We start from the raw sequence: 126,146 nt of genomic DNA, 5'->3' as shown, positions 1-126,146 counted from the left end.
ATTGGCTGTTGCCTGTACTTTTATTTTATATTGAACATTGCCTTCAAATTATTTTTGAAGAAGGGCAGCATATAAGTATTTTAAATAAATGAACATAAACATCCTATTAATGATGATGAGAAGGATAGTCGAGTATTTTCAGATTGAAACACTGGAACCTAGATCATAACATAACAGATTCATTCCTTTTTAGTAGTACTGTACATTTTTTAATCAGCAAATTTGCAGTCCTTTCTGGAGCCAAGCTTCATGATGCCTGTGTTGGCATATTATTTCCACTGGAGGGCAGTTTGACCCTTTAGTAGTAGTAGAAGTGATTCTGGCAATCCCAACGCTCAACCAATTAAAGCCCATTCTCCATTTTGCACCAATTGTTCCCTGGCAGGTCAGCTGCTACATTAGTAAGATTTGTTTGGAGCCTCTTCAAAGCTGAGATCAAACGGCTGGAGTCCATGAATTATGTAGATGCTAATGCTGTAGCCTGCAGGAAGCTCTACTGGCACAGTCTGGTACCCAGCCATTTTTCTGAAAGCAAGACAGATCTCTGCAGGGAATGGGGGAATCCACCAGACACCCTGTTCATGGGGGCACTAAAATACTTAATTAGTTGATTTGCATGGATTGTAGAGTTTCACACAAGTTAAGCTCTACTAGTGACTCTAAAAGTGCCATGGATCAATATTAGCCTTGACAAACCAGGTTGGTAGGCACAGATTGGACAATTCAGAGAGATTCAGAGCTGTGTTGGAGAACCTGTTGTCCTCCTGATGTCATTAGACTCCACCTCCCACCATTCATAGCCAGCGTGGCAAGTGATTGGAGATGATGGGACTTGTAGTTCAGCAACATTTGAAGGACCTCAAATTTTAACAGTGGACTAGAATCGCACTGATGATACCTATGAGACTGGTACATTTTAGGCAAAGAAAATTGAAAAATTTGGAGGCTAAATGCCAGGAGTGGCTGGTTGTGTAGATGCTAGGCATCTAGTATCATACATAAGCACACATAAAAATTATGAATAACGATAAGCTCGCATGGGATGCACTTTGCAGTCAATTGCTGCAGACATATTTGATTAGACAAGGCTCTTGGCTATTGACTGTCAGTTCTTAGAATGAGCCCAGGGGAAAAGGAGAATTGAGGGTGAGCAGGGCTGCTGGTAATGGCTAATGGATGAACTTCCTCAATTAGCTGATTTCTCAAGGATTGCTGCAATCAGTGGGGATGTAGCAACAAGAATATGAGAAGAGCCCTACTATGCTAAAGGTAAAGGTAAAGGGACTCCTGACCATTAGGTCCAGTCGTGACAGACTCTGGGGTTGCAGCGCTCATCTCGCTTTATTGGCCGAGGGAGCTGGCATACAGCTTTTGGGTCATGTGGCCAGCATGACTAAGCTGCTTCTGGCGAACCAGAGCAGCGCACGGAAACACCGTTTACCTTCCCACCGGAGCAGTACCTATTTATCTACTTGCACTTTGACGTGCTTTCAAACTACTAGGTTGGCAGGAGAAGGGACCAAGCAATGGAAGCTCACCCCGTCACGGGGATTCGAACCGCCGACCTGGTCGGCAAGTCCTAGGCTCTGTGGTTTAACCCACAGCGCCACCTGCGAAAGGCTAAATCTAGTCCAGTACATTCTGTCCCCAACAGTGGTTAGCCAGATGCTTTGGGAAGTTTACAAGCTGAGAGGTACACTGCCCCTGACTGGAGGTTCAATTTTATTACTGTAGCTAATTGTTATTGATAAACTTCCCCTCTATGAATTCCTCTAGTCTTAAAAAAAACCTTTATCTATACCGATGACATTGTTATGGCACAGGAAAGGCAGCAGGGGGATGGCAAGCTGGAGACAGACCGGGTGGCGATGTAGAGATGCCCTGGGCTGCTACAGTTCCAGCTCTGTCCAGAAGCCTGCTGGGATTCTCAGCAGGCGACCAGTCTTCCATTCCTCTCCATGGCACTAATCATAGCGATTACTTAATTCTATTCCAAGCAGGGCTGAGCCCTCCAGACCAAAGAGCTGCTATTATCCTCTCTGGTTCTGTTGCCTTAGTCCTTGCAGCAATCAGCTTCCATTGTCTCCCCCCAGCCCATAGTGCTGCCCCTGGGGAACTTGCAAGTAAACACAAGGCTAAGGGAGCTTCCTGCCAAGCTTAGGCGCCCAGTGTTTCTGCCTCCCCCTCCTTCTGCGCAGCTTTTCTTCTGCTGTGTTCAGGTGGGTCAAGACAGATGGGACTCCTAGGTTCTCCTGTAGGCATTATTCATGAGAGCAAACCTCTGCATTAGTCACAGCCTTCTTAATGCACAAGAGCACCATTCTTCTCAAAGGATATCACTCAGGGAAGAGATTCTGCATTCCCTTATTTGCTTTGTGCTCACCAACAGCAGTACATTCAGCATGGAGGCCCCTTTAATGAACCTGTGCCACCCCCAGATGTTGCTGGACTACAGCTCCCATCATCCTTGTCCATTGGCTTTGCTAGCTTGGGTTGATGGGAGCTGGGAGTTCAGCAGCATCTGGGGATGAATTAGACTACAACTGACCATATTGGTCAGGCCAGTTGGGGCTGATTGGAGTTGGAATCAATATCTGGAGGGCCACAGGCTCCCCACTTTTGACTTACGAACATAGGAAGCACACCTTATGATGAGACCACAGGTCCATCTAGCCTAGTATTCTTTTCTCTGACTGGCAGCAGCTGCCCAACATTTCACACAGAGGTCTTTGCCAGCCCTTTAACTGGCAAAGATGCTTTACTTGGAGCCTGAAATCTTCTGCATGCAAGGAGTGTGCTGTTTGGTGGTGTTAATAGAAATAAATGGTTTAGGCCAGAGTAAGCATATTTTGTCCTCTTCAGACAGGAGCCTTATACCCTTTTAAACCTTTCAATTGATGTAGGAGTTCCATCATGTTGAGTTTTTACTGAACTTAAGCAATTGTTGATATGAACATAGACCACATTGCCACAACATATTGTTCTGCATGTTAATAGGGATTTGGAGATTCCCCTGTAAGTCACATGGGAACATACTTATAAATGGTTAAGAATCAATATTCTATAACAGATTTTTCAATAGGGAAAGAAGGTGGACTCTTTTAATTTCCAGGGGGTGGTGTGGAAAGTGCCTTGGTACATAGAAGAATGGTAGCTTCCTCACAAAAATCCAGCTTATCTGGACAGCTAGAACTCACAGGCCTTGTAAACTGCAAGGGCAGAGCCTGTTTAAATGTTAAAAAGGGAAAAGAACAGCCTTCAAAGCAGCCTGCGAGATGTTATGACAAGGCCTGTGCATAGTCCTGGAACGGTCATCCACATGCTGGATGAATTAGTCAGTGACCGCAGGTTGTTGTGGCAGTGCCTGATAGATACATATATCTGGGACCATGTCCTGATAAGAGTGAACACAACCATGAGGGATTGCAGCAGCACTTACATTTGGTAGGCCTTCATCTTCTGAGCTTGCTTTATGTTACTGCACGCACCGAATGATCAACTGTAAACCGACCTCACAAGACCCCAAGTCATCTTAGCCTTACTGTGTGTACTTGCTGGTGGCTGTGATAACTTTTACCCTGATTTTCAGACGGAGAAGTGAAGTTTGTAGGGAGGCAGCAACTTGCCCAAGGTCACCTGGCAGCAAACAGCAAGCCTGTATCCAAGCCAGGCAGCTCCTGAGCTCCCCGGGTGTTGGCTCCTTCCCGAAGAAGGGTTGCACTTACTGCCAGTCATTACCATATGGCAAGCACTGTAGTGCCCAGCAGGGATCTGGCCCAAAGAACGAGAGCAGCTTGTTCCTAGCTCTCTCTGTCTGGCACAAATATCCTGCAGTTGCCAGTAATGCTGGCTTTAAAAACTCTTTGCTTACTAGTACAAAGAGTGCATTGTCATTCTGATCCAAGTGCTGGGGGCAGGTCATAGTATTTAAAATAAGAGCAAGGCTGCCACTCCCACCTGACGTTCGATCAATGAACAGAAATAACGTTGGGCTAGCTAGCTAGCACCTGGTGGTCCTGTGAGATTATTCTCTCTAGCTCTGCCCCTTCCTAGGGGAAGAGAACAAGAGAGGGAGGCTGTGAATCACTCACATTTGTTGAAGGAAGCTGGCACCAGCAATGACTAAAACTCTCCCCCTGCCTCCATTTTTCCTTGGGGCCTGAAGGAGAGATTTAAGAGAGTATGCAGTAGTTCTTCAGCACCGAGATTAATATAAGGAAGGAAGTACAGTGGAACCTCGGGTTACATACGCTTCAGGTTACATACGCTTCAGGTTACACACTCCGCTAACCCAGAAATAGTGCTTCAGGTTAAGAACTTTGCTTCAGGATGAGAACAGAAAACAGGCTCCGGCGGCGTGGTGGCAGCAGGAGGCCCCATTAGCTGAAGTGGTGCTTCAGGTTAAGAACAGTTTCAGGCTAAGTACGGACCTCCGGAACAAATGAAGTACTTAACCCGAGGTACCACTGTATTGACACTTTTAATTAACCATCTCTTGAACAGTTTTAGGTCAAACAGGTTCCTCACCACTCCAGAAGTGGGTTATCTCTGTCCTAATGAATGAGCAGAGGCTGGAGTGGGAGGAAGCATGTTTAAGTACACTTTCCCAAAACCTGGGAGAGCATTCCGTCAGAGCAAGCATTTTTGCTTGCCAGAAAGAACCAGCCCCTCTCACCTCCCACTGTGCAGTGTTCTGGAGGTGTGTGCAGGGGGAGGGAGGTAATTGTGAACCCTGCCCATGAATTATTTTTCTGCAGGGACCCTTATTTGAACCCCCAGCAAAGGTGGCTAACCTGCAGCTCTCCAGAGTGTGAGAGTCTCCAGTTCCACAACCCTCAGCCAGCATGCCCGCCCAATGGTTAGGAATCATGGGACTTGTAGTCTAGCAACATCGTGTGTGTGTGGGGGGGACTGGCTCTCTAGCCCGGGCCTACAGCAAACTTAGCAAAGTGTTTCATCCTATCAAAATTCTTTCTCCTTTTCTGTAGCTAGTCTCTCTGCAAAGAGGGGCAACACTTGAATTAATGGGGGAATGGGGAGGGAGGGATCCAACCCAATTCCCCAGACCCTCCCTCCCAGTTTTAGACAAAACACGCTCCAGCTGTAGGGAAGGGAGCTGTTGCAAAAGGGCCTCCAGGGTCTGCCTTGCAATCTGAGCACCAGAGGTAATCCCACAACTCTTCCACAAAGTGTTGCTCCTGTGTCAACCTCAATTCTCTTCTCTATAACTGCCGCTACTGCTGCAATCCCTCCTCCCAAACGTGCAGCCAGAGAGACGCTTGACACAGGGCAATGTACAAACTTCTTTATTTTATTATTTCTTCAAAGACTAGTAAGAGCAGGATGGTCACCATAGGGTGGCTGGATGGAGCCTCTTTGACTCTTCGCTGTCCCCTTCTACCTGCGTCCTCCACCCCACCCAGGCAGGGAAAGGGGTGTCACCGGCTCCCCACTTGCTCCTCCAGGTTAAATGGAAAGGCTGGCGGGGTGCGAGGGCAATGGCTCAGAAGTGGTGCACCCCGTAGCCTAAGGTGTTCATCTCTCTGGCGGGAGACGGACGTCCCCCAGCAGCTTTAACCTGAAGGGCCCGCAGGGTGCTTGGCTTGCCCCATATCTTTCCATTGGGGAACCCCTTCAGCACACTTAACCCCATCACTGTGTTTGAAGTCCTTCTCAGGTGCAGATGGGACAAGGACTAGCCAGGTAGACACAATGACCCTAGAAAGCAGAGATGGCACAAGCAAGACAGGATGGTTTACACATTCCGGCAAGTTAGTGCACAAGGCAGTAGGGCTGCCTGCCACCTCCCAATACAGAGCAGTGACAGGCAAGCAAAGGGGAATGCATGCACGGCGGGGTGGGGAGGATGCAGGGCCCCTCCAGCGATGCTCTTGACTGGGTCCCGGAGGGGACTGGGATCAGTTCTTCTGTGCCCATGCGGAGCCCCTGAGGGATATCCTGCTCTGGAAGCAATCTGTAAACAAATGGGTTGCACACTTGGAACACGTTGGCACTGACACACTGGAGACTCCAGCACGCCCCCTGGGTTTGTGCCAACGCACACACATCTGCCCTCGCGACAAGTGCTGGCACATTCACATGTACACCACTGGCTTTGCTTACATTCTCATGCATCCACGCGCACACAGAGATATGCACCACATCATAAATGAATAGTGAGCATTCCTTCCAACCATCTCTCTCTCTCTCTCTCTCTCTCTCTCTCTCTCTCTCTCTCACACACACACACACACACACACACACACACACACACACAGAGTCAGGCATGCACTAATGTAAACAGACACTCATATGTGTGATTCTGAGCCTTAAAACATGTAGGAGAAAAAGGGAGTTAAGGGATCTCGGAAGTGGCCAGATTTATTTGCCTTATACATGGGATGGTGGAGGGAGGCTGGCTTAAACATACTGGTGTATATGCTACACACACTGAAGTGCATATACACCATCAGATTAGAAGCAGCTTCTTCTCAATTTACTAAACGTGGTAATGACGAAGCACTAGGCAAGGGGTTTCCTCCAGGCTACCTTGGTGGTGGCCCGGGAACTGCTGCAGTGTAGTGCCTTCCAGTGCTGCAAAGACAACATCAGAAGCCCAAGGTCATGATATAGGAAAAGCCCATACAATGGCTCCTCTCCCAACCAGCGTTGCCTCTGCTTGTTGTGGGGTGTTTGGGAAGGAGCTGAAGCATGAGCATGTCTCCTGTGGTTTCTGATGTTCCTTTGGTGGAGCAGGAAATAGCTGGTGTTCCCGCATTGCAAAGGTAACTGGAGATGAGTCCCACGGTGGCAGCACTGAGATTCCCACATGGCGAAGCCAGGTTTAATCCTTCTCTGTGGGTACTGCCATCCCAGGTCTCTCTGATACCCCTTGAGTCTTATCTTTTTTTACCTTTAGGTCTTGCCCAGAATAGGTCCACAGAGGCCAGCAGAAGCCTTGCGGTCAGTGGGACCCAGGGCTGTCAAAGCCCACTGTGTGGGATTGGGCCACCAATGTGTGGCTGTAGCATTAAAAAAATAAAGTAAACCGAGAGCATCAGCAACACCACCCCAAAGGCAGGAAGCTGGCTTCAGCATCAGCCCTTTGCCCCATGTGAGAAGTGGACTTATTGCAGTTTTCAGCATTCAGCCAGCAGGGTCCAGAAGCAGCCAGCGGACGTGTGAGAGCCCAGGACAAAGCAGTGCCACCTCGCCACAGAGCTCACCTGCCAGCAGCCAGCAGGGAGCATCCTGAATTTCCGCTGGCCAGTCCCTGCACACCACAGTCATGCTCTGTGTCTGGTAAGAGGTGATTGCACACACAATGGTCGGCCATGGCAAAAACGGCTTGTGAGCAAATAAGGTGCTGAATGGGCTGCTTCCCCTTTGCCATCCCCACCCTGGCCCTCTCTACTCCGCCCTGCCCGAAGCTCCTCTGCCCCCCACCCCTAAGTCCTGAGCTCCATGGAGCCGTACAGTGACCATCTCGTGAGTGACTAGCAGAGACAATAAGACAGATGGCAGGCGTTGGGGTGAATTACCCTGTTACAGAGACACCAATGCAAAAAAGACACGCATGGGCCACATGGTGGGTGGCCGGAGACACAGACAAGCGGGCAAGGGGGGGAGGTCCCCCCCCCCCAGGGACGCTCCTTTGTACAAGATGAGAGAGCGCAGCCCGCAGAGTTTTTAGTGTTGATAGTATTGCAGTCTAACTGATATGGCTTTAACTATTAGGGAGGGAAGGAAGGAAGGAAGGAAGGAAGGAAGGAAGGAAGGAAGGAAGGAAGGAAGGAAGGAAGGACACTCAATGGAGGGAGATTTCTTTCAGATTCAAACTCAACCCCAACCAAAAAGCAAAAGCCCCCCAGGGGCACCGGGGAATCTTGGGGTGGGGGAACAATTGGGACCTTCCTTCCCAAACAAATATACAGAAGAATGAGAACCACAGGACTTCCCCAAGGAAGGCTGGGCCCTTGCCTTTGTTTTCAGCAGTGGCCAAGGTCTGGTGGCGTTTGGCAGGGTGCCAACCAACAGCAGGGAGATGTCTCCCCCCACTCCCAAACCGCCCTTCCTTGTCTCCTAGTCACTGCTTTTTGCTTAATCTTGTGGCTCTGGAGAAAGGATGGGGTTAGCAGGCAGGGAGTGAATGCAACAATAGCACAGCAAAGGAGAGTCACTGGGTGTTTTTCTTTTGCGGGTTGGGGGATCTGGAGATCGCCACACCCATGGGCAGGATGGGGGCTGCAGAGGTGGGAGAGCAGAAGATTCTCCCACAGACCATACAGTACCTCGACCCCCGCCCAGAAATCAGGGTGGGGGTGGCGGTCCTTGGCATTTCTCAGTTGAGGAGAAAACTGGGGCAGCATGAGAAGGAAAGAGATGTTTAGGTCATGGAAGCAAGAGTAGTGCAGGCAAGATTTGTGTCTGTGCTGCTCTGTGCACCATTTTTGCATCTGCAGGGGCCTGTAGCAGGATCCTGGGGGACCAAGATAGCCACAGCAATGGGCTCCCAATCCTAGCCTAAGAGATGAATTGAGGCTCCTCATCCCAAGAGACTGCTCTTCCAGCCAGGGGTGAGCCACACACGCTGGCAGTTCTGTCCCAGGGTCTCTGCATCAGCTCCCTTCAAAGAAGGTGACGATGATGACCCTCAGGTTCTCCAGCAACACAAATGCATCTGGCTATTCCCAGGCTGGAAAAAGGAGCTCTTATTCCATCCTCCATGTGCTGCTGGGTGCATCTGACCCTATTCCCCTTTCTTTGAGTTTGGGTGCTCCGAAGTGGGTGCTTATTATGGAATGGGTGGTCCTCACGTAGGCAAATGCCTGTCTGTGTTCCCTCCCCTTTATTTATCCCAGATTTACCCTTTCTGGGGAAAACCCTGGTAAACCTCTTGCCACTGACCCGTTTACAATATCTGAATGACCCATTCACAACAATAAGCCCCTGCCTGCAAGCTCCCTTGATCCACTTCAGTCCCCTGCTCCCCAAATCAAGACTCAGTCTAAACCCTCCACTTTGGAGAGCAAAATGACAGAAAGAGGATGGCCCTGGACTCTGCAGCCTGTAGCTGCCCCAGTTCACCCCCTGCAGCTCAAATGACAAAGGATGAACTGGGTCAGAAAAAGATGGGCGAGACAGCGAGGGTGACAGTGCCGCCTCCCAACCTCTTGTCCGCCACACCCATGAAGGGCCAACAGGTCTTGGAACCCAAGACCAAAGGTCATCCTGCAAGGAAGATCTGATGCTTAATCTTGGCCCTTGGCTGTGGGGCTGTGGAAGGTGTGTCTGAATGTGCGTGCTTGAAATGGAAGTCGTCATAGCAGGGACAGCTTTCTCCCCTGCCTCCCACACACGTAATTCTTGGTGCAGGTAAGTCTCTCTGCATTAGTGTTTGGGGGGTGCAAGTTCGATTCCTTCCAGAAACAAGCTCCTCCTTTTCCCCAAGCATGTGAGAAACAACCCAGCAGCCCTTGGGTGCGAGGATGAGGGCAGGGGGTGCTCCTCTTGGTTGCTCTCTTAGTCAAGAGATGGAATGTGCAGGGGCTGGCTTTGCCCCAAGGTGTGAAGGGAAATGGGCACCCAGTCCCTCCTGGCAGTCAACATGGGGGGGGGGTCAGGAATGTGCACGGGGGGGGGGGGGCAGAGCCCAAGCCCCTTCCCCAGGGCCCCCATGAGGTTGCATCAGTGAATTTGGTCCAAGTTCCTCACCCTGTGCCCAGTGTTTTTTTTTGGGGTGGGGTGGGGGAGAGGGGGGTCGTTTCCCCATGTAGCCAGCTGGCACTTTGGCACAACAGAACTCCAGCTCTGCCACGGGGCAGGGGGCAGGGATCGGAAAGGGGGAGGCAGGCTCCCGGCAGTGGCCCAGCCTGCAGCTCCAGGGAGCAGAGCAGGTGAGAGTGGTTTTTGGTCTGATGGGTAGCAAGAGGTGCAGCGAGGGGGGAGCATGCCCTGTGCCTGGTGTGCTTCTTCCTGGGGGGAAAGGGGTGGGGCGGGGCAGTGCGGTGGCTCGGCAGGGGCCCCGTGGCACAAGGACACGTTTGGGGTCTTCCCTTGGAACAAAAGAAAAAGGAATCAAATGAAGTAAAAAAATAAATGAAAATCCCCCCCTGCCCCACCCTCAACCCAAGCTCTGAGTTGGCAGTGCCAGGGACGGTGGGCAGCGCAGGGCAGGAGGCTGGTGGGGCAGGGCTACTTCTTGAACATGTCCTGCAGTGGGCCCGGCAGGTACTTGAGCACCGTGTCGAGGATGCTCTCCTCGTCCTCGTCTTCGTCGTCCCCGCAGCCTGCTGGGATGGCTTTCTTGGGGCGCGTCAGGCTCCCTTCGCACGGCTGCTCCAGCGCTGCCTTCTCCTCCGCCTCTTTCTCCTCCTTCTTCTTCAAGCCGTACTGCACGGGAGACACCCACAAGAAGTCAGAGACAGGCATGCAGGCGTTTGACGCAGTTTGGGTTTATACCATGCAAAGTGCAAAGCATACCTTTAAAAAGAATGATTTTGCCCTTATTTTTGCAGGCTGATTTCTGAGTACGCTCAGTAGGAAGTTAAGTCCCTTTGACATCACTGGGACTTACTTCTGAGTGAACCTGCACGCAGCTGCATTGACGGGTCCATTGCGGCACCCACAAATGTCCCCGTGAGGCTTCCTATGCTGCATTTCAAGCCAGTCTCTTGTTGCTGCCTCGGCTCCATGAGGATATGGCTGAATGACAAGCTTTAGCATCCTCTTGGCAAATACGCTGTTTTAACTGTGCATTTTATATTTGACTTCCATTAGTAATGTGGTTTTTTCCCCCAATCTGTAAGGTAACATTTTAGTTTCCTGTTAATTCTGTTGCTTTGAATTTATACTTTATAGTTGACTTTCTTCAGCAATGTTTGATTCTGGGTTGCTTTATGTGATGTGCTAATGTGTTGCAAACCACTTCAAGATTTTTTCCTTTAAAATATGAAGTGGTATAGAAATTGACGACAACAACAACAACAACAGGAGAGGCAAGGATGCAAGTGGCTGCTCCTACCTAGAGCAACAGACACTAGCAAGGAATTGGAAACATGTTATGGCAGAGCTGAAGAACCCGTTTCCAGCCCTGGGGCCACACTTCCTTTGAGGTAGCCTTCTGAGGACCACTTGCCCGTGGTGAAGGCGGCCAGGTGCCAAATGGAAAAATAAGCTGCGGAAGAAGCCTTGCTCTGTGTGTTCATTTGCACAAGGCTGGAATCTTCTGTTCCCATCTGCCCCTGTTAGCAAGATATTATGGGCTGGGCTGGCTGCTGCGCTATCTGCCTCGGCAGAAGGATATTGAAGATTGCAGATAGTGAGCGCCAGGCCCCTACTACATCCACTTACAATGTGGGCAATAAAGAGAGACCCACACCGCCCCCACTAATAATGTGAGGAAAGTGAGAGCTAGGAACTGGGCAGTGATTGACAGAGAGAGATAAGGACTGGGGAGAGACATCTTTGGAAAGGTTCCTTTCTGCCAGACGCCCAGAATCCACCCACCTGGCTCCCAGCACTGATGTTAATCTTGCAGCATGGATCATATGTCTAGAGCCTTTTAGCTCAGAGGAAAAGTGTGCAAAGGGGGCGGGGGGGGAGAGGGCATAAGAAAGGTGCATAAAGTTATGCATGCTCTAGAGAAAGTGGATGGACAGAAGCTTGCCTCCTTTTCTCATTATACTGGTACCTGGGAAAATCCAATTAAACTGAATGCTGGGGGAGTCAGGATAAGAAAAGCCCTCCTGCGGCTGTGACGGGCTCAGTTGGGCCCTCCCATGGCTGGGAGTAGGCCCTGTCATGTCTTTTGGAGGGTGCGCTGGGCCCCATTGGGTCTCCTCCCACCATGTGACATCACACACACCATGGGTATGACATCACACGCACATGCTGCCCCGCCCCCAATGCTGGGCGGAAGCTGGCGCACCTGGAAGACAACCACTTATTCCTGTTGGTTGTCTAGCCCTAGCAGCTGGTATGCAGAGGTACACTGCCACTGAACAAGGAGGCTCTGGAATGCTTTCCCTCCATCCTTCCCTCCAACCTTGCACGGAATTCCTTCTCTGCCTACTGACTCTAGTTTTTCACTCTCCCCCTGGCCTCCTGTCGCTTTGCATTCACAGCAATTTCCCCACATACAATGTTTCTGTCCTCTTGATGCCCCTGTTATCCTCCTCCCACCATTCACATCTCTTTAGCTGCTTTCTTCGGCCTGGCTGATTTGCTCTTGGCGGAATACTGTGTCTGTGCTGAAATTTGACACTTGCTTTCCCAGTGGAATCGCTCAGGGCTCAACAGGAACATTTAAAGCTTCTCAGCAGTGAGGTGCAGGATGCACCCTGGCTGATTAATCCTCCCAATGCTGGTTCTCTCTGAGTGGCACAGAGAGAGGATCTGCCCCAAGAGACTTTTGTTCTCAATGCTTTTGTTCGAAACAGAATTATGGTGGACCATTGCGTGCCTTTCCCCACAAATCAAAGTTCAGACTTTCTGCCAATGTAGATGATTACGTTCCCTTCCAGTTCGGCTTTCTAGTGATGCGCTTCCTGCTTGTGCAGCTCAGGAAAAGAAGGTGGACATACAGACAGACCAGACATGGAGATAAAAGTCTTGCAGCAAATACATGCTCCTAGGGTCTATTTTACACATGTGTGTCTGTCCCTATGTGAGCATGCAATGCATCAAATAATAACTGGTATGTCAGCATGATCCAGCACAGGCCTATATTTCTATCATCTCACACACAATGCTTTTAAATGGAGTCTGTTCACATTTTCAGTTGTCCAGCTATCCAGTATATAGTAGTAATCAAATGCAGTGTGAGCTAGTCCCTAGAGGACAGGGAAAGGATTTGCCAGGCAGTGATGAGTCACAGACCTGTAGAGTTGGAAGGAACCACAAGGGTTATCCAGTCCAACCCCTTGCAATGCAGGAATCTTTCTCCCAACGTGGGGCTCAAACCTACGACCCTGAGATTAAGAGTCTCATGCTCTACCTACTGAGCTATCCCTCTGCTCATCCTTCTGGTTTGGGGTCTGGGCTCACGACGAAATTAGGAGTTGAGTCCTTCCAGCATGCCAATCATCAAGAACTCCTCTGATGACCTGAATCAGTCTGTTGACACACAGTTGATGTATCCTGGACATCTTTGTGTCCTGGACATCTTCAGTCCATATGCCTGATACATATTGGTCACCAATCAAAGGATAGATGATGGTCCTCCAATGACCCTTTCTCTCCCCCTTGCCACATGTCAAATAAAAGGGATCCCAGCAACAGCTGATAGGAGGTGGGAAGAGAGGGATGGAAAGAAGGGGCAAAGCAGACATGCAGAGTATAGGGCAGGCCGCAGTGGTTCTTTGCTGAATTTGAAGGCTGCTCTTCCCCCTGGGACCACACGCCATAGACTCATGAATGATTCTCCTCTGCAGCATAAACAGCGAGAGCAGATGAGAGCATAATCATTCATCAGTGTGCAGGGGTGTGATGTCCCGGAGGGAATGGCAGTCTTTGAGGCCTGTGCCTGAGCTAAAGTGATCTCTGCTTAACAGGCTGTTACTTCTGCAGGCGCAGGGTCTTGGAATCACCATAGGGATCAGGAGGGAGAAACCCAAAGCCTTTCTAGAAAATATCAGCAGCACTGTGAAGGCAAGAATGGATGCACATTGAGCTAGTGAGGCAGTGGGTGGGTAGCAGGAGAGGTTGAAGCAGTACTTCAGCTGCTGGGTGAGCACTTGCTGTCAGTCTTAAGGAACCTCTTTCCCCCAAAGCATCCGGGTAATAAATTTGGGGATCAGAGGTGACCAAAGGCCATTTCGCTGAAGGAAGAAGATGGTAACTTTGCAACACCAAAGACTGCCTCTCCATCTCCAGTGACTGGCTCAGTAAGCAGGAAGGGGAGGATGCCACTGGGGCAAAATTCTTGGGGTTGCATAAATAACCCTTAGTCATGTTAACCCACTGGAAGCTAGTGTGGTAGTGAGTCACATGGTGAGCCACTTCTACCAGAAGTGTCATGGACATGACTCTTTACTCTTTACTCCTTCCTCCCATGTAATATCTTTTTTTAGATCGTTAGAGTTTGTAAGCTGCCCTGAGAGTCTTCTTTTGGCTAAAGGGTGGGGTATAAATGCTGTAAATAAATGAATACATACATACGTAATATGGCCTTTCCCTTCTAGCCAGTGTGTGTGTATGTGTTACGCACCTTATCACGGATTTGCTGTCGGACCTTTTCCCGTTCCGCCTCCATGCGGGCATGCTTTGCCTTGCGCTCTTCCTCTTGCTGCCGCAGGGCTTCTTGTCGCTCTTCTTCCTTCTTCTGGGCATCGGGGTCTTTCTCCTCTTCGCCTCCCAGCATTTTACCCATGTCCTTGGTGGCCCCTGCAAGTGATGTTAGGAAACCACAGTGACTCCTGAGCACAGCTTGTTCCTTTTCAGCTATTATTCCTCATACAGCCATGCTCTGCCCCACTCACCCAAACCTCAAAAACTGAAATTAGAATAAACTATTGCATACTCAGGGTCAGCATGAGTTCATAGGAACTGAGCTGGGTGTGCCATCTCTGGGTGTGGAGTTAACAATTTCAGGTCACCCCACTGCCCTCAATCTCAGATGGTGTTCAGGATAGGGAGTGAGAGCCTATCATAGGCAGAATGCACCTGGGAATCCAGACTTCGTTCCCTGGTGTCCAATGAGGATTACCGGACTCATTTTTCTGTAGGCACAGGGCTTGCTGTGATCAGCTGAGAACAGTTGGGAATAGCAGATCATATGGGAAACTCCTACATAATCCCCGCAGTTCTGGGGTGTCTAAAGCAGCTAATGTAGAGACTTCCCCCGAGATCCACCTCTTTTGCTCATCCAAATGTTACCAGCGTAGTTCTGGGATTCTGGTAAATACCATGCATTTGTTTCACTCCAGCAATGTAAGTACAGCTCAAGAGCCAATGTAGGGTGAGCACTCAAGCATACCCTTGTCCTAAATCGCTTCCAACTTAACTCTTGATATGCCATAGCCAGAGACACAGACCTCTCCTCACTTTCAGAGAATGGGTAGACTAGGTTAAAGGACAGAGCCTCTGAAACTATTGCCCTGTCAAAGACTGTTGTAGGATGGGAGTGAGGATACTTTTCATCAGGTTCGTGACTGGGTGGGAAAGGGTTAACCCTACCATCCCCACATGCTACAGTCCTGATGAAAATCCCTCTCACTAATTTATTTTTAAAAACTCTGGTGTGCTTCCAGGTGATGTGCTTAGTATGCCTCACATGCAGCTTGGCCCTTAAGTTGACAGCTGGCTCCAAACAATTGCAGTAACAAAGTGTCCAAGCTGTGGTGTGGTTTGGCTTGACTTGCTACCATCACTGCCATCACCTGCTGCAGTGAGCTGTCCATGGTCCTACTTGACGCCTCTCTTGGATCCTTGTTGTGCATGGCCAGGTCAACCCTGTGGGCTCCAGCTTGGACCAGGACATGATACGCTGTGGTTTTAAAGCATCCCTTTAACTCTTGATGGCCACAAATGTTGTTTGCCCCAGTTCTCACCCTACCCTCTAGTCATCAGAGAGAAGGTGTGCAGCACTTTCCAGCGGCTGCAGTCCACTTGTCGCTATAACCCCCCCGCTCCATGTCCAAGTTCAGCCATATATTTCATGGTCTGTTTTGTCTTCGATCCCTCTTTTTAGAAACCAGGAATTTAAATGCAGGAATAGAAGACTGGGAAGAGGCAAAAGGGTTAAGGAAAGATAAGCCATCTCTTCCTGGGAGTTCTGACTACACCTTTTGAAGGGAATGGGAGGATGGATTGATGGATGGAGTTCCTTGGGCAATGCAAAGCAGCCACCAGCCTCTCCATCTGCTTTGCAAAGTAGCTAAAATCTGTTGGATGACCTTAGGGCCAGAAATTTGACAGTTCTCTATCCCAGATGAAATGCCTCGGCATAGCAAGGGCCCCATGGCCAGTATGATTCTCACTGGCTGACAGCAGAAGGTCAAAAATCTAGCTATTTGGGGATGGTGGCCCTACAGGACCAATGACCCACTCCATGCTGGGTTACAGCAAGATTTAGTCTGAATCAGGTGGCAAAGCCTGCAGGGAGCAAGTTCTAAACTGCTCTATGCAGCTCCCAGACAAGACCTTTGCTGATGTCTGATAGTAACAGGGAAGACAGAGTAGCATAGATCCAGCAATTAATAGCTCCCTCTTGTTTAATTTTTGGCTGCTGCTTGTACTACCTCAGGACAATGTGAAATCTGATGATTGAGTGGCAGCTGAAATAAGCTGGGCATTCCTTTAACGCATTATTTAAAGGGCTTTTTTTCAGGGGTGCAACAAGAATGTGGATATAAGACCGATGTTTACATTCATCTTAAGGAAAATGTCAGGAGCAGGCCTTTCACTCTGCCAGAGACTTGTATGTTAGCTAATTGAACAGCTACTAGCACATTTCCTTGACAGATCTCTAGAGGGAGCTCAAATGTAACTAACTTGTACTAAGGGTCCTCTCAGACAGAGGATGAATCCCAGATCTTTGTTCTCCCTTAACTGTAAGTTAGTGCTATGGAGGTGGAACACAGGAAGGGATCACCCTTGGTGCAGGAATGATTGTAGCAAAGGCCATTATGTGCACCCATTGGCAACTTTGAGTTTTAAAAACGGAAGCTATGCACTCCAGTACTAGAAAGAGGAAGTGAAAATAAAGGGAGTACCAAATATTATGGGTCTGTTAGCTGCTATACAGAGAAGGATACCTTGTTTAACGTTTTCCTTCTCTCTCTCTCACTCACTCTCTCTCCATCCTCCATCCCCAGTTTTCAAAAGCTACATAAACACTCCTCCTGAAATGACACACTGGGGACATTCAGCTGCTAATAAACAATAAATTAACTTCCTGTAAAATTACAAAGTGGTACAGACTAAAGTTTTGGGTGTCTCGGGGGCAGGGCAGTGCTCCCTCCCAATAAACCATGATCCCCAGATTCACAGGTTTCTCTTTTGTGGTATATTTACATATATATACATATATATTTACATATATATTTACATATATATTATTACATATATATTAGTTTTGTAACTCTAATTACATTCTAATGTTATTTAATTATTGTCGTTATCCTCTGTTTTCTTTTCTTTCTTTCCCCCCTCTTTTCCTTTCCTTTCCTTTTCTCTTTTTTTCCCCTTTTCCCTTTCATCTACTGTAAAAAATTCAATAAAAAGGTTTCTTTTCTTTTCTTTTCTGTAAGTACATTTCTGGCATTTGCATAACCAGTGATATGAGGCAAAATGTAAAAGAAATATTTTCCTCATTTGTGTTGTGAGAAAGTAGCCTTCGTTTGTTTATTTGGAGTATTTGCAGCCCCCCACCCTCCCTGAAAAATTCCTCCCGATGCCCGTGGCTAGAGTGTGTCTCTTGTCACCAGTTATGCCATGGACACTAGCCAACCAATTCTTGTGGTGCATTTTGTAGAGCAGCAGTTCACATGGCAGTCCCAATTTTCAGCTAAAAAATTAGTGCTTTTCTCTGTGAGAAAAAGTTACATACTGAGAAATGGTGCCGAAAATCCACCACCTAAGGTTGTCCTCCTTTCTCCCTCCTTAATGACAGAACCAGCTATATTTTGGCTCCTAAGGACAGAGCCAGAAAGCTTTTGATGCAGATTAAGCAGGGCATTTGGACAGCTTTGTGAACCAGTTGTTCCTGAATAGATGTTGGCTGTGGATTTACCAGTCCCAGCTTTCCTTACAAGCCCTTCCTGAAAGTAGCAGGTCCATAGCACGCGTCTTCTGAATCAGATGCTGTGAGCATTCTCCACCATGGGGTGGAGCTGCTCCCTCTTCCCCAAGCCTTCGCACATCTGTGCAATGGAGCCGTGAGGCTTGGCATGTGCTGTGCGACGCTGAGCAGCTCAGCTAAGAGCTAGGCAGCAACATTTCCCATTGCTGTTTGTCAGCAATTTAGAGTTACAAACCAGCCTTGGCTCCCCAGGCCCCCAGGAGACTTCAGGGTCTTTCATCTTCCTGAGCTCCATCTCCCTCCTTCTTTACTTCTGTGACTCATTTCCACTTTGCCCAAACCAGCTAAGCCCTTCGCACAGCCAGAAGCAGTAGTAGCTGCTCGGGGAAGGGAGGGAACCTGCACATGGCAATGGCCCTGTTTGAGTGCTCTGGGTAAAAGCAGGTCGTTGTGTCTTGGTCACTTGTAGCCAGGAGGTGAAGGCATGATCTACAACAGGCAGACATTTTTCCTAACCTTCCTTTAAAATACAAATGGGAAACCAATGGGGCTGGCACTGTGTCCTGTTGGCTGCCAAGGCACGGACAAGAAAAATAAAAGCAGTTCCGTTATCGGACGTGCCTGGAGGAGTGTCAGGCTAGGCTCTCTACTAGATCCAGTTTGTCATTCAGCAGGGCCAGTGCCAGTCTTTCGTGGGCCATTGGCATAAGGCTGCTGATGGCTGCTGTCCCCATTGGGAATTCCTTGCCTCTTGCTGCTGCAGCAGGTGCCACCACTGCCAGTTACTCCCTTCCTTTCCCCTGGGCTTAGATGTGGCAGCCATGTCTGGTAGAGGAAGCAGGGCTTATCCTTGCTTGATCTGTGCCAGCTGCCCGATATCTTAGGTTGCTTGAGATGCAGTGTTTGATGTCAACAATGAGTGCTGCATTTTGAGCCATCAAGGATGGTCGTTGGCCATTGTGCACCAGAGCTGTGCACCAGTTTGACTCCCACTCCAAAAGCATTGTTGTCACCAGCTGAGGATCTATCCAGGGGGGAGCTGAGTGGAAATAGCAAAGGGTAGCAGCAAAAAGTGGGGTCCCCAATGCACTGGTGGGATTAGCAGGAATGCCACCCAAAGCTTCAATGGGAGTGGCTGTGGTGGATATTGGTCCTTCTGAGTGCCAGTGCTTGACCATGCCAACCTCTGATGCTGGCTCTGTCATTCAGGACCCAGAATGGCTAGGGCCATAGCTAAGTGGCAGACCATCTGCTTTGCATGCAGGGGGTCTCCAGGTTCAATGCCCACCATCTCCAGGAAGGGCTGGGAATGCCCCTGGCCTGAAACCCCAGAGACCCAATGTCAGCCACTGTAGCTGGGTGGACCTTTGGTCTAACTCAGCAGAAGGCATCTCTCTACGTTCCTCAGAGGGAGCAAAGGATCACAGCAAAGATTCATGCACAACAAAGCTCCAGAGAGGGTGATAATTGAGATGACAAACTGCCAAAGTAAGCTGCCCACCCCAGGAAGGGCATTGATACAGAGTTTTTCTAGGGTGTAGCTCTCATACCACTTTGTGTAAAACTGTCGGAACTGGTGAGAGTGCCTTTGAGCAAGTGCAGAGTGCCTGTTACTTCTGAGGAGCCGCAACCAAGTTCCACACATTTAGAATGATGGAGAAGGAGATGAACTGGACACTGTCACTACTTACGGCCTGTGAGTGGAGTTAGTAATGCGCATCTTATTTCTTATGCTGCCTGAAGCCTCTGATCCAAAAGCCGAGGTTTGCCATTTTAAAAAAATGTTTACAATCCTTATGATTTGCAGAAATGACAGAAAAGGTGATGCTGCACTCCCTGGAGCTGCAGTGAAGCTGCTCTGGATAAAAAATGGGGCTCCCAAAGATACACTCAGAATAATCACACCACACACACACACACACACACACACACACACACACACACACATCTACATTTGTATCTATATGTATATAACATACTCTAAGTAGGGCTCTTTATGCAGCCAAAGCACAATTCATGCACAAGAAGGAGATGTCAGCAGACTTGGAGATACTACAATATTTGCAGAAGTACAAAGAAAACATATAGGGGAGAAATTAGAAAGAATTTCTAAGCCCAGTGAGGACTGAGCATGTCAGTGGGCACAGAATGCTGATGTACTGCGGGTTTGGGCTGGGTGTGGAGGAAAACTCTCTCTCTCTCTCTCTCTCTCTCTCTCTCTCTCTCTCTCTCTCTCTCTCTGTGTGTGTGTGTGTGTGTGTGTGTGGAATGGGACAGTGTGGCCAGAAACCAGAGCAGAAGCATTCCATGCTGCGATATTTTGTTGCAGTTTCTACCTTTTAAGGATCTGGTTGCATTTCCCTCTAGTCAGGATGTACTGGAGAAGAGAGCTTTGCTGGTCTACCTGTGAGTTTCTGGTTTGCACCTCCTGGGAGTCAGAACCTGGTCTAAGGAGCTAGGCAATGGTGGAAGACAGAGGAAAGAGGCCCAACGAGAAAGTCAGTGAGTGAAAGGTGACAGGTATTTGGGTTGTGAGCTGAGAGAATGTTTTCCTTCCCTGGTGGGACACCTGTCACTCTTCCTTCTCTCTCTCTCACTCTTTTTTTTTTTTTTTTTTTGCAGAAAGGAATACAATGGAGGTGGAGTGAGATTTGATGTGCTCTGACAGCAGAGGTAAGCAATGAGAGGACAGGTTGCAGCAAAGGGAGTAGCAAGCGGAGAAACACTGTGCACAGCTGCCTGCCTGGTTGACTGTCCAGGAGGGAATGGCTCCCTGTGCTTGACAGGGAGGCAGTGAGCAGTGGGTAATAAGATTTTTAGCCTGCATGCTCAGCCGGCCAATCTCCCCACAAGTGCCTTATCTTAATAAGCACTGCTTATTAAGATTAAAACTCCTTAGCAAAGTTTCTTGGTAAGAAGAGCTCAGTAAATATTTGGGAATGCACAAAATGGGAACATTTGCTGCTCCTTCTATATAAAGCTCTGATTGATCGCTACACAAACAGAACAATCTGTACACAAACAGATTCTGGTGCCTACACAGCAAGGATTGTGGGGCTAAAGGGGGCCTTTAGAGTCATCCATGCACTCTCAGCACACCTAAAGTGTTTAGCATAACTTAGCAACCAGAGTTGAGCATTGCTTATCAGCACAGGATACAGAATCATAGACAGAATGCTAGAATCGGAAGGGACCTTGAAAGGTCCTATTTCCTTCTGGGCAGAGACCTGAAAAACCCTGTTTACCAGAGGCAAAACTGGTTGGAGTATATGTAAACACATTGAGAAGTGAGCTCTCCTGTAAACCACATTCACCCTTCCCAAGTAATCTGTCTCAAGCTAGAGGTCCAGTAGCAAGAGCATAATGGAATGGGGCTTAGAATGGATGCTGAGAGTAGGAAGGGAAGACTTACCCCCTAGGGCCTGCTTCATCACGAAATCCATAGTGCCAACTGAATTAGTGAGCTCTAGGCAATGGTGGAATTCTCATTCAGTGTTGCTAGTGGGAATCTTTGGGTCAGGTGCTACCTGGAAAGGAAAGGGGGAAAATCAGGTGAGTATGACTGACTAAGGTCAGAGTAAAACAATCCCAGCCAGGCAATGGACTTATCTGTCTCCCCACTTTGCATATGGAGGAAGAGTTAGCCCAATGCAGAACACGAAACATATATTAATTGTGTGTGTGTGTGTGTGTGTGTGTGTGTGTGTGTGTAATACACATCAGTTCAGAGACACAAAACCCATGCCAGATTTTATCCTTGTTTTTATGACATCTTAAAGAATTTTTAAAATTCTGCTTTTCTATATTATATATAACACTGAAGCCATAAAACTGAAACTGAAACATTAAGAACATCACTTAGGCCAAAGATCCATCTAGTCCAGCCTTCTGTCACCAACAGTGACCAGCCAGAAACTGCAAGCAGAACCTGATTGAGATAGCTTGATCGGATGCAAGTTCTCCAAATTCAACAACCAGAGATACATCTAAACAGAATCAGAGGTAAATAAACATGGGATTGCATAGACCTTTTGCAATTTCAATGTATACCTTTGATAATATTGTCCTCTGTTTCCCGTTATTGTAAGCGGCTTTGAAGTGCTGTCTGTGTCGAGGGAAAATGGCATCAGAATACACAAGAAAAGCACTTCGTGGTAAGACCAAGCATCCATCTAGCCAAGCAACCCCCTTTCCCACAGAGGTAATCAAGCAGGGCATGACAGCAATCACATTCGCCACACTTGCCCCCGAATTCCAAACCTGGCATTCAGCTACATACTGCCATTTATCTGTTAGGGTTAAAAGCCACTGATAGATCTACTCTCCACAGAAGTATCTAATGAATCCCAGTTTAGAGCTATATCAGTCATGTGCTGTCACTATATCTAGTGGTAGTGAATGCCAATTGTGTATTGCGTGAGTTAAATTAATCAATTAATTGCCCAGATTGTGCATTGTGTGAAGAAGTACTTTTCTTTGATCTCACCTGACTCTGGTGTCCTGAATCTACTAGCATCTGAATTGACAGCGTAAAATTAGCAAGTCCAATTCTTAGATATGGGGCTACTGCAGCCACTGAGCAGCGCTGTCCTCTGTGGATTCATTTAATCCTATGCAAAGGCAACTAAGCCAGTGGCCACAACTCTGTCATAGAACCATAGAACTGAGTGAAGGTGGGAAGGGACCTGGGGGACCATCTAGTCCAGCCCCCTGCAATGCAGGAAACTCAACTAAGCATTCATGACAGGTGGCCATCCCACCTCCGCTTAAAAATGTCCAAGGAAGGAGAGTCCATCATGTCTTGTGGGTGTCTGTTCCACTGTCCAACAGCTCTTGCTGTCAGAAAGTTCTTCCTGATGTTTAGTCGGAATCTCCTTTCTTGTCCCTTGAAGCCACTGGTTCCGGACCTACCCCCGGGAACAGGAGAAAACAAGCTTGCTCCATCTTCCTCCAACGTTCCTCGTAAGACTTGGTTTAAGTCAGTGGCTTCATGCTTATAGAACGCAGATATTTCATAACCCAGTCTTAAGATACCGCCCCCTCCCCTGCTTTGGAGCACACTTTTTCCAGTGCACTGCACCTAATTTATTTAATGGGCACAGTTGTGCAAATTCAGCAAAGTTTTAGGAAAAATAAAAACTGGTGCTTATAGTTCCAGGAGAAGAAACAGAAAATGCACAACATTTGAAACAGGCAAGCAAAGTATATAAAATGCAGGGGGTGGGGAGCAATGTGCACCCTGCCCAAGAGAGCAGGCCTGTGCTCACTTTCCCAGGAGTAAGCCCAACTCAGTTCAGTGGGATGCACTTCTAAACAGAACTGTACAGGAATATGCTGTAACTGGCTTTTGTTTGGGCCAGTGCCATAGCTGCAAACAAAAATATAATGAGCATGCCCTTCTCTCTAATAGGAAGCACCATAGCTGCATTTCAGTATGGTAAATGGTAAAGTCCAGTCAAAGGCCACTGTGGGGTGCGGCGCTCATCTCGCTTCAGGTCGAGGAAGCCGGCGTTTGTCCACAGACAGCTTTCTGGATCATGTGGCTAGAATGACTAAACTGCTTCTGGCACAACGGGACAGCCTGACGGAAGCCAGAGTGTAAAGAAATGCCGTTTACCTTCCCACCACAGTGGTACCTATTTATCTCCTTGCACTGGCATGCTTTCAAACTGCTAGGCTGGCAGAAGCTGGGGCAGAGCAAAGGGAGCTCACCCTAACGCGCGGATTTGAACCACCAACCTTCCGATCAGCAAGCCCAAGAGTGGTTTAGACCATAGACATGAGTGCAGAAGTAAAGCAGGTACACCTTCCCATGCTTCTGCTTCTGGGGCAGAACAAATTTAAGGGCTGGTTTGTGCCTGTGTGCCTTTCACTCAGCAGCTGCAGCATCAAGTGACAACATGCAGGTTTGTAGAAATCAGTCATCGTAAACCTAACACCACAGGCAAGGATTTCCTGCCACCTCTTAGTGGCAAGTTTTCAGTGGAAGCAGTTCATGTCATTAGTCATCTAGTATTGAGGACTCAAAGGATGTTCTGACTGAGCCAAAACTCAGGTCGAGTTAATTAACTGTGCATTAGTAGTTCTGAGTTGATACAGATGTCTCTTAAATCCAAAACTCCACACAGAAGCTTATATTTGGGGCTTAATCCAAGGGTCGGAAGCTTGTGACCCTTGCTGGACTACACCTCCCCTCCCCACAACTATAGGCTATGCTGGCTAGAGCTGATGGGTACTGGAGTCTAATAGCATCTGGAGGGCCATAAGTCCCCCATCCCCGTCTTAATGGGAAACAAAATTCATCTCCAGATCTGTCTTCAGTTCCAGAATCTCACATAGGAAAATGCCTGCAAGACTCTGCATTTAAACATGTGCAGAGTGTGTGTCTCTTTTTCACCACTGAGCAACCTCAATGAACCCACACACATCTGGAATCAAGGGAAAGGACTCCTGGTCAATTGATGTGGCACTCAGATACATGCTCCTGTTTTAGGAGTTAGCCTCTGGCAGAGTTGAATATTGACTGACTCTAGAGCTGGAAAGAATCCACTTCCCACTTGAGTCAATGGCCAAATTCTAATTTGCTTTCATAGACCTGAATGGGATGGGGAGTTTTGTAATTTACCCTTAGGTCACCTAGCTCACCTAGCAGGATATCCTAAACCTAAAGCATCTTGTGTAGATACCTGTCCACCCTTCTACTGAAAACCGACAAGAATTACATCCTGGGTTAAACTGCTAAAACACTTTGTATTGCTAGATGGCTTAGTCTCATGTGGTTTCTAATATAGTTGCACATGCCATTGGAAATATCCCGCCTACATAGTAGTCTTTTAAAATAGCTGCAGATGTAAATTTACTAGCTGAAGGGAGGCAATTTTAATGTATTTTTACTACAGACGCAGGCAGATGACAATACACTAACCTCTTTGTTCCTTTGCACGTTTCCCTTTACTTTCACTTAAAAGCCAGATTCCTTAAAAACAAAACCCCAAAAGGTTGAACAGCAACACCAGCGAGCTGCTCACTGTACTTCTGTAGCCAAGTTTAAGATGCTTCACAGTTTGCAGAAGACTCCTGCTGCGTGCATAATCTGAGGAGTCTGCTTCATGCAAGAGGAACTATAGGATGCAAGTTAGCAGGGAGTGCAGCCTGGAAAGGCAGTAACTGAGCTTGTGTCACAGATCAGGAGCCTCCCATTTCTGCTTCCCCCTCTTTACTAACCTATTTATGAGATCAAAGGTGAGGTTAAACAATGCCCCATACTTATATACGAGGACATGTGCATGTTGTAATGTGAAAAAGTCTTCTATACCAGTGTGTTTTGTAACATCCCGCCCCCCTCCAGCCTGATGCGTACAACTGGAAGTGGCTGCAGCAGGAGTCAGCTTCCAGATAAGTGTACTGGCCAAAGACTAATCCTAAATCATATGTATGCTTACTTGGAAATAAGTACCATGGAATTACTCCAAAGTAATAATAGCATAGGATTACAGCTCTTGGCATATTCATTCTCGCCAGTGCTGTAAGTACAAAGGAACACAGGCAGTTGCCTTATACTGAGTCAGACCGCTGGCCTATCTAGCTCAGTATTATTGACACCGATTGGCGCTGGCTTTCTGGGGTTTCAGCCCAACAAAATATGCCCAACCTGGGCACAGCATGGACTCCGCCACTGAGCTTTAGTCCTTCCCACCCTTGCTGGGCCTGCTAAACATCGAGGTAGGGCCAATAGCACATGCTCCGCATGCAGAAGGTCCCAGGTTCAATTCATGGCATTACTAGGAAGGGTTGGGAAACACTCCAGTGTGAAACACTGGGTGAACACTGCCAGTCAGGGAAGATGATGCTGAGCTGGAGGGATGAGAGCTCTGACTCTGTGTCAGACAACTTACATTCGACTTCCTTAAGTGGAGCCATTTAGTACTACCAGCACAAACCTGAGGCCGTGCCTCTTCTTTAAAGGAACAGGCACAAGTAGTATTATATATGCGAGGAAAGGTATCTCTGAACATGTACAAAGTGTTTCCCTCTCACCACTGAGTCACTGCAGTCTGTCCATACACATAGAGAATCAAGGCACAGGCCTCCCTTAAGAGACAGATAGTGGGGCTCCCATGCAATTCTCAGATGTAGTGCCTCTGCCTTAAAATTTTTTTTGGGGGGGAAACCTGAAAACTAATAGCAATATTCCTGCACCACTGCCAAATCTTAAAGCTACATCTAATTTCTTTTAAAAAAATCTTTTTTAGTAAGATTTTCTTGGGTTACAGCAGTATATAAATCGTCTCTCTTTTCAGATAAAAGAGTCATTCTTACGGATCAGTTATATTTGATGTGAGACTTTAAAGTTGTATACAGTGTCACTGTCTTTCTTTCTCTCAGGATAAGGATCTCTATCTACATTTGATACAAAGTCATGCTTAATTCCCCAATCATTTGAAGGTTCCTTCTGCCACCAGTCACTGGTCACCACTTTGAGGTACAAAATCATCTCCATGGACAGTGAACATACTTACCCTGCTCCATTTAAATCTCCATCAGCATCATTCCTACTGAGTAACTTCTTCAGTCCTTGTCTTACCATCTTTCAGCTAGGAGCCACGGGAATATTAAACTCACAATGGAAACATTTATCAGGAACATTCTCCAGAGAATGAGGTACATTTAGTTGCAAAATCCGGTCCCCCGGGAAGACTTAAAGCGTATGCTTGTAAAAGACCAGAAAGTGTCTGAGTAGGCAATGCTTGTGCACTTAGTCCTCAGCAATAAACTTGACTGGTACTTCTACATTTTATGGCCACTCTGGTGATTATTGAGGAAAGATCCAACACTTTGTGGGTTTTGTGTGGGTTTGTTTATTCTACGGGCAGAGTTTGATAGAACTTTAGGGAAAAAACGTGCTGATGGTAAGAGCAGTTTGACAATGGAACCAATGACCTAGAGGGGTGGGTAGAGATCTCTTACTCAATGAAGGTCTTCAAGCAAAGGGAGCTATCTCTGGGGATGCTCTAGCTTTGGATTATCTGTGTCAAGAAGGGACCCAGACTAGATTGCCCACAAGACCTCATCTGTCCCATCGTTCTTTGATTTATTACACCACCACCACCACCACATTGAGAGGTCACTTTTCTCCAAGAAGCTCAAGGTGGTCTACATGGTTCTCCCCTTCCCATTTTATCCTCAGAGCAACCCTGTGATGTAGGCTGAGAGACAATGACTAGCCCAAGGCCACCCTGTGGGTCACCCAGGTCCTAGACCAGCATTCTTTCCACTGCACCATAGAATCACAGAATCATCAACTTGTAGAGTTGGAAGGTACCCCAAGGGTCATCTAGTCCAATCCCCTGCAATGCAGGAATCTCAGCTAAAGCATTCATGACAGATGGCTATCTAACCTCTGCTTAAAAACCTCAGACTGTTCCACTTCCTGAATCTCCTTTCCTGTAACTTGAAGCCATTGGTTTGAGTCCTACTCTCCAGAACAGGAGAAAACAAGCTTGCTCCCTCTTCCATGTGACAGCCCTTCAGATATCTGAATATGACTATCATATCTGCTCTCAGTCTCCTCTTTTCCAGGCTAAACATACCCAGTTCCTCCAACTGTTCCTCATAAGGCTTTGTTTCATGTGGGCTCTTGTGTTGTCCTTCCTCCAAGGAGCTCAGAAGCACTCGCTGATTGGGCCTTTACACTCAGGAGGTGGGGCCCTGGTGTAACTGCGTTATCTGAGTGAGGCTACTTTAGTATGCACGTTCTTTGCCTCCTGGTCCAGCCAGCCAAAGATCAGCTCATTCTAGGAATATAGCTTTGAGGACATGAGTTGGAGCAGCCTGGAAACAGCTGCCAATATGCAATACATCTTGAGCTGATGGGACATGAACAAGGATTTTGGCTGTAAGCCAAAGCATGCCCTGCTATTATGGCAATGATTCATACACAATGGAATTTGAAAAGGAATGAAGGGAGATCCAGTTCCTTCCCTTCTCAGGAGTTCATTCTGCTAAGATTTCTTTAAGCAAGCAAGGTAGAATAATTTTTTTTTTTACCTGTTCAGTTCGATTAGGAGGATTAAGGTAATGGCGAGTGGGGTGGCATTCCTACCATCACAGAACTCTAGGTGTGAGAGACTCAGAAGTTCATGCAGCTGAATACTAGAGCTTAAGGATTTGTTATACGCTGAATAACTCTTCATATATTAGTGTATAGTAGGAGACAGCTTATCAGCCAATTTATTGATGCTCACATCCATAACTATGAGAAAGAAGAGAAAAATCTCTAGATGCATGCAGCAGTGCACTTTCTTAAGCCCAATGCATTTCAAATTAGGATCTTATTCATAGGCACTTTAAACACAACCAATCCTAATCTTTAGTCTCCAGTGACTCTGATGCAAAGCAGTTCTGTATAGTTAAATAAATACATCACCAGCCCCTGATTCCTAATAGACAAAGGAGCTGAACCCAACACATTTTTAATGCCTCACTGGTCAAACTAGTGGGATTAAGTTTGGCAATCATTGTGCTTACATGATTCAGAGACCATCAGCTTTGCTCCAGTGACACTGCTATGGAGTGGTGACTTCAGAGCAGGGGTCAGCAACCTTTTTCAGCCATGGGCTGGTCCACCGTTCCTTTGACCACGTGGTGGGCTGGACTATATTTTTTGGATGGAAATGAAAAAATTCCTATGCCCCACAAATAACCCAGAGATGCATTTTAAATAAAAGCACACATTCTACTCATGTAAAAACATGCTGATTCCTGGGCTGTCCGTGGGCCACATTGAGAAGGTGATTGGGCCGCATCCGGCCCACGGACCTTAGGTTGCCTACCCCTGCTCTGGAGGAACATAGAGCTCAAACGGACAGTCAACATTCGCATGCTACTCAGCTCTTGGGAGCACACGTCCTTTCTCAGAAAAAAAACATATCAGCAGCTTTAAACAATAAGAGCTACAATGTAGATCCATTTGCTTGGAGCAGCTCCTATTCCAGTTATAGGAAGCTTGATTAAGAGTTATATGTTACTCCAAAACCAGTGTGGCTCCATAGAAACAAACACTAACCTGATGATGAAAGAAACTGATTTGGCAGAGCTTAATCTGGCTCATTTGCCCTAATCTTGAAAAGCATGGGATTGTTGGGATATCTTCCTCAGCCTGTCACACTGCTAGACGTGGGTTGCTGCAGTAACTACCCAATCTCTGCGATGTTGCGTCGACAAGTCACTCCAACCTGTCTAAGCCCGTAATTGCTGGGGCGTGCTGGGGTGAGGTATCTGTATCTTTAACTGTGTGCATTTGCCACTGAAACAGAAAATAAGAACCTCTCTCTACAGATCTCATTGGGAATCGTCTGTGCATGTGTGTGTGTTTCCCGCTTCTGCCAGCTAATCAGGTGGCATCCCCACTCGATTGATCCTGCCCCGTCTCACATAAATTAGCCACTGTTGCTTCTTGATAATTAAGTTCATTTTGGCAAGGCAGAGAACACTGCTGTGGCCTCGGTCGCGGGAGATAAATAGCTTGTAAGCAGGATGAGAGGTATTACTCTGCTTTGCACAGAACTTGAGTTCGCTCCTCCCCACAGGGCTCTCAAAGCCTACTGTAGAAGCAGCGCTTGTACCTCTAGCCCATTGGCACTTCTCCCCTCTTGAGCTCTGATGCTACGCTTTGGCACAGTCAGATCAAAGAGGGTGAAACTCATTTAGGAACACCGAGGATGCTGTTCATTACTGAGGCAGACCATAGGTCCATCTAGTTGGCTATAGCCCCACAATGAATGGCAATTGCTCACCTGGTGTTCAGACTGGGGACATTTCCAGCCCAACAGTGTGTGTTTGTGTGTGAGGGGTGCTGTGGGTGCCATGGCCCCAGGTGCAATTTTGAGAGGGGGCGCAGGCAGGCGCCCCCACAGCAGGCTCCTTCATTGGAGCCTGGCTCCATGTCAGAAGGAGCTGTGCCTTGGCTGCAGCACTTGTGCAGCTCCACCCTGAACAAGGGGAGAAGAGCAGGTGAGTGTGCAGCTGTGCTGCTGCCCACCTTCCTCGTCCGTGGCACACCTGGCACCTGGCGGCAGCAACTCTTCTGACCTGATGGCAGAGAGCAGAAGAGGCGGTGGCAATGCTGCTGCCCACCCTCCTTGGCTGCGAGGCACCACGCGGCCGGCTGCAGTAGCTCTGCCACCAGGTCATGTCTGACCCGGTAGTGGAGAGCAAGGGGAGAGTGAGTGGCAAAGCTGCCACCTGCTTTCCTTGGCCACGGCCTGGCCATAGCAGCTCTGCTGCTGAGTCAGGCCTGACCTGACCGCGGAGAGGAGGAGAGTGAGCAACAGCTTCCCCACCCCTCTCCTACCCTGAACTGTGGCACATGGGAGGGCACCCTCTGCACTTCACTCCCTTGGGGGTGTGCCCCATGTGCTTGCTCCAGACAGTGTGGGCATATGCTCCGTCGCTGCAGCCCAAGCAGGGATACCAAAGATCAAACCTTCGGCATGCAAGGCAATTGCATTACCACTGAACTACAACTCTTCCTTTTGAGAGGGGTGTGACAACTCCCAGGGATGGGAGGAAGCAAGATCTCTTCATGAATTCCAAGTTTTCATTAAGGTGGCACTGTGGCCTAAACCACTGTGCTGCTTGGGCTTGCTGATCGAAAGGCTGGCGGTTCGAATCCCCGCAACGGGGTGAGCTCCCGTTGTTCGGTCCCAGCTCCTGCCAACCTAGCAATTCTAAAGCATGCAGTGCAAGTAGATAAATAGGTACCGCTCTGGCGGGAAGGTAAATGGCGTTTCCATGTGCTGCTCTGGTTTCACCAGAAGCAGCTTAGTCATGCTGGCCACATGACCCGGAAAAACTGTCTGCGGAAGCGGACAAAAGCCGGCTCCTTCGGCCTGTAAAGCGAGATGAGTGCTGCAACCCCAGAGTCATTTGCGACCAGACTTAATTGTCAGGGGTCCCTTTACCTTTACCTTTATTAAGTGATAGTCCTCCAGACACTTCATTTTGGAGTAGTCCTGCTGGTATACATTTATTTATTCTGGTTTAAAAGCTTTTGCAATTGCACAATTGCAGATGAATTTCTTTTAGAACCAACCACAGCTTTAGACGTGGGTGGAATCACCTTCCATCGAAAAATGAATTCCAACGTAAGGAGGCAGGAGGAGATCTCAAAGGTGGAACATCTTCTCCATTGTAAAGCATATGGTGCTAGAGGTGTGAGTATGCATTAGGGTAAGTGAGGCTTGGAAAATGAGGCCTGCTGGAAAATTCCCATCCAGTAATAGATAAATGCTAGTAATAATAATAAGCACGGGAATCACAGCCATTGGAGATGGAAAAGGCTGATGAGCTCATCCATGACAACTGCCCACCAATGCAGAATAAAACTGGCTGATCATGTTTCTAGCCTACAGACCATCTGGCTGGCTACAATCCCCCTCCCCTTGCAACCAGCAGTGTTTCCATCTTGCAACTTGCAGAAAAGAGAAAACAATACAACTTAAAATTCACCATAAAGCAATTAATGCTGCATTCTAGAAGGGAAAAACACAGGGCTTATAGGGACTATCATTTTTTGGACTAGTATTCAAGACAAGGGAAACATGGGATTGTGAGCTATACAGAACTTTCCTGAGGGTTCAAGCGTTCCAAGATCAACTCCCACCCCTCTAACCCAAACTCAGTCAACATGAGTTTGGTTCAGACAAACTGTCTGGCATTGCTGGAGAAACAAGGTTACATTCCTCATAGAAACAAAGTAGACCGCCCTCCCCAACTGTTTAAAGCAAAATACAAAAAAAACTTTCCCCCAAAGAGATATAAATAAACCAGCTTGCCAATCTTAAATATTACTAGGCAAACACGATCCCTTATAAGGCAAAAACTGTTTTATACAAGTAGCCTTATTATCCCCTGTAAGGGGAAGACAATAAGCAAGCCCTGTGAGTTTTCAGAGGTGGCACTCATTTCATTTGAGATGTGATTTACAAGGCAAGTGTCTTCTTCTTCACCGCCACCGCCACCATCTATATCACTTTGCATGTCAAAGTGCTTTACAATCCTTGTCACATTTTCCATGCTGTTGTAGATCACAAGTATCTTTATCTACTTGGGTGGCTTTAAAAGAGGGTTGACAAGTTCATGGAGGATAAAGCTATCAATGGCTAATAGCCATGATGGCTATACTCTGCCTCCATGGTCAAAGGCAGCAATGCTTCTGAATACCAGTTGCTGGAAACTGCAGCAGAGAAGAGCGCTCTTGTGCTCAAATCCTGCTTGTGGTTGACTCTGGACTAGATGGTCCATGGGCAGGATCCAGCAGGGCTCCTCTTACATTCTTATACATTTGGGAAATAGAGGCTGAGAGACAACAACTCGCAAAAGGCCATCCGATGAGCCTACTAATGTTAATGGGATTTGAGCCCAGATCACCCCGGTAGAATGCCATCGCTCCAGCAAAACCAAACTAGATTTCCCTGCTGATACTTCATTATGCACACAAAATGGAGTGAGAAGGCAACAGTTACATATACACAGGAATGAATGGGAATTGAGGTCCAATGACTGTTCATCATGGTAAAATCAGGGGATTGCGCAACGCTAAGAAATATTGTAAAAACCCTTGCACTGAGTGTTTTGCTTGGACACAAGCAGAAGTAACATCTCAGATCACTGCAGCGGAGTGGTAAGGTGCAGGTTTCCAACAAAACAAATACTCAACCACCCAACCTCAACCTCCCAACCAGGTGCCATATGGAGTCCCATCTGCGGAGTTAACAGCTTGAACCCTGTGTAGGGCAGTGACAGTGTAGCCCCTGTGCAGACCTGACAATAATGCCAACTGCTCTGGCCTCTGGACAAAGAAGATACTCTGGCTGTCTCTGGTTCTTGCAAAGACATTCAGAAGTTAGAATCACTGAGCTCTTTATTTGCATTGCTCTGCTGAATATACAAACAATCTCTCTCTCACACCCACACCCACACCCACACCCACACCATGTTAAGAGACTCCCAGAAAAAGGTTTTGAGAAAATAGTCACATACTCCAGGCCAAATTCAGGGCCAGTCCTGTCATTAGGCAGAGTGAGGTGACTGTGTCAGGCAACAAATGCTAGAATGGGGGACAGTGTAGAAAGCCTCCTGGCTGTACCCTAATTCTGGGGCACGGAGCTGTGTGTTGTGTGTGCCACAGGACCTGACTTGGACCCTTATAACTGCTGCCCTCAGGTGTGGTGGAAGACAGAAGCCTATTGCCGATATTGAAATTAAGATTCAACAGTCAGTTTATGAAATTAGGTTGGGTGTGTGCCATCTTGTCCTTCATCTCAGGTAGCAAAATGTACAGTGGTACCTCGGGTTACAGACACTTCAGGTTACAGACTCCACTAACCCAGAAATAGTTCAGGTTAAGAACTTTGCTTCAGGATGAGAACAGAAATCATGCAGTGGCAGCGGGAGGTCCCATTAGCTGAAGTGGTGCCTCAGGTTAAGAACAGTTTCAGGTTAAGAATGGACCTCCAGAATGAATTAAGTTCTTAACCCAAGGTACCACTGTATTGTGCTGGCCCTGGACTAACTAGATGTGACTTAAGTGAATCTGTATTTAACATGCAGGTCTTTTACAAGATGCATACAGCACCAGTTGGGTAGGTAGGGGTTGATCATTAACAGGATCACAGCTGGTGCAGGTGGAATTTTTAACACTTTCCTCCCTTACTGCAGTCTTGGGGAACCCCCTTCCTCCAAAGCTGTTATTTGCTTTGGGAAGGAAGCTTTTGTTGGTGTCAGCGGGAGGATTTCCCCTCAGATAAATACTAGCTTAAGGGGAGAGGTTTTCCTTAAGAGAAAGAGAAGAAAGGGTTTAATTCTCCCTCCACGCCTGCTGGGAATGCAAAGATAAGTTTAACAGTCACATCAGGTTAGGCACTCAAAGACCACACACACCTAGAATACAGTGGTACCTCGGGTTACATACGCTTCAGGTTACAGACGCTTCAGGTTACAGTCTCCGCTAACCCAGAAATATTACCTCGGGTTAAGAACTTTGCTTCAGGATGAGAACAGAAATCGTGCTCCGGCGGCGTGGTGGCAGTGGGAGGCCCCATTAGCTAACGTGGTGCTTCAGGTTAAGAACAGTTTCAGGTTAAGTACAGACCTCCAGAATGAATTAAGTTCTTAACCCAAGGTACCACTGTAATTTGCTGCAAGTATGGAAAGAGGAAACTGCTGTCATCGATTTCCCAGGTCAGTTAGTTGTGGCAAAACAGGTACATGTGCCACATTTTACAAGTGATGAGGTCCTTATGGTTTTTTCCAACGGGGAGGTAAATTACATCAAAAAGCATCCTGCACAAAGAAGCCTTCAGATGTAAAAAGTTTCTAAACACACCACCTGCATCAAATAGTGTGGAGTCCACATTATATCCCAAACACAGTTTTTCTCTCTCATACACATATGTCCTTTCTCTCTTTCTCATGCAAACACACATGCACACACATCCTCACTGTCATGCACAGGCCACCAGGCTCTCCTTATAATAATTGTATTCTCTGCCTCAAAATATATATTCTTTTCCAACAATGCAATTCCCTCTCTTTCACCCACCCACACAGAGTCTACCAAAAGCCATATGTTCAGGCTCTCTCACATAAAACGGACACGTATAGAGACATACACACCCACAGTTTCTCCCACGCCGATTATCTCAAGCACAGCAAGCTCTCTTCCTCCCCCACAATTTGTCAAGAAAGAGACCCTCTCTCATTCCCTTCCTCTGTTTAGAATTGCTCCACTGTCTCCTAAGCTTCATTTTGCGTGTGTCTGCGCATACATGGATTAAGGCCACTAAAATTCCAAAATGGGGGGGGGGCAGGGGAAGAGCATGAAGGTGCATGTGAAGGAGTAGCTTTAGGGTCAATTCACAGGACCATCAGGCAAATGGTGATGGGTGGAAACCATCACAAAATTCCTAGTGATCGTTGCTCCCTGCCTGTGGCTTTTATGCAATGCGAAGGTACCATCACACCAGGATTGTATGTTTCACATTCTGCCACAGATTCCTATTGAGAGTGGTTTTCAGTGTGGTGTAAAATCAATATAAAATTGTGTCAATGCTGATGCCTGTGCATGAACAGTTCATCCTGGGTGGACAACCCACCTTTGAACTATCTCAAGTGGATTTCTTTCAGCCACCACATGCACAATGGCTGTGCAAATTAACCTTTGTAAAAACTGGAAATCCAGGATGATGTGAAAATCTGCACTTTGGGGTTGGACTAGATAGCCACCAAGATTCCTTCCAGCTCTAAAATCCCATGATTCTATAACCTCGTGACATTCTGTGAGCCTTTGAGCCCAGCTAAATAGGGCTCATAAGAGTGAGAAGCACCATCTGGTCAAACTGCACAAGTTGCAAAATGGTGTGGGAGGAGAGACTCCATTTGGAAACCAGCCCCACAGTGGTCTGGGTCTAATCTTTAATCTCCAAGGAACCACCAGTAATGTGGCCTTCAGCACCTGCCCAGACTTCTTAAGGAAACTTTCATCCCGGTGCTCTAGGAAGACAGCTTAAGAAGCCAGAAAGATTTGAATTTTCAGCATAGGTAGATGTGAGGTGGTTTGGCACACCGCATTGCACCAAACACCAAGTTCAGCAAAAAGTTACAAAGGAGAAAGGCAATAAGTACTATGCCTATACTACAAATGTTCAACTACCATACCAAAACATGTTAGTTTGGCAAACCACCTTGTAGAATTATTTTTTGTTTTGTTCTAAGGACAGGTCTGTCCAACCACCAACAGATGCACTCACACACACACTCTTACACTCTTACACACAGATGTAAGAGAGTTTCTTGCAAGTGAGTGAGTCCGTCCTTGTCCTTCTCTTTAACAGGATGGGCAGAATAGGAAAAACAAATTCTTGACCCACTTGGACCTGGATGCAGGCTCCCTCTTTTAGAAAGAAGACTAGTCACATTATTTTAAGTTCAGCTCTTTAATCCACTGCTGACTGGTTCCTTTGAATTTGCCTTATTTCAGCTGCCACAGCTGTTGCCCATCTAGTGCTACTGTCCCCAGTACAGAGGAGTTGCTGGAAATCATAAGAGGGGAGGGTGCTGCTGTGCTCAGGTACTGCTTGTGCGCTTCACATGGAAATCTAGCTGGCCACCATGAGAACAGAATGCTGGACTAGATGGATAACTGGACTGATCTGGCAGGGCTATTCTTAAATAAATGTTAATCTTCCCTCTATGCACCTTAATTCAGCCACTAATGAGAAGTGATCAGCCTGATTCTCTACAGACAGAAGTTAAAGGATGGTAAATGAAACAAAGACACAATCAACTACTTTTGGAAAGAGTCACCAGCCAAGCTGTGACTAGTGTTTGTGGCTTGCATCACATGAGTAATCTAGGATGAGACTATATTAAATAAGCTTGCTTTGTTTACATTTTGGGAGACAAGCATATGGCCAGGTGTGATGGAGCCATAATGTGTGTTTAATAATGTATCCAGGTGGTGGTATATAGAAATACAAAGACACATGCATGTAAGTGGTGCATTAAGAGTGGAGATTCTGCATTGTCAAACAGGATGTGTAACAGAGAAACTATTACAGAAACTACGCCAAATAAATGATTATATTATATTATATCTGAAGGCAGCCCTGTTCAGGGAAGTTTTTAATATTTAATGCTGTACTGTTTTTAACATTTGATTGGGAGCCGCCCAGAGTGGCTGGGGAAACTCAGCCAGATGGGCGGGATATAAATAATAAATTGTTGTTGTTGTTGTTGTTGTTGTTGTTGTTGTTGTTGTTATATGGTGTGTGTGTGTGTGTGTGTGTGTGTGTGTGTGTGTGTGTGTGTGTAAAAGAGAGAGGGAGAGAGAAGGGGAATTGAGGCAGGTGGAAGATGGAGCTAGAGACACAATCCTTAGTTTAAGTAAGGACTCACTAGGCTCAGCTCCAAATCCCATATTCAGTGCTGGGGCTGAAGCTCTAGAAGATGTAATTAAGGAGAGAGGGTCTCTGAGCATGAACAGAACACAAAACCACAACTGATGTTACAGCAACTGCTGACAAGTGCATGCACAGAAAACCAATGTGGGTGCATGAAAAGCTGAAGCGTAAGTGTCAGCACTTGCCATCACGTCTGAACCAGCTCTAAGTGACCACAGGCCCCCTCTGCATCTCCAGAATTACAGGGGAAGGACTTCTAGACTAGAAAGTAGAGATTCCAGGTAGGTTTGATCCTCAGGACTTCTCCCCACACCCCAAAAATTAAGAGTGGTAAGCCAGAGTTTCACAAGTGACACAAGGATCCTACACAGTGCCCAGATGCCAAATGGTGCCCGATAACTGTTAAACAGCAAAAGTGGCTAATGGCATATCACACATATTCCAAGAGTGGTGCATGACATGTCAGAGTGAGTGGGAGAAAGATGTATGCAGCATTATATAAAAACAGCAGTTGTATACCTCCTGCAAATTATGCACCATAGGACATGTGAGGAAGCATGCATGAGAGAATTTAAAACGATGCAAAGGAGTTAGGTGTTAGATCAGGTTATATTAACTGACTTTGACACTGGAGGTACATGGAGTGTCCCTGCGCATTGGAAGCCACAGAAAACAGGATGTGCATGACTGAGATGTGCAGCATTGCATTCTATGGGACTACATGCACACAAAATGTAACACATCTGTGTTGTATGGCAGCTGTGTTCATAGGATGTCATTTGTTGTGCACCGTGTGGAACAATGGCATCTTGGTGTTGAAGAGAGGGGGGCTGAAGTGGTTGAAGAATTATGTCTGCATTAGATGTGCATTTGTGAGATGTTTCTTTTTTCAAGGAAATTATGCAGAGGATTATGTGTGCTGGGGGAAAGAACTAGGCAAAATAAAATGGAACAAGCAGCCCGGAGAGAGTGAGAAAGACTGGAGAGATATAGCTAGGGATGTTTCTGCTTGATATTGTGAGTCAAATGTATGATTTAATGGACATTTTCATAAGTGTTGCTTGCATCATTTTTTCATTTTTTTCAAAAAAAGAAAAGTCTCAACGGTTATTTAAATGTCATGTGTGTGAAAACTGCCCTTCTGTGAATGTGCACAAACACATTCCACACACTTTTAATTCCCTGGAATTAAAACGACCTAGTCCAATTAACCTGAATGCATCTAAATGGGAACCTGGGCTTAAGCGGATTCCTAGGGATCAGTCTCTGCAAAGTGTTTGTAATGCCTGCGTGTGTCCGAGATACACAGTGTGTAAAAAACTGCGTGCGTGCATGTTTATGTGTCGAAAGAGAATCCTTTGCTGGTTAGCATATCTGCCTTCTGGGGCTGCTGGTTCTGGCACCTGGTGCATTTAGCCAGGAACTCCGGCAGCCCTCTTTGCCCCGGGGATGAATGAATGCAGCCCGTCGAGTTTGCCCTGCCTTTGCACGCTTTACCGCCCTCCGCTGAGTTTCTAAAGATCCCGAAGAGGGAAAGCAGAGCGGAGCTGCGGCTGTACCAACCGCTAGCAGAGGAGCCCCAGCTGCTTCGGGAAGGACATGCAAGGGACCCAGCCCGAGTTAAGGGCGCGGGGAGACCACCAACCACAGGAGTCTTTGGGTTGCCGGCGTTGTAAGGAAGGCAGGCGCAAATCTTTGGCACAGTGACCATGACTCGAAAATCTAACTTGCTTCGGTTCCCACCGGTGGAACTTGAGTGGCCAAGGGTCAAAGTCCCCCTCTGGAAGCCTGTCGGAGAGGTGAGTGGGGAAAAGAGGAGACTGTCTAATAGACCGAGCAGGGGGTACTTGACCCGCTCTTAGCAAATCTTCTTCCTCTTCTTCTCTCGCGCGTTTCCAAATGACACTACACTGACGACCCCGAACCGTGCCCTGCGCCAGCGAGCGGGAGGGAAGCCACGAGAAAACTTGCTTTGCTTTTCATCCCTTCAAGCACACATGGATGGATGCTCCCCAGCCCCGCCGCGACAGAGCGCACACAGAGCCAGAGAGCGAGGAGGGCTCCTCCTGCCCACTCGACCGCTGGAGCTGTGCGGCTGCCTAGCAAACAGAGATCTCCCAGGCAAGGGCAGAGAGCGAGGAACCAACCACTTGGGAACCAACCGCGATCGGCCAGAAGACCATGGAGCTCTGGCGATCATCCCCGGCGGATTTGCTTCAGCGGCAAAAGCGGGCAAGGTCCTGGTTCGGTCCGGGTTAGTCTCCTAGCTGGCTAGAAACTGCCTCTGGGGCTGAGACAGAGGCGCACGCAGCCTGTGGGTCAAGTCCCAGAGGCAGGAGATGGGCGCAGAGGGGTTCCGAGGATTCCTGGGAGTTGGCGTAGCGTGGGCGGGTGTGCGCCCACTTGTGGGTTTCTCTCCGCATTTCCTTGAGGTGGGTCTCGTGTACCATGCGCGGGCGTCTCTGGAAGAACGCATGTGTGTATGTGACTTAGCTCGCGTATGGTTTAGCGCCACATGGCACCCCCTCACTCCCAAGTTCACCCCCTTCCCTAGTACCAACCCTCCCGCTCCGACTGGGCGGCGAATAACGCACGGCTGTCCCCAATCTTCTACCCGCGCACCCCACCTTACCCAACCGTCATCCGCACTGCCGAGTTATTAACATGCAGAGCAGGAGACAGGCGGGCGCCCGCGGCTCCGCTCGGACGTTCAGGGCTGGGCAGCGGGCAGAGATCGCCACCTGCCGCGGCGAGTCCCTGAAGCCTCCGCTCCGTGGGCGAAGCCCGGAGAGGGCAAATCAGCACTTGGACAGCTCCCTCCGCGAAACCTCTCCGCCTCACACAGCGCGTGCTTCCGGGGAAAGACCCAAAAACAGATCCCAAAACGCAGTGAAGACTGAGGGGGAAGGCAGGGGGCAGCTGGCTCCCTAGGCCAACCTTTTCTTTTAAACAGGGTCACGCTCGTAGTTCCTTTCTGAATGTAAGGCAGACGGGGAGACCTAGTAGAGTAGCGCCCCTTGCTGCGCCCACACAGATCCCACCCTCCTTTTCTCGGCTGCAGATAGAGGTGGCTAGAGAAAGAATACCCCACCGGCTACCGCGGACCCACCGAGTTCCCTAAGACCACCACCCGCGATCTTCGCGGTTCCTCCTCAGCCCCTGCGGGATCCCGTTTCCCCCTCCGCGCCCGGGGAGCTGTCCCTTCAGCACCACGCCACCTGTCCCTCCCAGACGGGCTCACTCACCAGCGGCGCTCCAGAAGCCCGTGGCCAGCTGCGGAGAGGTGCTGCTCTCTCAAGTCCTGCGCGCAAAGCCCGCCTCCTGTCTCTTTCCCGCAGCCTGACGACGGCACCTCTCGAATCACTCCTCTCAAACCCTGACGCGCCTGCCCGTCTCTCCCCGCGTTCCTTGACAGAGTGGGTCGGCTCACGCTCAGGTTCCTACAGGCGGAACCTTCCTCTGCCTCCTCTGCTTGGGAACCAACGCGTGTCTTTCTCTCCCCCCTCCCCCACCCGCCTCACTACCTTCTTCGACAGTGTTTACCCAAAGGAGGGCTTTCCTCCTTCTCCCTATTCACCCCTCCCAACCTTCTCACCACAAATGCATCGCGGCTCTGTCTTGACCTTCCAAGCATCGTCCCCTAATGAGCTACTTTATTATTCCTGTCATCTCCACCCATCTGGCTGACTAATATTAATCACGCTCCGATGCGAGAAGCAAAAACAGCGTCTACCTCGTACTGGGTGGTTACTTTGCTCACCCCTGCTGGTCCAGCAATTAGGTGCTGAGAAGAAAGGAGGGGGCATCATGATCTGGCAGGAACCTCTTATGGGGGAAGGACCATCAGTTTATCTTCGGTGTTGGATAACAGTGTAGAGAGCTGGTAGAATTCAACTGTTCCAGCGACTAAAGTACCAAGGTAAACCCTAGTCTCTTTACAAACGGTAAACACTGAGTGCAAAAATGGCTTTGTATTGGGAAAATACTCCTGGAAAGAAAGAGAAAGAAAGAAAAAAGGAGGCAGGGGAGAAACAAGCTACTTGGCTGGATTTGGGAAGCCTGCTAGTAATTTTAAAGAAAAACAAAGATCTCATTTAGGATAAATCAGAAAGAAAGGAAGGGGGAAGGTTCCAAGGAAATGAAACGATTCAGAGTTGGTATTCTACTCCTTGAATCACTTGATTCAAATAAACCTACCAAACAAGACACAACTCTTTCCAAACAGGAAAGAGTGCATTCCGTCCATTTAAATTCAAGGTGCTATCTGGACATTTAAAATGGGAAGCCAATGAGTTCCTGTTGATGCTGGATTTGAATGTAGGAAATTGGATTAAGTCCCAGTTCAACAGGGTTCACTGGATGGATTTGGGCATGCCATTATCTTTCAATCTCAGTTTCCAATCTGTACAACTGGAATAGTAATAAATGCTCACATTATAATAGGGTTATTATAAGAAGGCAAATGCAGAACATTCACCATGGAAAGTGCTATGTAAGTAATTTCAGACCATTTTCTTTACTGCGGGGTTATTCATTCCCTCTTACTAAAAGGCTAACAAGATGTTTGGCCACACTGGGATGCACAGAAGTCTTCTATAACAGCTGTAAAATGAGCATAGGAGCATAAGAAACTATCTCATACCAAGTCAAGCCATTGGTCTGTCTAGCTCAGTATTATCTACACTGACTGACAGCATCTCTCCAGGGTTTCAGACAGGGGTCTCTCCCAGCTCTAGCCAGAGATACCTGGGGCTTTATGCATACACTGAGCTATGTCCCTTCCTCACCTCCAAAGGCAACTTCAATAGCACATGCAGTGGTATAGGTTGGGCTCCACTATGCATTGCTGGCGCTAACAGGAGGAAGAAGGTTGAGGTTTAGGGAGTTTGGGGCTGTGCAGGCATGTAATGGCAACAGCATGCAATTGGCTTCACTGCGTCATGCCACACTGTCACCAAATTCGGAATCATACTGGATTTTAGAAGGGCCAATATAGAGATCTTGACATGGGCTCATTCTGCATACCAGGAACCCCTAGACAGCAAGAGCCATAGCTTCAATTGTGGCTTTTATCAACAACAGCGTACTTAGCATAAATATGTGTCTACTTCCACACACAAAGTGAGATCTAAAACAACACTTCCAAGTCCCTAGACTGTTAAGCAGGCACAAACAAAGATTTACTTTGCCAGAGGTGTCTGGATAGAAAAGAACCCATGGTATTACATGTGCAATCCATTCCATATTGCTATCTGTACAGAACACAAAGTGAGATGCTACAACCTCTGAACAAAAACAGCTTTCAAATCCTAGGATCAGCAGATCCTGGCTCAATGAGATAGAATATAAGCCACATCTTTCTGTCTGGCTATTCTCAGTGTCCCATCAAATGAGCAACCCTTTATTTCTATAGTAATTCTTTGCATGTGGCTGCTGTCAAAGGTTGTCACCGATGCGTTCCACCGAATGAAGAAGCAGCTTTAATTGCTCATGCAAAAGTGGTACTATGGAAAACTCTTTTTGGAGTGTTCATGGTGCCATCATGACAAAATTGTGGAGAATACGCCTTACCTGCCCAATTAAATGGGAAACATTCTCTCACTGCCCTTACTCCCTGTCCTCAACATTCCTGATAAATCAACTCCCAAATCTTGCTGTTCCGTTACGGACCATCTGGAATAGTGTCTTACAATCAATAGATTATTTTCCAAACTTTGAATAATCAAAGTTACATTAGGCAAGAAAGGTATGCAACCTTTGGATCTCCCACACTGGTTTTCTGACAATTAATCCATAGAGTATCATCTCCTCATGTCTATGAGCTGAGCCAAGTGAACTACATTGATCAATTCAGTTATGTTAATACAAAAGCACCATCAAGCACAGCAGCAAAATCCTGGATAACATGATTCTAGTTTTCTCTCCCCCCAACACCAAACAAAAAGTTTTAAAGCAAGATTTTCAGTTTGCACAAAATATAAATAAATAAAATATGATGACGATGAGGATGATGATTCTGTTCATCCCCTTCAATAATTCTGACAAGTTGTATAGCTTCCCATTAATATTTGAGTTTGACATTTCTATTACAGAGCATGGCTACAATCCAACTTACGAACAAAAACACATGAATTAACCAGCCTTTATACCAGCCTCTGTTGGTCTGCCTTCCCTGGCCCTATGCTTCCCTCCCTAAATTTATATCCCAACTGACTGCGCAGAAAATGTTATATACATGCTAGTCCTTTTATATTTAAAACCCATCATCCTCTGAACAGCCACACCGCTGAGTCACTGTGATGAAATACGGCTGTTCTGTACTTTACAATGATTTATACTAGATATTCCCAAGCTTTAATTTTTATTTACTAGCGGAACTAACAACTTGCTGGAAGGCCCATATTTCAGATGCTTTTAATGATCCATGGCCCTGCCTTAGACACTGGGAGCTAATCAGTAAAGCTAATGACAATGTGGGGATACTTTTTTTAAAAAAAAATGTGGACAGAATTAAAATGTCAAAGAAAGCAAATCTGTTGATAAAGAGGGAATGATGTTTATACATTGACCTGCTGTGTTCCCACATGTCATTTAATTTGCATTTCACTACAACAGATAAAAAACCCAGTGAGTGTATTTGCCAAGGCCAGGAGATTACCTTACAGACTCAGCAATCACATCACTACAATGCATTATTTGAGATAAGCTATGTGCATTTGTGTGTGTGCGTACATTTCTGATCATTTGAGCTTGTGAGCAAGGATGCAGACCTGAAGATCTGTAAATGCAGGTCTCTTCTTGTTCCCATGTAACAGGGTGTGTCCTTGTGAGAGTGCATGATGATGTGAGTGCCTGTTTACATTATTTGTGAGAAATGGACATACTCTGAAGGAGCATCTCCACCCCCATCGTTCTGCCCGGACGCTGAGGTCCAGCGCTGAGGGCCTTCTGGCGGTTCCCTCACTGTGAGAAGCAAAGCTACAGGGAACCAGGCAGAGGGCCTTCTCGGTAGTGGCGCCCGCCTTGTGGAACGCCCTCCCATCAGATGTCAAAGAGATAAACAACTACCTGACATTCAGAAGACATCTTAAGGCAGCCCTGTTCAGAGAAGTTTTTAATGTATAACAAATTAGTGTATTTTTGGTCTTTGTGGAAGCCGCCAAGAGTGGCTGGGGAAACCCAGCCAGATGGGCGGGGTACAAATAATAAATTATTATTATTATTATTACTCTATTCGTACCTTGGTTTTTGAACAGCTTAGTTCCCGAATGTTTTGGCTCCTGGTTTGCTAGCTATTTTTGGAAGCTGAACATCCGATGGGGATTCCTGCAGCCAATCAGAAGCCGCAATTTGGTTTTTGAACATTTTGGAAGTCGGACTTCTGGAATGAATTCTCTTCGACTTCCAAGGTATGACTTTATATGGTTTTTATACTTTGACTGACAAAATGACCATCACTATGATGGCCTCTTTGTGTGAAGGAAATCCTGCATATGGCAGATGAAGTATTGTACAAAGAAAAACATTATATCCTCCCATGTCCCTGTTTGGAGTGTAGGCACCTAGTGGCAAGGATAATGGCAGATTTTCCAGTGGGAAGGCTTCTTATTGCTGCATGCTGAAGACCTGTGGAGAAGCAGAGCTGTTGCATCTACCTATGGGAGGTGGGGATGGTACTCTGAGTGGGAGTAATGGGTGGGTATGTTGTTGGCCAAGGGCTAGCTGGGAAGGGACAGGGTGAGGAAAGGGCTCTATGGTGCTCTGGGGCATCTTATCCCACACAAGCAGGCTGGATGTACATGCTGGAAGGGTTAGAGCATGCCATTCATGGTTAATAAGCTATTGTAAATGCCATATCTTAACATGACACAAGGAACACAGACAACATCATATGCCATTTGGAAACAAGTCTTAAATTCACTGCCTGATTCCAAGGAATGTGCACAGATTGCTTACAATATCTGCTTTCCCCAGGCGCCATCTGTGACCCAAATCAAAATACACTCAGTTAATTGATGGATTAATCCAAGAAACAAACTTCAGTTCTTTATGATGAAGTGCTTACTAATTTGTAGTACTACATGAATAACATTGTGGTCGTAGTAGTTGTTGTGGTTGCAGTGTACTTTGTGAATCTAAAGTACCATGCACACTGATGGCCCTATATTAATGTAGTAGTAGGCATGTATGCATGTGTAAATATATACATTTGTGGTATATATTGTTGATGCAAACAGAGTATGCTATGGAAATTTCTATACCAATATGCTACTGTGTTTTATGATATCCTTTGTTGAGTAAAACAGTTCCCGATCCCCCAAGAGGCAGTTCACTCAGTGTCAGGAGTGGGTGTAATTGAGTGATAGACCTGGGAGTCTTTGACTTTCCTCACTAGCATTGTATGTAGTCCCAAGAGCACAGAGGATTGTGCTAAAAGGCAGGTCAGGACTGGAGCAGGCTTCTATCTCCCCACTCCCCAAATGGCTTTCCCTCTGACTCTGCAAAAAGGTGCTGATTCAAGCTGGCTTTTAGATATGATCCAGATCCAAAGAGCTGCTGAGGTGCATGCCAATGCCTTGTGCTAGCCTGGTGCAATTTCAGACTTTTCCACAGTTTGAACAGGTGACTCTCATCTCATATCACAAACTGCCTTTGGAAGTCCCTCCAGTTTCAAAAGCAGTTTTCTATACAGCAGAGCAGACTACTGCTAAAAGAAAAGGCAAGTCTAAAGCCCCCTTGGGCTCGTGCAACTTGTTTCATGGTTCTTTGGATCCTGGCTTCTATTCATCACCCACTCATTTATTCATACAATTTATATCCCACCTATTCCCCACAGGGCTCAAGGAAGCTCTTACCCAGAAACTCACAGTACCTTCAGTATAGATATAAAAAACAAAACCAAATCACATTCCCTGCTTTTCTCAGCAGGGAAATTGGCTGCTCTTCTTTCATGTAAGGGGCTTCCAGTTCCAACCTTCTGCCTTGGCATAATCATTACCTGAGACTTCTACTTAGAATGTGTCTGTATCAGTACATGCTGTCACTTTCCATCTCACTACTTCCTAGTGTGCCTCCTCATCACTCTCATCTTTGTTCCTGGACTGCTCTTTGCACATGTGCAGCATGCTTGCATAAGATCCAGGGGAGGAATGACAAGGGATACAACATAACAAGGGGGAAATGTGATGCTTGAGGCAGCAAGCGAAGGTTCCTGCTTGACAGTGGGCACTGCAGCATTTCAAGGCACCTATTTGCAAGTACAGTGGTACCTCGGGTTAAGTACTTAATTCGTTCCGGAGGTCCGTACTTAACCTGAAACTGGTCTTAACCTGAAGCACCACTTTAGCTAATGGGGCCTCCTGCTGCCGCTGCGCCGCTGGAGCACGATTTCTGTTTTCATCCTGAAGCAAAATTCTTAACCTGAAGCACTATTTCTGGGTTAGCGGAGGCTGTAACCTGAAGCGTATGTAACCCGAGGTACCACTGTAGAGTCAAGCATGGGTAGATACTGGAAATCAAGCCTTATGAGGAAAAGTTGAGGGGGTTGGGTATATTTAGCCTGGAAAAGAGGAGTCTGAGAGGGGATAGGATAGCTGTCTTCAAATACTGTACCTAAAGGGCTGTCACATGGAAGATGGAGCAAGCTGAACCCTAACCAATTGCTACAAGGTACAAGAAAGAAGATTCCGACTAAACACCAGCAAGAACTTTCTGACTGGTGGTAACACCTGTTCGACAATGGAATGGAAGGTGGTGGACTCTCATGCACAGTTTTTAAGCAGAGATTGGATGGCCAGCTGTCATGGATACTTTAGTTGTGATTCCTGCATTGAAAGGGACCGGACTAGAAGACCTTTGGGATCCCTTCCAACTCTACAATTTGATGATCCAAGCTTGCCAGCTCATTTGACAAGCAAAAGCACAACAGAATCTCTGCCTGGACTTGGCATAAAATTAATGGCGAAGTGGGAATGTTAGTAGTTCATGGGGAAAAGGTTGGAAACTGAGCTCTTGTTAGGGACACCACTGAGATGAAGTGAAATATGTTTTCTCAAACATCCCAGACACAGACATACCACAGCAGCAAATAATTTGTTAGTCATCTATCAGCCAGTTTTGTATGAGAAATCTATGATATGGAGAAAAGGCTACTCTGTAATAAAGAAGAAGGAGCTAGTGATCATATTTATTTTTCTAGGGCAGGCAAGAGGGAGATGAGAAAAAGGACTCCATCAGCTAGTGCTGTAACCTCAGGCTTGCCAACATCTCAATTCTCTACCTTCAGCCAATGATACAGTTGCTGCTGGAGCATTTTGCTTAATGACAGGTGCCTATGGCATGGCTGAGTAGGTAGAGCAATCAGTGGGCAATGAAAGCATTGATCCTGCTGGTAATGGTTGAAGACTCAAAGCATTCATGGTGACGTGCACTCGTGAAGGGGGGATTGTTAAAACTGGGGAAGGGTCTCAACACTGCACAGTATCTAAGAGTACTACTGCCACTTCACTACCTCCCTCTCTGGCTATCAGGCTGAACTGTCAGAAAACATCAGTCTAACAAAGGCTATAATCTTCCTGAACTAGCGAATCAGTGTCAGAACAGTTAGTGCTCAGAGGCAATAGGAGAAACTTTGGAGGGGGGGGGGGAGAGAAAAAGGAGGAGGGCCAGAGATGGGGTTCCATTTTGCACACACTTAATGGAACAGAAATAGCACAGAAAGAAGCTAATCACAGGGACAAGTGGGGGAATGATCTTGCAATTACCTGCTCTGTCAGCTTCCCAGACACATTAGGGGCTGTTGGCAAAAAAATCTCTCTAGCTCTCTCTTAATTTTTTAAAACACTCTTAAATGCCATCTCCTTCCTCTGTCCCAGGAGCAGGCACTGGCTGAGCAGCTGTGCAGGGAAATGTGACCTTGGCAGAGTTGGGGAACGGGTTAGAGGCAAGTTGGCCAGGGAAGGAAGCAGCAACAAGAAGAAACAGGATGAGGGTCGTGCCACTCAGGATTGGATTATGTTAAGTTTGCATCCCATTGGCCAAACACTTTCAAAATGCGGGTTTGGTCACAGTGTACAAAGGGAGCCTCCCCCGATTGAAAAGAAAAGGGGCTGAAGTGAGAACCACCTGGTTATGTAACTCTCATTGGTGACAGGCAGGCTTATGCAAGAGACAAGTGTCCTCTGACTTTCTGAGCCTTTGCAAAATGTGAGCATCTTGGTGACCCTGCAAAATGCTTTAGAATTCAGATGGATTGCTGCCTTGAATTCCCGACAACTCACACAGGCATCCCAGTAGAATCCATTGACAATTAATGTCCAGTATGCCAACTGACATCTAGCGGGAAGGTAAACGGCGTTTCCGTGTGCGGCTCTGGCTCACCAGAGCAGCGATGTCACGCTGGCCACGTGACCCGGAAGTGTCTCCGGACAGCGCTGGCCCCCGGCCTCTTGAGTGAGATGGGCGCACAACCCCAGAGTCTGGCAAGACTGGCCTGTACGGGCAGGGGTACCTTTACCTTTACCTTATGCCAACTGAGAGGTCCACAGGAGTATCTACAGGGTTGCATTCCCCTTATACCCATCTCTAGATCAACACTGTGAAGCAGAGTCACTAAAGCAGTGTCAGTTTCAACCCCTCCCCAAGGAGAATCCAAATTGGAACAATTCCAGATACTCCTAGGGTGAAACTAGACATGACGGGGCAGTTATTTTAGTATCTATTTATTGTATTCACATCTCACCTTTTCTCAAAGGATCCTGAGATGGTGTACATGGTTATCCTCCTCCTCATTTAATCCCCAATAGAACCCTGTGAGGTAGGTTAGGCTGAGAGGCAGTGACTGGCTCAATGTCACCCATAAAGAATTATGTTTGTTGTTCATGTGGTTGGCCCATTTCAAAGTTGAAAGCAGGGAGTGGTGGTGGTGGTAGAGTGGGTCCTAATTTTTACAACAAAAGGCATATGCAGATGAGAGCTAATTCTCCATGCTCTTTCAGGGCAGATCCTTTCCTCCACAATCATGCTCACTTCTGGCATCAGAGCAAGGTGTTGCAGGTTGTTGCCCTTTCGTTTTATGGGAAGGCAGGCAGACCCAGCTGTAAGGTTAAAGCAGATCCCTTTACTTAAGATGATCAGCCATTACATGTTACAAACGGAAGCAAGGGTGGGGAAAACAGAAACTAAACTCACAACTTAGCGAAGCGCCCCCCCATGTCCCCCAGCATTAGTCCTTTAGTGGCTTTTTCTTTTCAATACAGTACAGTTCAGTACAGTCTACTACAGTCTGTTAATCTCATGCCAAAGTTCTGAGTCAGTCTCAGGTGGCTTTCAAATCTGCAAAAGGATAGATGAGTTAATCTGATAGCAAATATAGCTTTTACTGAAATAGGTAGATGTGCTGTTCTAATGGAAACTCTGGAGGGTAGGACCTGAACCAATGGCTTCAAGTTACAAGAAAGGAGATTCCAACTAAACATCTGGAAGAACTTTCTGGACTCCCTTGGAAGGTGGTGGACTCTCACTAATTTGTGGTTTGTAAGCAGAGGTTGGATGGCCATCTCTCTTGGATGCTTCAGCTGAGATTCCTGCACAGCAGGGGGTTGGACTAGATGGCCATCAGGGTCCCTTCCAACTCTACAATTCTATGATTCTATAGGTGTTCCCTTTGCTGTATTTGAATGCCAGACCATTTGAACAAGAGAACAGAAAGCACTACGTAGAAGAACAAAAGCCCTACCCACCTAAACCAGCAATCAATCCAGCAATCATCAACACATCCATTGCTATGAATGGGAAAAATCCAGTTTTTGCAGGGCTGACAACCTTTGCAAGAGCAGACTGGGTGTCTTGCCTGTATGCATCACTCGCTGTGCTACTGTTCACATTCCAGCCCTGAACTCTGGGATATTTTGCAACTTCACAGCCAGACAGCTATGGGCCAACTGACATGTTCCCTGGGAGATTTTTAATTGGATTTCCTGATCCCCCCCCCCCCCCAGCCTGTAATGTATCAGTGGGGGGAAGAGTTTTTGACTCTCTGCTTTTCTCAATCAAAATTTTCCCATGCAGACTGCTGTTTGCCTCATGAGGATATATTCTTCCAGAGGACAAACAATGTTTGTGTGGGTGTTGATTGGAAAACTGGCCACAAAGGGCTTTACTTTAAGGGTTAAATATACCCTCTTCCCAGTTATCCAGAGTTCATTTGTGTTTGGGTGTATGTGGGAGAGATGAATGTGTATTTGTGTGTGTGTGTGTGTGTGTGTGTGTGAGAGAGAGAGAGAGAGAGAGAGAGAGAGAGAGAGAGAGACAGAGAGACAGAGACAGAGTGACAGAGAGAGAGAGAGGTGTGTGAGAGGTGGGTGTGAAATGCACATGTGGCCTGTGTGCATGGTAGGGGTTTCTATAAGAAAGATGTAGGTGTGTCTGTGGTTGGTATGTATTTTTGTATTGTTTGTGTGCTCATTGGATGGATCTGGTTTCTAATAGCATGAAACAGGGAGAAAAACTTACTTCACATCCTGCATATTTTTATTATACACCACTGTCATGCCCACCTCCTTACTTGCCCTTTCCTTAAATTAAAAATATTCAAATGTGTTATCTTTTCTCATAGGGGATAGGCTCCATCCCCCTGATCATTTTGCTTACCTTTTCTGAACCTTTTATAGCTCTACTGTCACCTTTCTGAGGTACAGCAACCAAAACTGAACTAAGTATTCCAAGTGTGGTCTTACCATAGATTTGTATAATGGCATTATGGTACCAAGAGAGTTTTATTTTCTAATGATCCCTAACTTGGACTTTGCCTTTTTTACATATGCCATTCATTGGCTGAATGTCTTCACTGAGCTATTCACTATGACTCCAAGGTCTATTTTCACCTCCAGTTCAGATCCCATGAGCATGTATGTGTGAAGCTACAATATTATGCATCAATGTGCAACACTTTAGCTTCCTTACACTGAATGGCATTTGGCTTTTAATGCCCATTTAACCAGTTTCAGAAGATCTTGTTTTGAACTCCTCGCAATTGCTTTTTGTACTTACCAACCTGAACAATTTGGTTTCCCCAGCCAACGTGGCTGCCTCACTGCTCACCAGGTAATTTACCAACATGCTCTTTCATCTCTTCACCCTGTTTCCCTTCCCTTTTGAGACTTTATCCCTCTGCCTCCTTGACCCTCCATCTAGCAAGCAACGCCCTAGTGGCACCATCACTCTCAAACCAGAACCATGGTGCCAAATGAATGAAGCCAAGGAGAAATTTCAGCACCATCTTTGACAAGGCTCTCCTCTTCTATCCCATCCCAGTGCTCAGTGGGGGAGGGGGAGATATCTGCCCAGCATGAGCTCCTTTTGTCGTGCAAATGCTGCCAGGCGGGTGCTTTTTTATGATAATTATTGTTGTTCTTTCTCTTCTGCTGCATGTTGGGTGGGAAATTACAGGCCTTTTTATTCTCTTGTGTAGCAAATATTTCCCTCCTGCTCTCATGCTAATTGCTTCCTTCCCCTTCACACTATTGTCCAAGGCTCATTGATAATCTAATCCCCTCTGCTCTCCCCGCCAAAGGTTTGGGGACTGAGAAGCAAGGCTGGCCAGGTGAAGGCTGTTACTGGGCAGCCTCAGGAAGCCCAAGAGTGGAAGAGGCTCCTTTTAAGCACTCCCTGAGGACTGCTTTACAAAACAAAGCTTTAGACTCTTGCGGCCTTTATGATGGAAAAATAAATGCTCAAAGGACAAGCTCAGTCTAACAGAATTAGAAGGCAACAAAGGCTATCCTATCTTGTCACTTACCAGATCTCTACACACACACACACACACACACACACACACACACACGGAATAGCCCATACTGAGGGATCTATCTTCTGCTCACACCCTGCCACAGCCCAAATATGAAGATAGAGGTTGACTCACTTCTTAACACCTCCCATAAAATTGAACTTAGGTGACTGAACAGTCTAAAAACACTATTAACCTATTGTCTTATCTCTGGAGTTTTTATTATTTAGTAAAGCGACTGAGATACATATGAGTAAGATGTTGCATGTTTCATAGCGTTTGATTATTTTATGTATTCAACAAGTATTTAGATGGAATTATACATAACTATATTTAAGTACATATCTTTATCATTTGAAATGATATTATACAATGCAACATCTTATGATATAATAGGATATGATTTGATGGGTAGAATCTATATCTTCACTGAAGGATGAGGTACATACTGTACTGCTTAAATCAGGTTTGGTGCTGTGTGTGACAAATCAGTTTTAGCATTGCCACTGACACTTTTCAGGTGCCAAGCCCCATCTTTGGGGCAGATGGTGAAGCTTCCTTGTTCCGTGTCAATGCGCTTCCAAAACACAACAGATTTGTGGCACAATTTATATTGCACGGATTAGTTTCAGGGCGCCTAAGTTGCGAGTGATGCAAAATCAAAGCTGAATTTGTTTCAGATTTCAAGATACACACATGTGAATGTAGACAACGTGACAGGGAGGATCCACCAGAAATGAAAAGAATAATGTTACCGGGGAACTTCAGACCCCTTTTGGGACAAAACAGCCAGTTTCCCTTTCTTTGCAGTTGAATAAATGTGTTTGTGTTATATGGCAGTATAAGTAAACAGGAAAACATTTGCTTCTTTGTAAAATTGGGGTCCCAGGACTTCATGGTGGATGTTCAGCTGAAAGGGGGGGGGAGAACTCTCACACCTTGCACCTGTACCTTCATTCCAATGCAAGTGTTTTAACTGGGATAGACAGGTACACCCTTGCTCTTCACATCACTGTATCCTGTGCAATACCCCAACAGTAACTCTGAATCAGCTAGGGCCTGCACCCGTGCAATCTTTCCTACACCACAGCTGCCATTTGCAACAGCAGTCTATTTCTATTTCCCCTCCCTCCTGTTGCTGGGCATGCTCCATCCCTGGTTTTCATTTGAATCAGCAGGCAAAGCAGATGAGAAAGCCGGGACCATTGGATTTGCACCAGGGAGGGAAGCGCTAGCCAGCTGGAGAAGGGCCTGGGCTGTGCGATTGGTTTGTTCCTTGAGGCCACCTGCCTTGGCGGGATTACAGGTGTACGCTAGGCTGTCTTTGTGCTTCTTTGTGAGGCTGGGGCTTTGTATTTCTCTCAGCGCGTCTCCATCTGTGTATGTGTGTGCGTGTGTGTCATGTGTGCACGTTGTGAGCAAATGTGTGTATTTAGCTAGTAAGGCAGGAGATAAACAGCACACAAGATTGGGAGGAGAAGCTGTGTATTTGGAATATGCAAGTTCTAAAATGATGAAAAATTGAGGAAGGCTGTGCAACTGAAGGATGGGTACGGGTAAACTGAGTTGCCAGGGAATCTTACTGCAAAGGAGGAAATTGGAGGAGAGAGAGAGAGAGATTGGTACACTGTATTGCAGCAAAGAGGAGCCTATGGTTTTCCAGATGTTGTCAGACTCCAACTCCCATCAGTTCTGGCCAGCACAGCCAATGCTCAGGGATGATGGGAGTTGTAGCCTGGCAATATGTGGGGGGCTGCAGGTTCCCTATCTCTGCCCTACTGGGAATGAGAGCGACACATTTCATGGATCTTTTCTAGCTCTCTCTTCTAGCTTCATTAGGCCCACAATGTGCCCATTAAACACCTTGCCGAACTGCGAGGCACCTCCATCTGCTACATCCAGGCAACAGACTTGAATTATCTCCACCTGAACTGCCTGCTCTGCTCCTGACTTCCCCATTTCCCCCATTCCTCCCTGCTTCTAAGCTCTATGGGGTTGCTGTGCCCCGTCCTCTTCTCCACTGTTAATGATTCACCTTGATGACAATTAGCAGCTGAAATGAGGCAATTGCGTGCCAGCCCATCCTGGCAGCCTGGGTGCAGCTGCCCGCCAAGGCCACCTTCTCTTTCAGTTATTTATCCCCAGAGCTCCCCCCCAGAGCAACCGCTAAATGCAAGACCCTCTGGAAATAAAGCATCTCAGTTCTTTCCGAGAGGCACATGTGGCTGCATCCACAAGAGACCTTTAACGCACATTCAAAGCAGATTCCTCCCACCACCAAAAAAGATCCTGGGGACAGAATTTTTTAAATGGTATTTGGAATTGTAGGTCTTTGATGGGTAAAAAATGCTTCCCAATATTTAGGGGGAGGGATGTGTTCTGAATATTCTTTGAAGGTCTGGTATGTACACAGCCACAGAGGGATCTCTCTCTCTGCTAGCCTAATCAACGTGGGGTTTTTTGGGAGGGGATTATTGCCTTCCATTACCCCAAGAACAGCCAACAGAGGCACTGCATCTTCTGATGCTGATATTCTACTTGGGGCAGGCTTCTGAGCCATGTTGACATGAGAAAGCCACCACACTGAAAAACTCACAACTAAGGCCTGTAGGACTTCGCACACGGTCTCTGATATAAAAACACCATGGAGATCTCAGAACCCAGAGGGCCTATTTTTGTGCTACTGAGCAGTGGAGGGAGGAAAGCCACAACAACTTCTAGAAACTCAAAGCTGCAGTTCATGTCAGCTGGGCCTGAGTTAGGGGGCTCTCCGTTTGAAAACATTACTCCAGGGATGGGAAACCTGTGGCCTTCCAGATGCCGTTGGACTGCATCTCCCATTAGCCCTAGACTGCATTGGCCAATGGTAAGGGATGATGGGATTTGTAGTTCAGCAACGTCTGAAGAAGCACAGGTTCCTCACCCCTGCTTATCTTCCTAGTGAGTGTGTTATGTTTTGCAACCTAACAGGAAAATTAAATGCAATGAAGGGTCGTCATTCACACGTTCACATATTGTCAGTGGTCGGGGAACCCAATGGCTCATTTCAAAAGGGAAAGGAGCATATGGGAGAGAGACATTGACTCCTCCTCCCTCTTATGCTTTACTCCCCCCCCCCCTCTCTTACTCAAAGCACTTTTCTCACATCCTGGCCTTTTAGATATAATCTGGTGCCTTGAGCAATGATGATTTGAGGGGAGGTAAGGAGGTAAGAGGAGGGAAGCTTCAGCACTTCTCTCTCATGTGCTCCCTGAAAAAAAAACCTTGATATGTGAACAGGAGGATAAGAAACAGATCCATGTCTGCCACCATCCCATCTAATTTGAGCCTAAGAAGACAGGCAGGACAGAAAGGCACATTCACCTTTAGGTGGTGACAAGTAGGCGTTTTGTGTGGGAATGAAGGAGATTTAGAATATCCTATCCTTCCACATTCCAGAGTTCATTCCTGGTTTTCTCAAAAGACAACATTTTGGATTCTTTTGACCAAACATTCTGCAGGCAGTTTTGGTGCCCTTATTTTATATAGTCAGGGTTGTATGTACTTTACAATTCTGTGCAACTGCAGGTAAAATGTGGTACTGAGTGTGAAAATCAGGTGCCCTGAACATACTGATGTTTCACTTCCCTGGAATCAAGTTTCTAGCCCTTGTAGGAACAAAGAAAGGCTTGAGAAGTGGTGTGAGCATTGCTTGGTGGAACCAGCTTTTTTTACACTAGTTGCAGGTTTGAAGTACCTTGGCAAACTGGCTTCTATCCCTAGCTTCTAACCACCTCTCTACAAACATAAAGCAGGTGCCATTACCAACAGAAGGGGAACATGGTCTTTGTTTTTTGTTCATGAGTGATGCCACTGGGGATAACTATGGGAACCTGCAGCTCACTTCCTCTGCAAAGGAAGGTGCTTCCCAGGGAAATCTGTCTGAATTAAACAGTCCTGTTCCTGAGGCTGGTGAAATATGACTTCTCTTCTGGTTATGGTGCTGTTGTTTTTAAAAAAAGAGGAGCTAAAAAGACAAGGGCAAAAGGACACAGTGTGAAAGGAGGCAGGAGGGTAAAAGTGGAGGACCGTGCAGATATTATAGATCTCCAAAGGCACGGGGTCTGTCCCAGCAGCTGGGACTAGGAGGAATGCTTCAAATTATCGGAGCCCATTAGCCTCCAACTGCTCAGCCAGCCCTTTGGTACCTCTCAATAATCTGTGCTCGGCTATAAGAAACCTAATGGTGATTAATGGGGGGAGAGATGGTGGGTCGCTCCAGGAATTATTAAAAGGCCTGATAAATAGTCTCTGTGCCCCAGCGCTAATGACTGCTATTTGATGAAGGGCTGTGTTTTCAGTGCTTCGCCGTGCCCAGAGGCTAGAAACTGATCTGAATGATGCACAGGGAAAAGAACTCAACCCTGACTGTTGTGCCACGAAGGCAAACATTCAAGCAACCAAGTGCATGTTGGCTCCTGTTAAATAATACAGATTTATATATTTTTAAAGAAAGGCTCATAGGGGCTTTTTAATACTGCACAACCTTGTGGCACAAATGGTTAGTGTTACTGCTCCAGTTGGAGTAAAGAACATCACTCTGTGTTCTGAGAACAGCCTTTGCCATCTTGGTGTCTTCTGGATGTTTTGGTACTGGCTGATGGGAGTTGCAGTCCAAAATATCCAGAGGGAACCAAGATGACAAAGGCTGTTCTTCTCACAGCTTCCTTCAACCTCATTCAGCTTCATGCACAAATCTGGCCCGATCACCATGCAAATGCACTGACAGAAGCACCATGACAAATGTATGGGCAGATGCCAAGACCAGAGAGCTAATATGAGCCACCTGTGGGACTGGAGTCAGGTCCCACTGCTGACCCAAGAGCATTAGTTGTGATTCCACACCAGCCCTGGTATCTTAGAGCAGGTCCACATAGTTTCAAGCTGTCAACAGCTTTTCCAGCAAAAGTGCCAAAGAGAGTGAAAAGCTTGTTTTCTCCTCAGCTGACTTTTTCCATACTATGCAGTGACAAGTGCTTGATTGCTGTGACATGCACAGATGACAGGAAGCAGCAAACAATCCAGTTCCCTGGCATGTGACCTTGTACACAAGTAGCCTGTAACACAGACGCTGCTATGTCCATGTTTTACAGCCTCTACTGGTAGTTTTTAGCCTTATTCTAGCATTCTAAGCTCCTCTCATAATACAAGAGAGTGGAGACAACCACATCTTCCATGAGTTGGAGGCATACGGTAACTTCTGAATAAACTGAGCCTTTAGCATCATCGGCCCAGCCCTGTGGAATACTTTGCCAAGAGAAATTCAGCAGGCTTCTTCTCTTTTGACTTTCAAATGTCTGCTGAAAACTTTTCTATTCCACCAGGCTTATGCAGGTAATTAAGGACAAATCTTCCCACAATGGTTATCTGATTTCCAGTTTTAACTTCTGTATATGGTTTCCATTGCATGGTTTTGTGTACAGTTGTTGTGAACCACTTTGATATTTTCTTTATGAATTAGTGGTATAGAAATATTTTTAATAAAACAAGAGGGGAGCCTGCTGTGCTCATGTAGCCCCCCCCCCCCGTATGATTTAGAACACTGGAAGATCAGGGTAAAAAGTTATCCCTCCAATTTGTGACGGTGATGGGGTGTGTGAAGCTAGTGTGCTTGTGCTTATGTTTCTCCCTCATTGCATGTCATGGACTACAGCTCCCAATGATCCTTGATTGCTGACCATGTTGACTGGGATCAATGGGACTTGTAGCTCTCTGCATCTGGAAGGTAACACCGTGTTGGTCACCCCTGGCACGAGTGCTTCAGAATGCAAAGTAAAGCTGCAGGATATTTTAACTGCATCTGTTTTTAAAAAAAGAAGTTACGTGTAAAGTAGCTTAGCTCTATATTTGGGCACTCAAAAACATGCAGCAATAATTGCATGAGGGAGAAGTGTGGGGCCCCGCTCCCTCCACCATTCCACCCTGCACTGCCCCTCCTCAATACTGCCCATGGGCTGAGCAGGGCAGCCAGCTGAACATACATAGGCTGTCCCTGTGAGCTTGAATCCTGAGCATTCAGTAGCCTGCCCTACTGCAGAATGACCACAACAGCACTGGGGAGGAGCTGGAGGTGTGTGCATTGGCAAGGATGGAAATGTGGTTTCACTCACTTTCCTCACATAATTCTTGCTGCTTATTTTTAACCCCTAAATAGGGCTTAAGTTTAGAGATTTGGAGCAAGCTGTGATGTACGCAAACCAATGTCATGTCTCCAAAAGCCCGGAAGCCCTCCTGAGTAGGAAAGTATCACAGAATTATAGCGTTGGAAGGGACCCCAAGGGAACCCTCTGCCATGCAGGAAACATTAAATTACCATCCATCTCCATGACCACAACCCAGACTGCTCAGATGGAGGTTGGGAATTCACTAAGTAATTTTCCATTTCTCCCCAGGTATCTGCACCAGTGATGCAAACACAGCACAAATTTTATTCTATGGTCCAGAGAGTCTGACCACTTTTGTCCCTAGTTCCAGCATGATACAAAGGAGGAGAATTTAGATCAACAGGGGTGGAATGTATTTGGTCTGCAGTCAGAAACTTGGCTTGAAATCTGTCCCCCAGAGAGTGAAACAAAGCAAAACATATCCAAAGACACTTGCAGGTGGAGGCAGGCTAAGTGCCAAGTTCCCCTGTTAGCTGAGAGAGGCAGATCTGCTGTGACAGCAAGTGAGAATGGAAAGCTTCCCTAGTCTGATCCAGCATCCACCAATCTGGGACATAAGCCTCATTTGCTTTTCTGGCATTAGATCAAGAGAAAAGAATGAAAGCCCCAATGAATAACCCAAAAGTAGGGGCTCTCTGTTCCTCATTAAGGTAGCCTTAGGGTAAGACACAGGCTGGCAAAAGTTCAGAGTTACATTCCCATTGCAGATGGAAGCCAAGGCCCACCGCCTTGTGCTTTCGTCAAAGTTGGTTAGTGGGTATTAAAACCTAATTGATCAAAGGAATAAAATGTGTCAGTTCAAAACAGTGTGAAGGAACAGGGAGGGGTCTCTTGCTTTTGATCCCACCCTGTCTCTTGCTTAGAACACGAGGCTCTCCATTCTCTCTTCAATGGACGCCAAAAAAGAAATACTTCATCAGTTTTAATGAGAGTACAATACTTATACCTCGGTCTGCCAATTAATTAACAGAGTTCAGGGACAGAAGATCAATGCTCCAGTACTATTCCCTATGGAACTGGGCTGTCCCTAGAATCAAAGCCCCTCTGATGGTGGCTGGCTATTCAACTCTGCCTGTTAATTCTGCATTAGACCACCCTTCCTATTTAACTATAAATCAAAAACATTTAATGAGCAGAACAAAAGGCTCTTTATCATGCTTATCATGCTTATTGGGCTTGACTGGGCAGCTTCAAAGACTAGCCCTAGATATGGCTACCTTAGAAATCCAGTTGACTACATTTCTTGACCATCCAAGCTCAGTCTGGGTCTTTCTTGTATCAGCATCCTAGCATACGAAAGCAGTCCTATGTAAACAACATTCTTGTTTGGGCAAACTGATTCTCTCCCCTACAGACCTGAAAACACTGCATTGTCAAATGTGAATAAGCTTTGCTGTTGGAGGTGAAGTATGGAAATCACTTTACAGTCTTAACACCAGATATCCTTTGTAGGTTGACAATACCTAGCTCTTATCACAGGCTTATTCCTCTCATCAGTCTGAACAGCATCATAGAAAGTCCATGTTCAACAAGCATGTGCTTAGTTGTTCAAATTATGCAGCAGCTACCTACTGCCCAAATTTAAATACAGCACTGGAATACATGGATGGAGAACAGCCACTGCTCTTGTTCTGAGAAGGTTGATGGGATCTTTTGGTGATCAGCAAGTTGTTTAACAACAGCAACAACTAAAAGCTTCTCTCTCTCAGGCTGCTTAAATTAAGAACAGTTTGGAGGAAGAGCAGAAGTGGAGCTCCTTAAGCAAGCTCAGTCCTGGCACTGGAAATGAACTCCTGGTTTGTAGCACAGAGGCACCCTGCTCTTCAATTCTAGGTGTATAAGTTTATGCCTACACCATGAAACACTGTTTTGCACCTGGCTCCAGTTGGTAGACCTCAGGATTCTAAATAAAAAACAAGAGAGATCCTGCAAGCCTGAAGTTTCTTCTCCCTTGCATTATACAACGTGGAGGGAAAGTTGAGTGGTGTTAGATTCCAAGCCTACTGGGCTCACGTCATGGACATGAACAATTTTGAAAAACCAATTCACAGACAACTCACTCTGATTATAACAAAAAAAATAAAATTCACTTAAATCAAACCGGAAACAATTCAGTCTGATTAAGCCAAAATTGTTCCAGAAAGACAAAGTGTACATGGCCAGCACCCACAACAGATCAGGCATTGAACAAGCAAGTTCTATGGGGACTCAATAGGTGCTCAATAGGGAATTGTTATCCTAGTGAAGACCTGGAAGAGACTGGGAGACTTACATCCTCAATGCCAGGTGCTTACTTTACTAGTCATTTTGGTGATGGATCTTGGTGTCTCAAATTTCAGCGATGCCCAATGCAATGCCAAAATTCAGCACCCCTCCACTTCTCATGCTCCATTCTCAATCATAGTTGTAGCGTCTCCCACCATGCCCCCATCAGGTTTCTTTCTGGAGATTGGGATGTGTGCGTGCTGCTGTTGCTGCTCCTTGCCAAGGGCACAAGGGAGCCTAGGTACGCCTCTGACAAGAACACCCCTGCTAATAAAGCCTCCTGGCAGTTAAATGGATATTCCTACGAAGGACTGCATCAAGAGGCCCAGGGGAGACAAGAGACTAGGTACTTTGAGCTGCCTTAAGATTACAATGGACTTTTCCAGCTCCCCACATCTCTTGGGGTACTCTTCTACAGCTCTTCCTCAGAGGAGGTCTCCCTGGTGTCTTAGTTGGGCAGGATCCTGACACACAGATACCCATGCATAATATAAAATGGCAAAGCTTATTTCATGCGAAAATGCACAAATAGAAATAATTTTGCCTCTTTAAGTTGTATCATGGAGTTACTTATGGATGACTCAAAGATTATGGCCTCTATGTGAAGGTCACCAAGTTTGCTTCTCTGGGCCAAAGCTTGTAGTCTCCAAAGCTGTGTTGCATATTCCTGGTGCTTGCTGATACTAGTTTGAGGGCTCTCCACCTGGTAAGGCCCTCACATGTAATACGACTAGCTGGAAGTGGCTATTGACAATTCTTCATGTAGGGTCTTCAATCAGAGCAGCAGGACTGGAAGGGAGCTACACCTTGTGCTCTAATGCAGGACACTCCACAAATCAACTACTCCACCAACATTACACATAGTGAACAACATGAATCACTTGAAAGGCACCTGCAGAACACACAGCTCTAGAAGAATTGAGAAATGAGACCAACATTTGAGGGAAGGCAACCTCTCCCCACAACCAAAGACACAAATAATTTTCTCCTTACTGAAAATCTCCATGGTCGCTAGCCAGTTTTAGAAAGGGCAATCAATTCCCACCAATCCTGCTCAAGGGACAATTTTATTTATTACATAAAATTTATATAATGCTTGATTGTAGAAAAAACTTCAAAGAGATTTTGGTACAAGGTCAAAACCATACAGCATCCCTAGCTTTTGATGGTCCATAGGAAAGGGGAAACATTTCAGAAAGGAAGAGTAAGTCTGGGGCAACCCAGTCAGATGGGCAGCGTATAAATAATAACATCATTATTTTTATTACTCCCGGATAACTGAGGCACCAGAACAAAACAATAAAGCAAGTGAATCCTCATTTCCATGATTGTCCTAGAGAGAGATTATAGACTTCAGGGCTATGGTGTAATTTGCTGTTTTTTAAATTGCCCATTTAGACTCTTCAGCATGAAAGTTAATCTTTATTAAACAGGCACTAATCTTTACATGGTGCCCTATACGTCTGGGTGGGCGAATATCTTTACAGTGCTCCTTTATCAGAGGATGTTTTTTAAAAAATATGGATCAAGTCATGCTGAATATGCTCATTTTCACTTATCACACGAACAGACACTGGTAGATAGTGGAACCAGTTCCTTTCCCTGATATTGCATAGGCCCAGCTACTTCTGAAACCCACTGAAAATAAGTTCTAGATTCAGGTAGGTAGCCGTGTTGGTCTGACACAGTCAAAATATATAAAAAAATTGTCCAGTAGCACCTTGTTGTTGTTTAGTCGTTTAGTCGTGTCAGACTCTTCGTGACCCCATGGACCAGAGCACGCCAGGCACTCCTGTCTTCCACTGCCTCCCGCAGTTTGGTCAGAAGTAGCACCTTAGAGACCAACTAAGTTTGTTCTTGGTATAAGCTTTTGTGTGCATGCACGTATCTGAATAAGTGTGCATGCACACAAAAGCTTATACCAAGAACAAACTTAGTTGGTCTCTAAGGTGCTACTGAAAATAAGCTGACACCTTTTTTTTGCGCTCCAGTAAAATGACTGGCGGACAAATGCATTTATACTGTAAATACTCAATTTATAAATACTAAACATACCCTATTCCCGCAACAATTTCTCATAAGGCTTAGTTTCCAGACCCTTGATCATCTTGGTTGTCCTCCTCTGCACATGTTACAGCTTGTCAATATCCTTCTTAAATTGTGGTATCCAGAACTGGACACAGTATTCCAGGTGTGGTCTGACCAAGGCATAATAGAGCGGAACTATTATTTCCCCTGATCTGGACAATATGCTTCTGTTGATGCAGCCTAGAATGGCATTAGCCTTTTTTGCTGCTGCATCACACTGCTGACTCAGTTAAGCTTGAGGTCTACTAAGACCCCTAGATCCTTTTCACATGTGCTACTGATGAGCAAGGTGTCCCCCAAACCAAACCAAACGAAAATGTACAGGGAAAGTTTCTTCTAATCTTCAACCACTTTTTTTGTACTCCTTCTACAACCATCTTCAACCAAAATTTCTCTTCTCCTCCTATTTATGCCTTTTTAGAGTGCAATCACAGGCCCTCTTAGACTCTTTTCGCTATACCAAGGTATTTTTTTTGTTGTTGAGTGCTGGCAAATAGCTCTTGGAAATGTAATCAGGCTTGTAATGTTTGGGATGGATAACCTCACATTGAACTCAGCACAAGTGCTTGTGACCTCTCTGTGGCAAATATTTGCACTTGTCACACAGGAGATTACAGGGATGCAGGAAGGATCAACCACACAATGCAAACAGCCTGTTGGCTTCAAATTATGCTCTGAGTTCTTAAGGAGTCCTTGGGGGCTTCTACCTGTTCATATTTAAGCCTGCTGGAGCATTCTAAAGTTTCTAATAGACTTAGGAAACTTTGGTATTAAAGGGATTGCTTTAGTATATTTTATAAACAACAACAACATACACAATTAAGATTCTGTTGGACTTCCCTGTGGAACAGTCTCATCCTCAGGCAGCTCAAGAGGCTTGAAGTGAGTGGGAGAGGAAATGTTAATAGTGCAGAACAAACTACACTGATGAGCTGAAAGGAGGTGGCTGGTTGATAGAGAACTATTCTTGAAAACTCTTCATTCCAAGTTTTTAAAAAGGTAAAGGGACCCCTGACCATTAGGTCCAGTAGTGGACAACTCTGGGGTAGTGGTGCTCATCTCGCTTTATTGGCCGAGGGAGCCGGCGTTTGTCTTCAGACAGCTTCCGGGTCATGTGGCCAGCATGACTAAGCCGCTTCTGGTGAACCAGAGCAGCGCATGGAAACACTGTTTACCTTCCCGCCAGAGCGGTAGCTATTTATTTACTTGCACTTTGACGTGCTTTCGAACTGCTAGGTTGGCAGGAGCTGGGACCGAGCAACAGGAGCTCACCCCGTCGTGGGGATTCAAACCGTTAACCTTCTGATCGGCAACCCTAGGCTCAGTGGACGCGCCACCTGCGTCCCTTTATCCAAGTTTTTAGTACTCAGCATAGAGGAAAATGGTGCTGTGTTTGTACTAATAGGCAAGAAGAGAGGGGGTGAAATTCAATGCAAGAGTTAATCTCAGTAGTCAGCCCCATCATACTGTCAGATCAAAAGGCTGAAAGGGAAATTTATACATGTAATATTTGGCAATGGTCTCAGAGGGACTGACATTGGGATAACAGGCAAGACTCCTATGCAGGTAGCTCACAGTGCCAGACTACCTTAGCTGCAGCAGGCACACTGATAAATTCAGCAGTCTACCTCTCTATAAATACTTCCTAGCAATTGCTTTATGACAGTTTTTAATCTGGTCACACCATAATGCTTGTTCAGCCAAGTTGCATCTCCATAGACTGTACCAGCAAGCTCCATTGTTTGTGATGAACCACACCCAGATCAGTCTCAAAAGGGAGTTCTTAAGGGGTTCATAGCAGCATGGGAAGCATGAAGGGGTGTGAGTATCACCTACTGGTCCTTCTTCAGAAGTCGGTACCTCCTGTGTACAGTTCTGGTCACCAGAACTCAAAAAATGATACTAACTGTGATAGCTCTGCTCAGCAGCCACAGCCGGAAGCAGCAGTGTTCCTAATACCAGTTGCTGGAGGGGAGAGTGCTGTTGTGCCCTGATCCTGCTTGTTGGTCACAATGACTCATCTAGCCCAGCATCCTGGGGTCATTGGCCTGATCCAGCAGGCTGTTCTGATGTTCTTCTAGTTGCACATAGATCCCAACTATGCTGGTGCTGATGGTAGAACCTTGAAGAGATTCTTGTGCAGATCTGTGAGAGAAAACCTGTATTTTTGTCTTTGGATCACTGACCAATTTAAGATGGGGGAAAGGGTAGAGGAAACACACAACCATTATTTAAGGCTGAGAAAACCTTTCCTAGATATTAGCAGCTGCAGCCCAAAATCCCAGAGTGATCTGCAAATGCCAGCTTGCACAGTATTTCTGAGATTGCTTTCGGGTTATTAAAAATGTTTGACACTTCATCGATTTCCGGATAGTTTGACAGTGTTAAGAGTTTGACAGGTCTAATATGAAGTAAGCCTGAGAAGGAATCAGGGCCCTTGTATAAAGAAGACAGTAAGGAGGGTTGGGTGAGCTGTAACTCACTGGTAGTGTAGATGCTTGGCAACCTGTAGAATCTGGCATTAATTGGAGTTCCAGCAAGCTGCTGCCAGTCATGGTCATTGGTCTGGACAGAGTATTGGTCTGACTCAGGGTAAGGCATACCAGTCAATCTGTAAACAAAGGGCTACACTCTAGCAATTTTCTTAGCAAGGCATCAAGGAGATTTCTTCATATAGCAGAATTTTAACAAGTCCAGAGCCCAGCTGGGCCATTGCAGACCAGAGTTGTCCTTGGCAGACTCCCTTGGAAGCTGATTTGTTTTTCAGACTGCTGGTTCCAAGAATTGGCTCCCAACCTTCTCTGTTTGATAGACTTAGATGGTTCTGACAAAGTGAGGGGTGCAGAATAGGTAATATTAAAAAGCAATTCATGGAGGGCTTGGGAGCAATCCTAAGAGAATCAAAGGCAAACCTCACCCCCTCCATGTAGTAGAAAAACTGCTCTTGAACAAATGGGCATTACAAAAACCACTTACAGGTCTTTGCTGTGTGTCTGTGTGATGCTGCTGGAATGCACATCGTGCCTTGCCTTGGAATGTACCTGCCTTATTTGGGGTTCCGAGCACAACAAGCCTTGGAAGGTATTGCAAACTGGGCAATCTGCATGAAGATTAACAGCCACACTCCCTGAACTAGTTTATAGCAACTGACCACAGCTTGGATCACAAACATGCCTGTAGCCGTTAGGCAGCTATATAAAAATGATGCCATATATATATATATATGAATGAATTAAAAATCAATGCAAACTGCTGCCTTTAAAGATAGAACATTTCTGAAGTGTTCATCAGGCTCAGGCAGGTACCTGCAGTTAGATGCAATTGCTTTACAATCTGTAAGAAAATGGAATGGCAACCAGGAGGCAAGGGAAACATAAATCTATCCCCCCCCACTTCCCCCACACCTGTCCTATGGTTCAATCAAAGTTATCATCATATCAGATCTGCTGTCTTGCAGTTTAGAGAGAGAAGCTACAAGTCAATGAGAATGCTGTCTAGTGCTGTCCAGGGTGCTGAATAAGTGTTTGGTGTTTTCAAAAGTAAAAAAAAAAAAAACCACCCCTTTATGAAAAACCTCTTCTTGTAAATACAGTATAAATAATCCATGCAGTACCTGAAAACACACACACTACCACCTCCCTCCCCTTCCCTAAAAATGCTGTCTTGCAGCATTTACAAACCTTACAAGGAGAAGTGGAACAATCTGTTTGCTGGTTGAAGTGCATCTGTAGTTAAAGTACATAGTAGAAAACGATGTTTTCTTGACTATTAGAAGAAATCCACAGATAGCAGAAAAGGAGAGATATACTTGGTTAAACTACTTTGAAAGAACAGTAGTGAGATGGATTAACAACAGCCCCCCTCCCCCCATATTGCAATGAAATTGCATTGCAGGGGCCCCTGAGGTGGGGTGTGTGCAAGAACCACAAATTTAACCAGGCAAGTGCATCAGAACATCACTGTAAGTGATGATGGACATATATATCTTTCAGTGTAAGCCACCTCAAAACGGATATTGAAAAACTGGAGGGGTCTCAGAGCAAAGTGATGAAAATGATTAAGGGCCTAGAGAAAGTCTTATATAAAGAGGAGCTGAAAAAAGAGAGATTGCTTCCCTTACAGAGGAAATAAATAAGATGGGCTACTATGATACAAGTCGAGAAACTAATGAATGGTGCAGAAGAGGCAGGAGGCGGAGAGGCATTGTTCCCACAATCTCATAATAATCATGATATATTGCATTTTTCAAGCACTGTTTTGTTTGTAAGAGATTCAGGGAGTATTTATTGATGAGTGGATAAATAAATTCAGTAAAACTGATGTTGAGCAACAACAAAGAGATTAATAGGACCGACAGCTCTCAGTTCTAGCCTGGCAAAAGTAAAAGTTTTTTGAGATCTGGCATTGCTGGTGGAACTCACTGCCTTTTGATGCTACTAAAGACAGCATTTGCTAATAAGGGGAATGACAAGACCATCTATTATTATAATAGACAAAGGTGTGACAGTTTTATTCATTTGCTCATTCATTCATGGTTTGTAATAGTAAATCGTAACACTGGCAGAACATGCAATAAAAATACAGAGGGGGGGGGGGGAGACCAAACATCTGCTTATATCCCGCTATTTAAAAAGCCAATTCAGATTTGAAGGTCTTCTATAACTCCTTGAAAATACTCCTTGAAAACACTAAAGCTTCTGTTTGGTTTGCATGACCTGCACCTTTCCCTCTTCCCTCTGCTTAATGTGCTTTGCAAGAGGGTTAGTTAACCCTATGAATTTTAAAACATTGATTCCGATGCAGTGCATAATGGCGGGGGCTCTGGGGTGGGATCAAAAAATCAAGATATTATGGACATGTGCTTTCTCCTTACACAGCTCCCCAAATCAGCCCATGGTGAATGTGGAAACAAAATGGAACTGACCTGAAAACAGTACAATATTATTCATTTCTTCTGATTTAAATAACATTTGGAGATTTCCTCCCCATAGATGAAATATTCCTCCCACTTTCTTTAGAGCTTCTTTAAGTGTTGATGACTGTCACAAAAGATTGAGCTAGATGAGCTACAGTGGCTGATTCAGTCTTTCAATTTCTCATTTCTGGTCTATGGATCTCCTAATAACGCAGCTAATGGCTTTTTATGATATAGTTTGAAAACCACTTTATTTTAGGGTGGTCATCTCAGAAATGGGGCTTTTTTTTTTGTACAAAGAATTCAAGAAGAGAAGGAGTGACTATTTTGCTTCCAGCCCTGCCTGAATCTGCTGGAGGGATAAGGTATTTGGGAACCAGGAGACTTGGATTCAAGGTCCACAAAATCTGCTTCTGTAAAAAAGCTATTTAGCAACCAACATTAGATAATTCACTATAAAGACAAGCTGAAGGTTTTGTTTTTAAAATCAGGGTTATTGTGCAGATTTTCTATGAGGCTACCAACTCTAAGGAAAACAGCTTCAGGAATATTATATTCCCAGTTCTCCATAGTGCAAATCTTTTTAGAAAATCAGTACAATACTCTTGATGAAGGAAAGAATGCCACACAGTTTTCTTGAATGGGGCAGGCTTACTCATTAATGAAAATAGGGGGTCTTTGTCCGTACATGCAAAACAGGGGTGGCTAACCTGTGTCTCTCCAGATGTTTCTGGCTTCCAACTCCTTCCAGTCCCGGCCCACATGGCCAATAGTCAAGAATGATGGGAGGTATAGTCCAACAACATCTGGAGGGCAAAAGGCTAATCATCACTGAAAGGACTGCACATGGGGATTGGTTAAGAACATAAAGGATGAGCCCTGCTTTCTATAGTGGCTGAGCAATTGTCTCTGGGAACCAAAAATCAGGGCTTGAAGGCAACAAGTCATCTCCTGCTGTCACTCCCCAGCAACTAGAACTCTGAGATATACTTCTAGTGGACTTCCGGGGTGGCCGCTAATGGAGACGGAGTGAGAACTTTAACCTCCGGGAAAGCTCGATCGTTGAGAGGGTATTGGGGAGGGCGCGGTGCACCCCAAAAGAAGCCCAAAAGGGAATTTTGGGTGCAGAGCTTTGGTAGTGCAATTTGTGGGCTCTCCTGTCTTCCCCACCATGCCACTTCCTGGCTTTGCCACAAATGTGATGTGGAACCAGGGGACAATCACAGAGGTGGCCCTACTATAAGGTAGTAAGGTCCCATAAGGTGGGGCAGCTCTCTCAGGCAGATGTTGGGTGAGACTAAAGAGTGGCAGGTGCAGGGAGATATCTGACCCATGGAGATCCACCAGGAGGAATATTATAACAAAAAGACATGCTATTCATATCTGCAACATAGACAAGCTCCACTGCTCTCCAGTGGGCATGGATTCACTGGTCATATGACACCTAAAGACTGAGAGCTGGGTGGGCCGGCCTATCAGACAAAAGTGGCCTTGCAGAGGGGAAGAGTGGCCACTTTAGGATCTGGTCAGCTGGACCAAAGTGATTTCCCACCTGTGGCACAGAGCAAGGAATGGGGCTATGCTTTCATCCCTCCCCCACTGTCACATCATCCCACCACCCTAATAACCATGTTTTTGTTATTTGCCACCCTGGTCTTCTTTAGGAGGAAAGGTGGGATAGAGACTTTAATAACAATAATAGTAGCAAATTTTGTGCACCATTGTGTGGGTAGAAAGCTGAATGCATGAGCTCCTGCTTGTGAGTAGGACTTTGCACTATCAGGGCGACTGATTATTTGGGTGTCCTAATTGTTTGGAGCCGCACCTTGTGAGCAGGAGCTCACAAACTTGGCTTCCTGCTCACAAAACTGCATGCAACACATAGTTAAAAAGCACCGACATAGGAGCAGAGCTAAAAGGACACCCCTACTCCTTCCCGTACACCTAGGTAACATGTCAACAGGGCTACATATTGCTTCTTAAGACATGCCGCAAAAGCTATCTGTTGGGAAAGACAGCTTTTCAAATAGATACCAAAGCCATATCACTCTTATGAGGCTGATGCCCCAGTAGAAAATCCCAGTCAAGGTCTCTGATTCTATCAAAATTGTATTATGGCATATGAGGGTAAATAGGAAATCAATGACTTTGGTTCCCTTTGACTTAAATTAAAGCAAAGAAGTGAAGCCATTGATGTAATGAAAAAGGGTCATGGCCAATCTAATAAGTGCCCAGAAGAGGAACATGGTTAGTGCCTCCTAATTAATCTAACTCCAGGATATTAAAAAAAAAGAAGCCCTCTCAAATCAGATTAAGGCTGCTCAGGGAAGGCCAGTGGCAAATATTTATTTTTTAATATTCTGGTTATTGGAGCCTCGGGCTTACTAGGGGGAAAACATCTTTCACTGGCTTCATTAAGTGCAAATGGGAAATTGTACTGAGCTAATTTCAGAGACTGATCTGGCAGCAGGGAAATGAGTAGGCACCACAGAAGCTCAGAAGGCTTGGGATTTGTAGAAGTGCAGAGAGATAGAGTAGGCAACCTAGACATTCAAGGAATTCCAGCTTTTCTTGCCTACCCAAAATTCATCACAGGAGGGTGGCCAATGAAGGCGCTCTATACTCTCCTATTACTTTTCCCATTTGTGCTGGGACCAAGGAACCAGAAGGTGGTTCCTTGTAGTAGCATATGGTTATCATTCATTCAAGGTAAACCAGCCCTGACATTTTCTTCTCACCAGATCACTGCCGCCCACAACCTTTTGTGAAGTATGTGCAATATTATTATCTTCAGTGTGCAGAAATAAAAAATAAGGTAAAAGCGTCATATTCCAGTAAATCCAAGGGTCAGCCTAGATCCTTGATGAGATGTGATTGTCCTATAGATTTCCTTTTCTCACTCAAATCACAATTTCTGGCAGGCAGGTGCAACAGACAGGTGTTCTCATCCAAATTTTGCAAAGAATAAATGGTCAGGGAAAACTTTCATCACCATCATTATGCTTAGCATATGAGAGCATTCAGATCATCTCCCACGCATTTGTCATAATCCTTACAAGGGCACTCTTTTAAGACCAGCCCTGTACCAGACACCTTACAGACTCAAACTAACAACCTGCTGGTCTGTAGTTTAATACCCAAGCCACTATACCACACCGAATCATGACTAGGTGATGGAGAGAACTCAGGAGTAAAGTGTAAAAGGATGAGAAGCTCTGAGGGAACTGGGAGGGATACATCTGACAGGCTAAAAATATGGAATATTGTCAGAACAAAAGGCACAAACGCTACATTAATTATTTCAAATAAAAGCTGCTGCCTCTGTTTGATGCTGCAGGAAAGTGCCTCTAGTGTGCAAGCAGGGAAGTGCAGCCCAACAGAAAGGCAGGAATTGGTTCTTGTGAGTGTGGCTTAATATGTTGCAAAACCCATACATGGAATGTATTTTTTACTGCAATCAACATGCAACATGTATTGCTGGGTATACATAGAATTGCCATGTAGCTTATAGCCCGTGACAATTTTGTGTATACCCAGCAATTTACAGAGTTATGGAACTGTACACGTGAAAGGTTGTGTTCAGCTCAGCGCTAAGGCTAAGGCTCCATCAGCGCAGGATTTTCCTTGCATGACAGAGCCTCCCTCCATCTCCTATCCCGGTGACCTCCTAAATCTGCTCTGGGGTTTTCCCCAACCATCCAGAACAGATTTGAGGGTGGGGTGAGGCACGCCTGGGGCAGGGTAGGAGATGGGGGAAATTCCTATCACAGAATTTCTTGGAGATCCTTGTGTTGTCTTCCGCTAACACAAAACTTTAGCTGAATATGGCCTGAAGTCTCTTCCCCCTCCACCGCCTCCCCAGTGGGTGATGCTGCTTTCAGAGCAATGAAAGAGTGAAGTTTTGAGGTCTCATAAGCAAAGGGCAGTTAACTGCATGCTCATGAGGGGTGTGCATACGTGCGAATGAGAGTGAAACGTTTATGTGTGGGAGTCAACAAAGAAGCCTGCGTTTAGCAGGGTGGCTGTGAAATAATTAAGTAAAAAGCCCTTGTCTCAGCAGTAGGGTTGGTCACTAGGACAAAATGTAAATTTCAACGTGAAGTCTTCTGTTCACCACACAGCATCCTGTTCCTAGTCTGGAAACAATATGCAATTTGGGGGTGGTGGTTGCATGTATGACTCTTGATATAGTTACTCCTTAAAAAAAAAAAAAAAGCTTTTCCCCCCTTGTTAGAATATTCATAAAAAAACTTCTGGGTTTTCCCTAATCAGAAAAAACTAAAATATTGTATGTATTTCTAGTGCAGACAATGTCACCCCCCTTGTTTTTTTGTCTTTTGTAAGTGAAAATGAACAGGTTTGGTGAGGAGGCAGGAATGAAATAATGCTTTCTTCCTGAAAGATCCCAAAGGCAACTATTATTGTTTACTTAGACAGCACCTTTCTACATGAAAATGTACATTTGCTTTCCCTTGTCCAGAGTTTTCTATAACTCTGAAAAGGTGGTTTACAGCAGAGAGCTGTGGAAACATATTTTCTGATGTGCCTGTGAAGGTACCAAGAAGGGAGGAAAAACGAGAGAGACTGACCAAGGAAGAGCCCATGGGGTTTGCTGTTGGGAACACTCCAAGTATATTTGCTACTCTGTTTGAAAATGCTTGGCCTCCAGTCAGTAAGAGGATTAGCCTGTTGGTGAGTAAACTGAGATGATGCTTCATGGAACTGGGGCCCACAGCGAAAGGCAGCAAGGGATGGGAGCTCTCTGCAACCACTTTAAACACAGGCAGGTTAATCCACAAGCTGTGTGCAAGCACTGTGCACCAGCATCATGGGGCCCAACACCTGGGTGCCCAGAGCTTCCATTTGGCCTGCCTTATGTGTCTTGCATGCATTTTTATGAGTGGTGTCCCTTGCTGATGTTTATGGACTTCTAAAGAAAAAAGAAAGAAAGAAAGAAAGAGCTGTGTCAGCTAAGAGGAAATGCACCCAATGCTCTTTAATTTCATGCTTTAGCTGAAATTACCACAGCTGGGAGGGGGGCGGGGAGAAAGGACCTGGTGGACTTCATAAGCAGACTGTGAATGGGAAAGGGCCATAGCTCCATGGCAAAGCATCTGCTTTGCATGCAGAAGGTCCCTGGTTCAATCCCCGGCATCTCCAGGTAAGGCTGGGCGAGATTCCTACCTGAAAGGCTGGAGAGCTGCTGCCAGTGAGTGTAGACAAGACTGAAACAGATGGACCAACGGCCTTGACTAAAGCACTTTCCTATGTTTCTATGAAAGCAAAAGGGAAGCAAGTGAGGAATCTCTTCCTGCCAGGATAATTTGCCATCTATTCTGCCGTGAACCACCCAGAGATCTTCAGATGAAGGGCGGTATATACTTATTTAACAAATCATCATCATCATCATCATCTGCTTGTCAGTGGCTTCTTGGCAGCTAGTCCCCCCCCCCCCCAATCCCCAGGTGTCATTGGGAGAACAGCAGAGGTTTGAACCCTGACAGTGTTGTACTAGGGTTCATTGTCAGGTTCAGGCTTGAAAGGCAAATAATAAACTCAGTGCATGGGAAGCTAGACTTAGGTGTTAAGATAGGGGCAATTAAGGTGAGGGACACACAGGAATATCAAGCTTGGAGCACTCAGAAGAACAGTGCCTTCCACATGCCTTATCTCTGCAGTCTTATCTCTTATCTCCAACTGTCCCTGCCTCCAAAGACTAATGAAGAGGAAAAGGCAGCCATCAAGCAGCACTGACAGCTGGATGGATGGATGGATGAAAAAGGGGAAATTATGCAGCCGTGGAGAGTGACACTGTACTTCCAAAAGTTGGGCATGTGACCTTGAGGTGTACAAGAACTATCAGGCCTTTAGTGTCCAAATGATGGATTATGGGATGCCAGTGAAAGCAGACAAACATGACTGGGAAGAAAAGAATCATTAAGGTTTGCTTGTAAGTTCTGCATGGAGGGTATTTTATCTGCAAGGGATGCCTAACAAACAGGACAGCATCAGAGAGATACCAGCTCAGCTTCCCATGGAACTTTCAGCTGCTGCTTCAAGGATGGGAGCAAGACAAAATGACTGGAGAACAGCTGGGTGCATTTCCCTCTGAGCTGGCCCTTAGCCTTCTCCCTAAGCTGCCTTGGAAAACGTAGCAGCATTGGAGACAGGACCAAAGCTAAACAACATTTGAGGCCAAGGAGTTCACCATTTCCTGTCTCAAACTGAGTTTTTAAAAGCATCTGAGCTGTTAGACAGTTAAATTCCACTATTGGCCTGAAAAAATGCATGCCCTTTAATGTATCTGCTTACAGATGAAGCTGCAAGGTAGAGCAGAACCATTATCTTTGGTTTACAGATGGAAAGCTGAGGATGGAAAGCCGAGGAACTGGCAGGTCTGTTTTCAAAGGCAAAGACTGCTTTCCAGTGCCTCCCTTCTTTTGGCTTGCAAAAGAGGGTGGCTTGCCAAAGATTCGGTCTTTAAAAAAAAAATCCACTGCATGCTACCAGGTTAGGTTCACATTTCTTGCCTGTCCAGATTTATTGAGGGTTGCCAGGAATGCAACAAAATCAGTCACTGTCTACTTGCAAATGTCAGGTTACACACCAGCCAACATTGAGGATGAACCAAGTGTGTGTGTGTGTGTGTATGCAGTGCACCCCCCCCCCCCAAGCTGGCATATTTGGCAGTGCGAGGCCTTGTGATAGGAGCTTCTAGGCAAGTTTTGAATCCTACTCTGTCTGCAGGCTCAATAAATCTCTTGGCCCTGCCCTTGATCAAACACAGAGGCTATGGCAGAGCTGCAAACATTGAATGAGATACCCCCAGGCAACATCACTGGGCAATCCTTTTTTATCCAGGCACATGCTGAAATAAAATCCACTGCTGGTCCTTTCCCACTGGAAGCAGCCTCAGTTCTCACAAAGAATGTGAAAGTTGAATTCTTTACGACTACTACTTCTTATTATTTCATGTCATTTCTTTATCACTTTATATTTTTAAGAAAAAACCCCTCCAAGAAGTTTACAACAAATGAAAACATCAAATAAAACAATCCAGAATCAAACATCAAATATAGAACATACATTCAAAGCAGCATAATTAACAGGGAACTAAAATACCACAGTAAAGTTTTCAAAACAAAACATTACAAAGGGATCAACTATGGAATGCACATTTAATGTGGCCAAGTTAAAAAAAAAAAAAAGGTAAACCTTTCACTGGTTCAGGGGCGGGAATTGGGCACAGCCTGTTCTATGAGCCATCCTTCCCCTCCCCTACAACATTTGCTAAGGTTTTTAATCCTGCGGTTGCCTCCCCCACCTTCTCCTGTGATCATTACTTATGGATTACCTGTTTTAAATGCAGTACAGGCAGGTTAATGAATTCCCAATGGTTTCCAGGGGGCATGGGAATGAGATCAGCACAGTGGTATAGAGTACCCAGATCCATGTGCCAAGGCAACAAGGTCTGCTCTTGGAAGCGTGACAGATAAGTGTGCCACCATGCCACAGAATGGCAAATGGGCAAGAGGGGAAAAGGAGGGCAGAAAGAAGCTGCAAGATGTTCATCAGCCATGATTATCCGGCGAGCCGAGTCAAGATGGGCCCAGGGCAGGCTTTCAAAGAGAAGGTTGTGATAGCAGGGCCAATGTACTCTGGATTGGATTACTGACGAAGGAACAATCCAAGCTTTCGACTCTCAGTCTGGGTTCATGGAAAGATGTTTCTCTTGAGGAAACAGTCTCTACTGTTCTCAACATGGATGGTGTTTATATTTGTTTATAATAAACACTGACAAAATAGAAAGAATGACAACTCTGGTCAAAAGAACAGATTGCCATCCAAGTCAAGAGAGGGCTATTCTATATGACAGTTTTTACGGACTGAGGGCCACATTCCCTCCTGCACAACCTCCAGTGGGGCCACATGCCGGGGGGGGGGGCACCAGAAGCAAAAATGGGCAGGGCAACAGGTGCACATTTCATGGTTATCAAGTAGGATAGTTTCGCACATACTCACACACCCCTTTTGTTCTCCACTGAGGCAAGAAGCAGGCATGATCAGAATTCAAGGGTGCATTCAAGCCAGCCAGAAACAAGGAGTGTGCAGAGTAGGGCTGTTGATGAGTGTGGTCTGGGGAGATGTCCAAGGGCCAGACAGTGAAGACTGGAGGGCTGTATTTGGTCCCCTGGGTCTGAGGTTCCCCACCCCTAGTTTGCAGGTTTACCTGGTTATGTCAAGATTGAGATTCTCATGGCACCATCTGGCCCCAAATCTCCAGATGGTTAAATTCAGACTGCTTTATCAAGTTTGCACACAACATTAGAGCATAACCATATACCAACAGATGGCCCACCATACTGGCAAAATTCTAAAGGTAACTCAGCAAGGTAACTTAAAATTCTATGTCTGTTCTTTAAAGTATGCATGTTGGCAGACTGTATGCATTCAATATTTATACTTTAGTCAGTTAAAAAACAACAATGATTTATTCACAGCAATTAACTACAGGAGCAGAAGGTAATCCCCCCCCCCGCCCCCCAAAAAAAGATAGCCAAAAACATGAGGACTAGAAACCAGCTTTATTTTAATGTAGTGTTTGCAAAGTGGGTTTGCAAGGTGCAAGGATCCCCTGAAATTCCTGGGTGCCAGGCTCTCCCCATAATTTCTGAAATTTGCAAATGTGCAGTTTGATCAATTGATTTAGCAAGGCCCAAAAATAGGTCAAGCCAGCTTCCTCAGGAGACTGGCTGAGAGGGGTGCCATCAAAGAACAAAACAGGTGATGGCAGTCATTACCCTGACATTCAGTGTCAGACAAGAAATGGGGTAGAGCCCCATCCCCAGCTGTGTGTGAGTTAGCAAAAGACAATAGCAGAGTGGGGAAGGGGAGATTGCCAGGGTGACAGGAGGCATGACAGCACCACAGAAAAAGTGCCCTTTTTTGCACAATGCTTGGGTTGCTGTTTTAGCAAGGGTTTGGGGGAAGAAGGTGTCAGCATCGCCCTTGAGCCAGTGCCACGAACTGGACTCATCCACTTCAGCCCGACTGGGCTAGGCGAGCTGGGTAGCACTTCCAGAGACCACCTTCTGCACAGGAACAGGTCAAAGTGCTATGGACTCACAGCTTAGAGTTGTGAGCACCGGATTCACTTCCACAAGAAGACAGTCGTCGCACAGCAGAGTCTAGCAGAGTATATAAACAACTCGGAGAGCAGCTCTGTAGAATATCTTCTTTATTCTATAACTACAACTATAATACAACTATATACAGAGCTAAGTAGGTCTAAGCATAAATGAATGCTGAACCGCACTGAGTGTCTGCAGCTGCTCTTAGCAGCAACCTTATCTAAACACACAATCTCTCTCTAACACTCTCTCTCTCCGACACACTGACTGACTGACTCTTTGATGTGGTGCTGGAGAGGAATAAGTAGAGAGCAGAACACGCCTCCTCCTTTCTGGAGAATCAGCAGACTCCTCAGGAGATTCTTGGATATGGGAGGGGTGAAATCTCCTCAGAAGGGTGGGGCCAGATGCCATATAGGCTTATGGGCAGATATGCTGTCTGCAGAAGACACAGAAATGGCATTTTGGCAGCCTTTCAATTCAATGCTGCACTGTTGTGGGGAGCAAGCCCCTCTTGAGATGATCAGAACCCTCTCTCCATCCAAACTCAGGTGTAAATATGTGTAAATAAACCACATTTCATTAAGACACAACAGCCTCCACTGTGCCTCATATTCCCCAAGGGAGACACAAACTGGTTAAATGACAAGAGTCCTAGAATCTTGCACCACTCGGCAAGTGACTGGACTGGGGTGGCAAGTGATAGTATAAAACCTGAGCTTATCAGCACACCGCTGAATAGCAGTTGGTAGAAATTGCTAGTGGGGTGAGTGCTATAACTGCTTGCAGCTGATTGGCCACTGTGAGCCCAAGATGCTAGATAGGTGGGCCCAATCCAGTAGGCTCTTTTTATGTTATTATGTTTACCACTGCAAAATGTATACTGCATGGGTTCTAATGATCTACCACTCAAGCTGTGGCAAGTTTTCTTCTGCTGTTGGAGAATTATGGACCTAATATTCTTGGTTGGTACCTGACACCCTCAAAAAAAGGCCAGCAATATGTTTTTGGTTGGCTTTTCTTTTCTTTTTTTAACAAAAGGCAGAAGGTGACACATGCTAGAAAAATACAAGCAGCTGAATGCTCCTTCTGAGTAGCTGGGTAACATGGGCAAGGGACCTTCTCTCCAACATTGCTGTGGTGGAGCTGAAAGTACTTTAAGTCCCAGCTCCCCAAGCATCATCAAGGAGGGAGGGGAGTATTCACTTCCTATTGTATTAAAAATAATACAGCTGAGTAGAAATTCATTACAGATAAGTATGACAGCCGGGTGGAATTAAAGAGCCCATCGATCATCGCCTGACACATGCCTCTTTTGTTCCGAGCTGGTTTCTTAAGTCTTTCATTCTCGGAATTGCCTCAGCTCATTAGGTGATTTGTCACCCTATGTCTGTCATATGATGGTGCCACTATTAGTAGCAGTACCGATACAGCCAGGTCAGATCTCTGCTAGTGTCTATTTGCAACATTTCAGATTACAGAAAGCATGCTTCTGAATACCACTGGCCTCTGGGAAACCACAGTAGGGAGGGCAACTGCCCTCACGTCTTGCTTGTGGGTTTCCTACAGCCATAAGGTTGGCCACCTTGAGAAACAAGAAGCTGCCTGATCCAGCAGGCCTGTTCTTATGTTCTAGCACCAGCCAATGCCTGGTCCTTCACACCAATTAATGTAGTGTCATGAAGACAGGTGGGCTACAAACATAGATTTTTTAAAGTTTTGAGTGTGTGGGATTTAGGTAGCACAGAACAGGCTGAAGAGCTACTCAATTGCAGGAGAATTCCCACACAAGAAGGTTATCTTGGCAGAAACATTGAGAAGCAATGACTTTAAGGCTAAAAAGGGGAGGCATATCCTCTGTGGGAGGATGCTTTGAAGCACCCTGTAGAACACTAGGGAAGGCTGCTCTGGCACTGCATAATTGAGCTTCATTATTGAATTTTTGTCACCAACTGAAGGTGCATCTATTCACCCAGGCCTTGGGGTGATATTGATAGCTTGGTTGGGCCATCTGTATCGTTTTTGCTGTGTTGGCATGAGGAGCCTTAAGCTCCTTGTTTTATCTAATGATAATTGGCTAGTGGTTCTATGGACAGTATTTTTATTGCTTTATTAGTGTACTGCAAACCACTCTGCAATCCTAACTGGATAAAAAGTGCTCTGTAAATGTGACTGGGCCCCCATCATATCTGAAATGGATTCTTTGTTTTAGATCAGTTGAGGGTCTTAATATGTTCTTTATTAAGTCCTTAATAGGTCTCCCTACTCTGACTGCCAGCCGATTTGCTTGCAAGGAAGTGCTGCAAACATAGGAAGCTGCAGGTTCCTTCCTTGTTAAGAGTCAGCCTCTGAATACCACTTGCTGGATCTCACAAGTGGGGCGAGTGCTACTGCGTTCACGTCCTGATGGTGGGCTTCCCATGGACATCAGGTTGGGCACTGTGAGGATGCTGGACTAGATAGGCCTTTTGCCTAATCCAGCAGGGCTCTTATGTTCTTACCTACAGCATGCAATGAACTGATACGGCTGACCCCATAGTTTTCTGAGGACACTGCTTCTCCCCCACCCTCTCTATCCTCCTCTCCCAAGGGCAAGCCTAATGATAGGTGGCGTATGCAAAGAGCCCTCCAGTATGGAGTACTACATACCACATTTCAATTATTCTAATCATTCATACGTAAATGAACTGATGGTGGCTAGCTGAAAGTGAAACCCAGAAGTTGCTTGGTAAGGTGGTCTGGTGGTAGTCCACTGGCTATACTAACAACTGTTTTTGAATGGGTTTGTGTGTTGGGGAGCCAGTGGTCCTACTGGAAAGCAGTATGAGGCTTTTATGCATCTTCTGACTAGGTTGAAAGGCCCAGCATGGGCACAGGTTACAACATCAGTGGTTCATATCAAGCACTGTGTTCCTGCTTGGTGCTGAATGAAGCAGTGGTCCTTGCTCATAGTTTATTGCATTCATAGCCCCTCTTTTTCCTCAAAGGAGCTCAAGGTGGAGAACATGGTTGTCCCCTGTCCTCATTTACTCTCCACAATAACCCTGTAAGGTTCAGCTAAGGCTGAAAGGCAGTGCCTGGCCCGAGGTCACCCAATGTGCTTCATGGCCAAGTGGAAATTTGAACCCCGGTATCCCAAGTCCTAGTCTGACAGTCTGACCACTATACCACACTACACTTCCACTGCTGTGCTCTAGCAAGGCCAGTGGGAGCCCTTCTACTCAGTGATGGGTGGTGGTGAGCCGCCACTGAATCAACATAAAAGTCCCAGCTACTTTTCCACTGCACTTTTCTCTCACATCCCTATTAACCAATCTTGTCCAAACCAGAGTAGCTTGCTGAGAAACACTGCTTCTTCCCCCACTCCACACACACACACACACACACACACACACACACACACACACTTTCCCAAAGGGAAAGCTGAATGGCAGATGGTGTGTGCAAAGAGCCCTCCAGTATGGAATGATTTCCCTGTCCAAATTTTCTAATTAGGTTCGGCAGAATGTCACAAGATGGGATATTGTTTCTTTTGAAGCCCAGCATGCTTTCTTCTGTGAAAATACGTTAAGAAGAAATGCTGTACACCTCCCATTTCCCCTTCTCTTAGTAAATTTCTGGTTGAAGTCCAGATATGCAGTAGCCTGATAGATTGAGAATAAAGGACTTTCCAATAAACTGGGAGTGATTTCTAAGCAGTAACTAGAGAAAGCCCAATTCCAGTATATTGTTCTTTTACTTTATTATATTTCTACCCACCTTTATTTGGTTATGGTACCCAAAATAGCTTACAGGTGGTTCCCAGTTGGTCACCCACCCAGGTACTGAGCAGACCCAGAAGTGCCTAGCTTCATGTCCTTGTAAAACAACTCCTTGTCACTTGAGTGAGGGGTGGTGGAAGCGGGAACGATTTTGCCGGATAGGGAATAGCAATGTGGAGGCTGAAGGATCACTTACTCACAGCTCTGTTTTCTCAATTAAGCAGAGCAGATGAGTACTCTAGAGATAGAAAGGGGGAGTGCATGGCTCAAAACGAAATTAAAAAGGTAACATTATAAAATGATGGGCCATGCTAAATGGGAGGGGATAACTATGCTGGCATTTATTTATTTTTTACAGGTGTGTGCGCTAAGGAATCAAGCTGCTTGAGGAATCAGACAACAGGGAGCACTCACCTTTAAATACAGAGGATGATAATAATATTATATCATTTTAAAAGTGTGCACGCTTTACAAAGGATCTCAGAACGGTATGGATATGGTGTGAAGACGAATGTGTCATGGGTAATCAGTGGTATCATAGCCATGTGCCAACATACTGCAGTTTATTACTGTGAAAATGCACTTTCTATACAACAGATGCACTAGATGCAGGAAAAGACATCAAAATCCCCATGCCATTTTAATTACATTGCATTTATTACATATAGTAGTGGTCACCAACTTGGATGGCTGAAGAAAGGTACTGGATAAATTCATGGAGGATGAAAATCAATGGCGATTAGTCATGATGGCTATGCACAGTCTCCAGCATCAGAGGCAGTATGGCTTTTAATACCAGTTTCTAGGAATCATGAGCAAGAGAGGGCAATTGTACTCATGACTTGCTTGCAGGCTTCCTATGGACATCTGGTTGGCCACTTTTGAGGACCAACTGATGGACTTAGATGAGCCCTTGGTCTGATTCAGCGGGCCTCTTCTTACATTCTTAGAAGTGGATCAAGCTCACAAATCCAAAATAACTAGCTCTGTTATTTCCCTGGCTGAGTATTTTAGAAGTGTAGCAAATAAAGTACCTTTGGGTGCTACAGTAAGACCAAGCAGCTATAGAATACCAAAATGTCAATTAAGCTGTAGTTTGGGATGGAAGATGCTGGTTTGTAATATTAGAAGCCTGAAGCTCACGAACTGGCAGGTTAGTTCAAATCAATATGTGACATTTTGCTCCCTACTGCACTGCTTCTTGACCCTTACAATTGCCAGATCACAGTGCTACAGAGCAAAAAACACTAGAGGTGTCAGCATTTCTCAGTTGCCCAGTTCTTAAAGGGAGCAGGAGCTCTCTCAGAGTCTACATCTGGAAGATCTCTAGCCCTCAACCTCAAACCCTTTTCCTCAGGCCCCTGTTCTACCCCTTACCTTTAGCTCTCAGGTTGGCTTTGCTCCTATGTCCTTTCCCCTTGGACACACGGCTTCAGAGCTTGGTCCCCCTTCTCTCAATAGAAGGCCTTCTCCCAGAAGGCTTTTAGGATTTTAGCCTGCCCTTGCACAGCTCCGCCGTGTGAAGTTTTAAACAGAGAAACCAGCAGCTGCCCCTAATCACAGGTGGACTGTAAACCTTCTGTTGTTGACAGCTTCATTCCCTCAGTAGTCTGAATGTTTATGAACATCCTGCAACACCACTTCAATTCAACTGAACCAATAGGTATCCCAAGTGTAATTCAAGACAGGGTAGAGATAGTTAGAAGGGAGTCTTAGATATTTGGTGCCCCAGCTTCCAGAATCTATTTGACATCCATTTCAGATTCATGCCCTACTACGGGCAACACTACAAAGACAAAAAGATTTGCTTGCAGGGGAGAGTGTAGAAAGAGTTTTTTTTAAAATTAAATTATTTCAACACACAACAGCATTATACAGATATCTCACAAGAAGCTGGTGTTTAGGATATATATATATATATATATATACTTTCTCAAACTCACCAGTCAGGTCGTCTTGTGTCTAGGCTCTGCTCATGAAACTGTCTTTACTCTAGTGTAAGCAGAGGTCTTCAATAAACCATGAATCTTTAAGGTTGGAATAAATGAGCTGAAGTTAACTTGACTGACTTGCATAATTGATTCCAGTTGCATATTTTGGATATTCCCGTTAACAGAACTTAGGCAGCGCTTGAACTGCAACATATCTGCCTTTGGATACATGGGAAAATCTATAGTACAGGAACTCCAGTGCTATATTCCGCCTTCGTGAAACTATCCAATTGATATTAATGGCAAAGGCTACACAACTCCCAGGCCCTGTGCCAGAGTGGGGAGCCAGCAACAATAGATCATCTTCCCCCTAATCTGAGGGGAACACATTGATGTTTGCAGGATGGCTAATTAGACATCTCTCCATCCTCTGGCCCTTCACACTAGAGCACAGCCCTGCGTGTTCCTGGAACAAATACACAATTGATTTAATGATAAAAGGACTGCTTGTTCAGAGCTGGGGCAGACCAGGAACTCTGCCAGCTATGGGAGAAAATCTTAGGTATTGCCAAGTTCTTCCTCCTTACTCTAAGCTCCATTTACTGCATCTGGCTGCTTTGGCCTGCTGGTAACTGGATAGTTTCTTCCCAGGATGGCTTCGGAACAAACTAGAAAGCTTTTTTCCACAGACAATTCCCACACTTCTTCTGAAACTGTCCAGTTTAGCAAACATTGCATCTTCTCACTACCAGTCTGGGTCTGTGCCACCTAGTTGAGGCAGATCATAACCTATTCATATACAGTCATACCTCATGTTATGTTTGTTTCAGGTTGCGCGTTTTCAGGTTGCATCCTGTGGTGACCCGGAAGTAACGGAATGGGTTACTTCCAGGTTTTGATGCTCGCGCATGCACAGACGTGCAAAATGACATCACACACATGCGCAGAAGCGGCGAATTGCGACCCACGCAGACACGGGTTGCGTTCTTTTCAGGTTGCGAACGGGCCTCCGGAACAGATCCTGTTCGCAACCAGAGGTACCACTGAAGTAGGTCACCACAATGGTGTGTGCATGTGTTGGGAGGGCAGGGGTGGGTCAGGGCATGCGGCAACTCCAGATGTTACTGGACTTCAACTCCAATAAGGCCAGCCAGCACAGCCAATGGGCAGGGAGAGTGGGAGCAGCAGTCCAGCAACATCTACAGGGCAACAGGTTAGCTGTGGGAGATAGCCAAGTTGTGTAAAAAAAGGAAGGGAAGGGTTTGCCATTGGTTGAAATTGGGGTGGGGGTGGGGGCAAGTGTGTCAAGGGGAAGGAAAGCTTTTTAAAAAATAAAATAAAATGAGGGGAGCCCCTCACAAGGAATGTTACCACTGATATATGGCAGCCAGTTCAAAGCTGCCTAAGATAATTGCAAACATCCTGACTTTGAACTCCTTCTGGCTCAGTTGCCTTGATAGTTTCATCCAATATGAATGCATGACTTGTATGCTGCTTGGCTGTATACTGCTTTAGTCTCTGCTCCTACAGCCTGGAGGCTCTGCTTGCAGTCATAATCCAGACCTGACTCTGCCATGCTCTGGGTTTAATTAACCACCATGCCAACCTTAGCTTTCCCCTTTTTGTTTCTTGCCATCTGGAGGGTGAGTCACTCATCCTTTGCTCTTCCTAAGCAGAAGATCTGTGCTGTTGGCCCTTTCACCTCTCCTCCTCCTCCTTTTTCCTTTTCTGTCGTGTGGATGCCCCGCGCTAAAGTTTCTTCCACCTTCTTGTCATCTCTTTGCAGAAAGCCTTGTCATCACTCTCTGTCAGCTGTGTTGCATTGTGGAATATGGGTGTGCAGATCTCACCTTTACCCCAGTATTGGGTCAATAGTCAGGTATGTGTATATGTATGGAAGAATGGAATGTGCTATTGGAGGCAGAGTTTTATTATTTTGAAAGTGAGCTTCTAGCCCTTATGGAGTGAAGATATTCTTGAAAATATATGGGTAATTCTTGCTGAGAATTCAAAATTCAGAGAGGTGGCTGAATGAGCAGCAGTCAACACATTTTGGTCGGCCAATTAAACAGTGGTGGTTGCTAGAGCCCTCAAGGAAGGTGGTCTTGTTCCCCCACCTCCCACTAGGCTTCCAAAATGAAGTGTGAAGAGTGTCAAATTTCACTGCCCCACCCCCGTCTTCAGATCCAGGGCTCAAGCTGGGGTGGAAAATGTCCCCACAATTACACTGAGATTGAAAGGGCCTTGGAAGCCCAGTGAAACAACACAGCTAAACTGAAGAGGACCTGCTGGATCTGAAGATTTTTCTAAAGTGCTCAGAATCCCCTGTCATATGCAAGTTTGTAGTCTCTTTTATGGCCCTGAAAATAAATCAGGGGCACACACAAGTGATATTATGGCTGACAGAAGGTCAGCATGTGAAGCTTCCCCATAATTGTATTTCCATACTAGACAAAGCTTAGCTTGCTGAATTCCTGCCTGCCACACAGTTATTAAAGTCACAAAAGTCTTGCTCTCCCCTGGGATTAGCTATGAACCATGGAAGGAACTAAAGTTTCATGAGTTGTAAACTAGTTATGCTATCAGAAGTCTTTCAGCAATTGATCTTGGACTGGCAATAGAGCCAACAACCATTCTGCATGGGGGTTCCGTTCCCGGCACCTGAGGACATCAACAGAGCAAGTATAAGCTCCCCTGCCCCATCCCTGTTCCGCCCTTTTAGTGACATATTTTGTGATGGTTTGGGTCATTTCTGGGTTCGGCGCTATGTGCGTGATCATCGGTTGTCACCTGTACTACCTTCAGTGCAAGACCCAGTGTGGTATTTCAGTTGGCAATGTGTGTGAGATAAGACAGAGAAAGAGATTTAAAGCAGCCGAGGTTCAGTTGCCCATGTTTGGGTAATTTCAATATTGAATTGTTCAAAAGGAAGCAGTGTATTCTAAGAGCATTTGTTGCAGTAATTTATTTATGCCTCATAATAGCTACAGCAAAGTGATCAGCCAAGATCAAACAGCCATCCTTTTCTTTCTTCTTTTGAGCAGAAAGGATTTAAGTCTTTGATATGACTATACCCGTTTAAGAGTTTATACAGCAACAACAACCTACCCCCCAAGCATCCTCCCATTCCCTCCCTCATGGGTGGGAAAGCAGTTAGTCTTACCACTCCACCCCCGGTTGCTGCTACAATCAACCGCTTTAAAAACCTCTTACAATCATTTCCCTTAAAAAAGAAGTCCCCAATGTATCAAGAGACTAGATAACACTGAACCACACTGCAGGGTTGTCATACATTCCTTTCTTTTAGCTGCCCTGCCCTGACAATATTAGTATAACAACAATGGGCTACTTTGCAGGGCTGAGCCAACCCATGCTTTCGCAACCACAATACCCACTCTGCAATATGGATATACAAATTATGGATTTTACTCAGACCTATGCTGTTGTTTAAAACCACAATTTCTCTCTCAGTGATCTGCTACCTCTGCTTTACCCAAACTTCTGCCATTGTTTAAAACAGTGTTTCCCAACCACTGTTCTGCAGCACACTAGTGTGCCGCGAGATGTTGCCTGGTGTGCCGTGGGGAAAATTCGAAAGATTTTTTTTTTTTTTGTAAAAGTCAAATTAGGTCCTAATCTATCCCTCGAGCGCCTCTTGTCCGTTATTGTGACGCATGAAGCGTGTTCCCGCCCACTCCCCGCCCTCCCTTGCTTCTCTCTCTCTCTCTGTGGCGTTCTCCGCCGCTTCCTGCTGGGCATGCGCAGCTCGCCTCGCGCTTCCATTCCGGCCCCTCCTTCCCCCGACTACCCCGCCGCTCCGTTCCTTTCTCTTTCTCGCGTGTCAGAGAGCGGCGGCGCGAGCGCGGCGGTTCCCTCAGGGCTGACGGAGGGCTCGAGGAGGAGGGGGCAGGACGTGGAGAAAGCGGCGGCGGCCACCCCCCACCTCCGGCTCGAGGCCCGCGTAGAAAGCTGAGGGGGAGAGATAGATAGAGGTGGGCGGCGGCGGCGGCGACCACGACCAACCGCCACAGTAGTTGTAGCGGTGGCGACGGCGAGCAGGGACTCCCGCTCTCTCTCCGTCGTGTCTCTCTCTCTCTCTCTCCCGGGCCCGTCCGTTGAGTCTCCCGCGCGCCTCGGCTACAAGATGAGCATCGAGATCCCGCCGGGTCTGACTGAGCTGCTGCAGGGCTACACGGTGGAGGTGCTGCGGCACCGGCCGCCGGACCTGCTGGCCTTCGCCGCCGAGTACTTCGCCAAGCCGCGCTCTCCTTCCTGCCTCGCTTTGCTGCCTCCTCCCCCCCACCCCCAAAGCTTGGAGGTTCCCTGGCGCCGACCCGCAGGTTTGACCCCCTTCTCACACCTGTTCGCGCTCCTTGCACGGAATGGGGCAGATGGGGAGGAACGGGGCTCGCCGCTGCCTCCGCTCGCCCTCCCCCCCTCCGCCGGCGGTCCCGCGATTCTTGGCTTTTTGGCGGTTGGCACAGAAGGAAGGCAAGGGGGAGGGAAAAAATTGAATCTTACACTTTCGTGCGTCCCTCCCGGCGTGACGCTGCGCGCTGACGTCACGGGGCTGTAATGGTGGTGTGCCTCGAGATTTTTTTCATGAAACAAGTGTGCCTTTGCCCAAAAAAGGTTGGGAAACACTGGTTTAAAACAGCCATTTCCCCCTCTCCCTTTTGGTGCCTTTACCTTCTGGTTGTACTCAAACTTTTCCCTCTTCCATAACTCAACTGCCTCATGTGAGAGAGGTAAAGGATACAGCGTGTATCCTCAAATATAGTACTTTACTCAAACCTCTGCTGTTGTTAAAGCTTCTATTTCCCTCCTAGTTTCTTCTATCCCTGCTTTACTCAAACCTAAACCACTTTCCCCCTCTCAGTGTCCCTCTCGCTCCCATGGCATGGCCACTGCTGTTGTGCATCCTGCCTTCACTTTTGCTCTCCTACCCTGCTTTGAGTTCATGGTGTGGCACTACAAATCTTCCAATGGGGGCTGTACGATGACAGCCTTACATTTTTATTATGTAGAAAGATGTACCCAGGTAGGTGAAGCAGTGGTGCACTTAGGCAAGTTTAGACTCTGGATTTAATGGCCTTACAGCCCCCGCCCTCCCCGCCACTTTAAATGGCAATATGCATTACCTACACCTGCTTTAAAAGGTGGTCAGCCAGCCAACCCTACTGCATTTGGGTCTCTTCCTGCTCATTGGGGCCTGGACATCTTCCCCAGAGTCCTGCCCTGACAGTACCACAGAGGTAACTGCTAACAAACTAAACTGAATGGGAGAATTAAATATTGCAGAAAAATGCTTTCCAGCATCTTTTTTAAAAAAACAAAACTTTGAAGGAACCATTGGATAAAACACTAAATGATGCTACTTGCCCACTGTGGCATTCAGATAAAAGTGCCAGTATCCTCCTGGGCTCTTTCCTATAGCTTTCATGACCTGTTGGTTTACAGCAGCTGCTATCTTGGTTTCATCAATTGGGGTTTGTTCCCCCCCCCTTCTCAAACCCCAGAAGGTGTTCTTCATGACTATGTAGTCTTTTGGGAGCACAGCCAACCTCTCCAGCCAGTTTCCCTCTGGGGCAGATGGGTGAAGCAGGAGCTGGTGCATAGCAGAAAATAATTAAAGCCTGAGGATTTCGCAACCTTATAGGTCAGTCCAAAACCATTAGTGTAGGGCATGTATTTATTTACGCCTCTCCTTTCCCTCCCTTGGCGACCTCTGCAGAAAATAATTATCAAAGCTCCTCATCTTTCAGAAGGATTAAAGCCGGTTAACTCAATTTTCAGAGGCTTTTGTTGTGTCGGTTTCCCCTAGGCTGCTACACAAGGAGATTTTCACACAGCCACTTATGCTGCTTTTTATCAGGTTGGCTTCTGGAGGTAATTGGGTTTCGAGGAGACGCCTGCTTAAAATGCGTAACTCAGCCTCTTAAACAAAACAAACAGGCAAAAAGGCAGTGCGGAATAAACACAATCTCTGCTGTCAGCAGCTAGATGATCTCCTCAGCCTGCCTCTGGGGGGCTGTCGTCTAAGCGAAACCTTTATGCCATTGATTAGGGAGCATAGAGGGAGGTAGCTCAGGAAAGACTCACAGGCTTCGGAGTGGCTCCTTTTTGCAGGCATGTAAGCTGTTGCTCTCAGGGTCAAACTAGACGTGACCTGCATGGTTGTTGTTTTTTTTTTAAATGTAAGCAAGAAGTTGTGGGTCTGGACTGCAGGCAGTGGGTAGGCAGAAAGTATGTGTCTCCCAGCCATAGCCCCAATGAAAATTGCTGCTGTGAATAGAGTGGCTGTGCATGTTACTTTACAGAGCATGGTCCTCACTTTGAAGGGAAATCAGAACAGAGCTCTGTTTGAAAGAGCTCTCTGTTTGAAGGGTTGTGAGTAGAGAAATCCTCTCTTTGAAGGGCTGTCAGCTCCAAGTCTGGCTTGAAGATAGAGAACTATAAGATGGGATAACAGGAGGGGGACCTTGGCGTTGCCCATCAACAGGTAGTAGCTGGGCAGCAGACTGAGGAGGCACACAGGCCACCTTCCCCACTATATTGCATTTCTGTTGAAATTATAGTAATTGCTTCCGTGCAATCAGCATATGCCAATTTTACGCAAATCTGTGCCCCCTTTTTGACTGATGAATTTCCTCTTTTTTGGTGGTGCTTATGTGGCCAGCCCCAGCCCTGAAGCTGCTATTTGGAAAGGAAGCCTTCAGTGGCACAAACAAGCTCAGGATGCTACATCAACCCCAGATCTTTGCATTTTCCATAAATGATAAGAGCAGGGAATGTACAATAAAGGTTCCCTGCATGCAGTGCAAGCTGCAGTCCAAGTCTCTTTCAACTTTCTCCTGGGAGGGGATTTCTGTAAGTGGAGGGCGACTTGTCAACCAGTTAGCCTAATGCAAGTTAGAATGGTAGAGAAGAAAATTAAGTTAAAGAAAATTGCAGTGTCTTTTCAACTTAAGTTTTTACTCTGCAAATAGCTGGGTCATTTTTCATATTATCTCATTGTGCATCAGATTGGACATGTGGATGTTTAGGGCTGAGGCAGGTGTAAAATCTCTTAACTGGGAACCAGGTGTGTAGCAAATTACCCAGGCCCAGTAGCAAATGTTTGCCAGGTCCAAGAGTCTTGTGTTAATTCACAAAGCCCCAAACAAGTTGGGCCTAAAGTACCTTCATTTATTCCTTATGCTCCACCGCAATCACCAAGGTCTTCTGATAGGGCACTTTGGTGGGCTCACATGCCTCTGAGGTGCAGCTGGCTCTTACCAGGAGATGAACCTTTACTATGGCAGGCTCTGACTTGTGAAACTGTTTGCCAACAGAGGTTTGGCAGGAGCCATCCCTGCTCCTTTTTAGACTCCTTCTAAGAACAGAAAGGGACGCAGGTGGCGCTGTGGGTAAAAGCCTCAGCGCCTAGGGCTTGCCGATCGAAAGGTCGTCGGTTCAAATCCCCGCGGCGGGGTGCGCTCCCGTTGTTCGGTCCCAGCGCCTGCCAACCTAGCAGTTCGAAAGCACCCCCGGGTGCAAGTAGATAAATAGGGACCGCTTACTAGCGGGAAGGTAAACGGCGTTTCCGCATGCAGCTCTGGCTTGCCAGAGCAGCGATGTCACGCTGGCCACGTGGCCCGGAAGTGTCTCCGGACAGCGCTGGCCCCCGGCCTCTTGAGTGAGATGGGCGCACAACCCTAGAGTTTGTCAAGACTGGCCCGTACGGGCAGGGGTACCTTTACCTTTAAGAACAGTATTATTCAGACAGGCCTTTCAAACCTGAGATTCTTTGCCAACCAGTTTACCAATATGTTTGACATTTTAAAAATGTTTGCACTGTAGATACTGTGTTTTTAGGTTGTAAGAACCTAGATTGTTCTTAGGTAGGAAAAACACTTATGGTCTTTTATATGAAAGTGCAGCTTATAAATATGTTTTTTATTATTACAACTCTTTCTCACCTTAATTGGTTAAGTGATATGCCAGCACTAATGTTAACTGAGTACTAACCCTCATAATGTGTCCAGGGATACATTGAAGAAAGGAATATGTGGAGTACATTAGGAAACTCCTTGAAAATATGCAAGACAATTGTCTTTTGGACTTGCAGTTTTATGTGGGGGTAATATCACAAGACAGTGACCAAGGTTTTGAGTTTGCTGGAACTCTTCATCAGGCACTGTGCTTTTTTGTTTTATTATGTATTTAGTGTCCTCATTTTGTATTTTGATGTTGTGAACTGCCCTGTGATCTTTGAAAGGCCGGTATACAAATTTAATAAATCATCACCATCGGACTGGATGTTAAGTAAAGTAGGGGATGGGGAGCAAGGAATAAAGGCTGGTTTGCAATTGAAGCCAAAGTGTCTGTACAGTATTGGTCAAAACTTCATCTTTTGTGGTATAGTCTTAGAAGGCTACAATAGGCTATCATGTGGCGTGCCTGCACTTCGGAATTTACCACTGGACCACTGGTTTTGAAAGCATCTCTGTAGCACAAAACCCAATGGGAAAGAGGCAAAGACACTTAGAGAAGAACTAGGATTCATGATTATTTTAAGTTGCTGGAAGTAGTGGGGAAATCTCTTTACATTTGCCCATGGTGTTTACACAGCCCACAATGCAATGTCAGTTCAGCGTCTCATCTGTTCTGCTGGGAATTGGGGATGTCAAAAGTTGAGGAACAAAGGGACAGAAGGATAAAAGGCATGCTCACAAAGAAGAGAGAAGGCCTGTCAGTTCATTAACAGTTTTCATTAATTGGCTCCCTTTTAACTGGCGCATAAAGTAGAGTCAAAACCAATTTGAAGAACAGTACCTCAAGCCAATTCTTCTAATTCACAATTGCTTGCTAATGTTTTAATGTATATTATAATTTGATTCCTCCTCCCAACATTTCCAATTGCTTGTACTTTGGGATTTGAGGCTTCTTTCTTTCAATTGTGTAAAAATGCTGCACTTGGCAAGTAGCCACTTAATATCATTCCCTTAAAACTCATCCAAAAGAGTTAAGATGCAAGATTTTTTTTAAAAAAAAAACCCCAACAACTTGGAATTTCAAAAGTGAAATGTGATCATGCTTGAAATTCTGAAACCCAAATTCAGAATCTGAACCACTGCCAGATTTTTAAAATCTACAAAAAGGGTTAGACTCCAGTCAGCTTTGTACATTATGAAGTGAAGTGGCTCTTCTTATACCTTCACTATATGTCTGAAGAGCATATGGTCACTGGGGTATCTCCATAACAGGAAGCTTATGCTGCCCACCATATAAAGGGGTGCAGCATTACAATTTCACTTCCAAGCAAGGCACAGAAATATGACTTGCAAGGCACTTGTGCTCCTTGCCTATCTTCCCACCCCAGCAATTTTTCTGAATGCTACTCTTAGAGGTGGCACTGGAAATGGCAAAGTACATTCAGGGTTGTTGTTTCTTTTAAAATACCCACTGCATGTTTTTTTTTTTTAGAAAAGCAATGCTCTGGAGAAGAGGGTTCATTTAGCTAGGGGGCAAACCATTTCCTGTTTGCTCCCCTACAGCCATCCTGAGGTCCTTTCATGGAGTATCGTTTTGGTTGCTAAAGACTAGTAAATGGAAGCCTGTGCCACTTGATCCCTTGCGGCTTGTTCGGCTGCTTAAAAAATGAAATGTGTGACAGCCCCCTTGCTCTTCAAATGGCCTCTGTGCTCTGTATGCACACATTGCTTACTGTAGGAGGGAGTCATTACAGCAAGCTAATCTCAGTACCTAGTCATGCATGTGCTCTCTCCTTCTCTCCTCTCTCTTGTGAAGTAATCATTGACTTTCATCTTTTGCTGTCTTTTGTTTACCTAATCTCCATCACAAAAGCAGGCTACAATGGAGTCTACTCTCTGTCCTTTACTCAAACAATGGTGAGGGTCTATCCGATTCAGGCTCTACCCTTCACAACATGATCTGTTCCGTGGATGTTGGTATTCCTGCAGTGTTCAAAGCTCTGCCAACCTCATTGCAAATTGAAGTCTTGAAACTCTTAACCATCTGTGCCAGGGGGCAATGTGTTTTTTTGCTTTGCTTTCATTCTCTTCTCAACCTTTCCCCAAGGAGCACAGGGCATCCTTACTACCTTACTTTGCTGATACACTGGCAGGAGCTGGCTACCAGTATGGCAAGACGATAGCATTGCTCTGACCATTAGCCTATTTATTTGTATTCATCAGTGATAAGAAGCTAACATACTGTTATATGCAGCTCTTTGGAAATCTACTATTAAGGAGTTTGTGATTTTCTCTCTTGTTTATTCTCTCTGTTTCCATACCAAGGGGGGAAAGCAAAGAAGCAATAAAAATGCAGAGCATTTGCTCATATGTCTTATTTTGCTCTTATGCTTGCTATAACCAGACAGACATAACAGCAAAATGAGTAAACAACAGAAAACATTCCACAAATGTGCAATCCATTACACACAAGCAACCTTTCACTGAAGGGGCCATAGCTCTGTGGCAGAAGATCTGCCTTGCATGCAGAAGGTCCCATGTTCAATCCCCAGCTTCTCCAGTTAGGGCTGGGACTATTCCTGCATTGCAGGGGGTTGGACTAGATTACCCTCTGGATCCCTTCCAACTCTAAAATTCTATGATTCTAACACTAAGTTATGCAATCAGGGAACCATCACAGAAGTAATCAGCTAGCCAAGCATAAGGAGAAGGAAAAGCATTAACTCTGTCAAGCTATAATATCACTGAGTGATATTATAAAGCTTCATGAGTTGATGGAAGAAGACAATCATGTTCTTTGATGAAAATGTATTTAATAAAACAAAACCATCTCAGATAAAGGTTGTGGAACTTTGACCATAGCCAGGGGAAAGCTGATAGTGGACGAAAAATATTCCTGATGTGATCCCAGTTGCTCCAAATGAATTGAATTGCATCAGGTGCTGAGTTGACTTAGCACACATTTTTGGTTAAATTATTCCTGATTCAAGTTACATTAACTGGTGCAATGGTAAAATGCAATTCCCATAGATACACCCCTTTTAATACTAAGATGCAAAAAATGCATTTTTGACCATTTCAGATGTTATGACTTCAGTATCAAGCCAGCTTTTTTCTCTCCCCCCCTCCTGCTTTGCTTAACATCTGGTGTGATCGTGGACTCAAAAGCTTGCTCCATATTTTATGACATTTTGGTTGGTCCGCTGCAAATGGGTGGATACACATAAACCACTATTGTATTTAATGTTCAAGACCCTCTGGCTTGGGACAAATTCTGGTCGTTGCTTTACCTATTCGCAAACAGAGAGCTGCTCTTTGAGCTAAAAGGCTGGCAAAACAACACAGGCAGCTGTCCGACTAGCAGAAGATCTGAAATGCTTAATATAGGAATGGACAAGCAAATCAATAAAGACCATCAGACCAGCAGGAGCTGGGAGAGCTTGAGGGGAAAGACCTCGGCTTCCACAACCTACCAGAATAACATCCAGTGTCACTCCAAGAGACAAGAAGAGAAGGAAGAGTGGAACTTGCCCAGGCAAGGGGAGCCGAGATACGGATGTACTAGCAATCTGGCTGCCTTCAAAGATTCACATGGACAAATTATAGGTCCAAACCTAGCCCCAAAGAGCACTGCACCACTGGCAGTTTGACCCCCCAGGAAAATGCATTGCTGTCCTTCATATGCATCATCTCCTAATAAAATCCCCTTAGGTCAATTCCAAGCCTCAAAAGCCATTTTGGTTGGTCCTAAGAAAATAACCTTGGGATTTTTCTAAACAAAAGTAGAAATTTAACCCTTAGCCATGCAGGCTAATGTAACCTACCTCTGTCCTGCTTAGTGGGTTTAACTCTTCTGATAAAAAAATGTTTATTTGGCATGCAGAGCTTGGGCAAATAGTACCCCAGGAAATGCCAATCATTGTCCCTGCTGTGAAATAAGTGGCAGTGCTTAGTCCCTGCCAGTCCATGCTCCACTAAACCACTGGTTGCATCCATGTGTTAATTCCCTCCTTTACACTCAGTGGGCACATTCACTCTGCTGCCTGAAAAGTGTGATATAGCAAATGCTGCTAAATAGCATCACTGAGCTGATAGGAATGAGTCATTGAGAGCTGGATCATCTGCCACTGGCACTCCACTGATCGCACCCTAAAATTGATTTTTGGCTCAGTGAACAGACACCATGTGCTTTTTCAATTGCCATTTTCCTAGTTTGTTTAGAGGCAGAAATTCTGCAGATTCTGTATTCACTGTACAGTGGGGAATGAGGTAGCGGGCTCCAAAACTGTCAAAAACTTTCTCATGAAGGCTATTTCCAAGCACTCTGTTTAGGAACATCTAGGGAATTGTGTGTGTGTGTGTGTGTGTGTGTGTTTTCTTAAAAGAAACTGAAGCTAGTAGAATTGTTTATTTTTATTGCAGCTTAATAAATACAGCCTCTTGTCTTTTTTCATGTGAAGTTTTACAATGCTTGGGTTGTATTCAACCCTCTGCAGTTGGAGTTTTGCTTGTACAACGGGACTTCCCCTACCTTTCCTCCTCTGTGCACCACCAAAATCTGCTCCAGAGGGACTCCAAACCTCTGGGACCAGATTTTGAGGGTGCACAGAGAGGGAGCCGTTTGAGAGGGAGCTGTCTGAGAGAGAAGAGGGAAGTTTCACTGTGCAAACAGAAGCCTGCTGTGCAGCATTAGATATCTCCCATTGTCACAGCAGCAGGCAATGCAAAAGCTATTTCTATGGATGGTCATGTGCATGTGGAATGAGACTGGAGGAAGAGTGCGGTGGGAGAAACTGCGGCTGCATTCCTGCTCTTCTCTGCAAATTAAGGAGAGCAAAGAGCTCTTTGGGTTGTGACTGAGCAGCCCTAATCTGGACTTTCCTTGATCAAATATTGTTCCTATTTATGGGATAACCAGCTTCATAAAACCAATATGCTTAAGTCTAATGCATGAAGGAATTAACACCAATAGACTAAGCTGTCCTGCCAGACCTAGCTGGGTCATCCCCCCTCACCTTAGGAGGAAGGTAATCAAGACCTTTGTTCATTTTAAGTCTACCTGAGAAGCTCAACTGAAGAAGCTATGTTGGTCGCTGAAGCTTAGCTACATGGCTCTAACAAGTCTTTCTTTTGTTCCTACGCCAATAATTTGGGAACTTTCATCACTATAACTAAGCCAAGTTTCACTGCTTGTGTTTTCTGACTGCTGTATGGAAAAGCACACGAAGCTGATGTGTGGTCTTTTCCTAGGCTAAGGGAAGAAGGGGGCTTTGGAAGGAACCTAGAAGGGCATATTTGAAAGGCCTAACAGCCTATATTTACTTTGCTGCATGTTTCATGATCTCTGCTGGGGTTCTCTCCCCAAAGAATACTTGCCCCAAACCTGGATTTTGGTATCCAGGGAATTCTCCTTTTTATATACCTATTTTTCCTTGCCACCAACACAAGGCCTAACCCCCGGATGGGATGCTGAATGGACTGCAGTAAGGTGATTTTTTAAAAATATAATTTTTATTAACAAACCAATCAAATCACATTAGTTCCAAATTACAAAGCCAAATTTTTAATTTTTTGTTGGGGGTACCCATGCTTCGAGCTCAGAAAGGGATCCAAACATCTCTCTTGCTGCTGCTTTGATGTTCACAGTTCTGTCCAAATAATATTCACAGTTCTGTCCAATCTTTTCTTTATTGTTTTCCTCATCTTCTTGTTGTTATCATATATTCCTTTCTTTGTGACCTCTGATAGTCTCCACAAACGGGTTAAAAACAAATGTTATTATGTCCTGTGTGGATTTTCTATTCCTCCAAGAGCCATATTCAGACAGACAGACAGCATTTCAACACTTCAGTACAAAACATTCTTAAAGTCTGTCTGTTAATCCTCGCAGGCCTGTCCCTCTCTCATCAATCTTTTTCGGGGGTTCTGCCCGGTCAAACTCACAGTCCGATATAATAACAAACCAAGGTCTCCTCCCCCTCGATCATAAATCTTGCAGCCAGGCCTGCTTCCCTAACGAGTCTCTTTTTATAACTGTGTCATTCCAAAGGCCTTTCATTCCTTTCCAGATATTCTGCAAGCCATGTCTTTGAATAGTAGTTCATTTCCACACAGTTCTTAATCATCCCGCTTATAATCAGTAATTTCAATTATTCTTCTTGGGGGGAGGATTGTTAGGTAATCACATAAGGTAGAAAAAAGAAAAGCCCCCCCCCATTCCATCCCGTTCCGACATACCAATCCTTTGATGTGTCTTCTTCTTAATATATTGTTGAATCCAGCCCGTCGCTCCACTTCACAGAGGTCACTTCAATTAGCAGTCTTAACTCCCGTTCTTCACTCAAAGTATGTGCATTTGCTTCTCTCTAATTGTTTATTTTGAGCTCCTGCAACCAGGCTGCACGATCAGAGACAGCGTCTGGGAGAGCCGTCCCACACGAGTGCTGTGCGCCTTGTGCCCTCACCCCCTTCTTTCAAACTCGGGGGTGATTTATGGCAACCGCAGGCGAGGCAGTGTTCCCCATTCCCTTGGGGTAACAAGGGAGGCTGCATACTCCCATATCAGCCTCTTAATTACCTCGTGTGAGCCAGAGAGATGGTATTGTCGGCCATTTCCCAATGCGCCCTAGCGGCCCCCTCGCAGTAAGGTGATCTTTAGCTGATGGAAGCTCTGTTCTGTGCTTGCCACCATTCTCACCACACCCCTGCATCTTTGGAGTGCTTTTCAACAGTGCATTAAGCATTGTGACTAACATCTGTCATCATGTGTGGTTGATTTGCTTCCTCCCGTTCTCCCTATTGAGAATTTGTGCAGGCAATTAAGGCATTGTTTGATAAGGCTGTCTGGGGTTTGTAGCTTTGAGCATACAGATGAGATCCTATATTGACAAAGCATATATAAGGCATGTGCTTGGAGTGACAGGCTTACAGCCACATGAATATTTTTAAGAGTACTATCAGGCAACATCTTTTCCCCCCTTGGGGTCAGTAACCACCATAGTTGGGGGAGAAGCAGCTATACTTGCCAAGCTGAATGAAGGTCTCCTCCAATATATCTTTTCCTTTTCCTTCAGGGGGTGGGTTAATGTATTCCAGGAAAGTATCCATAGAAGCATTAAAATTCCCAACAGTATGTAACATAAAAGGGGTGGGGGTGAAGAGCTGGGTCTTCAGTTGCTTCTCATGTATAAAGAAACCTGGAGATGACAGTATTGGGGGTGGGGGATGCAGGGCTTTGCAGAGCGGAGGAACAGGAGTAAAGAGAGCATGGTGGAATACAGATGGGGCCCAGAGGAGATGTAACAGAAGGGTGCATTCAAAAAATGTGATCTATCTTTACCTACAATCTGAAATGACAACAGTTGCAGAAGGACTCTATACTGTAAATTCTTCCTTAACGTTTAGATCAGCTTAAATGCACCCTTTCTATTAAAAAACAACTGAGAACAGTCATCATTTCTTTACTCTTGTTTATTCTTGAGCTGTTTGTCAACTACTGCTAAATGTGTTACCAGTTGCTGTCTCTCTTCATATGAATCACAGATGTTCTAAGAGACTGAACATCTGCACTCATGATAAATGGCACTCAGTTAAGTCTTCTTCATTAATAGCTGAAAGCCCCAATATCTCCTTTGCCTTGCTCTGTTGGGAAGGGTGTTACAAAGAACAAGGTGAACGGTGCAGAGAAAGCAACAGCTAAGCAGAGGAAAAAGTTCCTTGGATGTTGTTTGGTTGCAGCATGCAATGGTGGGAATGCTGTGATGCTGATTTTTGAAAAAGTAGCCCTAGAGGCTATATGTGAGTGTTGCCTGCTGTTTCAGTCCTGAGACTGGCAAGAAATCAATATATCTCCTACAGAAAACGCCTACACACTTGGCCAGTTGGAAGCTGGTGGATGACATTGTTTCTGATGGTGTTTAGGGCAAATGGGTACACACTTTTAAGTGTATGTAGGCAAGAGCTGTGCGAATGGTGTGTTTGTGTGTGTGTGTGTGTGTGTGTGTGTGTGTGTATGACACATAGAGAGAAATATATGGGGAAAACTAAACTTGGAGCAGAGAATGACACACTTAAAAAAGGATAATTTAATAATGCTCTGCCTCCATGGTCAGAGGCAGTATCCTTCTGAGTATCATTTGCTGGAAACTGTGGGAACGGAGTGCTCCCAAAGCAGATTTGCAGCCTTTTTGTGTGTGTTTGTGATTTATTTATTTATTGGTAATATGAAGAAGGCTATATACATGTGCATCTACAGATGTCACCTTAATCTTTTTAAAAGACAGCTCATCTGAAGCACAAGGCATGTACATGTGCAAAGCAAGTTCTTAAGCTGGATTCACACCGCTGTGAAGAACCCGCAGTGATGGATGTTCAGAATTTTACACCAGCTTTCACTCGAAGGTGCAAGGCACCTGTTTTTGTTTGTTCTTGCTTTCAAGTGCCTTAAAAGTTGTAACGAATGGCATGGTTTATATGGGCCTAAAGATGGCTGAAGAACACCACAAAATGGATGCGATGTCTTTGGACTGTCAGTGAACTGTCAGTGAACTGTGCTGTATAAGCGCTAATGGAATGTGGAAAACATCATGATGTTTGGGCAAAAACAGTGTGTTCTAGGAACGGTACAGAACAGCACATACAAGGAGGCATGGAGATGGGCTACACTTTACTTTCGAGGTAAGAGTTGTGAGATGATGCCAAGGACAAGGATGCGAGATGCCCCCCCCCAAAAAGGAGTAAGGAGTTGTGTAATGCCAAGAAACAGATGAACAACAAGGCGTCTATATGGCAAAGCCCTCCAGCCTAAGTTGTGTGCCAGACATTGACAGCGCTGTTGTCTGCCACCTGTGGCTCTTACTGAAACTGATCACTTCAGTGAAGAGTAAAGAGTGGTGAGTATGGGAGATGTATGAATGGATGTATGTATGTATGGTTGAGTGCATATTCCTTGTCTTGACATGTGAATTACTTGTTAATCAATAAAGCAATACTATAGAGAAAATCCAGTATTGATTCTCTGATGTTTACTTGTACCTTTCTAGAGTATACTGGGTCTCATCTATGTTAAACACCTAAACAGGTTAAAATAACCTAACTGGTCATTTCAAAGTAGGTTCGAGACATATTATTGAATGGAGTAGCCTACCAGTTATTTTACAGTACATTCCAATGCAGGTTTTCCATAGCAAGAATTTGTGCTGCATTCAATGGTCCCCCCCATAGAAGTTGGTTTTGCATGGCAGTTCCCAACGGATATTGAACATGTGGATTTTTAATTGAACCTGCTTCCTTTGACAGTTGCATCCAACTGTCTAAATGCATCTGGCAATCCAGCACATTAAGCATACTGCATTGGAATAGGAATGAGAAAAGAGCATGGAAGCTGTGCATAGCTATATTGCACTCTTGAGGTGTCTTCCACAATTATGCTTGATACACAAGGAAGTGGTAGAGCATCCGATTTCCATGCAGAAGGTTCCAGGTCTGTTCAAGTAAATGCCAAGCAGGTGCCTACAGCACTGGTGTTTAGGTGGCTGCTTAAAACACATTTGTTCAGCCCGGTTTTCCCTAAGGGGTGATCCAATTAAGTTGATGATTAATTTGATTTGCTGGTTTGTTATTCCAATTAGTTTTTATTGATGTGATTTTATTGATGGTTTTATGTCGTTCATAGTCTTCCTTTAATGTTATTTTTAAATAAATAAATTACTAGCATTTCAAGGTAGAGCTGCAAATGTTCCTTTTAAGAAACCCTGGGGAGCTGCTGCCTGTCAGTGTAGGCAATGCTAAGGTTAATGGACCAATGGTCTGCCTCGGTATAAGGTGGCTTCCTATATTCTTGTGCATCTAAAGGCAATGGGTATGCAAAATAACAGTATGCCCCACCTAGCCATGTTGTTTCATTGTCACTGTAGTGAGGCTAATAAATAAGGGAGCCCACACTCTTTCCCAACAAGGGAGTTAGAGAGGGGGTTAGATAATTCCTCCCTTAGTCGTACTGAGCTGTGGGAAAGGTCCATGCCTACTTCTCCAACAACAAGCTGCAGAGGAACACGCAGCTGGTTGTTTCAGTGGTGGTTTGGTAGAGGTGCTCCAAGATATGTGTAGTTATCTGGGAGTAGGGCTCACTGAACACTACAGGACTTACTTCTGAGTAGACATGCATAGGATTGTATCCAATGGGGGAGAGAGTGCCTTGGTATCAAAACATTTTGGCTCAGCTGTCAAGGGCAGTCATATTTCTGGTCCTCTGCTTTTAAGTAATTTCTACTGGGGCATGCAAAAGAGAAGTGGATTGTGTCTTATGCAATTTAAGAAGATTTTCTGAGAAAGAACCAGTATTTTTCCATTTTTCTACTAGCGAAGAGGGAGCAATGCTATCTGAATTAAGCATCCCCAAAATGTCACTGGCACTGAGCCACAGTAAGGCTGATCTTTAGTTGCTTAATTTTAATGATTAAGTGATTAGAAGCAGGAAAATTAATTGACTAAGAAAGCTTTAATTGACTGACAGCCCCACAGCATCATATGGAAGCAGTACCAGAATTTTTATTATGAGGGCAACTGTTGCTTTGTGCCCTTTCCACATCAGCAGCTTATTGAGTTTCATGCATTTTGGGTTGGGAAGTCACACATCAGAGGCTTCACCGAGTTTGTCAGAGCCACAGCAGCCACATGCAGAGGGACCCCTGCAAAGTATAACTCAGTCCTAGTCTGTCCCCCTCTGTCAGATATGGGCTGTGATCAGCCGTCTGAAGTGAGCAAGGAGCTGGGAAGCCGGAATTGGTAGTTGATAGGGCATGTTGGTAGTCAGGACTAAAGAATGACAGGGAACCAAACAACAAGCCAGGAGACTGTGAAGGAAAGCCAGGACTGAAGAACAAACTAGGAAGCAGGGTCAAGGAGAAAGCCAAAAGTCAGGGTTGCAGAGCGACCAGGAAAAGCCTCTTGCTCAAGCAAGGCTCAACAGGAAGCTCTTTTAGGAGTGAACTCCTCTGTTGCTGTGCCTGCACTGCACTAAGCCCCCTGCCCCTCACCATCTCAGGAAGTGGCAGCGATGCTTAGTGGGTGGGGAAGCAGGTGAGCAACCTGCCTTTCAAGTCACTTTTTAAATAATAGAATTTCATTCTTTGAACACCATACGCATCATAAAAGTTCTAAAATGATAAAATTACATATGGAGGAATTCAAGATCAAGCTAAGATGACAGCTTGCCAGATGGAATGATCCTCCCTCGGCACACTGTTCTGGGGGTTATCCCAACCCACTCCAAGCCAATTTTGAGGGGTGCAAGAGTGGGAGGGGGAAAGCACTGTTGCGCAAGCAAAAGTCCTTGTGCTAGGCTTCCATTGAGGGAACTTGTTAGGGGACTCCTACCCACAAACCTGAAATACATATTAGAGTAAGCCCAATAACATTAAAGGTTGCTTTCTTCTCTTAAATATTGCTGCTGAAGTACGTAAGAAACATTCCCCACTTATCTATAAACAAATTATTCTGTCTTCTACCTGCTCTAACCCTCACTGTATTAGTTAGTTTTACAATATATGCTACATGTCAGAGTTTCAATCCAATCCTCTATAGTTGGAATTCTTGTTTTCTTCCGAATCCGAGCAGCTGTGAATAGATGCACCACAATTTCTGTATCTGAGCCTTTTACAAAGCCAAAAAGTACAATTAAAGGGTCTAATGATAACCTATGACCTGTGATTATTTCAATTTTTCACTATCTCTTTCCAAAAGTTCCTTATCTTGGGACAAAACCAAAAGATGTGAGCCATATCTGCATTTGCTGTTTTACATCTCCAACATGTATTATCAGTATCGTTATACATAAGATACATAAGCCTTACGGTTGTCAAATACCATAAAAAATAATAATATAAACATTCTCTTTCACATTTAAACTAATTGTTTGTTGTCAGATATACTGCTATTTCCAGTTCCAAACTCTTGTTGGAATCTGAAAATGCAGGTCTTTGGTGAGTATTAGTTGTTATATTTATGTTTCCATAATGACAAAGTGCCCAACAATGTTTTATCTTTTATTTATTCATTATAATTAATTGCAGTTAATGGTGACAGCACTGGGCTCAGTTATCTCCTAAATTTATACTAATTATTAAATAAATTTCTAGTACATGGATTCAACTTTGTTATATCCTTATCAAAATTAGTCTGGTACCAAGTGTATTTTTAAAAATATTTGTTGGAACATTCAGTTATTCCAGTAACATAGCAATATCAGGTTGAAACCATGCTCTGAAATACATTAGCATAGCTGTTTCATAATGTCGTTTTATAGTACAGTACAGTGGTTTCTTGATGCAGTTGGTAGAGATAGGCTCAAAATAAGTACAGGAAAGAGAGAAGGAGCTGCTCCCTCAAACCTGTGTATAAATACCATATTGGCATGAATATAAGCCTCACTTGCCCCCCAAATTCCGCCCGTGAAAAGTTAAAGTGTGGCTTAAATTCACGACCTTACAAAAACTGGCTTTTATGATATTGCTGCTGAAACAGACATACGGTAAAACATAATGGGTGTGAGTGCCTGCGGGATTTTAAGGGAGCAGCTTATATTCAGGTATTGTCTCACTTCCCCTTGAATTTTAAAAGTGCGGCTTATATTCGGGCCAATACGGTAGCAAATGGAAATGTCTGTGTGGGTTGTCTCCTGGGCCTTTCAGCAAGGTTTGAGGGGGAAGCTACATCCTTTATGCTTTGGTTTAGCACAATGTGTCTACTCCTGTATATCACCTGTGCTGAAAACCCGAGCACAATGCAGATCCATCCATTCACCTGATGGCCCAAGCAGAGAAAAGGCAGTCTTCTTCCAAAGTGTATGTTTGTGGCGATACACAACTGCTCAAACTCCCCTCCCGTCCTCCCCACTTTCTGACACCACACAAAGGCCCAGAGAGATCCTGCGCAGGTGTGCAAATCTTTAAATAAACATTTGCATATGCCCTGCCTTACACCTGGCACTCACTCGCATGGATGACACATCAATAGTGAGACTTATTTTGGAACAACAAAGCACTCCACTAGGCAGAGAGCCCCAGGAGAGTAGCAACTCCCCTGGTGAGAACCCTCAAGAAGACAGGCGCTTTTCTGATGCTAATTACTGGGCTGTCATCTAAAGCAAGCTCCTCCATTGTGAGGATAGCACGGAGAGATTGTCTGGATATGATCTCATCATTCTTCCAGGACGATTGAAGCAAAAGGACCACAAAACAGCAGCAATTTATTGGCAAGTGAAGTGAACGGGAAGCAGTTTTGCTCTCAACAGAATTTGAGAAGTCACAATTGGTCAAGTTGGGGGAACGGAATAACATAGAAACTGCCCCATTTCTACTAATCTGTATATTCTGGATTAACTTCCCTTCGTAATAAGGATCACTCCAGCCTTTTCATATGCTTTTCAAAACAAGTGTTTCACAAGGGCTGCAGAAGGCTTAATGGAGGCACAAGCAATCAATTAGCTCCAGTTCCCAGCTTCACTTGAGCAAATAGTAGCCCCCTTAGAACCCCACCAGTGCAGCCTCATTCTCCAATCTTGCCTTCCACTGAAGGAAGAGAAAAGCTGAGCCAGCAATCCAGAGCTGTGCTAAGAATCAGCACTGTGTTTCTTAAATTCCCCTTGCTCACTATTTTTCATTAACGTTTTATTGTCTGTTAATAGCACAAACAGAAAACTGCCTTCTGCAAAGCTATAATATTTGAGATCAACCAATACAATAAGAGGAGACAGACATAAGGGACAAAGAAATTCAATTGCTTCTATTTGTGCTCCCAAATTGGAGTTGCATCAGATATCAATCTGGGGGTGGGTGGGAACCCAAGAACAATTGCATTAGCAGAATGGTATAGCAGAGATGAAATCCTGTAATGACCTTAAGCATAGCTCAGAGTGTTTTACAGAAAAGAGTGGGTAGTATTGGCCCATCATGTGTAATTGATGACAAAATTCAATGTTACTTTGGAGCAGAAGTTACAGAAGCAAGAATCCCTCCCTCTAAATCTCTGCTTAAAATGCTGTGCTAAGATTCTGACATAGTCTATGCTCAGAATTGTGTCTGAAAACGTATTTTGGAACACAAACATCTCAGCCTACTTTTCAACAGGGACGGCCAACTAGAAGCCTGTGTGCTCATTCCAGCCTGCCTCCCATGGTGTTTCACAATTCAGTGTTGGTGCTGACTTTTAAAGCCCTAAACAGCCTCGGCCCAGTATACCTGATGAAGCGTCTCCTCCCCCATTGTTCAGCCTGGACACTGAGGTCCTCCCTGAGGGTCTTCTGCTGGTTCCCTCACTGTGAGAAGCGAGGTTACAGGTAACCAGGCAGAGGGCCTTCTCGGTAGTAGTGCCCTCCCTATGGAACACAATCCCATTAGATGTCAAGGAAATAAACAATCTGAATTTTAGAAGACATCTGAAGGCAGCCCTGTATCAGGAAGTTTTTAATGTTTGATGTTTTAGTATGTTCTGACATATGCTGTGAGCCACCCAGAGTGGCTGGGAAAACCCAGCAAGTTGGGTGGGGTATAAATAATAAAATTACTACTACTACTACTACTACTACTACTACTACTACTACTATTATCATCTGGACTGGGACAGCTCCACCAAATTTTAATCAAAGTATGGTGAAAAGTGAGCCCATACTTTTACACAGAAGGGAAAGAATATTGTTTGAAGGTTGAAGGAAACAGACTATGAAATATGTATGCTATATGTATATATATTTATGGGCATTTAATAGTATTCTTGAACGCATCTGTTCCATGAATCTATTATCAGGTGGCATCAACTTTACTACAAAATACAACTTGCCATGAGCTGGAGAAGGTAGACATCTGGGCCCTCATCCTCTGTTTGGAGAACAACCCTTAAAAATGAATAAACCAGTAACTGACTATCCTTGCTCTAGAATAACATATACATTCAACAATATGGTAAAGTTCTTTCTCTGAAAAAGAAACATAAAGTGTGTGCAAGCCTTTTGCCCATCAGTCACTAGGCATCAATATGCCCTTCCTATTTTGTACAAGAGAGATATGTCATGTCACTGAATTTCCTCACCCACATCCCATTGACATACAGTATGAGGAAGACAGGCACCAGCAAAATCTAAGAGCTACTATGGTAGAATGAGATCAGTGCTTCTAGTGGTGATTAGCAACAGTTGCTGTATATAAAGCAATAAATAAGCAACTCTTGATGGGATCATTCCTCTGGGAACTCGCCACCAGGGCAATGAAGTTCAAGGACTAATTACATATTGCATGCAAAGTACTTTCTTTTGTTTTGAAAAGTATCTGCATTTCATCTACTAGGTGGGCTCAACTTCGCAAATTTCTTTTAAACACTCCAGTTTTCAAAATGCAGCAAATACACAAAAAAGCGCAACATGCTTGGGACAAACAAACAGATCTCATGCATTTTGGTAGCATAATGCAGCATGGTCGGGGTGACCTCCAGGATTGTGCAAGCAGATTTTCCCTTCCTCGTCTCTCCTGCAGCCCCATTTGCCTCCCAAATCTGCTCCAGAGGACCTGTCAAACTTCTAAAGTCATTTGGGGGGGGGGGTGTGGGAGGCTGCAGGGGAAAGGAAAGCAAGACTAAGTCCCATTACATGAGTCTGTTTCACTAGCGGATGGGGACAATTGGACCCTAGGGCTTTGATTGCTCATGGACTTATTTTCTTGCTTAAACTGATTTTAAGTAGGCTTTTAAAAATATATAATGAAAGAAATGGATAGTGTCTGTTTATGTGGTAAAACTGGTCAAAGAAAGAAGAACAATGTATTCTACAAAGTGGCAAAGAAATGTTTAACCACCTGCTCACAGTGCTCCTGTTTGCTCAGGCGAACATACCTAGTTCAGCACAGACAGCTGCTAAAGTGTGCACTGCCCAGAGCAAAACAATCCATTCTACAAAATCCATGAGAAGAGAATCTTAGGCAGGAGGAGTGTAGCTCCACAAGCACAGGATAATAAGCAGTTTACTGTATTCCTGGCAAAGTACCCTTTCAGCTTCTTAACACCACTGCTCTTAAGTGGCTAGTCTTGAGAACGAAGTTGCCGCTGCAGGTTGTAGCAGTGCACTTCATGCTATGGCTGTCTAAAAAAAGAAAAAGACGTGTGTGTGTGTGTGTGTGTGTGTGTGTCAAGATTTGAAAGACTCCTGAATCCCAAGATGAAATGAGGTGTCTCAGAGGGATTTGGGATGTGTCCAAGGCAAAATGGGATCTGTACAAGATGTTATGAGCTGAAGCAAGGACCATTTGAAGCCCTTCTTAGTGTCTTGGCAATCCAGGCATCATAAAATGCTGCAGACAAGGGCCCACTAAAAGCAAAAGTCTCTAAACTTGCCATAAAAGGAATAATGATAGGGTGGAGTGATGGGGTAAGGTAGAACAAGCACCAGAGTTGGGAGACAGTGGAGGGGAAGTTTCATTATGACTGGTTTGTCAGAGGTAAAACGTTTAATCAGGGGGAATACGCACGAGTCACAAGAAACTTTTTTTGGAAAAGAGCAGCAACAGATGGCAGCATCCTGAGCTGGCTTTCAACGCCAGGATCCTAGTATTGATGCACATATTCCCAAAGTGCCATTCATATCCGGCCACTGGTTTGTAAACTGTTGCTTTTGACAGAATCTTGACATTGTTTTGTTTGATTCTTGCTCAGGAAAGGGAAGCTGGGGAAAGAGGATGTTCACCAGTTGCCAAGAAAGCAGGTGGACAGAGGCCACACACTCAAGACTGGAAGGTTTGGCAAAAGTGCTAGCTTGATTCCAGATTAGAGCATTGATCAAGATTCTTCCAGCAGCTATGTTTCAGTCTTAGCAGGTGATTCATCAGAGGCACACTGAGAGAAGCAGAGTAAGGGAAGCAGCGGCAGCAACATAATTGACTCTAATAGAGATTTTCTGGAGTGACATCACAGCTTGAGCCTGGCCTGAGGTATGTTTGGAGAAGGCACCGTTCCTGTCAGATGCCTGTGGAGCCCATTAGTCATAGCTGCCTGTCCCTGGATGCTTTGGAAGCTCTGTGGCAGCTGTGAGGCACATGGACCATTTTTCTTGGGCAAACACCTTCTTCCAGCTGCTACTACTGGCATTTAAATGCTGGACTGGGCTAGAAAGCAGGAAGGATAGGACCAGAACGGCCTCTTCCTGAAGGGCAAGTTTATGTGCAGAAGTAACTAAGGAGAGAGGATCAGTCAAAAGGTCTGAGCAGCAGTAAATATAATACATGTTGGGGGGTCTCTCTCTTCAGCTTCTAAGACATGTCACACACACAAAATCAGTGACCCCAATATCTCTTACAATGGAAAACTGTCTGTGGGTGTTCATCTAATTTCATCTGAGGTGGCCGGGAGGTTTTTTTTTTTAATCATACCTTTGCAACAAAGATGCCTGCACTTGGACAGTTTCGGACGGCATCAAAACTGCATCGGCAACTCTTCCACATAACCACAGGGTTCCCGAGTTAACAAAGCAGGATGACCCGCACCTCGGGGTTGTTGTACGGTACTCTGGGTTCATCCACACTTGTGCAGTCCTGTGCTACAAAGCATGGGTCTGAGAGTTTCTCCATTTGCCCTGCCACTTCCCCCAGGAAACCCCACTCACTAGTACGGAATTGGAGCAAATGTCAGTCCATGGAAAACTTGATTGATGTTTGTTCCAATTCAGCAGCAAAGAGTGGGTTTCCCTGGGGGGAAGCAGCAGGCCAAGAGGGCTGAGGCCTCTGTCACAGCTTTAGTCACCCACCTCCCCAAATCCCTGAGAGGTAAAACAACAGCTGCATGCCTTGTATGAGGCTGCCTACTGTACTATTTGAATTACTGGGCAAAATATGCAAATAGTAAAAAAAGGGAGCACATTCTTTGAGACAGCAGAATGTGCTTGCTGCTTACAAGATGCAGAAATCAAGGCAAACACCTTCATTTTCAGTGCCTGTGCTTTATGGTGCATGGGTGAATCTGCAAGCACCTTAACTTGAAGGGGTTGTTTTGATCCTAGATTAAATGTGAATGCATATAATCCTAAACCAAGGAGTACAAAACAAGAGAATGAAATGTAACAATATGTCTAAAGCAGCCAAATAGAAGACATTATATGTGAACAATGCTGCAAAGCCACAAACCCACACTCACAGGAAGATCTGCACTACATACATTGATACGTGTGAAGATCCTGTGCTGTGTGCTACCCTACTTTCTTTGGGCAAACCTTCCCAGTTATCATCCGTCCTGTCCACAGTTATGTGGGTAGTAGGCAACTGTCAAAACCATGGGGTTTGCCAGAAACTGAAAACCTCATGCAGTTCAGAGGCATCCTGAACCAATGCATGTGTGCTCAGTAGTCAGTCCTACTTTCATGACACATTCCCTAGTAAGTGTGCATAGGACTGCAGCCTAAGGATGGCAGTGTTTCCTCATACTCTTAAAAACCTATGCATCTGGATCATAAACCCTTGCGTGCACTGATCTGAAGTGACTAGATAGGATGGCTCCCCATTGGAAGCTGTTAAGGAGAGGCTGGATGGCCACCTATCGCAAATGCTACAGCAGTGGGCTTTGCACATTGGCAGGGGTTGGACCTTTGGAGTTCTTTCCCAACTCTTATGAAACTAAGAATGGTGGAACCCTGGCAGGGCTGAGCAGCCCATGTTCACACTGTAGTTTCCATGCCTGCAAATAATTTCCAGATTGGAACAAACGAACCTCAAAAAATGTTTGGGTGCAAACTTTCCCTCCCATATTCCCCTTTTTAATGCTCAAAGAAGAAGAACTTTAGTGAGGAATCACAGCCCAATGGCAGAACTGGGTTATGGGTTCAACCTTGGTGTCTGCAGGGACAGGCAATGGAAAAGCCCTTCTCCACCTGAGATGCTGGACAGCACCTGCCAGGCAGAGTAGACGATGCTGAGCCAAATGGATAAAAAGTCTTACTTGTATATAGTAGCTTCCCATGTCCTTATTTCTTTTTTTTAACTGCTTTACTAAATGTGCAGAAAACTCATAAATATACATATAAATAAGATGGCAAGGATCCTACAAGGTCACTCAGTGGGCAGCCCCCTTGAACATTAAGACGGGATTAATTATATCCAATGTGTGTGTGTGTGTGTTTTAAAAAAATGTCTGTGATCTATTATTAAAAACTTCCACTGGTAGGAAATCCACAGCCTCCGTTGCTAAGTTGGTTCTCTGATGAATTGCTCATGTGGTGGGAACATTATAATGGCTGCAGTTCTAAAAGGTTTCAAGCTTGCTGTTCTAATTCTCTAGTTTGCTTAAAAAAAAACAACAACAGGAAGAAGAAAAAGAAGTGGTGTAAAGTAACAATAACCTCTGGAAGATCACTTAGTGAAATGGTGCTTTTAAAGACCTTGAGGGCAAGGCCCAGCTAGTGATGGGAGGCTGTTGGGAAACACAGCAGAAGAGGAATTGTATTGGGCTGTTTTTGCAGTATAATCTCAGGGCAAGCTGTGCAGGCGTGGCACATTAGGGGTGGGGTTGGATCCTGGTGCCACTTCCAAAAGGCTGCTGCTGGTGGTGCCAAAGGCAACTGAGATCAGAATCAAGCTCACTGCCTTCATGTTTAAATATTAAACCAGCAAAGCACAGTCATTTGTCTCTGTTCTTTAATTTTTAAACTTGGTGAATTTTGTGTTGGTGCACAACTGACAGGTGCTTAGTAGGTGTAGAATCTGCCCCCCCCCCCAATGCAGCAACAGCCTGGGAGTGTCATATTTGAGGGAATAAAGATGGGGTAAGTCTATTCAGTAGACTAAAAACAAATGAGTCCCTCTTTTAATAGTAGGAGTGCTTCCAGGCTGCTTCTTTTCTCAGGTAGGGTGCAATCAAATATTGGCAAATTCAGGTTGCACAATTACAGCTGATGGTGAGGTCTTGCAGAACAAACCTTCTCCCCAAAAACTGACTTTTTGTGATAAGGAAAGTGATGGGAAATGCAATGGAAAGTGTGGTAATAATACTTGGTTGCTGCAACTGTCACCAAACCTTCACACAAACAAATCAGAATGACTGCTCAATAAACAGGTTATCTGGAAGCATCCTAGGATGGCCTTAAGGTGCTGTAGTACCCACAGGGCAATTTAAAATTCTTTGACTTCTCCAACAGCTGCTCACAGGCAAAGAATGAAAAAAAAAAGGAGGGTGTCAGTTTTCTACACTAAGTTGGGAAAACTTTGGTCCTTCCAGTGTTGTTGGACTGCAACTCCTATAATTCCTTTCTATTGATTGTGATGGCTGCACTGATGGGAGTTGTAGTTCAACACATCTAGAGGATCAGAGGCTTCCCCATTCCTAATCTATTGCCTGTACTACATGCATGCTCTCTTCAACCAACCACTCCTACTTGGGTTTTCATTTCAGCATTCCTCTGAAGGTCTGAACAATGCTAACTAAGCAATCTTCTGCCCATAGGCACTTTCCCTCCTCAAGAACAGAAATTTCATTCTAAGAAACCCTTAGCACTCTATAGGTCTCTCAGAATGAACAAGCTCCTTATCATTTTAGGCAAATAAATCAGCAGCTACTTTGCCAGTGTCCAATTGAAATGATTCCTAAAATACATGGAGATGTATTTGTACATATCCATTTCTCTCACCCATGCTTCACCCTACTTCTCCTTTGCCCGTCATGTCTAAATTTACAATGTAAGCTCCTCAGGGCAGAGATCTGTCAATTGCGCTTCTGTTGCTCTGGCAAGGGCTGCCATGCACATTCATTACATAAATAAATAACAGCGGTTGTTTCTCATTTGTAGAATACTGTCCGCTTGTCTTCCCTTGAGGATATGCTTTTTTATTGTGGAGCAAATATGTTTTCCCAGAACTCAAAACAATATTTTGTCACTGGGAAAAATGAGTTTCTTCTTCACACAGATAGCATACATCCATTTCCCTTAGAGCTGCCATACAGCATGTGGTTGTGAAACTGTCACAGCCCCCTAATGAATATGGCTTTCAACTTGACTAGTGAGAAGCTCCACAACTATCCCCGTTATGACCATATTTTTGATCCTCTATTTTTTTTTAAAGTATCTGACAGTTATGTGTTTTCTTGTATTACAGCTCCAGCAGGTGAGTGTACGTCTAATCTTTCTTCTTTTTTAAGATACTGATGGTCAGCAATGGGATCCTCCTCACCCAGTGACTCTCCAAAAGATCACAGGCTTGTTCGAACCAGAGAAACTATACTTAGGCATTGGGGACATGATGGAAATTTGGTTCCTCTTTAGTTAGAAGCAGGGCAGTAGAGCAGAGATGGGCCGAGACAAAGTGCCACCATTCAGAAAGAAACTCAACAAATAAGATAAGCACAGCAGAGGTATCTGAGGGTGAAGGTCTTGCTCGTGGTCTATCAGTAGAAGGTAGCATGAAGAACAACGACTTGAGACAAGTTTGGGGCTTTTACAAAGTTTTCACACTCTGGTTTAAACTGCTGTCTGCAACATGTTAAGAGCTTTGTTGTTGAAAAATGTAATTTTATTATTGTGATCTGCCCTAGGGCCCACTATACATTTGAAATAATAAATAATAGCTATGGAAAGCTTTAGCCCCCCCCCCCCCCAATCTGTCTACTGTCACTTTAAAGCTGTCCTCAATCTGTTGATGGCCACCATATCTTTTGGCTATGTGAGGTGTGAAGAAGCACTTCCTTATTACTTTAGCAATTTAAAGCACACTCCTAAAACCTAAAGAGTGGGATGTGGGTGGCGCTGTGGTCTAAACCACAGAGCCTAGGGCTTGACGATCAGAAGGTCGGCGGTTCGAATCTCCGCGACGGGGTGAGCTCCTGTTGCTCGGTCCCTGCTCCTGCCAGCCTAGCAGTTCGAAAGCACGTCAAAGTGTAAGTAGATAAATATATACCGCTCTGGCAGGAAGGTAAACGGCATTTCCATGCGCTGCTCTGTTTCGCCAGAAGTGGCTTAGTCATGCTGGCCACATGACTTGGAAGCTGTATGCCGGCTCCCTCGGCCAGTTAAGCGAGATGAGCGCCACAACCCCAGAGTCGTCCGCAACTGGACCTAATGGTCAGGGGTCCCTTTACCTTTAAGACCTAAAGAGTTCCGTGGAGCTGACTCCTACTGAGTGTGAATAAGCTTGCAGCTTGGGAACGCAATTCTATGCAAACTTACCTATGTGCAGGTCTCACCAAATACAGTGCAACTGATGTCTGAGGACTGTGCTATAAGAGCCACTGCACAACATGCGGTGCACATGGACACGCACACACATTGCTTAGTGTGTGTAGTGTAATGTGGAAGCTGTAAACTAATCAAGATCCCATCTCTTCTGTGCAAAGAAAAATGGCAAGTTGCACTGAGCAGGGATTGTGGTGGTGTCTTGCTTCAGTTGTCACTGTTATCTCATCAGAAGTGACTCAGAGTTCCTTTCCCTTTTCTTTCTCTCCACTTCAGAAAGCTTAAACAATTTTGCTGTCAAAAATAAATAAATATCTCTGTCTTTTAAGGCTGTACAGGGATGTAAAGTAGCAGAACTGTACATTGTACATCCCACCATATTGTATTACGAGGGCCTTGCGGGAGTATTGTGCAGGAGCAACAATGCACTTGGGGCATATAGAGATACCACAATAACAGAATGTGCATTATGAGATGCATGTATTATCTCCAGCTCTGACAAACGTCTTAGGATCAATACAACATAATGAGTTGTTTCAGTCAGGTTTTTTTTTTTTTAATGTGGAATTGAATTTGGAGCTGTCTTCTGAAAGAAAGGTGGTCTATGTGTATGAGAGTGGCTCTGCCATAAGTAATCTGATGGATATATAGAGTTAGATTAAATTCATTGGGGGGGGGGGGCTATCAACAGCTACCAGCTGTGATAGCTCTGCTCTGCCTTCATAGTTAGAGGAAGTGGTGCTTCTGAGGACCAGTTTCTAGAAACCACAAGAGGGGAGAATACCCTTCTTTGCCTGAATCCTGCTTGCAGCTTTCCCACAGGTATCTGATTGGCTACTGTGTGAACAGGCTGCTGTGCTGGATGGGCCATAGGTCTGATCCAGCAGGCTCTTCCTGTGTTCTCAGAGTTCCTTTGTCTATAAGCACTTTCCCACCCCCAAAGGCCATATGCTTACGATCATATTGCAAATAATGCATCATCTGGCTGTGTAACTTAGTCAAAATAACATTCTACCTTTAGTAGATGTGCATGTAGCATTTTAACTGGTTACTCACAGTGCAAACTTGTACTCAGTGCAGTTTTACTCAGAAGTAACTACAGTGGTACCTCGGGTTAAGTACTTAATTAATTCCAGAGGTCCGTTCTTAACCTGAAACTGTTCTTAACCTGAAGCACCACTTTAGCTAATGGGGCCTCCTGCTGCTGCTGCGCCGCCGGAACACGATTTCTGTTCTTATCCTGAAGCAAAGTTCTTAACCCGAAGCACTATTTCTGGGTTAGCGGAGTCTGTAACCTGAAGCGTATGTAACCTGAGGTACCACTGTACAGTCGTACCTTGGTTGATGAACAGCTTGCAACTCGAATGTTTTGGCTGCCGAATGCCACAAACCCAGAAGTGAGTGTTCTGGTTTGCAAACGTTCTTTAGGACCCCAACATCCGACACGGCTTCCGAAGCTTCCGATTGGCTGCAGGAGCTTCCTGCAGCCAATCAGAAGCCGTGCCTTGGTTTCCAAATGTTTCAGAAGTTGAATAGACTTCCGGAACAGTTTCCGTTCGACTTCCGAGGTACCACTGTATTAAGATTAGTTTGTATTAAGCAGGTTCAAAACTGCAACCTTAGTTGGTCTCATGGTCAAACTTAACACAACCAATTGAGCAGAAACCTTCAAATAATGGCCAGTATCTTAAGGTTTCACTATATCACTAGGAAGAACGAATTAAAGCAATCCAGCACAGACAAAACTAGGCATGCTAAAATCCACTGAAATCAATGGGCTTAAGTGGGCCCATGTGCTATGTATGCCATGGCAATTAAGTCTTGCATACAGTTTTTGAAGGAACAAATATTCACACCACATGCTATGTGCCACTTTGGTATGCTACGTGCAGAGGGGCATATAACTCTTATTATAAGTAAGTAAATAAATAAATCTGAGAAAAGTATGCCATGCAAAAATGCATCTCCAGTTAAAAGGACGTGAAGCAGCCTGTGCTGAGAAAGTCCCCTGCCAAAGGCTCTGGAGAGTTGCTGCTGTTTATTTTATTCCTCTACAACCCAACTCCACTTGACAATAAAATAGAAAAAAAGAACTATAATACAACTAAATAAATCAGTATAAAAAGTACATAGAAGTTAAAATAAATGATGCATAACACAGACCATATAACAGTATTAAAGATGAAGAAACAAATGTGCAATAATTAAAACCAAAGAAACAAAGTAGACAAATTGGGCTTGGGAGAAAAGCTTTCAGTGGATGTTGAAAGTATAACAAGGTTGGGTCTTGTTTCATTTCTAATGGAAGAGAATTCTAGAGAACTGGCACCACAGCTCTAAAAGCAGGTTCCCGAATCACAGTGTGCGTTACCATAGGGATGTGTGGCACATTGAAACAGATATTGGACTCCACGGGCAAATCCCTCATGGGCCTGGAATAAGACAACTACTTAAGTGAGAGCACTGAGCAGGGATGTGGAGTATGTGGCCCTCTAGGTGTTACTGGACTACATTTCCCAGCATCTCTGACATCTGGCATCCTTGGAAACTACCTAAAACTGAAACCAGCTTTAGTCAGACAGGTCACTAGATGCCCAGTGACTTGTGAATAATCCCAAGGAAACAGAATGGAATGCTGCTCGCTAGTTCTAGCTACCCTAAAGGGGAGACCATTCTTATTCTTACTATTATTATTATTATTATTATTATTATTATTATTACTATTATTATATAATTTGTACAGAGTGAACAAAGCCCTAAGTCTCTGTGTCATGCATTATTAAACACCCATACAACCACCCTTCCCAGCTGAGTAGTTTGCTGCACCAGAGATGGGAGTTTCTGAACTACTTGAAGGCCTCAGCCTGAAGGGGAGCTTCTTTTTAAACATTTGAGCCTTTTTCTCACTATTCATCTGTGTTCTCTCTTCCCAGTTCCTGCAAATGGGTCCAAATTCCATTCTCCGGTAAAGATCTGTAATGCATTTGGCCTCAATGCTATCACGAGCACCATAGGTTCCTTTGGCCTATCCTTGCACAGCTGGTCTTTATCCACATCCTTAATATCATATATAAATGCACATGTACGGTGACTCCAGCCCATAAATATTTATGGCAAAGGAAATGCAATGCACTGTGTGGAGGAGTTGGGTAAAAGGAGCTGTGAGAAGAATGCCAGGTGTCACTTAAGTTTCCCCTTCCCCTGCCAGACAAAGGAAGCACTCAGGTGACCCCAAACTAAAGACAGTGATTTTCCCTGTAGCTATCTAGAAATCAGCACAAAAAGAACTAGTACCAGGCTTCAAAGAAAACCAACCAACTTAGACACGCTATCCTAAGAAAGTGCCTAACTGATAAAAGGCACCGTCTTAATTTCTCTACGTTTTGATATTTTTACAAGGACATATTTCTATAACAGTCACATGATATAGGCAGTTGCATTTTCAGTCCTGTTCCCAATGATCCCCCTAACATGAAACCTTTCTACAACTGCCATACACTGGGTTGACATCTTCATTGAACGGTGCTAACATTCAGTAGAATAGTATCAAGTCAACAGTTTGAAAACAAGTTACAAGGTGAAAAAAGGACAATCACTGAAACATTATAATGGAGTCAGCCCGTGAAAATGCTCTCACTCCCATACCAAAAACCATAATTGCAGAGGATCAACATGGCCATTTTGTATCAATTTAAAAACATTTCTTTAGTTGTTTTTGCACTCTTTAAAAAAAAACTATTTTGAGTTTATATTGTATGTTTGTAAATCACATTGAGATGTGTGCAAAAGGTGATTCATACAACAAATAAATATATAAGCAGCAACTTGGAACCAGAAGAGGAATGCACCTACCTTGCTGTTGATCTACAGGCAGGTGCTCCTTCAGGTAACTAAAACCAGGGCTCCTCAGTCAGGCAGTGCATGTCAAAGGCAGCACAGACCCTAGAAAGGCATGTAGACGAAGAGGACAAGATAAGGAGAGCTTGGACTTGCACTCCTCCTCTTCCTTTTGGTGCCACTCCTGGCCTAGCTCAGTGGACCTTAGCTAGCAGAACTATAGCAGCAGCAACAGTCTGTAACTTACACGATGAGCCGGAACTTCCATTATAAGAGGCAACAGCCACAACAGAAGAGTAGAAAGCACATCACATGCACTTCTGCTTAGCAATGACTCCCTTAGGACACCATCTCATTATTCTCCAAATGCGGTTCCCTCTCCAGAATCTCTGGTTCAGCCATCTATTCAGCGCCAAATGAGACATCACGTGAGAGATCCATGATTAATCTCCTGACATATTTGTTATGACTTTAAAGCAGTCATGGTGAACTTCAATTTGACTGGAGCAGTGTTGCTGGAAAGGGGGGGGTGATATTTGGACCTTTCCCCTCATGTTGTTTTCCTGGTTTACATGATCCCCACCCCATCAGCTGCTTTTTTGTCCTCCAGGAAGACAGGCACAACTGCTCTGATCCAATACAGACTACTCCCATCCTGTTTTAAAAGGGGGGAAAATCCAGGAATTCCAAACATGCGTAGCTTACTCTCTCAAAACATCTCCCCCACCCCTTTAACAATCTAGTGTTTGTCTCTGCCTTTTTTCTGGCTTCCATTCTTTCCCCCTAAGAGTTACTCAACCTCCATTACAAATGGGCTTCATTCCACTTTCCTTCTGTCACGTAGATCATCCCTAGACTCCTGTCCTAGCCACTATGACAGATTAGTCACAGAGATGGGTGTGCTACGTGGTAAGGGAAATATAAACTAAGTTGATTCCAGATTAGTTTCCATGGTCATTTCCACATTTGTTTTAGATATTAGTTTTTTAAAACACATTTCCCTTTTTAATCTTCAGAATTTTCAGATGTGTATTGATTCTGCCTTCAATGTGTACACTTGGCTGTCCCAGTATTTCATGGCAGCAGTGGCTACATCACATTGCTTCCATTCCTTTCCCACAAACACTCTGGCTGGCAAGAGTCCATCTCTGCTGAGAGTCCTGCTAAGTTCTCAAATATGACAAATGTTGTACACTGGACTGTTCCCATAATGTTGCTGGCAAGGATCTCCCCCACCTCCAAATTGATGATCAGTGTTGTCTGCACTGACAGCACAAAAATTAGGGAAGAAAAAGAGACAGAGGATGACCAGAATTGGTCCCATTAGCCAGAAAGAGATCAGCACAGATGAAGCTGGTAGAACCCTGTGAATGTGTATGTGTGTGAGGCTCTTGTGTCTCTTGACCAGTGGGTTTAGACACGGAAGTCTATTCCTTTGCATGAATGTATTAACTTTCTCTACTTTAGCTACAAACCTAGGAGCTTTGAGACGAGCTCTCTCTCATCTGATTTGGACATTATAATACAAATGCTCTGAAAATTATAGGAGACTTGACCAAGCACTTGTTTTATGAACCCTCACATCCCATGTTTTCATGGAGGAGTCGACAACATGCTTTGCTCATAGAAGCTCCCAGGAGCAATCCTTGGCACCTCCAGTTAAAAGGATCACTGAAAGATCCATGCCTGAGATCCTGGAGAGTTCCCCACCTGAACTGGGTGCCCATATTTATCAGCCTTCAGTGAGCTCCAGATCTTTGCCGAACTTGGTGGTTTGTATCCCACTTGAACTATGTCAGATGCCTCTTGGAGCTCTCCAAGGTCCTGTTTCTTGCCTGAATTCCTGTGTGCTCTTCTGGTCCCACTGATGAACTCTGCCTAAATGTGCCAATTGCCTGTCTATGGGATTATGATAATGGTTAGGAAGGCAGTGGGGAAGTCAGGGTGGGTTAGTAGGTTTAGACACGGAAGACTCAGGTTCAAATACCTGTTCAATCATGAAGTTCGCTGGGTGATACAGCAAATGAGAATAATTTCATACAGACTGAAGAAGTTACAAAACGGCTGATCTCTGGTGCAAGTCCTATAACTATCAGTTAAAAAGGTAAAGGTACCCCTGACTGTTAGGTCCAGTTGCGGACGACTCTGGGGTTGCGGTGCTCATCTCGCTCTATAGGCCGAGGGAGCCAGCGTTTGTCTGCAGACAGCTTCTGGGTCATGTGGCCAGCATGACGAAGCCGCTTCTGGCAAACCAGAGCAGCGCACAGAAACGCCGTTTACCTTCCCACTGGAGCGGTACCTATTTATCTACTTGCACTTTGACGTGCTTTTGAACTGTTAGGTGGGCAGGAGCTGGGACTGAACAACAGGAGCTCACCCCGTCGTGGGGATTTGAACCGCTGACATTCTGATTGGCAAGGCCTAAGCTCTATGGTTTAGACCACAGCGCCACCCATGTTAGTTGGTAGTTATATATCAGTTAGTTGTATACAAAAAAGAGACTTTAGTGGGACCCTAGACACTAACACAATTATTCTGGCATAACCTTTCAGAAACCAAAGTCACCTCCATCAGATTACAAACATCAACAACAAAACAATGGGTTCCCAAAGGACAAGATTTATGTGTATCACACTCTGCCTCCGTTGAGAAGACTTTAACATGCTATTCAGCCTTATGATTCTATAAGACTATGGAACTGAAGGTACCTATACTATCTTTTTTATTGCTACATCTTTTAGGATCATAGTTTTCCACATAGTTTAATCTGTGGAATTATTTGCTAGGAATGTTGTGGAAGTAAAGAATAAAACTGGCTTTAACAGTGTATTAGATTTTTTTTTTTTAATAGAGAGAGTCAATCCAGTAATGGCGTCAAGCCAAGTTGGTCAGGGAATACAATCTCATTATCAAGATGTTCCTTTCCTTGGCAGAAGCTGTGAGTAAATGACAGAAAATGGATCATTCAATAACGACTCCAGTGCCTTGTACGTTTCCCCTCATGCACCTAGTTTTAGCCACTGTCAGAAACTATTTTGGCTACCTGTACATTGTTTTGACCTTGAAAGACAATTCTTGGAGGCTGTTTTATCCAGATGCCAAGCACTGGATTCAGCAAACCAACTACATGGAAACACAAACAGGCAGGGACTCCAAATCCAACTAAACTTCACAATCCATTATGGGATTTAAATCTGCTGGTCAAACACAGAAGCTTCTAAGAAGAAAAAAATTGCTGCAATTTCACTAGTTACAATGTATGCATGCCTGGATCCCCATGTAGAGTCACCAGTTCATAAAATTGGAATGTATACCTGATTCTGGCCAGGTTGTGAGCATGCAGAAGACCCTGCACATGCATGGAAATAGCTCACAGTTGAATGTTTGATCTGGCTCCACTGAAAACCACTGTGCTGGATGGAGGCATCTGTGGAGTTTGATATGTGAAGCCTCATTCACACCTGGCCAACTCATAACTTCATATACCTTGCAGTTCTCAAGTTAGCAACATATGCATGTGTGAATCAGCTCCAAGCCTAATGAAAGTGAAATTGTGGGACTAATCTGGAACCAGATCCTTCTTATTTTTTGTATTCGATTACTGCGTTTCACAACCTAAACCACTTGAAGTATAAAACTGGAGTTTATATAAATCACCCTTGTCAGAAGGAAGCCGGATCTTCTCTGGAACCACATTAGTCTGGTGCTATGATAAGATTTAACAGGGTTTCCTCATGCAAGTTCATTTTTCACCCCCAACAAGCCATCTTTTCTGAAAGGGCGATGCAGGGAGGGTTCAGGAACCTGTAGACAGACAGCTCAAGGGAGAAACAGGATAAAGAGGCTTATCTGCTTCTCCACAAACAACTTCACTTGCACTAAAACAGTGATGGCCAAACTTGGCCCTCCAGCTGTTTTGGGACTACAACTCCCATCATCCCTAGCTAACAGGACCAGTAGTCAGGGATGATGGGAATTGTAGTCCCAAAACAGCTAGAGGGCCAAGTTTGGCCATCACTGCACTAAAAGATAAGAAGAATCAGCAGAAACCACAATATCAGGTACAGCCCTTCTCTACCTATAGCAACCAGATGCAGCAGTGTAGGAAAACCCTTCTTCCACACACAAAGCTTGAATATTCCAGAGTAGATCCCAATCTACCTTCTGCCCACAACAGATCCAACCAATCTGAAGCAGTTAACAGTGAAATTTTATACACATTGACTCGGAAGCAAGTCTTATTGAGTTCAGTAAGCCTTGTTCCCAGGAAAGCCCAAGTAACACTGAAGGCAACGGAGGAAGGTAAGCACACACGTTTATTTTTCATGGAGACAACGCTACGTAAAAATGCTTATTTTCTGTTGGATTGTGTCCAAAGATTTTATTGTATATGGTTCAATATTTTTTAAAACAAGCAGACAACATATGGGCTAGTGAATGCAGAAAGTAATGATAGGACAACCAAGAAATCTGGATTTCCCCCCCCTATCACTGATCTGGCTGTGTCTCTCCAAACAATGATCTTGGCCTTGCTTATATTCTGCTCTTAGGACTGTCCAGGGCAAGATGTGCGGCTCTTTCTTACCATGTGTGTTCACTGCTCATCTCACAGGGGATTCTAGGTGCTACTGTAACGCAACCAACACAATAATGATCTGACAATCTGACTTATCTCCTTTTCTCATGTAAAAAAAAAAATAATCTATGAAAATCCTGTTGGGCCTATTTAGCTATCTCGAGTACAAACTGCTCCAAATAAAACACTAGGAAGGGTTAAGGTGTGAACTCAATTTCTCATCTACCTCTCCAAGGTGTTAATAGCTATGTCTAGCTGGGATGATTTCAATACTAATGCTGGTGCACACAGCAGTTGGAAGAAACAAACCCCCAGCTGCATTCAAAGAAGTTTCAAAGCTCCATCTTTATATGTAGAGTTTTCTCTTTTGTGATGCTTCTGGATTCTTCTGAACAGGAAATAATGGTGCTACCAGTATCCCAGAAATGGTACAAGGGTGATGATGCAAGCTTTCTAACCCAGGGATGAGGAACCTGTAGCCCCCAGATGCTGTTGGACCATAATTGGCCATGTTGGTTGGGGCTGATGCGAGCTGGCATCCAATAACATCTGCAGGGTTACAAGGTGCCCTCCCTTCTCTAACACCCGAAGGATTAGTGGACAGTGACTTCTGGCGGAATTTTTGTGTGCTTCCCCATCTCCAGGCATAAATCTTATTCCCCAAGCAGAAGCTTTGAGCCATCTTACAAACCGTGGCTGGTTTTCGTTGTTCACTATGGAACACCGGCTTTTGAAACTTTGTTCCAGGAAATGCTGGGGTTCTTTGGAAGCTCACCAAGTGGGGCTGGCACACGATTAAAGAAATCTTAGCCCATATATTTGAAAGTAGGTAAAACAATAGCTCTGAAACAAGACACATACTTTGTTTTAATGATGTATACATGTGTTCTAGCAGGTAGCCTTTTTAGGAGAAACATTGTCTCCTGTGTGAAAGAAAGGAATGCCTCCTTCAAGACATTACTTGCCACCTGTAGTTTTAATAAGCTTTGGTTGTATCCGTAACAACTTTTTTATTTTAAAAATATGCTGCCTGGTTTATTGGAGGACACTGTTTTAATTGCTTAAAATTGTTTTCCATCCATTAATCTTAACAGATTGATTAAACATTGCACCCTATCATAGTTGAGAAGATCAGTAAAGATGGAAAAGCTTCCCTAAATTGCAACATGACTCTGCTACCAACCTTAAGCTGCAGTTCTCACAGCCAGAGAAGAATACTAGATGTGTTAGGTGTTGTAGTCCTGAGAGGACAAAAATGAGGTTCACTGCATTTGGCTGGTGCTCTGTGATAACTGACTGTGTACATTAAATCTTGGTCTAAATCAAAGTAGAAGCATCTTACAGCAAATCCTTGGCAGTCAAGTCAATGAGGATGAAATGATAAACTGAAGGTACACAGTTTGAAGATCACTAATACAGAGCATATACACTTTTATGTATTTGAAACAGGTTGCTCTCCACATAATCTGTACAACAGACAACTCACTACTCTTATCATCTAGTTCACTGCCACAGGTGCATTCAGTTATCATGTTTTCTGCTGAAAGCATCAACATGTTGTCACCATAATTTATGCGCTCCATAAGATATCCACAGATTTTTGCCACATGTCTGTATTTCTGGTTCACGGCCAGCTTAGGAACATGGTTTGGGATAAATGACACAATAAGGCAAGACTCCAAAAATTACCAGCTGTCCAAATATTTTTGTTCCACATAAATATGTGCTTGCCCTACTCACTTCATCAACCTCGGCTTTCCCTTCCTTCCCCCTCCCTCTGTTGTTCTCTTCTCATCCCATTGGATAAGCAGGTGTTGCCCACAGTGTTGGAAAAAGCAAGTAAAGAAAGCCAGGTGAAGAAGGCTTTTATACTTCTGAACAATAACAAAGAATAGAGTGATCCAGACTACTTGGAAGAATTCTAGCACTCTTGTACCCCTACTTACCATAGGATTTCCCCCCTCCCTCCAATCCTATATACAAAATGCTGAATGCATTAACAGTTGTAGTCACATGATGAAAACCACAATTAAACAATACCACGTTACCACTACCTCAACAGCTACCGCAAGTAAGCACTTTGTCACACTCTGAAAGTGAAAAAGGTGTTCAGACCTTTGCCATTAGCTCAAATCTGATACCCAGTGCTCAGCAGTGCCACATCTGACCTGGGTAAAGGTGCCTTTGTTCAAGTATCAGGGAAAAGAAGACCCCTCCCTTTTAGTGCATTTTATGAAGTAGATTTGTGTAATCCTAAATAAACCATCTTAATTTATTATGGATAAACAAAGAGAGAACTATTGCAATCACTGTACAGATTGAACCAACCACCCCATCCTTCCAAACTGTTTTTTTTGGGAAAAGAGAAAATTGCTGCTGTTCTTCTGTTTCCCTTAACGAAGGTGTAAGAATGGTTAAGCGGAAAGTACCATAATCCATATTACTCTGGATGACATATTATTGTCATTGATCAAAGAAAGAACAGGATTTTAATCTTTGATTTATAAATAAACCATTGTAATTAATGGTTTGACACAGGTATGGTCAAAAGATGATGTTGGTACAAACTCCAAATCTTGCAATTTCAAGAAATCAAAGCAATTTGCATTTCTAAACAAAAACTACTATACATATTTTTAAAATACAGATTCTACATTCAGTACAATTGCTACTGCTAATAATAACAACAACAAAATCCCACATTTAAAGTAACATAATAATACATCTCTCAAAACAATGTACATAAGAAAAATAAATTTTAAAACAAAGCAGGTCATACACATAACAAAAAACACCAAGATACAGCTTCAGAATAAAACATTTAACATATATAACAAAACACACACACACACACACACACACACACACACACACGACAGTTGCTATTCCACTACTGAGATCTGAGACATCCAGGGACGTTTTCGAGGTTGTGGTTTTGCTCAAGCCCTGTGTGCCTCTTAAGGTACACCAGATTCTGGTAGGTAGCCGTGTTAGTCTGACGCAGCCGAAAGAAATAATTTTTTTAAAAAATTGTCCAGTAGCACCTTAGAGACCAACTAAGTTTGTTCTGGATATAAGCTTTTGTGTGCATGCACACTTCTTCAGATACACTGAAAATAAGTTTATTTATTTATTAAGGTACACCAGACAGGGATGGGTTGTGTGACACAACCAGGTTTGGAGCACGAAGCACCACGGTACCATGCATGGTGCTGCACCAGTCCTGTTCAACTACGAGCCATCTGTTGCAGTGCATGTTTAGATAGCCAATGCACAGATCTGATAACCGAAACTAAATAAAACAGAATTGCCATTCCTTCTGCAAGACACAATATAGTTGCATTATCTATGCGGTGAAGCCTTTTAGGACTCCAGCCTCTGTACAGACCTCAAAGCCGGTACATTTTTTTAAATCCTTCCAGGGACTGGGGGCAGATCTGCTTATACATTAAAGTCAAGAGGCCTTTATTTGTGTTCAAATCCCCATTCCCCCCTTACAGATTTTTTCCTATTTGATTCTGGGGGTGTGAGAGTGCAGAAGGCATCGATTCGGATTTTGGTGAGAGCCCCCCCCCCCCCAGTTGCATTATCTGTTGACCTCGGCTCCACCAGAGCAGGCCCACCTCGCGGCCTGTGCCTATAGCGTAGCACGGGCTGGGGGAGGGGCTTGTGCGTGTCTGTACGTGGGGGAATCCCACAGCACCCCACACATCGCCCCCCCACCCGCCCGCAAAAAGCTCCTTTATTACCCTGTTTATATAAGAAGAGATCGGGCGGCTGCCTCCTCTCCCCACCCCGCGCCCGCTCGTGTTCTTTTTCCTTCTTCAGCTCTCCTTGCCCGCTCCCTACCCCGTCCCAGTAATGAGGATAATTAACGGATGCGAAAGGCAAGACAAAAGCACCCCTGCTATTAATAGGAGCTGGGAGGGGAAGCCAGAGGAAATGGGAGGCTTTTGCAGAAGCCTCCATGACTGGAGGCTGGAGTGTCTGGTGAAGCCGAAATAAAAGGCAAAACAGCCCGGAGCTCTTTCCCCCGTGCACACACCGCAGGCGCGAATAGATGGGGCTGCTTGGCTTGTTTGGGAAGGGAGAGAGATATAGAGAGAGGTGGCTCCTCTCAGCGACACTAGCTAGGCCCGGAAAGCAGAGCCAGGAAAAGCCGCCGGGGGGGGGGGACTCGGGGAGGTGGGCGTCCGCCTGGCTGGGAGAGTCGCCCTTTCCACCGGCGTCCCAATCCTTCCTCCCCCGCCTCGGCGCGTCCACCATTTCGGAGCCGGCGAGCGGGAAGCGGCGGCGGCGCGGACACGCCCAGCCCCGAGGGGGTTAAAGAGGCACGCTTCCCTCGCTGGCTCGCTGCTGGGCAAGAGGCGCTGGGCCTCGCCGGCGGGGCGGCTGAGGGAGAAGCGGCGGCGGCGAGCGAGACGACAACACCACAAACAGCCATAACCCACCTGGGCGCCTGGCGCAGCGTGTGGAAGGAAAGGCTCCTGCGGCGCCGGCCGCCCGGGTCGCTCCGCGGAAGGGGGCGGGGAGCGGAGTCGCAGCAGGAGCAGCAGCCGGTGCCTCGTCGGCTCCCTTTGCCCTGCACGGCGGCGCTTCCACTCCCGGCTTGGGCGAGGGGAGGGAAGAGCGCGCCGGGTGGGGGGGATCTTGCGGGCGTTGCTAAAAATAGCCGCCTCGAGCCCGGCAGGGAGGCTCGCACATTATCTATACATTGGTCGTAGCCGCGGCGGCGGCGGGCTCCAGACCATGGTTTCCTTGCAGCCGCAGGGGGAGAGCCGCGAGGCGAGGCGGCGAAGAAGGCGCGCTTTTCTCTCTCTTTCTCTCCCTCACGTCGTTCCTGGAGAGCGAGCAGACGTGTCAGGCAGATAGAAGGGGAGGGCGCGGGGCAGAGCGACAGGCGCCCTTCTGCACCGCACAAGCCGTTTCGGGGCCGGGAAAGCTCGGGGTTGAGCGACAGGATTGGGAAACGCTATAAGCACGTTTAAGGCGGTGGGGAGAGAAGAGCGGAGCCACCCATTTGCGGGAGGAGGAGTGGGGGAAGAGGCACTTATTTGTCCCTCCTGAGGATCGACCGCGTGATTTGGCTATCCTGTGAGATTCCTGCATTGCAGGGGGTTGGACTAGATGACCCGTGGGACCCTTTCCAACTCCACAATTCAGGGGTGCCAACTTGAATAAAATATTGGGGGGGGGGCAGGAAAGCCCCGCCCCGCCCCGCATAATCGTTCACATGACGCGCGCTATTTGAATGGCAATGCCCTTTTTGGGGGGGATCCTCAAATATTTTAGGGGGGGTGGACGAAGGGACCTCGGCTTCTAGAAGTTGGCTCCTTTGCTACAATTCTATGCTCCTGTTAAAACGCGACAGCCGCACTTGGTTTTCTTTGCAAGAAGAGCTCAAGATCTTAAAGCGGGACTCCCCATCTCCTCTTCCCACAAACCTACCGCTTTTGACCGTGCGAAAAGGCTGGCTTTTATTTCTCTCTGTATTAAGGTTGTTCGAGCCTTTGGGGGAGCGTGTACATCAAAGCCCCCCCCCTCCCCGCAATAGCCATTCATTTGCATCCTCCGGATAGGACGTTTTTCATCGGCTTCTAGGTTCTCGTCACTTGAGGGGAAAGTCGGGTTGACTAAGGAGCGAAATGAGACAATAAATAATAAATAAGTTTTCCACAGAATTTTGATGAGGTCATTAGTTAAAATGGGAAGTCAAGCCCTAAGGTATTAGGAGCTGGATTTGAGCAAAAACCAAGACAAATCTTAGGCTGCCAGCTTTTGTTT

General features: G+C 45.3%; 1 protein-coding gene across 5 annotated transcripts; it reads right to left on the bottom strand.

The window, feature by feature from the left end:
* Positions 1-7,527: 7,527 nt before the first annotated feature.
* On the bottom strand, positions 7,528-125,189 carry CPLX2 (complexin 2). Of its 5 annotated transcripts, XM_028718396.2 has the most exons (5): positions 124,814-125,189; positions 115,802-115,891; positions 21,156-21,270; positions 14,210-14,385; positions 7,528-10,392 (listed from the first exon to the last, which is right to left on the bottom strand). In XM_028718396.2, exons 3-5 carry the CDS (start codon positions 21,184-21,186, stop codon positions 10,195-10,197), a joined length of 405 nt encoding a protein of 134 aa, XP_028574229.1. In that variant the 5' UTR covers positions 21,187-21,270; positions 115,802-115,891; positions 124,814-125,189; the 3' UTR covers positions 7,528-10,194. The 5 variants fall into 5 exon arrangements, with proteins under 5 accessions (XP_028574229.1, XP_028574231.1, XP_028574232.1 ...); XM_028718398.2 differs by lacking the exon at positions 115,802-115,891; XM_028718399.2 differs by lacking the exons at positions 115,802-115,891; positions 124,814-125,189 and adding an exon at positions 40,301-40,397.
* Between the last annotated feature and the right edge of the window lie 957 nt (positions 125,190-126,146).

The sequence above is a fragment of the Podarcis muralis genome, chromosome 2 (genome assembly GCF_964188315.1).
Source record: "Podarcis muralis chromosome 2, rPodMur119.hap1.1, whole genome shotgun sequence".
Lineage (NCBI taxonomy): Eukaryota > Metazoa > Chordata > Lepidosauria > Squamata > Lacertidae > Podarcis > Podarcis muralis.
The sequence above is the reverse complement of the archived record's forward strand: the minus strand, read 5'-3'. Positions and strand labels throughout refer to the sequence as shown.

Coding starts and splice junctions, on each gene's coding strand:
- CPLX2 (XM_028718396.2), bottom strand. CDS start 21,186: ATGGATTTCGTGATGAAGCAGGCCCTAGGGG. Junction 14,386..21,155: donor GATGAAGCAGGCCCTAGGGG/GTAAGTCTTCCC, acceptor CATCACTTGCAG/GGGCCACCAAGGACATGGGT. Junction 10,393..14,209: donor GACAGCAAATCCGTGATAAG/GTGCGTAACACA, acceptor TCTCCCGTGCAG/TACGGCTTGAAGAAGAAGGA.